The sequence below is a fragment of the Marmota flaviventris genome, chromosome 4 (assembly GCF_047511675.1).
Source record: "Marmota flaviventris isolate mMarFla1 chromosome 4, mMarFla1.hap1, whole genome shotgun sequence".
Lineage (NCBI taxonomy): Eukaryota > Metazoa > Chordata > Mammalia > Rodentia > Sciuridae > Marmota > Marmota flaviventris.
In genome coordinates, this window is record NC_092501.1 from 11,199,938 (window position 1) to 11,322,262 (window position 122,325).

At 44.7% G+C, this 122,325-nt stretch overlaps 1 protein-coding gene, 1 long non-coding RNA gene and 1 other non-coding gene across 5 annotated transcripts; 1 reads left to right on the top strand and 2 right to left on the bottom strand.

Moving 5' to 3' along the window:
- The first annotated feature begins 1,474 nt into the window (after positions 1-1,474).
- LOC114088688 (uncharacterized) lies at positions 1,475-72,454 on the top strand. 2 transcript variants are annotated; one of them, XR_011707280.1, is made up of 7 exons: positions 37,080-37,207; positions 39,759-39,843; positions 39,980-40,062; positions 40,301-40,346; positions 42,000-42,153; positions 51,679-51,815; positions 71,322-72,454. It is a non-coding gene; the product is annotated as an uncharacterized lncRNA (long non-coding RNA). The 2 variants fall into 2 exon arrangements; XR_004618579.2 differs by lacking the exons at positions 37,080-37,207; positions 39,759-39,843 and adding an exon at positions 1,475-1,807.
- Positions 52,233-52,366, bottom strand: LOC114088717 (small nucleolar RNA SNORA9). Its single transcript, XR_003582038.1, has one exon. It is a non-coding gene; the product is annotated as a small nucleolar RNA SNORA9 (small nucleolar RNA).
- Positions 72,455-79,769: 7,315 nt separating the features above from the next.
- Bag3 (BAG cochaperone 3) lies at positions 79,770-101,724 on the bottom strand. 2 transcript variants are annotated; one of them, XM_027930198.2, is made up of 4 exons: positions 101,236-101,724; positions 85,801-86,127; positions 83,911-84,312; positions 79,770-81,159 (listed from the first exon to the last, which is right to left on the bottom strand). In XM_027930198.2, the coding sequence occupies exons 1-4, from the start codon at positions 101,419-101,421 to the stop codon at positions 80,332-80,334; spliced, it is 1,743 nt and encodes a 580-aa protein (XP_027785999.2). In that variant the 5' UTR covers positions 101,422-101,724; the 3' UTR covers positions 79,770-80,331. The 2 variants fall into 2 exon arrangements, with proteins under 2 accessions (XP_027785999.2, XP_027785998.2); XM_027930197.2 differs by having other exon boundaries at positions 79,770-81,162.
- Positions 101,725-122,325: the final 20,601 nt, after the last annotated feature.

A 122,325-nucleotide genomic window follows, 5' to 3' on the forward strand; every position in this document is an offset into this window, starting at 1 on the left:
TCCACCACATTCAAAGAAGGCAATTTATTACTTAAGACTGTAGACCCTTCTGCCTTTGCAAGCTGGAAATCCAAGGGCATAATTCTTTTTAGTTATTCTTCATACACATTCTTCATAATATTTTTGAGCTTTGCTATCTTAAACGCTGTCAAAGAGTGGTACAATTGAGGATGTAAGCCACCTTCACATGCCAGACACTCTTTTAAATGGAGTAAAAAGAATGGAATTTTTTCCTGCCATCTTTTCATAGCCACAGCAATAGTGTGGTTCATTCTGCATCTGCAGACTGCAGTGCTCAGACTGATGGCCTGTCAGGGCCTGTACCATCACAAGTCAATAACAACTGTCAAAAAATGCCTTCTGTTAGATAATCGTTTTAGAGACTTTTTTAAACAATGCTTTGCGTTGCATCAGAAAACAACAGGGAGAAAACTATTCGTGTAGCAGGTCTACACATCCTTGAAAAAGCTGTCCAGTGGATTTTTAACTTCTTGTTTCTTCTCCCTCTTAAAGACAATAACATGGTGTTTTGTAGTTAGTAAAGAGCAGCACAAGTGACAAGGAAATACGGCGTTTTGGTTTTCCTATTACGGCTGCAGTCTTCCCCCTCAATTTTACAGCAATCCTTCTATGAGCCTGAAGACCGCAGTAGACGGGGTGGCCTGGGTGGGGTATGTTGGGTGGGGATGTTTAGATGGCTCCTGACTGAATGAGCACAGAAGGTTTGGGGGTGGGGTGAGGGGATTTTCCAAATTTCCAAGGTAATGTTTTTAACTGTGAGGGGTAACCAGGAACCAGCTGCAAAAATGTGACAAATACATCTTTTTCCTAAATGTGGCCCTCACTCCAATTTCAGGATTAGAGTGTTCCCACTTAACTTCTCAAGTGTGGCAAGATCTTAACCTTTAAGTGACATTCCACTCCATTCCACTCCCAGCGATGCGCAATTTCTCATGACTTTTCTCATTGTTATTCTCTGATTTAATCATCAGGATTCTAACGTGTAGGTATGATGTTTATAAAGCTACATACAGCACAAACGATTCAGTCCAGGCCAGCACTGAGTTAATAATTTTTTAAAAAGGCATTCATGTAATTAAAAATAATGTGAAAAAAATCAAGTGTTTTGTGTGGTGTATTTCTCAAATACGATAAAGCCCTCTGTACATTTTTTTTAATCTTATTTCTCTTCTTTTCACCTTTATCCTGTAGTACAAATACCCCACTATCTCTTCTCTCAGAAATCCATCTGGCTTTCTCTCCTGGGCCTCTTTTCTAGCTCTTTGTTGTGGAATCTCACTAAGCCACTCAAGGGTATTTCCCCTGGCAAGGCCTGGCCTTCTCTGGAGGTTGGGAAAGGGGAAGTTATGGCACAAAGTTAAGCCAGAGGCGGGGCTGGGGGTGGGGGCGTGGGAACCTCAACCATGAACAAAGCCTGCCCCTTCACTGCAGTGTGAAAGCGGCTTCCTCTTGGGATACAGGAAAAGTATTCTGGTTCTGAATGGGAACAAAATGTGGCCTGTAGACAATTTTAATTTTATTTGGGGCCCCGACATTCAAAGGCTGCAGACTAGTCTCTGGACTTCTCCCCTGTGATTTCCTGACTGGAACTGAGAGTCTGGTTCAGAGGAGGACAGCAAGTTTCAGGGACTGGGAGCTGCCTGCAGAGATGGACAAGCAGGCTCTGAAGCAATTCCCCAGAGCCTCACCATTCCTGTTTACTGCTGACCCTGCCTATTAGGAGCAAATTACTTCCTGTGCTGCCTGTGGAGCGTGGCCATGAGAACCAGGGCAGGGATGGAAACAGGTAAGCTGAACCGATGCTGTGGCAGGCAGCTGAGGGGAACCCTGTGATCTAGCCTTGTCTTGGTCTCCTCCAGCCCTCTGCCCAGCCTTGGTAAGCAGAAGTGCTTGCTAGTTGTGGATCTCATACACATAGACTCTCAACACTGGCAAGTGTCACCAAGGTCCCAGCCCACGCTGCCCCCACCACCACCATCACTAACCAGCCAGTGTGCTGAGGCAAATATCCCAAATCTCAATGTCACTTTCCTTTATATAAAATGGGACAAAATACAAAATTGTCTTTTCAGGGCTCTTCTCAGGATTGAATGAAGCAAAAGTCTTTGAGCCAGGCATGGTAGCGCACACCTGTAATCCCAGATGCTCAGGAACTCCAGAAGCTGAGGCAGGAGGATTGCAAGTTCAAGGCTAGCCTGGGCAACTTAGTGAGAACCTGTCTCAAAATAATAAAGTACTGGGAGTGGAGCTCAGTGGAAGAGCATATCTGGGTTCAAGTCCTAGTACAGGAGGGAGGGGGGCCTTTGAAAAGGTGTCCTAAACTATAAAGTATTATAATAATATTGTTTTACAGTTTTCTTTAAAACCTACTTTATCGGCTGGGGTTGTGGCTCAGTGGTAGAGCACTTGCTTGATATGTGTGAGGCACTGGGTTCAATCCTCAACACCACATAAAAATAAACAAAATTAAGGTACTGTGTCCATCTACAACTAAAAATTTTTAAAATTTTATGTGTAAGGTTTTCCCCTGCATTCCCAGCCAAAGACAGAGGATGTGCCCAGAAGCTAATGAAACTCAAATTTTAAGACTTCTGTATGTCCTCCAGACATACTTCTGTATGTCCTAATTTTGTATTTATAATTTTGTGATCTTTCTGAGGACCCTTCGAATTTGCAAGTGCTTCAGGAACCAAGAGCCTTGATCCCAACACTAGCATAAAAGAGCTTTCTATGCTTCTCCCTCCCAGGAGGATTTCCTGCCTGCTCATTGTTTCTTCCTGATTTGTCCTCCCCTCTTTGACCATTCTCTTATATCATTTTAGCCCCTCCTCCTTTTCTGAGCTTATACTCACTTTCTGCTCCTTCCAGTTTTCTAATGCATTCATAATTGTGTAGCTGGATGAACACACACACACTTCCATTGGGAGATAAATTTAGAGGTTGGAAACTGTGTGTTCAACCATGGCACCATGCATCCCAGTGACTCAGGCAGAGCTATTCCCAGTGCATGTGGAACCCTGAGAGTGAAAATAGAGCTGGAAAGAATCTTTGATTCAATAATGGTAGGGTTATAGATTTTCCAGGAATGGATTCAAAAGTACTATTAATAGGAGGGAAATGTTTTTATGTGTAATGTTAGACTGGATTGTCTTAGGAAGATATGCAGTACTCAATGGCAAGGTGTGCTTGTCCTTGGGTGATCCATGAGAAACCCGGTCACGGCCACGTGAGGTCAGAGCACTGCTGCTGGAGGCAGTAAGTTACCACGATATGCCCCCAACCATAGGGGTCCAAGCTCCTAACCCCAACCTCCAGTTGTCAGAGCTGAATTGGAAGAGATCACAGGATTCCTGGGGAGAAAGGGGGCAGGTCCTAAACTGCGGGGAGGAGTAGAATTTTTAAATCAGGGGATGGGATTTGTCACACTGGAAGAAGGAGTGTAGAAAATAGAATTGAGAAAACAGGTAGGATTCATTTAGAATATTCTCTGAAGACCTAAACTGAGAGGCCTTGCTCCAACCCACCCCAACCTCACCATGAGTGGTAGGAGCAAAAGAGTAAGTTAAATGAAGGTAAGTTTCCAGGCCTATCACTGTATGGCTTTATCTGACATGTTAATAAAAGTACCATCTGTGACTAGCTGAAAAATGGCCACAAAGATATTAGGAGCCTGTAGTTACCTATATGGAAAATGGGTCTTTGCAGATACGATTTAGAATCTTAACCTGAATAATCCAGGTGGGCAGGATAATTGCACAGATTATCAGAGGGAAATTTGACATGCACAGAGAACACAATGTAAAGACAGAGTTGAAAGAGATGTGAAGATGCTGGCCTTGAAGATGGGCATGGTGTGACCAGAAGTCAATTCTAATAGCTACCAGATCTGGAAGTGGCATGAAATTGATTCTCCCCTAGATTCTGGAACCAGGTCCCATTGACACCTTGATTTTGGCCCAGCATGACTGATTGTGAACTTCTGAGTTCCTGGACCATGTAAGAAAATAAAAATGAGTGGTTTTACCTTACCAGGTTTGTGGTAATTCATTACAGCAGCCATAGGAAATCAACACCACTCTTATTAGAATTCTGTGTGTGTTTAGTCTGGCTTCTCATCATTGGGTATGGTGATGATTACCTGTGGGTCACCGGGGGAGAGGACCTTTGTGACAGTGCCCTTCTACCCTGTACGGGACTGTATTCATTTGATAGAGCTGCCACAAAAATGACCACAAACTTGGTGGCTTCAAACCACAGAAATATATTCTCTCACTGGTCTGGAGACCAGAAGTTCAAAGTCAAGGTGTCAACAGGGTGATGCCTTCTAGAAGCTCTGAGAGAGAATTCAGTTCATGCCTTCCTCCCACCTTCTGGTGGCTCCCTCAATCCTTGGTGTTCCTTGGCCTATAGCATATGTCTTTGATCTCTGCCTTTGTCCTTACATGGCTCTTCCCATGGCCTTCTCCCCTGTGTCTCTTCTAAGGACACCAACCATTGAATTTAGGGCCCATCTAAGTCTCATCCTGAGATCTTTAAGTTCATTGCATCTGCAAAGACCCTGTTTTCCAATAAAGCACATTCAGGTACCAAGAATCAGGACTTGGACTTCTTTTCGGTGTGTGTGTGGGGGACACTATTGCACTCACTGCAAGAGCCAATTCCTCACTCTCCCTCCATTCCATCAAGGATAGAGAACAGCAGCCATCACCTGTCTGGGTTTATGAAGACCTCAGCAAGTTGCAGCGAATTTCTGACATCAGACTTCCTGGAATCCAACCTCAGAATTTCTAATCCAACATGATTCCCACCACACCACCCAGCCTCTTGGGTAATTTACAACCTACAAGGAAGTATTTCACTTACAATCAACTTCAAAGGTACACCTTGCTAATAATCTTCACACAATCCCTTTGGCAGAAAAGAAAGCATTCCATCCAGCAAACATGAAAGCCAGGGCTTCATACTTCAAGTTATCTCTAAAAGATTTAAGAAAACAAGCTGGGCGTGGTGGCACTTGCCTATAATCCCAGTTATCTGGGAAGCTGAGATGGGAGGATTGCTTGAACCCAGGAGTTCGAGACCATGCTGGGCAACATGGCAAGACCCCCAACTAAAAAAATGAAGAGAAAGAAATGATTTAAGAAAACATTGCAATTCTAACACTTACCTTCCTATTCCTGTTGCTAAATGATAATTCTATCTCATCAAGAGACAGTGTTTTGAAAATTTGGCTGATTTACATTCCTAAGCCGCTATTCTGCTGGTTCAGAATATTGTGAGGAAAATTCTTTACACCAGAGGAAAAATAATCCCCTCACAGTCTGGAATGCACTCTCTAGTTTGAAAGCTCTTGTGTTATCTTATTTCCTGACAAAGACTCTAAAGAGCAGCTCTCATGGTGAGGCAGGGGAAAAGTCAGGCAGTCAGTGTAGACAAGAATGATCAGCATCAGCAAAGAGAAAGCTGGTTAACAATTGTTTTCTTTAAATCAAGCAGTCAACATGGGTAAACATGATGAGAGACTAGAGGGCAACAATTGTTTTTCAAGGAGAGAACAAAGGATTGCTGACAGTTATTTTTCAAAAAAGATTTAAAGAACTTCCACGTTTGTGCTCCTAGGCACATAAACCGGGAAGAAAGGAAAGACATGATTGATGAAAAAGAGGAATTCTGAGGGCTCTAAAAAAGGGCAAATAGCACCCCTCCCACAGGCTTCCGCGCCCCCCCCCCCCAACCAGGTCCCCTTCTCTCTGGAGAAATCTGTTCTCTATCACTTTCTCAAAACTTGCTAGTTCCACTTGCCTGGGGCATTGGTGGTGATCATCTTCCACTCCGTAGAAATCCAACCCACCGCACTGGATCAATGGGATCTCATCTTTAGCATGCAGTGTGTGTGAAGGAGGAGGGGAGAATTGTTTCTAGAGGCCTGTGCCAGATACTTTTGAAATGCCTCCCTTGAACCTGTGGCTACAGGGGATCTGGATATCAGGAGCCAGCAAGCGCTTGACCGGCACTATGTCCCTGCTCTCAGTTCCCAGGGCTGCCAGACCGGGTGCTGTAAACTGGGTGGCTTCAAACAATAGAAATCTATTATCTCACAATTCTGGAGGATGGAAGTTCAAAATCAAAGTACAGGCAAGGGCCAAGCCCGGGCCAGACACGGTGGCACATTCCTCTAATCTCAGCAATTGGAAAGGCTGAGGCAGGAGGATCATGAATTCAAAGCCAGCCTCAGCAAAAAGCAAGGCGCTAAGCAACTGAGTGAGACCCTGTCTCTAAATAAAATACAAAATAGGGCTGGGGATGTGGCTCAGTGGTCAACTGCCCCTGAGTTCAATCGGTTGTAGCAAAAACAAAACAAAACAAAAAACTGCTGGTAGGGCCATGCTTTCTTTAAAGGCTGTCAGGGAAGAGTCTTGTTTCTTCCAAGTTTCTGGTGCCTTCTGATCATCCTTGCCTTGCAGCTGTGACATTGCAATCTTCGCCTTCATAATCACATAGCCTTTTTCTCCTCTTTGTTTGCATTCAGATCTCCTCTTTCTAAAAGGACATCAGTCATATTAGATTTCAATCTCATTTTAACAATTAATTACATCTGGAAATAGCCCCATATTCCAAGTAAAGTCCCATTGACAGGTTCCTGGTGGACATGAATTTGGCAGCGGGAGGGAGGAACTGTTAAACCCAGAACAAGTCCCCAGGACAATTTGCTTTTATTTATTTATTTTTTAGTGCAGTCCTGGGGATTGAACCCAGGGGCGCTCTGCCATTGAGCTCCATCCTCAGCCCTTCTTATTTTTCATTTTTATGACAGGGTCTTGCTCATGTACAGAGGCTGGTCTTGAATCTACAATCCTCCTGTCCCAGCCTCCTAAGTAGCTGGGATTACAGGTGTGCCCCACCACGCCCACTTGCTGGGAGAGATTTGCTGCCTTTTGGGATGGCTTCATTTCCTTTTACTGCCCCTTTGAATACACCAATTCCTTCTGTTACTCAGAAAAAGTCATGCAGAGAGTAACAGAAGCCTGTACAAATTAATTGTACTGTTTCCTTCTATTTTTAGAGGCTACAGATCTATTTACTCTTAAGGAAAAGTAGAACATTGGCCATCAGGGATCCGAGTATGACAGCAACCAAATTGCTGAAGTGTGGATGTCTGCAGCCAGCTCCCTCTGCCCAGCCAACCTGAATGTGTTTTGCCGTTACCCACATTTCTCTCCTTGCTTGTCCTCAAGAAGGGTTCCTTCGCTGTTGGTCAGCCTTTATCTGATGACTTGCTCAGAGCTTTCAAAGCTGTATCCAGCAGGTGTCCAAATAGATAGCTCTGTCACTTTTTTTCTCCCTCATACTCTGCCCTTCAAACTGAGCTCCAGGGCAGGGAAGAGCAGATGGCGAGGACCCAGCTGTGTTAACCTGCTGGAGCTGCTATGACAAAGTGCCACAGGCTGGGAGGCTTAGCCAACAAAAGCGTATCTCCTGGTAGTTGTAGAGGCTGGGATCCAAGGTCAAGGTTGATTTCTCCTGAGGCGTCTCTCATTGGCTTTTGGTTGGCTCCCTCATGCTGTGTCTTCACATTCTGGTCTTTCAATCTATTGTTGTGTGTGTTTTAATCTCTTCTTTTTTTAATATATATATTTTTTAGTTGTAGTTGGACACAATACCTTTATTTTATTTATTTTTATGTGGTGCTAAGGATGGAACCCAGGGCCTCATACATGCTAGGCGGGCGCTCACCACTGAGGCACAATCCCAGTCCTAATCTCCTCTTCTTATAAGGACACTTGTCATATTGAACTAGAGTCCAGCTGGGTATGGTGATGCAAGCCTGTAATCCCAATGACTCAGGAAGCTGAGGCAAGAAGACTGCAGGTTCAAAGCCAGGCTCAGCAATTTAGGGGGCTGTAAGCAACCTAGTGAGGCCTGTCACAAAATTTTAAAAAAGGGCTGGGGATGTTGCTCAGTGGTCAGCACCTCTGGGTTCAATCCCCAGAACTAAAAAAAGAACTAGGGTCCATCCTACTGACCTCATTTTATTTTAATTAGCTCCTTAAGGTACCTATCTCCAAATGCCATCATAATCTGAGGTATGAGGGATTAGGACTTCAACATGACAATTTTAGAGGAACACAGTTCAGCCCAGAGGACCAACCAAAGATTTTATCACCAGCTTACCTACTCTTTTCTCCTTTCCCTATTATTCTCTACCCATCCTTGGGATCCATCCAAATTGCTCTACAAAATGTGAACCATTTCTCTATTCACAATATGAAATAGGACATATAGAAATCAGACACTTGGGCTAGGGTCGTAGCTCAGAGGTAGAGCACAGGCCTAGCATGCATGAGGCACTGGTTCCATTCTCAGCACCACATAAAGCAAAATAAAGACACTGTATCCACCTATAACTAAAAATAAAAATGTTTAAAAGAAAGAAAGAAAGAAAATAGACACTTGCCACAATCTACCCATGGTGATAAACTCTGTGAAGTTCTTGAAGTTCTTGAAGCCATAGAGATTAACCCAAGGCCAAGAGGTCTCACAAGGAACAACTCCCAATCACCCTTGGTGATTTTCTCAAAACCCAGGACCCAAATAAAAGACCACCTATAGACCTGGTCGACAGTAAGGATCAGCCATAGCTATGAAAGCTGTGGCTGGGGGTGCCCCTGACCACATGGTAATCCTGGGAGTGCTAGATGATTGGAGGTCATTTCCTGAGCCATTGTTTAGGTCAATCTGGAAACAGGGGTCTTACCTGAAATGTCCGGTGGTGGGTGCAGAGAGTGCGTTCTGCAGAATGGAGGGCCTGGTCCCTGGACAGAATTTGGATAGGGGCCTAGGGATGCTCAGTGACCCTTGTAGGGGAGTGGGCACATTGAGGAACCCAATCCCGGGTTTCAGCACTAATGAAAGGAAAGTGAGAAAGTGGGAGACCAGGCAGAGTGACACACGAAGGTTTATTTGTCAGAGCTGGGTTCCAGGACTTTTATGGTGCAGGCTCAGGAATCAGAGCCAGGTGGGTCCTAATGCAGGTGGTTAAGGGTTGGGTTGGTATGAGGGAGTGGTGAACCTTTCTCAGAAATGCCCTTGGGCCAGAAAGCAAAGCTTTTTCTTAAATATGGCAGCTGTCACTTAAGATGGCCATCTAGATGCTAAGCAAGGACCTTCCTCTTGTCTTGCAAATTTTAAAGAATAAAATCCTATGGAAAAAAAACAACCATGAACTATCACTGAAAGGAAGAGGTTAAAAGAGCTGGGTTCATTTAAGTGACAAGAAATAGAACTCCTGCCATTCAGGAGGGGGCCTGATAGCATAAAATCCATTTTAGTATGTGCTGTGAGGCAAGTCACTCAGAAAACACACCAAGTCCCAGTTCTGTCCATATTGAAGAGTCTTCCTCCCCCCACACCCATGGCCGGAAACAGCCTCCAGCCTTAACATTTGAGGCTATTTAAAGGCAAAAACTGCAAAACTCACATCTGGGTTGACATAGCTTCAAGCAAGCAGGTATAGAAGCTGAATTGAGCAGTTAACAAGACAATGCAGTGGGTACATTAGTATTTCCCATGTTAGCATAGCAGTAAGCAAGCAGAAGGGAAGTGGGTCAAAATTACCCTAGTTGAGTACAGATTAGAGAATGGTTACTAATGTCTAGACAATCAATTTATGATAGAATACACTGTCCAAGAAAAATGGGAACCAAAGAGAGAACAATTTTACATTGTATAAAAATTGCCATTTTGTGTTGCCAAACACGCTATGCTAGGCAATTAGTAATGGGTACAGAGGTGAGGCTTTCCCATAGGAGAAGCATTTCTTACGTGATATGGAGTCTCAGGGTAAAATGGAGTCTGTTTGGTCATTGCCCGCACAGCCTGGCCCATAACAGTGTGTCAGATTAGGGAGTTTATATATGGTTCTGGTCAGAGCAAGAAACACAAAATTCGTAAAGTGGTTATTGAAAAGGTATTCTGGGGGACTGTAGGGAAGGAAGGGGAGAAGGGAATAGAAAACATCTTATAATGAATTGAGCATCACTTTCTTATGTGCATCTATGAATACACAACCAATGTAGTTTCACATCATGTACAACGAGAAAAACGGGAAGTTGTACTCCATATATGTGTAAAATTTAAAATACATTCCACTGTCATGTATAGCTAGTAACAAATTTTGAAAAAAGAGAGAGAGAAAAGAAAAGATAGTGTACCCTGGGTACTAACCTCCTTCCTGTAAATTCCATCTGGCAGAGATACACACGAGAGTTTGTATGTTGAGCTGACAAATAAAGGCCATCTCTCTATAGCGGAGAGAGGCGAAACAGGCTTGGGTTCTGGAACTTTTTGAGGGAGGCTCAGGAATCAGAGCCAGGTGGGTCCTAATGCAGGTGGTTAGGGGTTGGGTTGGTATGAGGGAATGCTGAGCCTTTCTCAGAAAGGCCCTTGGGTGGGAAATTGAAACTTTTTCCTTAAAATGGCTGCTGCCACTTAAGATGGCCATCTAGATGCTAAGCAAGGATCTTATATTCCCCCCTTTTTTGTTTTTATTGGGCCACTTAGGGTCAGGGACATAGGTCAATCTTCTATAACTGCCCCCTGCTGGGAGGTGGCTGTGTTTGAATCCCTCCTTAAGGGCGAGTGTGGAATGTCATCGGAATGATGACAGAGGTTGAGTGGAATGCTGTCTCCACCACCCAATTTGGTGAGGGATTGGTATTTCTGTAACAAAAACTGGTTTATAGTTTGTTTAGAGATTTTTTGGATCTGGTCTTGAACCAATCTAATGACACAGGGGGCAAACATTCAGGAAAGGAAGTGCCCAGTGGTAAAGGGGGTTACTAAGCTGCCATCCTTCAGCAGAGGAGAGCTATTGTTTCTGACGTCCAAGGTCCAGCTGGAATTGTTTTATCTTGTCCTTTACTGTAGCAGATTGATTGACATAAAGATAACATTCCTCCTGTAGGTACAGACAAAGTCTGCCTTTTGGGGCCTTAAAAAAATCAAGGCCCTTTGGATTCTGCTAAAGAATCAAGCTGAGGTTGTATGGTTCGTGTGGTTTGAGCAAGTTGCTGTAAGTCTCCTAGAAATTGGAATGGTAAATCCTGGCAGTGGTCCCCCTGGGAGGTGAGTGCAGAATGAGGGAGGAGGGCAAAAATGAAAAAGGGAAGGATGGTACTCAGGGTTCTGCAGTGTGCTGGTGGTCCCCAGAGACCAAAGGAAGATTGGGGGTTCCAGCCTTGGAGAAACACAGCTTGAGAGGGCCTGTGGGTGTCACTTTATAAAAGGGTGGAAAAATCCATTTTACACGGGAGTTATGAACCCAATATGGGATGCCCTCAAGATGGGCCACAGAGGGAGTGGTAAGAATAACCCAATAGGGTCCATTTTGTGGAGAGTCGAGAGGAGGAGGGAGACTTGTTGATGGGGATAGTTAAAAGGTACCAGGTCATCAGGAGACAGAGTGGGGGAAGGGGAAGAGGAGGAACTAGGCTTTGCCAGAAGAGCATCACTGTATTGCCAAAGAAGCTTCCTAATGTATGCAAAAAGGGGCCAGAAAAGATGAGGAGCAAGGGGTGGTGGAGAATCAGAGGGTGGTGAGCTGAGCAGGGAGATGGGCCGTCCATATAGAAGCTCAAAGCCGGAGATGTTGAGTGGCTTCTTTGGGAGGGCCTGTAACCTAAGAAGAGCCAAGGGAAGGAGTTTAGTCCAATCTAAATTCAATTCAAGGGATAGTAGACATTGAGGGAGGCTCCCTTTGCCAAAGTGAAGGCTGTGATATTGGGGAAGGGAGCCGTTTCCACAACCGAGGTTAGAGAGACTATAGCATGGCAAGGGGGCTTCCTGTATGTAGGAAGGATGTGGAAGAAGCTCCTCCAGAGTTTCAATGCATGAATGGGTAAGAGGAGAAGAGCAGGAGGAGAGTAGCAGGGTTTAAAGATGAGCACGTGTGGACACTAAGACTGGGATTTTCCACCAGGGAAACCTATAGAGATAAAAGGCGTCGGGGGTAAGGAACGTAAGCCCTTGTAGGTGAGGAGTTCCTTTAGGTATGGGGAGCTAGGATGGTGAGTGGGGCCCCAAAGGTAAGTTTCTTTGACTCATTAATGAGTGTAGAGGCTGCAGCCCATCTTCAAACAGTAGGGTCCAGACCCTTCCATAGATAAGCCACAGGGGCAGAGGTTGGCCCCAGCATGTGTCTGAGGACCCCTAGAGCAAATCCCTGCTTTTCAACCACATAAAGGTGAAGTGGTTGTGTGAGATCAGGGAGATGGAGAGCAGGGCCTTGGAGGAGGGCCTGCTGGAGCCTGGTGAAGGCTTTGTAACAGAGGCAATAGGGGTTCAGAGAGGGGGCCCCAGGCCGCATCATATAGAGGCTTAGCCAACATCCAATATTAGGAACCCAAACTCTGAGGAATCCTGCCATACCTAGGAAGGAGAGAATTTCTTCCTTAGTTGAGGGTGTTGGTATATTAGCGATAAGGCCTTTGTATCAACCGTAATGGGTTTGTGTGTAGGGGTGAGGAGAAAGCCTAGGTATGTTACCATTGCCAAGGAAAGCTGTATCTTGGATGGAAAAACCCTATAGCCACGGGCAGAAAGGAAGTTAAGTTTATAGGTGTCCTGATAGCTGACCTCAAAGGAGGGACTGCAAAGAAGGAGGTCATCAACATACTGTAGCACCATAGACTGAGTGAGATGTATGGATGTTAGGCCCTTAGCCTAGTCCTGTCTGAAGATGAGGGCTGTCTTAGAACCCTTGGGGGGAACTGTCCCCATCTGCTGAATGGAGTTATAAGACTCAGGGTCATTCCATGTAAAGATGAAAATGTCTTGAGAGTCAGAATGGAGGGGAATAGAGAAGAAGGCATCTTTCAGGTCTAGCACTGAGCAGTAAGAGGTCCCAGAAGGAATGGTGGAGAAAAAGGTTTAAGGATGGATTGGGACAACTGCAGAGTTGAAGGAACGGAGATCTTGGACCAAGTGGTAGGAACCACTGGGCTTTTTTACTGCCAAGATGGGGGTATTTTAAAGGGAATTAGTAGGTCTAGGAGATTCCTTTTGCAAGAGGTCTTGAATGATAAGCTGTAAGCCTAGGAGTTTTTGTCGGGAGAGCAGGTACCAGAAAATGGAGGGGGTCTTTGAGATAGATATGAATGGGTCCGTGGTGTGAGGCGATAGAAGGACTTAAAACATCCCAGACAGTAGGGTCCACCTTGGCACTGGCAGACAGAATAGGGATGGTCCTAAGGTCAGGGTGAGGATCAGGGGAGCGGCAGGTGAGTCTGGATGGAAGCATGTATGAGGGGAGAAGGAAAGCATAGCCCCCAACTTTGTGAGGATGTCCCTTCCAATAAGGGGAACAGGGCACTGTGGAATGACCAAAAAGGAGTGGGTAAAAATTAGAGAGCCAAAAGCGCAAAGTATGCTAGGTGTCTGTAAGGGTTGGTAAGGTTCACCCTTTACTGACATAGAACGAGTAGTAGGCCTCATAGAGTGAATAGTAGGCCCCCAGAACTCCTTGAGGACTGAATATGTAGCCCCAGTGTCTAGGAGGAAGAAGACAGGTCTACCTGAAATACACAGAGTTACCTTGGGTTCTTGCAGACTGATGGTAGTGGTCAGGTGATGGGGACCTGGGCCTCATCAGTCCTCTGCAACCAGTCCTACGAGTTGGAAAGGGAAACCAGAAGGGCTGGATGGCTGAAGGGCCATTATAATCTCGGGGACAGTCAACAGCCCAGTGTCCCTTCTGATGGCATTTAGGACAAGGACCCAGAGGCTTGCAAAGCCTAGGACATGTACAAGCCCAGTGACCCATCTGACCACATTAAAACAGGGTCTGGGCAGTCCTGAGGGACCTTCCATAGGCCAGTGGAACCAGGGACAGATGCTAAGGCCAGACAGATGGCATGAGCGAGCATCTGATATTTCTGCTTCTGGGCCCTCTCGTCTCATTATATACCTTAAAGGCCACCTTCAAAATCTCAGCTTGGGGAGTTAGGGCCCCCCACTTGAGGCACCTTAATTTGGCCTTAATATCAGGAAACTCTGGGAGAAAAAGTAGGTCATTAGTAGTTGTCTCCCATCTGGAGTCTCAGGGTCAGATTAGTATATTGTAATAAAGCCTTGGTCAGGCGATTTAAAAATGCTGAAGGGTTTCATTCTTATCTTGAATCATTTCCTGGAGCTTTTCATAACTGGTAGCCTTATGGGCTGCCTTTCTAAGTCCTGCCATGAGGCAAGTAATAAATTGGTTTCTACTAGTTATTCCTCTAGGCGAATTATAATCCCAACTCGGGTATGATCAGGGAGTGCTTCAGTGCCAATCAGATGGGCAGGGGAGGTCTGATGTATCTCATCAGCATAATTTCTAGCTTGCTCCCAAACTTGCCTGCACTCCTTGGGCAGGAGGATGTTAGATAAGATTATACGGCCATCCTGGAAGATCAAATCATGATTGGGTCAGATACCGAAACTCTTTGATATATGTGGTGGGACTTGAAGTATAGGACCCAAGCTGCTTTTCTATCAGTGAAAGATCTGACAAAGAGAAAGGCACATGAACCCAGATTGCACCATCTACCCCAGCCAACTAGCATAGAGGACACAGATGCAAGTTGGGCAGCGGCAGCCTGTGACCGTGTGGTGGGAGGAGAGACGAGTGGAGGGGCTGAGGGGACTTGCTGCAGAGGCTTCATTAGAAAGAGAATTGTGGTATGGTGGGGGCTCATCTGCTGGGCCAAAGGAGAAGGAGTCTTGGGTAGGATCTTCTGTCCCTTTGGAAGCAAGCATAGGGGAGGTGAGAGCTGAGAGGACTTGTTCAGGAGAGCCAGAGTTTTGGGGGTTTAAGTCCAGGGTGTGAGAGAGCCTAGATTAGCCAGGAGGCAGGAAGGAATGGATGTAGAGTTACCCACAGTGAGACGTAGGAGGTGAGTTTAGAGGTGGGGTGTCACCCAGTCTCTAGTATCACCTAATTGAGAGGACAGTTCCGCTCAGGGGGTCATCACCACCGCTGGGTAAGCATGAGCCTGTAGATGCACTTGGGCACCGGCTGGGACTACGTAGTAGGGACAGAAGCCTGTAGAAGGGGCAAAAGCCCATAGAGATTAACCAAGGCAGAGAGGTTGTCTCACTCCCAATCATCCTTGTTTTTTTTCTCAAAACCCACGATCTAAATAAAAGACACCTATATACTCGGTCGACAGTAGGGATCAGGCATAGTTATGAAAGGTGTGGTTGGGGGTGCCTCAGCATGTATGGATGCCAACTGCACCATGTGAGAAATAGAGAGTCCAGGGGTCCATTTTCAGAATACAAGTATTTAGCCTTAAATGTAAATTTGGGATTTAAGAAACGTAGCCTGAGGGGAAATAGAGCAGAAGGAAAAGTTACAAGCAGTTAACACACAACAGCAACACAGTCTGTGGATGTGAAAGATCAAAGTCCATGAACCTGAACAGCCCTTGACAACCGAGGTGGTGCAAGGGGCAATCCAGACCAACAGAGGTAGAAACCTTTCTTTTTAGAAATAGTAACTAGGTAAAGAAGAACTGTGTCTGTGCCAAAATACATTCACCCCAAGAAGACCTTCCTGCCACAGAGAACAGATGGAGGTGGGGCAAGAAAAGGTACGTTTCTTTAACCCAATAGGAGATGGTAAAACCTACTTACCCTACATTCAGAAGGGACTGTCAATAGGTCCTTGCTTAGCATCTGTATGGCCATGTTAAGTGACAGCCGCCACTTTAACGAAAAAGTTTTGCTTTCCTGCCCAAGGGCATTTCTGAGAAAGGCTCACCACTGCCTCACACCAACCCAATCCCTAACTGCCTGCATTAGGACCCAACCAGCTCTGATTCCTGATCCTGCCCCATAAAAGTCCCAGAACCCAAGCCTGTTTTGCCTCTCTTCACTATAGAGAGATGGCCTTTATTAAACTCAGCCTGTATCTCAGCCTGGTCTCCATCTTTCATCTCTAACTTACCCGTCTCTCGTTCCTTGCTTTCCCTTCACTGCCCACCCCTAGTATCCAGCTAATGAGGAACTTGGAGAGAGACCTTCTGCCCTAGAGATGAAATGCTGATTGTCACAGGTGTGGATGTGCCACATCTGCAAAATCCTTGCTTCCTGCTCTACCGATGTTGCAGACCGTTCTTTGGGTTTGCACAGGTGCACATGTCTCTCACAACTCACCAGGGCACAATTTACCAACCATTTGTTCCCAGGTCTGCATTCAAGTGGGGAGTGTTTTAATGGTCATCGTTTCACTAAGTACTGGATGCCACTTTTAAGAGTTTTTTGTTTTGCTTTTTTTTTTTTTTTTTTTTTTAAATGTGTCTGAATATCTCCCAGGAGGGGAGGTCAGAGTGGCATGACCTGAGATTTGAGTGTAAAAAGATCTTGCCTAGGCACAGACATCTGTGCAGTGTCTTTAGGCCACTTTACTGGGTCTCATGTCCTTAGGCATTGTCCTTTCCTTTCCTGGGGCTGTCACAAGATGCCCACAGCTGCCTGTGCCCTGCAGGGTGCAGGTTATTTCTGGCCCTGGGTGAGCTCCTCCTAGAGGACAGCCTGAGGTGTGGGCTGCAGGCTTTCAGGGGAGAAGCTGGAAGTACCTAGGCCAGTCATTGAGATGCTGGTGTTGAGGGAACATGACAGATATGGTTCCTGCCCTCTGGATTCTCAGAGCTGTGAAGGAAGAACAGTTATCCCAAAGAGCAGGGGAAACGGAGTCCAGCAAGGTAGAGAAAAACCCTACAAAGGTTTTCCACAGCAGGAGGGTGGTAGGAGGATGTGCCTGGTGACGGATGACTGACCTGAAGTCTGATATCAGTGTCCCGTGGTTCTGACCTCCCTGGGTTTGTTGACTTGGAAGGACTTGTTCATTTATTTTATCATCAGTTTTTTTATTAATTGTAAAATGTAACTTATTAGTAGAGCTGAAAGATTAGAAAATATTTGTAAAGGTCAAGTTAGAGGAATAAGTCAGGTTAAAAAAGAAATAGACAAGAAACATAGAAACACTTGGTCTTGTATTCCATTAGTTGAAACTTCTTTTGTACTGTTTTTCCTCCCCAGAGTGAGTTCACTGAGTTTCTCAGATTAATTTATTCTTTCTTTATTTTCGTTTTTTTTTTTTTCTTATCTCATTTTCTTTTTTGCCTTTGGAGGATGTTGCTAATTTAAAATAGAATTCCAGGGCTTTGCTTTGGGAATGCTTCCTGGGAATAGAAATGAGGAAAACCTCTATTTTATTGTGGCTGCAGAAATGAATGCATTCCCAGAAGAAAGTGTGGTACATAAGTTGGTTTCTTTATTACAAAGGTTCACCAAAACCTAAGTTCCCATAGGAACTTTGCAAGTGGATGGCGTTTTTTGCATCCTGTCATCTGCATGCGAATGTTTAACCGTGATGCTAAAGACTGGGACTGAGAATCTCTTAGTTCTAGTCACCTGTGATGATTGATTACCAAATATTATCTTGGTAATCAATGAACTAAATAATGTTCATTTTCTAAATGAGGTGGGTAATTTTGATTTTCCTCCTGAAGAATTAAATGTAAGTGGCTTAAAATTTTTCCTCCCATGAACATAAACACTGAGTTTGAGTGTTTTTACTGGGTTCTTTAAACACCAAGTCTGTTCTGTTGAAAAGTTGACTGATAAGAAGACTCCCTGATCCCAGTGAGTGTAATCCAAGGTCAGACTTGATCCTGCCAAAGGAGGTCATTGAAGGTGCAGTCAGTGGTTCTTGGGCAGCCTCCCCGGCAGAGGCGGAGGCTGCTCACACCAAACCTGGAAAGAGCCCTTTAGACTGAGAAACTACAGAGCTCTGGAAAGCTGGGGTCCTGAGGCAGATGTGATGGGGACCAGATGGGAAGGCTGAGGAGAAGCCATGTCTGAGTTGATATTGCCCAGGACTGTTCCCAGAGAGTCCAATGAAACAAGTGCAGTTGGAGGTGAGAAGCAACTTTATGCTAAAGGAGTACTGCAGTGTGTGTGTGTGGGGAGGGGCGGGGGAGAACCACAGGTGAGCTCTGTAAGCACCACTGCTCATAGAGAAAAGAACTGCTTCCCTAGGGAAGGGCAACACCATTGGGAAGAAGCTGGAGGGGAGGGCAGCAAGGACAGGCAGGGTCAGATCCCAGGTCAGAGAATGTTTCACCCAAAGTGAGCCTGTTCTCAGGAGGGGTTAAAGGGAGGGTCCTATGTTGTCTCCAAGTAGCAGTAAGTCAGAGTTTAGGGTCCTGGAAAAAGGAGAGAAACTTGAGCCAAGTTTGATTAATAAGGGTTTTTTTCTGAGCACTGAAGAGAAATCTTTTCAGCTATGTGCTTATGAGGAGAACAAGAGGGTTGGGATTTTCAGGATCAGTGTGTCTGCCGTGGGTTAAAAAGGGAGCATCTTCTGAGTTATAATGGAAAGGGGGTCTCTGTGCAGGAACTGCTCTAGCAGCATGCAGAGGAGGGGGATTTCTTCATTTATAGCTCTGTCCAGGATTTCCTTTGGCAGTTTCATTTCTTTTTGGAGATTTTTGAATACATTTTTAATTAGTTATACATGACAGTAGGCTGCACTTATGCACTTTGATATATCATACATAGATGGAGATATAATTTCTCATTTTTCTGAGTGTGCATGTGGATTCCCATTGGTCATGCAGTTGCATATATACATAAAGGAATAATGTCTGTTTTATTCTACTATCTTTCCTATCCCTGCAAGCCCTTCCCTTCCTTCCCTTCACTTCCCTCCACCTAATCTAAGGTAACACTATTCTTCTCTACTGCCCCCCCCCACCCCTTATTGTGAATTAGAATCTGCACATTAGAGAAAACATTCAGCCTTTGGGTTTTGGGGATTGACTTAATTCGCTTAGCATGATATTCTCCAACTCCTTGCATTTTCTGATAAATGCCATAATTTCATTCTTCTTTAAAGCTGGGTAATATTCCATTGAAAATATATACCACATTTTCTTTATCCATTCATCTGTTGAAGGACACCTAGGTTGGTTCCATAGTTTAGCTATTATGAATTGAGTTGCTAGAATCATTGATGTGATTGCATCACTGTAGTATTTGATTTTAAGTCCTTTGGGTATAAATTGAGGAGTGGGAGAGCTGGTTCAAATGATGGTTTCATTCCCAGTTTTCTGAGGAATCTCCATACTGCTTTCCATAGTGGTTGTACTAATTTGCAGTTCCACCAGCAATATACGAGTGTACCTTTTTCCCCACATCCTCGCCAACATTTATATTTGCCTGTATTCATTTTAAAATTTTTTTTTTGTAGTTGTAGATGGATAGAGTGCCTTTTTTTATTTGTTTATTTTTATGTGGTGCTGAGGATCGAACCCAGTGCCTCACGCATGCTAGGCGGTGCTCTGCTGCTGAGCTACAACCCCAGCCCTGTTGCCTGTATTTTTGATGATTGCCATTCTGACTGGAGTGAGATGAAATCTTAGTGTGGTTTTAACTTTCATTTCTCTAATTGCTAGAGATGTTGAACACTTCTTTATATAATTGTTCATGATTATATTTCTTCAGTGAAGTGTCTGTTCAGTTCCTTAGCCCATTTATTGAATGGGTTATTTGGGTATTTTGGTGTCAAGTTTTTTGAGTTCTTTTTATATCCTAGAGATTAATGCTTTATCAGAGGTGGATGTGGTAAAGATTTTCTCCCAATCTGTAGGTTCTCTCTCACATTATTGTTTCCTTTGTAAAAAGAAGCTTTTTAATTTGAATCCATCCCATTTATTGATTTTTTTTAAAAAATATTTTGATTTTTAGTTGTAGTTGGACACAATATCTTTATTTTTATGTGGTGCTGAGGATCAAACCCAGCACCCTGCACATGCTAGGTGAGCACTCTACTGCTGAGCCACAACCCCAGCCCTTCATTTGTTCATTCTTGATTTAATTTCTTGCACTTTAAGGGTCTTGTTAAGGAAGTCAGGGATTAGGTCAACGTGGTGAAGATTTGGGCCTACTTTTTCTTCTATTAGGCATAGGGTCTCTGTTCTAGTGCCAAGTCTTTGATCTACTTTGAATCTTTTTTATAGTAAACCGAATATAAGTGAGGTCCTTTGCTAAAAATCAAATCATTGACCTGCGGAGGGGTTAATGTGAGTCACAGTTTGTAGTCATTTGCTCTCAGCAGTGTGGCTGACCCTCCTCCCTAGCAGCTGGCACCTAAATTGAGGAAGTGTCATTGAGTAGATCTGTGAACTTGGGTATTCCCCTGTTCTTTTGTGTATGGGCCTTGAGTTGTTCAAATTTGTTTTTTATGTTGACAGTTTCATTCACTTTTGTCCCCATGAGCTAACGCTTCATAAATTTTGTACACATGGGAATTGTCCAGTCAGCGAACAGAGTGGTACTGAGACCTCAGGCCTTGTCCCAGTGCTAATCCAATAATGAGGACACAATTTTGAGAAAAAAGAAGTTTTATTGCATTGCCAGCAGAGGAGAAATAGGGAACTCCTGTCCCATAGGCTGTGAGTCTGCCATGCAGGGAGAACAGAAGAAGAGTGATTCAGAGGCTGCATTCCAGGTGTGCCCTGTCAGGTTTCATAATTCACTCATAGACTCGGGAGATGGCTGTCTTAGATCTTGTGGCACTGTTGAAAGTCTGAATTACTTGGTTCTTGTGTGTGTGAGCTCAAGGACTGCTAACTCCTGTTAGGATGAGAAGCATGGCAATCTGCTTCCCCCAAGGTTATGGCGGGGGGAGAGGGAGAAGAGAAAGAGAGAACACTATTGTTAGATTTAAAATAAGCCACAGGTTATGTTCACAGCATGAAGAGGACCCCCGTTTCATTTCCCAAATGTCAATTTCTACCTCCCATTTCTGTGGAGAAATGGGCTACAACATGTCTAAGCTGTTTTCTGATGAAGATGGGTGAGGAATGGGGTCTTAGAATGGGGTGTCATTTTTCTTTTTAGGACTTTCCCTGGAGCAGATGAAGAGGTGACTCAAACCTTGGTGGGGACCTGGAGGAAGCCCACTCACTACAGCAATTAATATTTGACTGATTGTCATATGCTGTTTTAATCTAGGTCCCTTTATTAGAGCGACCTTTTGTATTAGAGCGACGTTTTGCCCTCCCCAGGGTACCAGCAAGGTCTCTCATACAGTATTTTGGGGCTTGATTTAAATCAAGAGCAGTTAGCAACACCGTATCCCACTGCAGGTGGGTTCTTGACATATATTAGTCACAGTCTTTTTTAAAGTGTGATTTAACTTCTCTGTTTTCCCTGTAGATTGGGGTCTCCAGGATACATGTAACCTTCACTGGCCATCCAATGTTTTTTCCCTTGTTTGGTTAGTTCTGCAATGAGATTGGTGTTTGTCACTTTGTTTGAGAAGGGGAGCCTCTATCTTGCGATCAATTCCTTGAAGAGGACTCTAGGCATTTCTTTTTTCTTTTCTTTTCTTTCTTTTTTTTTTTTTTTTTTTTTTTGTGTGTGTGTGGTGTTGGGGATTGAACCCAGGGCCTTGTGCATGCAAGGCAAGCACTCTACCAACTGAGCCATATCCCCAGCCCAACTCTAGGCATTTCTAAAGGCTTTCTGTTCTGGAAGGATCAACATTGATTCACTTAGAGAAGGTGTCTGCCAGTACAACAGACATCTGAAGTTTCCCATGGCACAGGGCATCTGGGCAGGCTCTACCTGTCAGTCATCAAAAGCCTATGTGTTTTATGTCTTGTGCTCTTTTGCATGGTCTGCCCTTTGGTGTTTGGACTGTTCTGTGTGCACAGCAGGGTTTCAACACACTTGCTGGAGTCTGCTGGCTGTGTGGCCCTCCCAGGTGGGGCTTGCTGAATGTCAGCAATGCTCCCTTCCCATGGTGAGCACTCACGTAGGTGCTCACCAGGGGCCAGGCCCCTCTTGCAGGCAAGAGGAAGAGCTCATGGCAGCTTTGTCTCCACCTGGCAATTCCATCCTAGTGGTCAAAAAAACCCTTTTTTGGCCCATTTCTCATTCTCCTCAGTACAAAAGGGTTTGTGTTGGTAGTGTTCAGACTGAGGTGTCAGGATTCATTTGTGCTTGGCATCTGGATTGTCCAGCAGTCTGGCCTGCTCTCTTCCCATCCTCCTAGCAGGCAGAAGTAAGCCTTTTGCTGAGAGGATGAGATGTTTTGACAGATGGGCTGCTAGTCACAGCATGTCCCCCAGTGCCTAAGAGACAGTAAGGGCTGGACCTTGTTTCTTATGCATCTCATCTGAACCCCTTTTGTAAGCTGTGGAGGCTTAGGTCAGGGACTACAACATGGCTTTATTTTAACTTCTGAAAGGGACATTGGCATTGTGGGCTCCAAGGTTCTATTTCTCTTCCACTTTAGGCCTCCTATAGGGGAGCAATCATTAGTCCAGAATTAGTGACAGAGTCCTGACATTCCCAGGAATGCATATAACTATCTGGTTCTGGACTTCTCCCAGGCTCAAGAGAGCCTGCTTCCAACCTGACATCAACTTGGGATCCATTGGCTAATATTGAATCCCAAATGGCAATTTGTTTACAAAACTGACACCACATATCCACATGAGGCAGGATGGATTAGAGCAGCAATAGTGCTCAAAAGGCAGTGTTCATAGTCGGCCTGGCTATAAGAAGATCATCCACATGTTGTAAAAGTCTTCTTTGATCCAGCAGTAACTCTCACAGGTCTTATGTTAGACTCACATTAAACAATAGGAAAGGTCTTAAATCCCTGGTGTAGGACAGTCCAGCAAGAGTAGTTACATTGGTATCATGGACCTGCCACTGGAAGGCAAGTAGTAATTGAGATTTCCTTTCCAGGAGAAAGCAAAAGAAAATATCCTTTAAATCTAGCATCATGAATCAGTCTTAGTTGCCTGGCATCAGAGCCAGTTGTTTTGTGGACTTGGTACAGTGGGCTGAATACCCTAAGCAATGTTATTAATAGCTTTGTGCTGAATAGTTGCATTATAGGGTGTGGCAAAACCAGCCCAATCTGTGTTTTAAAATTTTGTCCAGAAAAGAATGGATGTCCTTCAGTGCCTCTCTCTTAAGGGTGTGTGTGTGTGTGTGTGTGTGTGTGTGTGTGTGTTATTTCTTCCTGGGATGAGTTACCACCTCCTAAACAAAAGCTTGGTTGGATAACATTGATTGCACTTCCCAGGGCCCCTTCAGCCTAAATGGCTTTTTTCTACATCTCCAGTAGATCAGGTAATTTCCTTTTCCTTGATTAAAATTGGAAGCTGAGGATGTGTTCTGGTAGCACTTGTTTATGGAGTCATTGTCTAATTCACACAACCAATGTTGTCCTAGCACAGAGATTGGACAATCCAGTCCATAGGACAACTGTGCCTCAACTGGCTGTGGTGGCACCTGCCTGTAATCCCAGCAAGGCAAGATGATGCAGGCAGATGCAAGTTTGAGGCCAGCCTTGCAATTTAGCAAGGCCCTAAGCAATTTGTGAGGCCCTGTCTCAAAATGAAACTTAAAAAGGATCTGGATTGTAGCTTGGTGGTTAAGTTCCCCTTGGTTTCATCTGTAGTACAAAAAAATAAACAACAACAAAAAAGTGTACCTAAACCTTTTTTTTTTTTTTAGTTGCATTCAAGGGGTTTGAGTACAAGACATTGTTGAGTCTGACCTGTCTCCCTTATCATCGTCCCTTATCCCTTTTCAGTCATCAACTTTAAGTGTGTTCCCCACTGTCGGGTGTACCTAGAGGTGCTTTCTGGATCTTTTTCTTATAGTAGGCATATTGATAATTCAATGGAGGAGACCCTTTCCATCCTTTTCTTTAGGCTCCCTTGAAGATCCCTTTTCAGGGTCTGCCAACAAAACAGAGTTGGCTTTAGATTCTCTCCGGCATCCCCTAGAGACACTCTCAACTATGTGTGAGGGGTTTATGTCAGTTTATTCCCTCCATCCACTGAAGCTTTTTTTCTTAGGTACAAGACACTCTGTTTAATGAGGGTCACATTGGCCATACAGACATTGTTGGGGACCTCAGTCTGCAGAAACCAGCAGGGCCATGAGGCAGGCGCCTGCATACATGGGGACTCCAGGAGGTCCTTGTTCATCAGCTCTGTGGGCAGCAGCCAGGGCTGAAAGCAGATGGGTCCACTGGCCAGAGAAAGGGCACAGCGTTTGGCTATAGTCAAGGCATGAGGGGCTTTGTCTCTTCAACATGGAGGGGGATTGCCTGAAGTTCCAGGCCTTTCCAAGAAACTGAGGCAGGTGCCACTGTTGGGCCCTTGTTTGGGCTCCAGTTTGTTATTGAAGCTTGTTTCTGCTTGTCCCCAATGCCAGTCTAGTAATGAGGACATGGTTTTTTTAAAAAAGGGAAAAAAAGGTTTTTGTTTGCTTTCAAAGGAGAAACACAGGGGACTACTGTTCTAGATGCTGTAATCCTGCCCATTTGCGGGGGAAGAGCAGACTTTTAAAAAGGTGGTTCAAAGACTGCATTCCAGGGTTCCCTGTTGGGGGTCATAATTCACTTGTAGACTTGGTAGATGGCTGTTTCTTAGTTCTTTGGCACCATCCCTGCAGACCTGTGGTGTGTGTACTCAAAGACAGGTAACTTGGCCTGGGTTGGACATAAGGGCAGCCTTGCTTCTCCACGGTTAGGGAAGGAGTAAGGGAAAAGTGAAAGAAAAAAATGTCAGTTTTTAAAAAAGCTTCAGTGACTGGGCTGGGGTTGTGGCTCAGCTGTAGAGCGCTCACCTAGCACATGCGAAGCCCTGGGTTTGATCCTCAGTACCACATAAAAATAAGAAAATACAATAAAGGTATTGTGTCCAACTACAACTGAAAAATAAATAAATATTAAAAAACAAACAAACAACAACAACAACAAAAAAAAAACAACAAACAAGCCTCAGTGACAGAGTAGGAAGGGTTCTTTTAAAGCATAAAGTGGACCCATGTTATAAGAGGAAGGGATGTGGGCTTGTGCTTCTGGTCCTCGACTGCCCTAGACACAGACCCCTCCCTCATCAATGACTTTGGGCGATTTGTCCTCAGCTTCTAGCCTGCCTTCTGGGGTTGGGTGTCAGCACTGCCTGGAGCCTCCTGTGTCTTGCAGGGTGCCGTGGACTTCAGGGCCTGCACAAGCTCCCACAGTCCAGGTCTCCCAGTGTGTACCGGGAGTCAGGAAGTTTTCAGGGAATCTGGACTCAGTTGGGAGTCTGTGTGAAGCAGCAATGGCATGCGGAGTCCCTGTCCCTCATTTCTCCCAGGTGTGGTAAGTTTACCACTCTGTTCTCACTTTCCCAGGTGTGCAGGAAGCAGGGTCTCCCACCCACTTTCCACTCAGTCAGTGCCTGGCTCCCGAGGAGGGACAGCAAACCTGTCACACTCCAGTTCCTCAGATAGGCTGGAATTGAGGGTGACTCCTGCTCCTCTAGGTTGCTTTTGCCTCTGAGCATTCCTTGGGCCTGAGAGAGCTGGCTCCTCTACCGTGCTCAGTGTCACTGGCTTGGGCTCTGTTTAGCACAGGGAAGTAAATCCGCACGTGTATGCTGCCTATTCTTTCTCACTTTGCTACCTTTTCTCATATAGGAGTTGCTTCTGTCACTTGAGTTATCTGAGGATGAAAAATAGAAAAAAAAAAATTCTATCTTCCCTCAAAATTGGCTTTGAATAAACTGTATTTCCAATTTGACTTGAAATATTTGTAGAGCATGAGTAGTGGTAGAGTCCTCCTTTTTTTTTTTTTTTTTTTCAAATGTGGGGGAACATTTCTTGTGAGTGGAAAGAAAAGTATGACCTGGAACTTCACTTTAAAGTACTTCTGAAAAGAAAAAGGAAGGGAGGAAGTGTAAGGTCAATGTTCTCTTTTCTGACAGCATTAAACTCTAGAGTTGAGGCAGTAGGTTGGTGGTAGAGTGCTTGTTTAGCATGCAGGAGGCACTAGGTTCAATCCCCAGCACCACCAATAACTAAATAACTAACTAAATAAATAAAAGTTACCCTTTATTCTGGTGAGTTTTCTAATGTGTAACAAAAAATATGTCTTTTGTAAACTAAGTGTTAAATTTCACAATGTATGGTTAGGTAGAACCAATTTCCATTGTCAAACCTTATGTTAAAGTGTAGCCATTGTGAGCTGGCCCAACAGGTATAGCATTGTCCACGTGTGGGCAGTAATGCAGACCCCGACCTGGTCACAACCACACCTGTATTCCTCTTTTGTCTTCAGACTTCCAAGCATAATGCTGTAGTGTCCTAAGTGATCCAGTTGTAACTATAGACCTTCCCTTTGCCCTCCACAATATTAAATTAGCCAATTGTGTGGATCTTGACCTGAGCTCCTGTCAGAGCAAGGGGCGGTGTTGCATTAGGGACTAAAAACAGGTGGATTTCCTTCCCGCCCAGGATGCTTGCTTGCCAGACCTTGTTCAGCAGCATGCTTCTCTGCTGAAGCAATATTTGCCTTACCCAGCTGCCTCGGAGTGCATGTGTGATTCCTCAGAACAGCCTGGTATTTCTAACAGAAGGAAGGAAAAAAGAACATGATGAAGGAAATATTGATTATTTTTTTTTTAAAGCAGTACTTATGTCTTTCTAAGAGTCTTGACCCAATCAGTGATTTAATTCCCTGATAGGGATTAACTGAGTGGTAGCTGAAGTGGTGGGGTGTGGCTGGATTAGGTGGGAATTGGGGCATGGCTGTGGGTATACATTTGTATCTGGGCCAATGGAGACTCTCTCTCTGCTTCCTGATCACCATGTAAGCTGCTTCCCTCTGTTGCACTCTCCCTCCATGATGTTCTGCCTCACTTAGGGCCCGGAGGAGTTAGCCAGCCTTCTATGGACTAAAACCTCTGAAACCATGAGCCCTCAAATAAACTTTTCCTCCTATATAGTTGTACTGGTCAGATTCTAAATTTAGTCACAGCAGTGAAAAAGCTGACTAAAATAAGTACCAGGCAGTCTTCATTGCTAAAGTATTTAGTATTTTGATGGGGATTGCATTGAATCTGTGTAGTGCCTTTGGTAGTATGCTCATGTTTATTTTGTAACCCACTATTTTGCTGAATGTATTTATTAGCTCTAACAATCTTCTGGTGGAACTCTTTTGGATCTTCTCAGTTAAGATCATATCACTTACAAACAGTGATGATTTGTCTTCTTTCTTTCCTATTTCTTTCTCTTGCTTAATTACTCTGGCTAGAATTTCTAGCACCAAACTGAATAAGAATTATAGAGTGTGCAATACATCCTAGTGTGCAATACATCATAGATTTTAGAGGAATGCTTCCAGTTTTTCTCCATTCATTGTGATGTTGTATTTGTGTCTGTTGTACATGGCCTTTATGATGTTGAGGTAGGTTCCTTCTGTCCCCACTTTTTCCAGTATTTTTGTCATGAATGGGAGCTGGATTTTGTCAAAGGATAACTTCCATCTTCTCAATCTCACCTAAATTACTTATCTACAATGACTGCTTGTCTTTAATTCTTGGTTCATTCCCCTCTCCTCACTTCTTACTACTATTAAAAAAAAAATGGTGATGACCACTCTTGCTACTTTGAGCTGAAATGGGGGGATACGGGGTGGGGCAGGCAGTTTGGAATTCCCTTTGGGAAATCAGGTTGGTTGAGGGGTCTGTGGGAAAAGTCTGGTTTGGGAAAAACAGGTTGTAAAGTCAGCTGGGGGTGGGTGCTTCCATAAGAGAAACAAAACAACGTGGAGTACTGAAATGAGATTAATTACAAAGTAAGTGTTACAGCATCTGGAACATGTCAATGAATAATATCATGAAGAATATAAATCAATAACCTCTCATCAGGAGGTGTAAGAACTGACAAGTTTTCCCCATAATAAGGCTAGATAGACAGGACAAGCCTTTATTTGGGAATGTACATCTTTAAAATTGCCAGAGTTATAAGAAATGTAAACACAACATTGAAGCTACTTAATATCATCTGATTTTTATAGAATGTCTCTTTATTGCCATGACCTCTGTGTTTAATAGAGATCCCTTTATTTCTGTTACTTAAGGGCTAGATAATCATACGAGCAAATATTAAATAAGCCTACCTATGTTGGCGATTAGACAGATCTGTAGGCTTTACAATGAGTAAAAATTTCTGTTGGACACGGTGGTGCATGCCTATAATCCCAGTGGCTCAGGAGGCTGAGATAGGAGAATCTCAAGTTCAAAGCCAGTCTCGGCAACAGGGAGGCACTGAGCAACTGTCTCTAAATAAAATACAAAATAGAGCTGGGGTGTGGCTCAGTGGTTGAGTGTCCCTGAGTTCACCCCCACACCCCCGCACCCCCTTCCCCGCATTAAAAAACAAAAACAAAAAAACCTTCTGACTTGATAGTTGTCAGGCACACTTTTCCAGGAATCTCTTTTTTGTAGCCTCCAGTCTTACTTATTCTTGGTGTGGCTAATACAGGTGTACATGTTAAGGTACTTTAAAGTAACTATTATGGCTGGGGGTATAACTGAGTTTGTAGAATGCTTGCCTTTCATACAGGAAGGTTCTGGGTTCAATCCCCAGCACCACAAAAAGAAAATAAAAGTAACTATTGTTTCTTCTTTTAAATGCCCAGGGACTAGTGTGCTTTGGTCTTAACTGTTTTGCTACATAGTTGACCTTTTTCTTATCTGTTGTTAAGCATTAGCTGAGTTCCCACAAGGATCATTCTTGGGGGGGGGGGGGGACTTGAGAGCAGCTTCTTAGTTCTTTTATCTGCTGGGTGTTAGTTTCTCCTTGATGAGGTGCCTTCCTTTGGAAGCATCAGGGATATCTCTCTTCTCTAATGACCCTCTTTTTTGCAGCAAGTGCATTGGTTGGCTTTTTGTTTTTTGTAGGTCTCAGTGACCTCCCTCACCATTGGGAAATCATGTGGCCCAGAGTTGCAAAGCTCTTGGAGAAATTCCCTGGTTTTAAGCTGAGTCAAATATTGGTGTTCCTGGCCCTGTTACTTTAACCTTAATCATTAAGCCTTAGTCTTAAACATCCAGCAAGCCCATCTCACCAGTCTTAAAGTAACAGTGCTTGGCTTTAACTTTAATGCTTATAATTTCACAGTCATTTTACCCTTTTTATTTAATTAGGGTCTGTATTAGTACTGGAAGTTAGCATTATATACTATCTGTCTATAGATGATGGCTTAATATCTCAAATTACTTAGGTTGTTATATTGAAAGTTGTACTTCTGTAAGGCACTAATAGATAATAGTTAAAGTTTCTAAGGAAAATTCAAAATGAAATTAACAAGAGTAAAAACATGTTTAGTTTGTACATAATCTTGAATCTTGACTGAGTTATATATTATATCCCATTTTTGAGATACCAGTAATCTTAACAACAAAAGTCAATCTTTTGAACACAACTTTAAATGAACTTGAGTCTGGCCTAGTTTGGAGTAATTCTAACATGCAGTAAGATGGGAGGCAGAGCCATATCTCTGGTATGGTGGAAGTCTTTACAAGTCTTGGGTAAAGTGTTCTAGCTCTGAAGCTGATCTTTGCCTTTTTAACTATCATTTTATGAGGTTTACATACATTGTTTCCTAAGTCTATATGAATGAAAGCTAACACAGTGTGACATTACATCTAAAACACGAATCAAAGAAAGGCTAAGAGAGCTTTTAACTTTTTTGTGTGGGAAAATGGCAAAACGCTTTTATGTTTCACAATGTTAACTTTGAAGTAGATCAGGCTCTCATTATCTATGAAAAATACATTTAAATTTTTTTACCCCAGTGTAAAAAGTAACAAAGAAATTTATATATATCTTAGTGTTAACAGGTCAAGTTACAGAACATTAAATGATATAAATGAATCCCCAACAAAATTTGCTATGCTTATAAGTCTAAAATAACTATTACAGACAACTTTAGTTTAGAGAACACCAGTTTGATAAAATGGTATTTTAAACCTTCTACTTTAAAGACTTGTATACTTGGAAGATATGAACCCATTCAATATACAAATAATAGTAGTAGCACCACAATTACATTGATGTTTTTCTATCAACCAAGTTTAGCTTTTAAAGAATAATTTAGTCTCTGTAACAGTACAATATACCAAAATAACAGTTGTTGTTTAATAGGAATTGTATAGACCCTAATTCTTTTGAGGATAGTTGCTCTGAAGAATAAAACATAACAGACACAATGTTAAGAGTTAATTAATTCTCTTAATTTAAAAAATTCTTGTCATTTCAACACATAGATTAAACTTTGGTCTATGTCAATACATTGATATTTGACCTTAGTGAAAACCTTGAATAGCATTAACTGATTGTGTTATTTATATACAATCAACTTAGTTATGCATAAACTTTTTAAAAATTCCCTGAATTTTAAAATTCACACAGACCTTTTTATCACATACTGTGACCCTCTGGATGTTGTCTCTTTCCAAGCTGTTGACCCCTTTTTAAAATAAATACTCTAAAATCCTTGTAAATTTCTGAATTTAGATAAATAACTTCATTTTAACAAGCTGAAATACTTTTTTATTTACAGTATTCTAATTGAAATGTGGTTGAAACTTGGACTCTTGGTATATAGAATTATACTGTTGGGACTTTTGACTCTTAGTAACCTTGATTTCAGTGTTATACAAAGCAATGTTATACCTTTTTTTTTAATTTACCAATTTATTAAAACACCAATGTTTAAGTATGTAACCCCTGTGGAATTCAAGGAGTTAAGAGTACTTTATGTTATTTAGTAGTTAGCATTTTAACTTTGTAAAATAATTAGATAACTGTAATAAACACATTTATGATTAATCCTATATAAGTCAAATATAATTTAATCATTTTTTGAAACCCAAGATATTGGACAAGTATATTAAACAGCATCAATCAGCCATCTCTTTCTTGTTGGAGAAAAAATAGTAGAATCAATGGATATTAGACATTTTATAGACATCATCATTTTATTAGTTGTTTGACACCCCCCACCCCCCGAGAATCTTGTGAGGTAATAACTTTTAAGAGATTTTTACTTTCATTTTTTGACCTGATTTAAATTAAACTCTTTAAATTGTAGGGATTAAATGTAATTGGATTCATTTTCTTTTTGTTTTTAATTTTAATTTATCTATATGCCAATTTTGATACCAAATACATGGACATAACAATAAACCAGGGTACATACATACACTAAATAAACAAAAGCCTTGTAGCTATTTAAAACCTATTAGATTGAGAACTAATCCTTGCAAATTTCCCTCTGAACAAAGCAATTTGTAAAAAATCTCTATAGTTGAATAATAATAGGACTGATCAGGAAAATGTATTAACCTAGCTGTGCAGGACCAAAATGTGAATTTCACCATAAAATGAGGAGGTCAAAAATATAGAATTAAAAAAAAATACAATAGTCCTAGAACAAGTAATAGAGCTGTGCCTGGTAAGACATTATTTTTTATTACTCCCCCCCCCCTTTTTTTTTTTTTTTGATGCTGGAGATTGAACCCTCATGTGAGGCAAGCACTCTACCCAACTGAGCTATATCCATCCACAGCCTATTTTTTATTACTTTGAGGATAAAGTTTCTATCTCAAGCTCCTAACTGAGATATGCCATTGGTTGTCTATTATGTGACTATTTCTAGAATTATTTCTCCTCTTGTCAGTGACAAGCAGGTTAAATTTTGTTCCATAGGTAAGCTCAGGACAGGGACTTAAAGTAAGGCCCCTTTTTAAGATCTTCAAGGCTTCCAAAGCTGAATTACATCTCAGAATGGGAGTAGACTTTTTGGTAATAGGCTGTCCAGACACCCATCACAGAGGAAAGAGGTCGAGGGTAAGAGGTGAGTATAGAAAATCTGGCACCAGTGTCCAAGAGGAAACTGACCTCTTGACTTCCTATGGAGCTCATGCGTGATGATAGGAGTTAGGGGGGGCATTGGAATCCACCTAGGGCCCAATCAGGCCTGTGTGGAAGAGTCTGGCCTGGAAGACTTATGCCTCCAATGACCTCATTCCTCCAATGATGACCTTGACATTTAGGGCAGGGCTTCAAAAGTGGCTGTTTTGCCTATCCACAACAAAAACAAGTGCCTTTTGTGGCTCAGGGTGCGTTCCATTTTATTTTTTCTTTCTTGTCCAGGTAGCTCACTCCTCTTAGGACTGTGACCAGTTCTCCAGCCTTTTTCTTGTCTCTATGTTCTTTCCTTCTTATTCTGACCTTTGTTGTAAAAGACGGAAGTTGCAAGCCAGAGGATATCATCTAAGGATGAACCAGGGCCATATGCCAATTTTTCTAAATGTCTGGAGCCAACTAAATGACAAATGTATCCTTTAAAAGTAGTTGGCCCTGTATAAATTTAGAATTCGGGGTGGTGTATTTTCTTATTGCCTCCCCGAGTCTCTCCATGAAACTAGCAGGACTTTCCTGGGGGCCTTGTACAATATTATTTACCTTGGAATGGCTAATGGGCTTTGTTTGGTTTCCTGAGGGCATTGATGATTAACATTTGGAAATGACTAATATTCCAGGCATTCTGCTCATCACTCAGATCCCAGTCAAGATTGTTCTGGGACCACCTGTGCTCAAGAACAATGATTAGTTTGTGCTGCTGGGGCACGAGCAAGAAGGAGGCCATCCCCTGTTCTTTAGCTACTTTTAGGGTACCTCCTTCTCACTGGAGGTTAAAGTTCGGTTAAGTAATAGCATTATATAGGTGAGGTCAAACACCTGGCCTAAGTTCTGAAATGCCTCAATATATTAATCTGGATCTTTCAAAAGCCTCCCTAGATTTATTCTTACCTGTTTTAAGTCTTGGAGGGAGAAAGGGGTATGTACTTTAACTGGTCCAAATCCTCCCCCTGGCATCTCTTGGAGAGGTGGTATATTTCATCTGCTTAGTGGGGCCAGGGTATGGAGGACAGAAGGACTGCTGATATTGCTAATGGATATCAGCAGGAAATGGGGGTTTAGGGGGTCCCCCTGATTTCTCTCCCTCAGTAGGTGATTCTTTAGGCCTTCTCCTCTCATGGCAGCAATTACTGAGGCAAGGCCTGGCAGTATAAGAAAATGAGGCACTTTTTCTTGATTGTCTGTGGGTCAAACTTATCTTAATTTTTCAGTATGCAGGCTAGTGGTGAACCTGGCAGTACTGTTGAGAACAAAGCTCCCTCCTACCTGGGTCCTTGGAGACCTGGATCCATGAGCTTCTGGCAGTCCGGCACATCACCTCTCATCACCTGGATCTGCCAATCCTAATGGTGGCTGGATTGGCAGGTGCTAAAGTTCTCAGTTGCCCTGTGCCAGACACCCAGGAAAATTCAGACTTAAGGGCATTTACTGATGTCCCTGCCACTATAAATTTTCCAATTATGAAGACGCACAAAAAAAAAAAAAAAAAAAGAAGAAAAAAAAACCACCTGTATACTCGTTTGTTCTGTGGATTAAAGGACTCTCTGGAGGGTAAGGGAACATCTAATGGTTATTAGGCAGAAAATGCCCTTTTCCTGGAAGAGTTTATTGAAGGGGTTGATTTTTTAAAAAAATCACTTTCCTCTTACAGCTTTAAAAAAAAAATACGTTGAGCACATCTGAGCACAGGAACAGTAATGGGGAGATCCTAAACAGGCTATAAAGGCTTACTATGTAAATAAAGAGGGTGTTTTACTAACAGTTCTCACCCTAGAGTCTGAATTTCTAGTGTCTGATCAGTGAAGAAAGGGCAGCACCTGGAGGGATCGGATTTGGGGGAGCGTACCATGGCCCCCAGGGCAGTGTCATTGGCATTTTCCCTCAGGGCCACGTTTCAGCAATCACAGTCTGGCTCCCTGAGTGGGAATGTGTTTACCCCCCCTGCAAATAGGGTTTCATTCTGAGCTGTGGGTGAAGCAGACACCTTACCTGAACTGGTTCAAGTGTTTGCTTTTCTTTATTTTTAATTGCTTTTATTGCCATGTAACTAATTTGTCATGCACTTAATTGTATTTCCTTGTTGTCTTTCTATTTTCTTGACTGAAAAATGAGTGGACGGAATTAAAGTGTGAGGTGGTCTTGGCCATGTAGCCGCAGGCTCTTCCCAAGAGATGGATGCCTGTCTGCTTCCTTTCCAGTCTGGCCTGACCTGACTCCCACCTCCTCCGAGGTCAGGGTTGGCTGCCTTCACACCAAGTATTTTGCCTCGCACAAGATTTTGACTCTGTGTCCAGGCAGAAGATGCAGAAAGCGTCTCCTGAGAGCAGGAAGACAATAGGGCCTGCTTTGGAAAGCCAGGGTCATGTCTGCCTACGTGGAAATGTCCCCCAGGTGGGATAGGTCCCCTTGCCGGGAGGAAACTTTGCCTGAAGGGGGATTTTGCCAAGAATCTGTTCTTCCAGCTTCATTTATCCAGGAGTCTGCTACATTTCCTGTCACTCAGGGCCCCAAAGTGTGCATATATGAGCTGGCAGGATAGAGGGGTGTTGTAGAGCCCTGAGCAGTCAGCAGGCAGGTGGTGGCAGGGGGTGGCCTTCCACAGTCTCAAAGGCCTTCATCTCTCATTCTCTGCAGCTCAGAATCCATTTCCAGGACTGTGTCTTCTCTGCTGTGTGAGGCCCAAGGGGCTCTGGCTCAGATCTGTCTCCCTGTGATTTGCAGGTGCTGTGAGGTCCATAGGGAGGCTGTCAGGACTCCCCAGAAGGCAGGAAATGGTGAGTGTGTGGGATCAGGACTGCTCAGGTGGGAGATAAGATGGTTAGAACTGGGATCCAGCTGTGGCTGGACTCTGTCCTTTCACTGTCCACTCCAGAGTCAGTCAATCCAGACCTGAGGGAGATGTTGCTACAGTTCAGCCCTTGATGCCGTCAGGCCATGGTGTGGGTTGGTCCCGTTTGGGCTCCCAGTGTGCTGTCTGGTCTGCAGCCACTTTGGCAGAATCCTCTCTTCTCAGCTGGACCCCAGCCCTAGTCTCTCAGTGTGCAATGAAGGCAGACCATTTTCAGGGGATACTGTCCCAGGGATGGGGTTCCTGTGTTTGAGGTTATTGGTCTAGGGGTCACCATCCCTCTTCCTCCCCTAGGAGTCTCTAACTTTCCCACCCCATCTTCCACATGTTTGGGAAACAGGGTCTCCCTTTCCTTTCCCCAGCCTAGCCCCTCTTAGGGCTGGCAGTGAACCCCTAAACTTGCATATCTGCCAACATTTCCAGACTCCAACTCCTCCTCCAGTTCACAGCATTATCAACTGTTCCCCTCACTACATTCAAGTGGGCACAGTATTTTAATTATCACTTTTTCACTGAATGATGCATGATACTTTTTTAAAAATTTGTTTCTTATTTGTGAATATCTACCATGAGGGGAAAGATGGAACTCCACTATTAAAACTCTTTGGGTCTTCCTTTATCTTTTCCCAGTACAGACACCTTAATATCTTTGGGCACAGGTTCCTTTTGGATACTTTACAGGGCCTTGTGTCCTGAGCCACTGTCCTGGCCTCTCCTGGGGCTGCCACAAGGTGCCCACAGTTGCCCTGTGTCCTGCAGGTGCAGGGAATTTCATGCCGTGGGTCAGCTCCTCCTAGAGGACAGCCTGAGGTTTGGGGTGTATCCTTTCAGGGGAGCAGCTGGGGGTCCTGGAATTGAGGAATCTCTGTAACAGGCCTCATCTCTACTGCTGCCTCCTTGGGACATTGTCACTCCTGTTCCCACTTCTTGTAGTCAGGTGGACATCAGCCTGTAGATGCTGGTGCTAAGGGGCCAGGTCAGCAGTGATTTCTCTCCCCTGTGTTCTCTCACAATTGTGAAGGATCAAAAACTCTGCCAAAGCTTAAGAACCTCCCACCCCAGTGCAGTGCTGTGCAAACCTGAAAAGCCTCATAGAGTGGAGTCAGGGTCCAGGTCTCGTGGGAGGGTGATCATGGAATGTTGCAATGAGCAAGACCAGGTGAGAGGGTCCCCAGCTGTCCAGAACCTTACCTGCCCCTTGAGCCTGACATATCTGTGCTCCCTCAGCTCCAGCCCTATCTGTGTTTCTCATTTGGAAATGACCTTCTTTATAGATAAATGTAATATCAGAATTCACTGTGATATATTTATAGAGGCACATAGCATATTTTATTCCATTTCATTCCATAGTTCCTCTCTAAATAAAATATCAAAATAGTTGGGGGATGTGACTAAGTGGTTATGTGCCCCTGGGTTCAACACCAATTACAAAAAAAAATATTGACATTAGAATTATTTGCAGTAAAACATGCCAAGGTAACAAAAACTCTTGCTGAATCTCAGTTTGGATTTCATTATTTTTTGGGACATGTAAATGACATCTGTCACTCTTTAGCTGTGGGTCCCTCCAGAGATGCTAGGACACGGAAAGCACTCGGCTCATTGCTGTGGACCTCCTCCGGGCAGTTCTGGTACCATCCCCAGGGCCTGTGGTTGACTGCCCAGGGGTGCAGCCTTGTCTGTTAGGTTCTATGATGGTTGCTGTGGGTAAGCGAGTACCTGCTGTCCTCAGCAGGATGCTTTTCATGGTGATGTGGAGCCTGGCAGCTGTGTCTGAACACAGATCCTGTGGCTATGAGTTCTCTGCAAGTCATCTGTGGTTCAAAAATGTCCCCCCTGGCCAGCACGGCTTACTGGGGTGCTGTCCTCAGTCCTGAGTACAGAGGTTCCACTGGTCCCCTGGGTTCTAACTTGCCCAAGGTCATCAACAGCAGGTGCCCACTCCTTCTGCTGAGTGACTGAGGCACAGCGTCCAGCTAGTGTCCAAACAGTGCCAACATTTCCCAGCTGTGGCCACAGTGGCTCAGGCTGGGAGCTGTTTCTCTCTGCTGCCTTAGCCCGGACAACTTTCTGCTTTGACCCACCTCCTGATGTCTATGTGGACAATGTGGGCACTTCGCCTTCAACTTCTGGGGACTCAGGCAACTCCTCCTCACAGCCTTTGGTGGGTGGCTGCCACAATCTGGGGACCATCTCTCCATGCCCATGGATTGCCGAGCAGCTTCCTCTGTCATTGACCACAGGTAGTCTGTGGCTAAATTGGTGGGGAGATATTCTTTTTTGGGTCTCATGCAGCTTCCTGCCACTTCTCCCCCCAGTATTGTGGTCAGTTGTGACAGCGATTCTGACGGTTGCCCTTTCCTTTTCTCAGAGGCTGACCCTGCCTTGTTGCTTAGCGGGAGCTCTAGATCATCCTGCCCCAGAGCATGCGTGCTGCTGCCTCTACCCAGGCTCCCCTCGGCGGTCGTTAAGATGGTAATGCTTTGAGCTCATGATCACTAGGTATATTTTCATTTATTTGTGTCTCATTTCATTTCTTTTAGGAACATATTATAGTTTTCAGTATAAAATCCTCATTCTTGGTTAATACCTAATTTTTTTTATTCTTGATATTATTTTTCAATACCTTTCTAAGGTTACTCATTTTCAGTGTATGCAACTGATTATCTGTGAAGGGAGATAATTTTACTTTTTCTTTTCCAATTGGGTGCATCTCTTTTCCACTCTTTTCTCCGTGCATAATTTCCCCTAGCCACTGTTACTATTGCTGCCTTGGAAGGACCTGGTGAAAGGAGCAGATCTCATGTTCCTAGAGAGAGCTTTTCTTGATTTTACCGTTGGACATGATGTCCTCTGTGCTTTTCACATATCGCCTCTGATTATGTTGAATGAATCCCCAGTTTGTTTTTGTGGTCAATGAGTGTGTTGTCTTCTTCAAATGCTTTTTCTGTATCAATTCAGATGGCTCTGTGTTTTAGTCATGTTGCTAATGCTCTGTCACATCGATTGATTTTCATGTGTCCGCCCATCGTCCATTTCAGGGATACCTATTTCTTGGAAGCAGTGTATAATTCTTTAAATGTACCTCCAAAAATGGTTTGTTGGTATTTATATGAAGATTTTAAAAAATTTGTTTTTCTGTGGTTTTAGGATTGAATCCAGTGCCTCACACTTATGAGACAAGTGCTCTACCAATGAGCTACAACTCCAGCCCTGAAGATTTTTGCATAGGCACTTATGAAAGATATTTATCTGCACTTTTCTGTATACATAATGAGCAGAATTTTGGCCTCAAAGAGTGATACAGGGAGTAGTTTCTCCTCTTCAGTTTTCAAAAAGTATTTGAAGGAGATATGTATTAATTGTTGTGAATGTTTGGTATTTCAGAAGTGAACCACTTGGTCCTGGGTTTTCATTTGTTGAGGGTGATCAATGGTGTCCATCTCAGAACTGTTCATATTTCCTCCTTCTTCTAAGCATGGCATGTTTCTGGACATCTGTCCACTTCCTCAGTGTTGGTCCATCTGTTGTACCCTTGGGAAGTTGTTAACTGAGGTGTGACACCTACAGTTCCTTCTTCCATGCTGTTGTGATGGAGGTATTCTGCTGTTGACACAGTGTCTTGGCGGGGGGGACATTCTGTTGACTGTTGCCTTGGCCTGGGTTCAGGACACGCAGGCCTTCCAGGGCCATTCTTCATGACCAATCCTCAGCCCTCTCTCCTCCCTGATTAGAAAGGAAGGTTAGCGGGGGATGGAGCTAGGTGCTTCTCTTTCCCCCAGAAAGTTTGGCTCCTAACATCTTGGGTGATTCAGCCTTCGGAGATAGTTTCTTTTGAATGTAGGGCTCAGGAAGGATGGAGTTCTCTGGGCATACTGGAAAATGCCATCTTTTTGCCATGCTTTAAGCAGTAAGCTTGTGTGTGTGTGTGTGTGTGTGTGTGTGTGTGTGTGTGTTTATGTATGAGAGAGAGAGAGAGAGAGAGAGAGAGCTCTTCACTGTAATATACTGGTGGTGTTTCTAGAGGAAAAACATCATGAATTTGTAAAAGTAGTCATAAAAATCACTGGGCTGTAGGTCATAGTAAATTTCAGGTAAGGGGAAGTACCATGCAGTGCCAGCTGTCCTCCGACTCCTCCTTCTCGCTCCCTGACTGAGGGGTCCTTGTCCTGCAGGTGGTGTCAAGCCTCACCTGCTTGGCCTTCTCCCGGGCTTTCCTCTTCACGGAGAGGAGAGGTGGTCCTTTCTCCACTCGTGGCTCTCACCTGCTGTTCCTCCTCCTGGCTGTTTCCTGACCGACGTGCACTTACTCACCTCACTCTGTGCCCGGCTCTCTGAGGTCGTATTATTGCAGGTTTCTCCTGCAATGTTTTTCATCTTCTAATTCCCTTAATTTTAATGTATTTGATTTTCTCATTCTTCTCCATTACTGTTTACTCTTCTTAGGTAAAAATGGTTTTTCTATTCCTCTCAAATCATTTCCTCTAAACTTCTGGGAGTGTTGTTTTGATTTTCTTTGATGGGAGAATTTAGAATTGTGAAATAGGACTGAAACGCATTTTTGCAATTAGGTTTGTCTTGGCCCATGTTTCATATTGCTTGTGATTTTTTTTTCCCCTTCTAGAATACCTGTTATGTCATCAATCGGCGTTCCTTATAAGGTCACCCCCTGAAAACTTTCTTGTCTCTTGGTTCCTTTTTCCTGTGTCTGCTAATACGGTGCTGCTTGGAGTGTCATAATTGGAAAGACCTAGATGTACAGTCATGTGTCACTTAAATACAGGGATGCATTCTTGAGGAATATATGTAGGCTGCCTCATGATTGCACAAACATCATTCTCTATTCACATGATCCTGGATGGCACAGCCTCTTGCACACCTAGGCTCTGTGGTGTTGGTGGTTCCTGGGCTACAAACCTCCACAGCATGTTGTTTTACCACATGATGGGAATAGAGCCCTAATGCTGTCAATTTCTCCTGGCCTGCACTACACTTTTCTGGAATATTTTAGAATTCAGTGGCCTTTGAGGATGTGGCTTTGAACTTTACACAGGAGGAGTGGGCTCTGCTGGATCCTTCCCAGAAAAATCTCTACAGAGATGTGATGCAGGAAATCCTTAGCAACCTGGATTCTATACGTAAGGATGATGTTTCATTACATAATCAAACACTGAGTAATTGGGAGGGTTTTGTTTTTTCTTCATTTTTTAAACCAAGGATTGAATTCAAGGGTGTTCAACCACTGACCCACATCCTTTTTTGTACTGTATTTAGAGACAAGGCCTCCATAAGTTGCTGAGGCTGGCTTCGAACTTCAGATCCTTCTTCCTCAGCCTCCCAAGCTGCTGGGATTACAGGTATTGGCCACAAGGCCTGGCAAGTAGGAGTTTTTTTCTCATGGATTTGGAATGTGGAATGGGTTTGCATTGGAGAGTATATTGGGCCTAATGTCTTGCACTCTGCTGCATAAATCCCATATTTTTTTCCTTTTTCCTTCATTTTTATTTTTGCATTAGAGTTGTTCATATTATAAATTCCATAATTTATTCTGAAATCATGATGATTTATAATGATTGTTCTGTGTCTATATTTTAGGAGACAAATGGGAAGATCAGAACACAAATCCCAGGAGAGATCTAAGGTAATTTGTGTTCACTAGAGGAAACAGTGTCTTGAGGGAATTGTAACATGTCCTATAATTTTACAACACAAGCATAGAAAACAACCATGATATGAATTATAGTTATTCTAATTTAACCAGAAATATGAACTTTAATGTACAATACATGTTTTCACAAATAATTGATTAATTGACAAAGCTGTAAAATGTTCTCATGATACTACCGTTTTGATATTAGCTCTGAGAATCAGTATTTTCAAACAGTTTGGACATGACAGAAAACAAATACTTTCCCTGACATTGGTAATAGTGTAAGTACAACACCAACTCATTAATATAAAAGTGTTAATGAGCCAACCATAAATTTCCATATAATGTTTTTACAGAAGTCATATGGTAGGTTCTGGAAAAATTAAAACAGGTACTCAGTGTGGAAGTACCTCTAGTGGGATCCCAAATCTTAGTCTTCACCAGAGCTTTTCCACTAGAGTAATTTCATGTGTAAGGAATATGTATAGACAAGTCTTCATATATATATTTTTTCCTTAATAGGCACATTATATCCCACTCTACAAACAAACCACAGGAGAATGAGGAGATTGGAAGGAAGCCATATAAACTTAAACTGAACAGAACATCTGTAATTTCTTTTACAAGTGTTCAAAGGCTAGCATTAGTGCACATTGTAAACAAAACTTATGAATGTCTGACATGTGGAAAAGAGTGTAGTTGTTCCACGTATTTTCAAAAATATAAACAATCTCATACTGGAGAGACAGCCTACAGATGTAACCAATTTGGAAAAGTCTTCATTCAATCCTCTTACCTTCAAGTACATAAACATAGTGGAGCGAGGCCATATGAATGTAAACAATGTGGGAAAGCCATCAGTCCTTCCTCTTCCCTTCAAAGACATAAACGAACTCATGCTGGAGAGAAGCCCTATGAATGTAAACAATGTGGGAAAGCCTTTGTTTCTTCTACTTGCTTTTCAGAACATAAACAAATCATACTGGAGAGAAGCCCTATAAATGTAAGCAATGTGGGAAAGCCTTTGCTTCTTACAGTTCCCTTTGTCAAAATAAACGAACTCATGCTGGAGAGAAGCCCTATGAATGTAAACAATGTGGGAAAGCATTTACTCCTTCTTTACAACTTCAGACACATAAACGAACTCATACTTAAGAGAAGCCCTATGAATGTCACCAATGTGGGAAAGTCTTTGTTTCTTCTACTTCCCTTTGGCACCATAAATGAATTTATACAGGAGAGAAGGCCCATGAATGTAAACAATGTTCACAACATGAACAAATTCATACAGGAGAGAAGACCAATGGATGTTATGAGGTCCTTGCTTAGCATCTGGATGGCCATATTAAGTGAGAGCCGCCATTTTAAGTGAAAAATTTTGCTTTCCCACCCAACGGCATTTCTGAGAAAGGCTCACCACTCCCTCATACCAACCCAACCCTAACCACCCACATTAGGACCCATCCACTCTGATTCCTGAGCCCTCCCATAAAACTCCTGGAACCCCAAGCCTGTTTTGCCTCTCTCCTCTATAGAGAGATGACCTTTATTTGTCAGCTCTGACAAATAAACTCTCATGTGTATCTCTGCCTAGTCTCTTTCATTTCTCGATTACTCATCTCTCATTCCTCACTTTCCCTTCAGTTTGGTGCTGAAACCCAGGATAGTGTTCCCTGGTGTGCCCACTCGACTCTTCGAGGGTCACTGAGGGTCCCCAAGCCCCGATCCAAATTCCATCGTGAGACCAGGCGCTCATTCTGCTAAATGGCCTCTCTACACCCACAACTGGACATTCCAGGTAAGCCCCTGTCTCTGATTGACCTAAACAAACTACAGGTCCTGGGAAATGACCTTGAATGTCCGGCACTCCCAGGATTACCGCATGGTTGGGGGCACCCCCAGCCACAACTTTCACAGCTATGTCTGATCCCTACTGTCAATCGAGTCTGTAGGTGGTCTTTTATTTGGGTTCTGGGTTTTGAGAAAAAGCCACGAAGGGTGATTGTGAGTTGTTCCTGATGAGATTACCTCTAAACCTTGGGTTAATCTCTACAGGCTTCTACCCCTACTACATAGTCCCGGCCAGGTGCCCAAGTGCCTCTACAGGCTCCTGCCCTGACATTTACCCAACAGCAATGATGACCCTGAGTGTAACCATCCTCTTGACTGGGTAATACTAGAGACTGGGGGACACCCCACCTCTAAACTCACCTCCTAGGTCTTACCATGGACAACTCCTCATCCCATTCCCTCCCATAGTCCCTAGGCTGCCTCCTGGCTAACCTAGGGTCTCTCTCTCACCCAGAACCTAAACCATGTAAACCTATCCGCTTGGGCAATCAGATCCTTTGGATAACGATTCTGAATTGCCACTTAACAGCACCCTAGATCCCGTTATTATCACAGATCTTTTCAACTATTGTGAGCAACTAGGGAAAATGGAAAGAGATACCATATGTTCAGGCCTTTTTCTTTGTACATTCTAAACCCTCTCTCTGCAACTCTTGCTCTCCCACAAAAATCCTTTTAGCTCTCACCTCCCCTATGACTGCTTCCAAAGGGACAGAAGATCTTACTCAGGAATCCTCCTTCAACCCAGCAGATGAGCCCCCACCATACCACAATTCTTTCTAATGAAGCCTCTGCAGCAACTGTCCCCTCAGCCCCTCCACGCTTCTCTCCTCTCACCACACACTCGTGGGCTGCCACTGCCCAACCCTCATCTCTGTGTCCTCTATGCTAGTTGGCTGGGGTAGATGGTGTAATCTGGGTTCATGTGCCTTTCTCTTTGTTAGACCTTTCACAGATAGAAAAGTGGCTTGAGTCCTATAATTCAAGCCCCACCACATATATATCAGACAGTTTCAATATCTGACTCAATCATATGATTTGACCTTCCACGATGTCCATATAATCTTGTCTAAGGAGGAGTGCAGGTGAGTTTGGGAGCAAGCTAGGAATTATGCTGATGAGGTACATCAGATCTACCCTGCCCATCTGATTGGCACTGAAGCACTCCTTGATTGGGACCACAATTGGGATTATAATTTGCCTAAAGGAGTAACTAGTAGAAACCAATTTATTACTTGCCTCATGGCAAGACTTAGAAAGGCAGCCCATAAGGCTATCAATTATGAAAAGCTCCAGGAAATCATTCAAGGTAAGAATGAAAACCTTTAGCATTTTTAGATCGCCTAACCAAGGCTTTATTACAATATACTAATCCAGACTCCAGATAGGAAACAACTACTAACGACCTACTTTTTTTCCCCAGAGTTTCCCCAATATTAAGGCCAAACTAAGGTGCCTCTAATTCCCCAAGCTGAGGTTTTGAAAGTGGCCTTTAAGGTGTATAGTGAGAAGGTCCAAAAGCAGAAATATCAGATACTTCCTCAAGCCAACCGTCTAGTCTTAGCATCTGTCCCTGGTTCCACTGGCCTGTGGAAGCGTACCTCGAGACCACGCGGACCCTGTTTTAAATGTGGTCAGACGGGTCCCTGGGCTCATACATGTCCGAAGCCTCGCAAGCCTCCCGGCCCTTATCCTAAATGCCATCAGGAGGGACACTGGGCCATTGGCTATCCCAAGCCCATCGCGGCCCCTATCCATCCAGCTCTTCTGGTTCCCTTTTCCAACTCTTAGGACTGGCTTTTCCAACTCTTAGGACTGTCTGCAGAGGATGAACGAGGCCCAGGTCCCCATCACCTGACCACTACTATCACTCCTCGAGAACCCAGGGTAACTCTGCATCTTTCAGGTAGACCTGTCTCCCTCCTCCTAGACACCAGGACTACATATTCAGTCCTCAAGGAGTTCTGAAGGCCTACTACTGGTTCTATGACCTCTGTTGTTGGGGTAGAGGGTGAACCTTACCAACCTTTACAGGCACCTAGCCTTGTTTGCGTTTTTGGCTCTCTAGTTTTTACCTACTCCTTTTGGTCATTCACAGTGCCCTGTTCCCCTTATTGGAAGGCACAACCTCACAAAGTTGGGGGCTATGCTTTCCTTCTCCCCTCATACATGCTTCCATCCAGACTCACCTGCCGCTCCCCTGATCCTCACCCTGACCTTAGGACCATCCCCTATTCCATCTGCCAGTGCCTTCCCATTACCCCCTTCCGAGGTGGACCCTACTATCTGGGATGTTTCAAGTCCTTCTATCACCTCACACCACGAGCCCATTCATATCTATCTCAAAGACCCCCTCCATTTTCTGGCCCAATCACAGTACCTGCTCTCCTGACAGAAACTCCTGGGCTTGCAGCCTATCATTCAAGACCTCTTGCAAAAGAGATTTTTTAGACCTACTCATTCCCCTTATAACACCCCCATCTTGCCAAAAAAAAAAAAAAAAAAAAAAAGCCCAGTGGTTCCTACCACTTGGTCTAAGACCTCCATTCTATCAATTCTGCAGTTGTCCCAATCCATCTTGTGGTAACCAACCCTTAAACCTTTTTCTCCACCATTCCTTCTGGGACCTCTTATTGCTCAGTGCTAGACCTGAAAGATGCCTTCTTCTCTATTCCCCTCCATTCTGACTCTCAAGACATTTTCACCTTTACATGGACTGACCCTGAGTCTTATAACTCCACTCAGCAGGCGGGGACAGTTCCCCCAAGGGTTCTAAGACAGCCCTCATACCTTCGGACAGGCCTTGGCTAAGGACCTAGCATCCACACATCTCACTCAGTCTATGGTGCTACAGTATGTTGATGACCTCCTTCTTTGCAGGTCAGCCTTCAGGACACCTATAAACTTCTTAACTTCCCTTTCTGCCCATGGCTATAGGGTTTCTCCATCCAAGATACAGCTTTCCTTGGCAATGATAATATACCTAGGCTTTCTCCTGAGCCCTACACACAAACCCATTACGGTTGATAGAAAGAGCCTTATCACTAATATACCAACACCCCCTTCTAAGGAAGAAATTCCCTCCTTTCTAGGTATGGCAGGATTCCCCAGAGCTTGGATTCCTTACTACTCTATATTGGCTAAGCGTGTATATGATGCAGCCCAAGGCCTCCTCTCTGAACCCCTATTACCTCTGTTACAAAGCCCTTCACTAGGTCCTGCTCTCCATCTCCCTGATCTCACACACCCATTTCACCTTTATGTGGCTGAAAAGCAGGGATTTGCTCTAGGGGTCCTCGGACACATGCTGGGGCCAACCTTTGCCTCTGTGGCTTATCTATTGAAGGGTCTTGCTCCTACTGTTTGGGGAGGGCCCCTTGCCTATGAACATTGGCCGCAGCCTCTCTACTCATTAACGAGTCAAAGAAACTCACCTTTGGGGCCCCCTTCACCATTCTGACTCCCCATCATCTAAAGGAACTCCTCACATCAAAGGGCTTACATTCCTTATCCCCTTGTCGCCTTTATCTCTACACAGATTTCCCTGGTGGAAGATCCCAGTCTTAGTGTCCACACGTGCTCATCTTTAAACCCTGCTACTCTCCTCCTGCTCTTCTCCTCTAACCCATTCATGCATTGAAACTCTGGAGGAGCTTCTTCCACATCCCTCCCACATACAGGAAGGCCCCTTGCTCCAGGCAACACACACATGGTTTACAGATGGCTCCTCCTTCCTTCAGGAGAGAGTCCTTTGGGAAGGGTATGCTACAGTCTCTAACCTTGGTTGTGAAAGTGTCTCCCCTCCCCAGTAATATATCCAATCAGCAGGCTGAACTGGTTGTCCTCATCAGAGCCTTCACTTTGGCAAAGAGAGCCTCCCTCAACGTCTACACTGACTCTAAATACGCTTTCCACATACTTGTCTCCGACTCTGCTATTTGGACGGAGCCTGGATTCCTTACCAGTAAGGGAACCTCAGTTACTAATGTCCCCTTTATCTCTGATCTCCTTCAGACCTCAAAGTTTCCCTCTGTCTGGGAATCTCACATTGTAAATCCCATCAGACAGACACCTCCTGTGTGACACTAGGCAACAACAAGGCAGACTGAGGTGAGGGCCACCACCCTCCCACAGCCTCTTCCACCTGCGGTCCTTGGCCTTGCTAGTCCCCTGTGGACTCTTCCCCACCTGACACTCAACAGATGCTCACCTTCCTTCACAACCTCTTTCACCCAACACCACATCTTTAAAACAGTTTCTCACTTCCCACCTTAAACTCTCTCCAGGGAACCTACAAATTCTCTCTATCCTCTCTGTCTCCTGTGAAATCTGCCAAAACACTAATCTCACCTCCAGTCTCCACCAACCTGCCTTCCTTGACACCAGGCAAGAGGACATCTTCCTTGCTCTGACTGGTAGCTGGATTTCACCCATACGCCTCCCAGTCAAGCAGTACAAATTTTTCTTGGTACTTGTCAACACCTTCTCAGGATGGGTGGAGGTTTTTCCTACCACCAATAAATGTGCCCCCACAGTGGCCATTGTCCTCGTTGAACACATTCTTTCCCACCTCCCCTCCTCACTCCAGTCTGATAATGGTCCTAAATTTACTTCCCATGTTTCACGGTCTGTAGCTAAGGCACTCAGCATCTCCTGGCATTTTCATATCCATTACCATCCAAAGTCCTCTGGCAAGATGGAACGTACCAACTGAACCTTGAAGAACATTCTCACTAAACTATCCCTTGAATTACATTTAGATTACACTAAACTCCTTCCCTTGGCTCTTCTTAGGTTATGGGCCCTCCCAAAGAAGCCACTCAACATCTCCGGCTTTGAGCTTCTATATGGACGGCCCATCTCCCTGCTCAGCTCACCACCCTCTGATTCTCCACCACCCCTTGCTCCTCATCTTTTCTGGCCCCTTTTTGCATACATTAGGAACCTTCTTTGGCAATACAGTGATGCTCTTCTGGCAAAGCCTAGTTCCTCCTCTTCCCCTTCCCCCACTCTGTCTCCTGATGACCTGGTACCTTTTAACTATCCCCATCAACAAGTCTCCCTCCTCCTCTCGACTCTCCACAAAATGGACCCTATTGGGTTATTCTTACCACTCCCTCTGTGGCCCATCTTGAGGGCATCCCATATTGGGTTCATAACTCCCGTGTAAAATGGATTTTTCCACCCTTTTATAAAGTGACACCCACAGGCCCTCTCAAGCTGTGTTTCTCCAAGGCTGGAACCCCCAATCTTCCTTTGGTCTCTGGGGACCACCAGCACACTGCAGAACCCTGAGTACCATCCTTCCCTTTTTCATTTTTGCCCTCCTCCCTCATTCTGCACTCACCTCCCAGGGGGACCATTACCAGGATTTACCATTCCAATTTCTAGGAGACTTACAGCAACTTGCTCAAACCACACGAACCATACAACCCCAGCTTGATTCTTTAGCAGAATCCAAGGGGCCTTGATCTTTTTAAGGCCCCAAAAGGCAGACTTTGTACCACAGGAGGACTGCTATCTTTATGTCAATCAATCTGCTACAGTAAAGGACAAGATAAAACAATTCCAGCTGGACCTTGGACGTCAGAAACAATAGCTCTCCTCTGCTGAAGGATGGCAGCTAAGTAACCCCCTTCTCCACTGGGCACTTCAGATGCATGCCCCCTGTGTCATTAGATTGGTTCAAGACCAGATCCAAAAAAATCTTTAATCAAACTTAAACCAGTTTTTGTTACAGAAATACCAATCCCTCACACAACTGGGTGGTGGAGAGAGCATACGGAAAAAGTTTCACTTTCCCACCCAAGGGCCTTTCTGAGAAAGCTCACTTCTCCCTCATACCAACTCAACCCCTAACCACCTGCGTTAGGACCCACCCATCTCTGAGCTGGGCCCTGAGTCTGCCCCATAAAGTCCCAGAACCCAAGCCTGGTTCGCCTCTCCGCTGTAGAGAGATGGCCTTTATTTGTCAGCTGGACACACAAACTCGCGTGTGTATCTCTGCCTGGTCTCCGTCTTTCATTTCTCGCTCACCCCTCTCCTGGTTCCTCACTTTCCCTTCAGGAAAGTATGGCCATATGAAAACAAACAAAAAAGGGCAATAAGGGGAGACACAAAAGCCTAAGTGTTAGAGTCAGAATGAGAGCCCAAAGTGTGTACACTTAAAGAAAATCTACTCATGTTTTTCTTTGAGCATAAGGAACAAGAAATGTCCCTGATGCTCCAGAAAAGGGCTGACACCAAAGCCAGAAAGTGAGCATGCTACATTTTCCTGCCATCAAAACAGCAGATTCCTCTCTCAACAGGCAAAATACAGCCTTTTAAAAGTCATAAAGTAGAAGACAGAGATGGTGTGACCATTAAGTGATGGGACTGTTTCAGGCCATGTGCTTAGTGTCAGCTCAAGTTTCTGTCTGACTCATTGAGATAGTGGGAGATGTTGGGAAACATAAGGTCAAGGGTTTACAACAATTTCACACATTGCCAAAAATACTACAGTGTCACAGAAGTCACAGTGCTTCCGTGCATTCTCCTTACACTCATCATCACACGCCTTTATTCTCAGTGGCTCTGGAGGCTGAGGCAGAAGGATTGCAGGTTTGAGGTCAGCCTCAGCAACTTAGTGAGACCCTAAGCAACTCAACAAGACCCTGTCTCCGAATAAAACTTAAAAAGGGTGGTGTGGCTCAGTGGTAGAGTACTCACCTAGCATGTGTGAGGCACTGGGTTCAATCCTCAGCACCACATAAAAATAAATATATAAAGGTATTTTAAAAAATTAAAAAGGGCTGGGGATGTGGCTCAATGGTTAAGTGCTTCTAGGTTCAATCCCTTATACCAAAAACATAAACAAACAAAAAACAAGTAAATGGCTTAACAAGCTGCCACAAGTCCACAAATGGTTAGAGATAAACACCTGACACCCTGACAGAACAGAAAATAACACCTTTTTGAGATATCATCGATGGCATCAGAACAAGAATTACTGTCAGTACCAAGAAGACGTCTTGAGGAAATTGTGCAAATAAATTCTGAAGAAGACGCCAGGCGTGGTGGTGCACGCCTATAATCCCAGCAGCTCTGGAGGCTGAGACAGGAGGATTGCAAGTTCAAAGCCAGCCTCAGCAACGGGAAGGTGCTAGCAACTCAGGGAGACCCTGGCTCTAAATAAAATACAAACAGGGCTGGGGATGTGGCTCAGTGCCCTTGAGTTCAATCCCCAGTACCAAGGAAAAGAAAATTCTGAAGAAAGGGAAGTCAGTCAAACAAGAAAAGCGAGGAGGCAGCCTCCATAGAGGCAGTGTTACAGAGGGTGAAGCCCAAGGTCCACATGGTGGTGGTACCAGGCTTTTCCCTGCCACAGGGGCAACAATGCTGTCCCTTTCCTAGGATCTTACTAACTCAATCCACACATGGCTGCTGCAACACAAGTATATATTCTTTTAAGGTAAAAATAGAATATATTAGCCAGATGAAGTGTCACACGCCAATAGTTCCAGCGGCTCAGGAGGCTGAGGCAGGAGGATCTCGAGTTCAAAGCTAGCTTTAGCAACTCAGCGAGACCCTGTCTCAGAATAAAAAAATAAAGGGCTGGAAACGTGGCTTAGTGGTTAAGCACCCCTGGGTTCAATCCCTGGTACCCCAAACAAAAACAAAACGAAACAAAAACTTTTAAAAATAGGATATATTCATGATCATATCAAAATTTTCTTCAGATATCTCAAAGCTATTGAGAGTAATGATTCTATTCTACCAATTAAAATAAGCCGAGACAAAGAAGTATAGTCCTTTGGTTAGTGTATTAGTTTCCTATAAGACTGCTGTAGCAAATTAGCATAAATTGGGAGGCTGAAAACAACGTAAATGTGTTCTCTTATGGGTCTGGAGGCTGCAAGTTCACAGTCAAGGTGTGGGCAGTGCCCGCCCCCGCTGAAGGCTCTAGTGGTTGCTGCAGTCTTCAGTGTTCCTTGGTGACACTATCCCCCTGTCATGTGGGTCCGTGACTTCTCTTTTTGTGTGTGTGGGGAGGGGGAGATGGGACTGGAAATGAAACCCAGGGACACACTAACACTGAGCTACATCCCCCATCCTTTTTGTGTGGAGACAGGGTCTCACTAAATTGCCAAATCTGGCCTTGAACTTGCAATCCTCCTGCCTCAGCCTTCTGAGTAGCAGGGATTAGAGGTGTGTGCCACCGTGCCCAGCTGAAATTTCTCTCTTCTTATAAAGACACTAGTCATTGGATTAGGGCTCCAGCATGATCTCATCTTCCCTTGGGGGATTGAAAAGGACCTATTTCCAAATAAGATCAAATTCACAGGTATCGGGGTTGGGATTTGAACATATCGTTTATAGGGACTCAATGCAATCCATCACAGTGAGTTTAAAAGCAGGATATTGCTACCTCGAGTTAAATACACTTAAAACTACCAAAGGCCATAACTTTCAGACAAAAAGGAAGACAGCATGGTGTTTGGTGATGAAATAGTCAAGAATCTTTTTTCAGAGAAGCCCTCTAGGAGTTCTTCCCCTCCAGAGAGGGACACCATATAATAACATTTTTGAGCCTCTATTTCTGTGTGGTACGCACCTTCGTCTGATTAATACAATATACATGATTGTTTTCTGTTAGGGCTGTGGGAAATGAGAGGCAGAGCATCGAAGGAACTTGCCATGTTCTCATGGGTCCTAAGAGGGTCAAGATAAGCTATAGATGGAGGCACCCTAATTCTGGTCCCAAGAGCAAAACTGCTGGTGTGGAAGGATGGGGAGGGGAGGCGGGGGACAGATGCTTCCTGCCTTCTCTCTGTACCTGCCACGGTCTATTGGAGCTGCTCTTTCTATTTGTGCAGTGTTGCCTCCAGAACCTCAGCAAATTTCTGACCAATGGACAGAGTTAAAATAAGCCACTCATACAATTTTCTACAACAGGGACCCATTGTCACGGAGGTCAGGTGGCCACCAGCTAAGCATTATTGTCCTGATCTGTACCATCCATTGTTTTGATGTCGGATGAAACCATGAAATGTGAGCCTTCTTTCTGCATCTGGAAATAAACAACAAAACTGAACTCGGTCCCACGCAACCCCAGATGCCTTCTTTTCCCTCACAGCCTTGTTTCTCCAGCTTCCCCTCAAAAACCATTTTATTCCCTCAATCACAACTATGTGCTAGCTTTAGCAAACTGATCACCCAACGTCACAGCAGACAGCAGCTCTCTTTGTTTCCTTTAGGATCTCCAAACCCTCTAGAGGCAAGTCCTATGGCCTGAAGATTTCATCTTTGTGCAAGAGAAAAACAAATAACCAGATTTCTTCTATCTCTTCTGCCTTAAAAATGAAATTTTATGTGATTCATTTTTTCAACGCTAAGATAAACATGTAATCTTTCATTCTCTCTCTCTCTCTCTCCCTCTCTCATCACACATTTAAAACCATGTTTATTGAATATCTTGTTTTTCATTTGGGAGATGCCAGAAGAGCCTGAGGCCCTTCAGCCACGCTTATTCTGGAGGCAGAAAAAAATGGAGCCCAAACCTGGAGCCTGAAAGTTCTCTCCGACACATAGCCCAGGCCAAGAACAAGATACTGCTGATTCCTTTTAGAAGTAAGTGAGGCTTCAAATCTGCTCAATTAAGGTTCAAATCCTGCTTCACTTCTCACTAGGTGTCAACCTGGGCAGGTCAGGCCTTACTTCTGAGTATCCATGTCATACCACACAGGTGCCACAGACCAGCCTAGGAGCCACAGAAGGGATTTCAGCTCTGGCATCCTGGCATCACAGCCACGGAACAGCAGTAAGCCTTCTGCTCCATGCTGGGCCAGGGACCCAGGGAGTGGTAGTTGTCAGGAACTGGAAAGTCTGAGATGCTCCTCCTTGCAGCTAACAAGGTAGCCTGGCAGTTTTATGACGCCAGCAGAAAACATAAAGACTCCCCAACTCCAGAAACATGAGACCTGGGAAGACTTTTCCAACAGCAGGCCCAGGGTATTCAGCAACTGCCATACTTGGAAAGGCGCAGTTAATTGTCTGGAATTTCTATAAACTTGCTCTGGAGAGGGCAGGGCAAGGCCTCAAACCATTTCAAAAGTGTCCTGGCAAGCACCGTAGGAATGCAGCAGGGTCACTGCAGACCCGAGCACGCTGCAGGCTTGCTGTCATTTTCTCTTTTAACCTGTTTTGCTTGGCTCCCTCACCTGCTGTTCCGAATTATGTTTATTGCCTTCTTTGTCCTTGGAATTTTCCTTTTCTCCCATTTTCTTTCTCCAGCTTCCTAGTTGTCCCAGCTGCTTGCCTGTCTCTTCCTTATGGTTCTCTCTAGAATCAGAAAAGCGTAGACATTTAAGGTGAAAAGGGACTTTCAGTTCTTTTAGCAGCATCATTTTATAGATAAAGGGCTAAGACTTAGAGAATTTAAGGAATTTGCTGAATGCAGTTTGTTTGTGGGAGAACCCAGCAGCAGAACCCTATTCATAAATACTTTGTCACAGCTTCAATTCCATTTTTTTTTTTGTACCTAATGTCACATCCAGAGAGGAAACTTTCCCAGCCGGGCCATGCTGGCTCATCTCTTGTGCTGCACAGTCATGTCAAATGCAGCCACTGGGTCATCAAGGATAGACCTAGAAGCTATTGTGGTGCATAAAATCTTTGAGGAGTCATTTTTCTGAGTAGGTGGCAGACAATTTCATACAAGCTTATGAAATGTGGCACCCTTATTATTTAACTCTATGGAAAAGAGAAATATAAAGAAGTGAAGAAAAGGGGAAATTTCTGTACAGTATTACCAATAGTGAAAGTATTGCGAAAGCAAAAGGAAGTGAAATTATACAAGTCAAAAATACACTCATGATATACTCATAGATTTCCCTCATGATCACAATCCAACAATAGAACATTGAGGCCATGGGTGAACAAGTAATGTTTATCAACACAAGAAAGATGAGGTTTTCTACCAATAGAATGGGATTAAATTTTTGTCAAATTCTGTGCCCCAGCAGCCCCCACACTTCTTTTATTTTAGTTTTCTTTTTAAATATTTTTCTGTGGTACAGGAGATGGAACCTAGGGCCCCACATATACTAGGCAAGTGCTTGACCACTGAGCTACATCCCCAGGCCTTGGGTGGTCAAACTCACTAAATTGCTCAGGCTGGCCTTGAACTTCAATCCTCCTGCCCCAGCCTCCCATTTTCCTAGGATTTCAGGCATGTGCCTCCATGCCTGGCTTCTCACAGTTCTTGATGCATCCTAAATGCTTAATACACTTTGTCTAATAATATTGACCCCCCAAAATAGGTTGTCTACAGAAAGTCAAGTTAGAAGATTGAGTCAATTCTGGATTTAGGGTTCTTTTAATGCCAACATTCTATAATTTTAATTCTGAAAATCAGCACCAAGAATATTACTAGTTAGAGCGGCAGAGGGAGTAGCTTGGTGGTAGAGCACTTGCCTAGCATGTGCTGGGCCATGGGTTCAAACCCGAGCACCATACACACACAAAAAAAGGAATATTGCCAATTAGTAATAAAGAACCCCCTAGTGATGAGCTCCCTCCATTCACTAGATGTTGAGTTGTTTGTGTAGAATGGGTATGATTCTAATTCTTTGTTTGCAAGAAACTGTAGCCAAGTCAACCTAACTTAGGCAAAAAGATAATTTATCATGTGGCAAATGTGTACCATGAATCACCTCCCTTACCTTTCCTGGCCTCCTTGTAGTTCATTTGAGGCCATGATGGGACTAGATCTAGCCAATGGACTGCAACATACAATACTGATGGTACCTCCTTGAAGACATTGTACTAAGTGAGATAAGTCAGTCACAAAAGGACAGACATTATATAATTCCACCTATATGAAGTCAGGGAGGATGGATAGTTAGCATTTAATGAACACAGTTTCCATTTGAGATGATGAAAAATTCTGGATATGAACGGTGTCATGGTTGCACAACAACATAAAGACCACTGAACCGGACACTTGAAAAGGGTTAACATGGTAAATTTTATATTATGTATATTTTGCCACATTTTTTTTTAAAAGTAAGAAGCAATGTAGGGAAATTTTATATAGCACTGAGTAAGGAGAGAGAAAAATATGTTGGTCTTCCCCATCGTGAAGAGTTGGCCCAGTTGCTTTTCAGTCTGTGGCAAGGTATTGCTAAGTTGCCCAGGCTGGCCTCAAACTTGCTATCTTCCTGCATGTGCTGGGGTTATAGGTATGTGCCACTGCATCCATCTAGGGTGAAATATGGTGACCAATACAATGCAGGTCAAGCACATGGTCCGGCTCAGGGTGAACACTCAGTATCTATTGCTAACACTGTCTTGAACCTGAGGGCATAAGTATGGCTCGGCCTCCCGTTGGCCTGGAACCAAGAATGAGATCCATCCAGACTGTTAGACTCTACCTCTGCCTATATTTGACCATCTGTTTTATTCTTCTCTGCTTCTCTCTCCTGATGATAAATAGAAGGTCACTATCCCACAACCCATAAATTAATTTTTCCTCAATTCAGGAGAGAAGTTCAGGTATTGGCTTTTAGTCTGATTCCCTAAAATCTCAATCCCCTGAAAAGAGTATTATTGGTTTAGCTTGGGTCAAGTGTCCATTTGTAGTCCAATAATATGGTCACTGGAGAAGAGTCCTGCCATGTCTGAGTGGGCCAGACAGTCACCCCAGGCCATCCTCAGCAGCCTTCTCCAGACATGTACTCCCAGATTGATTCTAGTAGTTAGAATATGGTTTCAGAGGCGCCAGATGATAACGGCTTGAACAAGGGAGAATAGTCCGTTTTACTCCCTTAAATTACTGTAGCTATACAGCTTAGAACTTGTATGCTGATTGTAGTGAGATGAATAGTATTTCCCAAAATTTCATGTCCATTCAGAGCCTAAGAATGCGACCTTATTTGAAAAGAGGGTCTTTATAGACGTAATTAGTTAAGGACCTCAAGATGAAATCATCCTCAACTTAGCATGGACCCTAAATCTGATGACTGTCATCTTCAAAGAAAAGCACACAGACACCCAAAGAGGGCCAAGGGAAAGTGGAGTCAGAGATTGGAGAGATACTGCCACAAGCCAGAGAACATCCTGGCCACCAGAAGTTGCAAGAGGCAAGAAAGGATCGTTCCTTAGTGTCTTCAGAGAGCCATGACCCTGATGACACAGAGGCACATCAGGTTCCGAGCTGGCAGTGAGTGAGCCAGAGGAAGGCCACCAAGGCTGGGCTGAGATCCTGAGGAATGGGGAGCTGCTCCTTTTTGAAAGCAGAGATTTGCTCTAGCATAGTTAACATAGTGGTGATACACAAGACTTCTTTTATTATAAAATGAACATGGTAAGATTTATTTGATAGGGTTGTTGGGAGGATGCAATGAGACAGCAGTGCTTGGCCCATAGAAGGTGCCCGGTGAACAACAGCTGTTATTACAGAGGAGAAAGCCTGGGATGCATGCGTCAGTTCATTCATTTATCTAGAAGATGTCTGAGGAGAGCTCATAGTGCCAGGGTTAAGGGTCTAGGGATCCCTCACCCACTAGGATTCATACCAATAGAAGTATGTCCAAGGAACTCTATATCATAATGCAAAGCTTTGGTAAGAAATGGATTTGAAAATAGCTTAAACCCCAGGCCTAAGGGAGACCTAGTCCTCCTGCCTCTTCACTGAACTGAATAGTAGAACTCCCAGAACGAAGGTCATCGGACCCACCCATCCTGTCACAGTGGAGAAACTGGGAATAAAAAGAATAACAGTTCCCCATCTCTCTCCCCCAATGGGGTGCCCTGCCACAGGGTGGGCCAAATACACAGGAGCACCCTGAGCACAGGAAATGAAAGAAGGTGGAACTCTGGGGCCTTGCCTTTAAGAACAGTTACCCTACCCAGTGATGGGAGTGGTACAAGCAGAGGGGTCACCTCTCAACTGGGAGAGAGCAATTAAAAGGAAGGAGAAGGGTAATGGAGGCATTTTCTCTGATATCCTTCCAAATGGGAAGAGAAGCAGGAACCTTCTTCCTTTTGTTCTCTGACTAAAAGAAACTACAATTTTACCTGGTTCTCTTTAAGCTGAGAGATATTTGAAAGTTGGGGAGGATGTTCCTGGAATAAAGAGGAGGAAATACAAAGACATGGTGCACAAAAGATCCTGAGTTTCTTTTGTCTGCCATGTAGCCAGTGTGCGGGGGAAACAACCGGAAGGGTGTCTAGACAGGTGGGCAGGTACAGGATGGTTTTTCAAAACTGACTAATTTGAAGAAAGGTATCATCTGAATCTAACAGCAAACATGGTATTCATCCATGAAATGCCAAAGGCATTCTCATTAGGTGAGGGAACAGGAAAGGAAGTCTGTCATCTCTGATAGCATTCTGCCTTTTTTGCTAGACAATGTAATAACACAATAAAAAGGAACAGGATCCATAATAATTAGAAATGATAGGACAAAATTATCTGATTGCCTACCTCTTGCTTTTTTACAGAAGAAGCTGCACTGAAGATTTTATTCATCTTCTAGACTTGCCAAATCTAATATCTGAAAAATAAGTCTTACCATTTTCATTTTATAGAAAAGAAACTTCTATATATCATTAGCATGTCAGTTATGCTAGAACAAAGGCTCTGCTTTAAAAAAGTAATAGTTCCCCATTTCTCACTAATAAGCTTAGGCTTATTAATCTGCGAGGATTGCCATAACAAAACACCACAATACTGGTGGCTTAAACAACAAGAATTCATTTTCTGTCATGGTTATGGAGGCTAGAAATCCTAGATCAATGTGAAGCCAGTTAAGTTTCTCCTCAGGGGTCTCTCCCTGGTTTGCTGATGGCCTTTTCCCTGTGTGGTGCATCTATTGTGCCTCTTCCTTAATTAATTGTTTGTTTGTTTTGTTTTGTTGTTGGTGGTGGTGATGGTGGAGATGGAGGTGGTACTGGATATTGAACCCAGGGCCTCACATGTGCTAAGCACATGCTCTACCACAAGACTAAAGCCTCATCCTTATGACCTCATTTTAACTTAATTACCTTAAAAAAAAAAAAAACTTTTTTAAGAAAGAAGATTTTTAAAGTTCACAGCAGAATTGAGAGGAAGGTACAAAGATTATGCCTAAATATAGTCATAGTGAAGGTTAGGGCTTCAACATAGAAATGCAGGGACACAATTCCATTCACAACAGAGACTGATTATGACTATACTCTTTTTTTAACCTTTTATTTTATTTGTGCATAATGAAGGGATTCACTGTGATATATTCATGCATGTACAATACAAAATTTGTTCTATTTAATCCCCCCATGTCCCCCTCTCCCTTTCCGCCTCCCTCCCCATGGCTATAATCTTAACTGGGCTTCTTGATACCCTCCCCACTGAACTGAGCTGAGAAAGGGAGGGCAAAGAGCAAGAGCCAGAGAGAGGCAGATACAAGTTAAATAAGCTGCTAAAACCTCCCTGCCCAAACCTGAACTTCTCCTTGAAGAGAGAAAGTAGCCATGTCATACCAACAATGGTTGTCAAGCCTGGCTGATTTTTTGAGAATCACCTGCAGTAGCTGTACAGACTTTTCAATGCCTGGGTCCCAACCAGAGTTTTAGAATTAACTGGTTCTAGGAAAAATATGGGCTTATGATTTTATTCTTTTTTTGAGATGTGTTTCACATGCTATACAATTCACCTTTTTGAAGTGAATAATTCAGTGATTTTAGTATACTCACAAAATTGTGCAACCATCACCACTAATTCCAGAATATTTTGATCACCCCAAAAAGAAACCCCAGGCCCATTATGCATTGCTCCCATTGCCCCTTGCAATGTACTCCCAGTGCCTGGCAAGCACCCATCCACTCTCTTCCTCTAGGTAAATGCCTATGCTATTCCAGATATTTCACATAAATGGAATCATATAACATGTGGCTTTTGTGTCTGGATTTCTTCATGGGCTTGTGTATTTTTAGCAAATCTATAGTTGTGCTGCCAGGGTCCCTTTAGGAAGTCCAGCCAGGTGGCAGGGGCCTGTAATCCTAGCCATTTGGGAGGCTGAAGCAGGAGGCTCACCAGTTCAAGGCTAGCATGGTCAATTTAGCAAGACCCTGTCTCAAAATAAAAATTTTAAAAAGGCTGAAGGTGTAGTAGCTCAGTGGTATAGTATCCCCAGGCTTAATCCCCAGGACAAAAAAAAAAAAGTCCTTTCATGGAAACAGAGAATTTCAAGTGGAATGGGCGAAGCCTCACATGACTTGGGTTAGCCCACACTAAAAGATTCCTAGGAGATTCAGCTGAAAAAGCTGGGAAGGGCTCTGAATGGCCCAGCTGGGTCACATGCTCACACCTTGGCCAATCAGGGTAGTCAAAGAATAATCACCTTCACTCCTTTGGACTCCAAGAAAAATGAAGATTTTAAGTAGAGAAGAACATAATCAAATTTAGAAACCTCTACTTGTCCAGGGAGTTTAAGGTTCTAAGAAAACCAGTTAACCTTAAAGGCAGGCATATTAAGTGTCTATTCTAATGATGTTACTTAAAAAAAAAAAAATCTGCTAACATATAGGAAATACAGAAAACTGAAGTCCTTATTAAATGATATACCACAGGGACAAAACCCAGCTCTGTGGAAAACTATTAACAGCACATTTGTTTGCTTTTCTCTCAGCAAATAAATTGCAAGGAAAAGAACTATAAAAGGGATAAGGAGAAACCATGGATTAAGAAGCATTTGGGGCTGAGGTTGTGGCTCAGTGGTAGGGCACCTGCCTAGCACATGTGAGGCACTGGGTTCGATCCTCAGCACCATATAAAAATAAATAAATAAAATAAAGATATTATAAAAGAAGAAACATTTAAAGGCACAGCAACCAATCACAAACTATGGAATTTAGATATTTTTTTATATACTTGTGACATTCGTGAGAGAATCAGAACTATAGATGTTAGTATTTAATGATATTAAAGAATTATTGTTCTTTTAGTTATGATAATAGCATTATATGATATTTATAAATGAAATGATAGGGTACATGGGATTTGCTTCAAAATATTACATAAGAGCAGGGTGGATTGGGATAGGAGTGGGATAGGTCTGGCCTGGGTTGCTGGTTATTGGGGCGGGGGGAATAGGAATACTATATAATACTCTGTCTTCTTTAATGTTGTTCAAAGTTCTGCATGATAAAAAAATAAAAAGGTACAAAATCATATATTTATATTGAAACAGTCCTGCCAACACTTTTGTAAATAGTAGTTTGAGTCTATGTATGTTGGAAGCTGTGTATGAACTATGGATTTTTTTGAGCCAGTAATTCAGGGAAGCTGCTTTTCTGGAAACTCCTGGGTGAAATTCCCTGGTTAGAGAAAGATCATACTGGCGCCCTGCCTTAGCTCACAGCCCCAAGTAAAATGCAGCCATGATTTGGGTATAACCTGTCAAGCACCAAACAACCTGTTTTCCCTACTCTCATCTTGTTTTCCTAGAGAAGCTCCTTACTGATTCCCTTTGGTGTGTACCGCTATTCTTGCTATTCTCTCTCTCTCCTCTCTCTCTCTTAAAAAATTTATAAAAAAGAAAAAATAAAGCATTCGCCAGTCCACACCTCTGCAGTTACCCACTCCGTCCCCACACAGGATGTGGGCAGAATGTGTATACATAAAATTACTAAAACTTCATTTCTTTCTTTCTTTTTTTTTTTTTTTGTACCAGGGATTGAACCCTGGGGACACCTGACCACTAAACCACATCCCCAGCCCTGTTTTGTATTTTATTTAGAAACAAGTTTTCACTGAGTTGCTTAGCACCTCGCTTTGCTGAGACTGGCTTTGAAATCATGATCCTCCTGTCTCAGCCTCTGGGATTATAAGCGTGCACCACTGCGCCCAGCTACCTAAATTTCTTTTTAAAAGGAGGAAGGAAAAGAACACTCTGTGTCCCATGGGCAACTGGATTGGGGGGTTGGAAAACTGAAGGTTGGGAGCCAAGTTAGGAGGCTGTTTAGATGATCCCAGGAAAGATGACAGTATCAGGAGGGGAAGAGAAAAGATAAAGAGATACTTAGTGGAACACTGGGAACTGGAGTGGCTCACCCTGTCGTCCCAGTGACTCAGGAGGCTGAGGCAGAAGGATCATAAGTTCAAGGTTAGCCTTGGCAATTTAGGGAGATCTTGTCTCAAAATAAAATTAGATAAATAATTTTTAAAAAGCAAAGCACAAGAAAGTAGAACACTGGGTATATGACACATGAGGAAATTATCATCAAGTCTTTTATGTTTGGTGCTTGGGTGTGAAGAGAGAGAGGGATAGGCACTGGGCATGGCTAGAGCAGGTGGGTGGTGCCATCTGTTGAAATAAGGAATATCGGGAGAGAAGAAAATTTGAGGGGGAAGGTGGTGATTTCAACTGAGCATACTGTGACTTTGAGGTGCCTGTGGGACATCTAGGTAGACCTGGACAGTTGGTTAAAAGGTCTGGGAGGCTAGGTGCCGTGGTACATGCCTATAATCCCAGTGGCTGGGGAAGCTGAGAGAGGAGGATCGAAAGTTCAAGGCCAGTCTCAGCAACATAGCAAGTCCCTAAGCAACCCTGTCTCAAAGTAAAAAAAAAAAAAAAAACTTAAAAGGCTGGTACGGATGTAGCTCAGTGGTAAATTGCCTCTGGGTTATATCCCCAGTAGCCCCCTCCAAAATAAATAAATAAATAAAGAGGTCTGGGAGGAGGCGAGTAGACATATCAAGTTGGAACCTGTCAGTACAGAGCAGGTGACTGAGGCCATGGGGAGAATGAGGCTACCTGGGTAGGTCCTGCATAGGAGGAAGGACTCTGGAAAAGAAAGGAAAATCTGGACCCAGAGGAAGACCAAAGGAGAAAGCAGAGACACAGAAAACGGAGCCCAGAAGACAGGCGGGAAAGGAACAGCCAGAAAAACAGGGTGAACTAGGAATGTAGGACTGGGGCTGGCTGAGCATCTGCCTAGCCCGCACAAGGCCCTGGGTTCATCCCCAGCACCACAAATACTACTACTACTGCTACTACTAGTAATAATAATAATGGTGATTTTGAAAACAATAGCAAAGGTGAATAAATTTTGTGAAAATTATAGAAAAAGGGTCAAGAGTTTAGAAAGCCACTGAACATTCATACCCAGAAAGAAATGAATGCTGACCATCGGACTCAACGACAAAGACGCTGCTTATGACCGTAGCGAGAGCGGCTTCCGGGCTGCTGAACAAAGTCGACTGCCTTGGGTCAGGGAGTGAATAAAAGGCATACAGATATGTCTCCCCCTCCACAGTCCCTTCTAGGGCAGGCTGCCCTCTTCCTGATCCCATGGCCATAAACAGCCACAGTGTGTGGGCATGGACCCCATGGTCATGAGGCCAGTGACCGACTTGTCTCCTCCCTGGAAGAAGTTACTGGGCTAATTAGGTTCCATCTCTCTTGGGCATCTGTCTGCTGAGTTGGGCTCAAGTCCTGAGGTGGACTGGAGCTGGACTGATTATTATGGGATGTACTAGATGACTAAGTAGAGAGAGACCATCAGAGAAAAGCAGAGAAAGAGACAATGGAGAGGAGGCCTGGGGAGAGGAGAGGAGAGGTGATGAGCCTCTGATCTTGATGGGAGGGAGGAGCTCCCTGGAAGTTCCCATGAGGACAACCATTCTTCATCCTCTTGTTGAGATTTGCACAGGACTGCAAGTGCCTCCTTCCAAGAAACAGCTCCCCTGAACCAGCCCAGTGGGTCTCCATGCCAAAGAAACTCAAGCAGAACAGGAAGGAGGAAGTAGAGGCAGTGGGTGTGGACAGCTCCGTCAAGCAGTTAGTTTTTCTTTCTTTCTTTTTCTTTTTTTTATTTATGCAGTTTGGTTTCTAGAGAGAAGAGAGAAATGGGGCAGCAACCATGGACTGATAAGAGCCACTTAAAGAGATTGTAATGCTGCCAGAGATAAATCAAGAGAGAGGGAGGAGATGGACCCAAGAGAGCTGGACAACTGATAATCCGGGCACTCAGAAGAGGTGGCTGATGCATTGTCCTCAAATATCGACCCCAGTGCATTGGGGTCTCGCTAGCAGAGTGGGTCTCCTCTCGGCTGCCTCTTCTGTTGGTACTTCCCTGGTCAGACAGGAGCCGCACTGACTCCTGCTCTGTCTTAATTGACCATGTCTCTCTAATTAGGCTGACAGCAGTTGGTTTCAGTGCATGATAAATCATGTCAGATGCCTTTCAGACTTGCCAAGTCACTTCCAGGAGGCATTTGACCCCTGGATGTGACGTACAGCTTCAAAGATGGAACTGGCTATGTTCTGTCTACTTTTAGTTGTATTCTTTTGGTTATCTGTGCTCTATGATACAGTTCACTTCAAAATGACAACCTCTGGTTTAACAAATGCATTTGGGGAACAAATGGCAATTTTCATGTGTGAACATGATAGTAAACAAGGAATGAAGGATTGATGTTAGAAAATTTGCAACTTTATTTATTCTGATTCCAAAGGAAACCCATAGTATCAATCAGCTTTTCACTGCTGTGGCCAAAATACACTGAGAACAACTTAGAGAAGAAAAATGTTATTTCGGCTCATGGTTTCAGAGGTTCAGTCCATGATCAGATGGCTCCATGGCCCAGGATGAGTCAGAACATCACGGCAGAAAGGAGTGACAGAGGAAATCTGCTTGACTCATGGCAGCTAGGAAACTGAGCCAGGAGCCAGAGACAAAAACATAACCCCTGGTCCTACTTCCTCCAGCCACGCTTCACCTGCCTATAGCTACCACCCAGTAATCTACTCAAATTATTAATCCATCAAATGGATTAACCCACTGATTAGGTTTTAGCTCTCATAATATAATCACTTTACCTCAGAACTTTCCTCCATTTCCATGTGAGCTTTTTGTGAGACATCTCATATCCAACCATAAAACCAACAGTTTCCCTTCAAAGTATATCAAAAAGTAGAAATTTCAAAGTCAGTGCCAGGCTTGGTGGTACATTCCTATAATCCCAGCAACTTGGAAACCTAAGGACCTCATTCAACTCCATTGAAACCTAAGGAAGAGGAGTTGTAAGTTCAAGACCAGCCTCAACAACTTAGATCCTTAGCACTTAGTGAGATACTGTCTCAAAATAAAACATGAGAAAGCTCTGGGACTATAGCTCAGTGATAAGGCATCCTGGGTTCAATCCCAAGTATAAGGAAAAAAGAAAAAGAAAATAAGAAAAAAGAATTTCAAAGTCCAAGTTTCTGTATTTCATTTCCAGAGGGAAAATCTGTTTATAATTTGATGTATTTCTCAGACCTGAGTATTCACATATGACATACACAGATGGACCCATGTGACGTCTACATACTTATGAACATAAATCCTGTTAAGTCCTCTCTAAAGTATGTTTCTCATTTAACAATACTTAAAATGGAATATGACCTGATATAAAGTATATGTGCATATAAAAAAGAACAAAGGGAAAATTATATAGTATTAACCATAATCCTGGGGTGTTAATATTATAGAAGAATTTTTTTTTCAGCTGGGTGTGGTGGCTCACGCCTGTAATCCCAGCAGCTCCGGAGGCTGAGATAGGAGCATCTCGAATTCAAAACCAGCCTCAGCAAAAGCAAGATGCTAAGCAACTCAGTGAGACCCTATCTCTAAATAAAATACAAAACAGGGCTGAGGATGTGGCTCAGTGGTTGAGTGCCCCTGAGTTCAATCCCCAGGACCAAAAAATAAAAAAAGAATTTTTTTCTTTACATGTTTTCTTGCCGCCTTGATTTTCTGCAATGGAAATATATATATTACTTTGGGGTTTTGGTGGGGTTTTTTGTTTGTTTTGGGATTGAACCCAGAGGTGCTTTACCACTGAGCTACAGCCCAAGCTTATTTATTTATTTATTGAGTTAGGGTCTTGCTAAGTTGCTGAGATTGGCCTTGAATTTGCAATGTTCATGTCTCAGCTTCCTGAGTCGCTGGGATAACAGCTATGAGTATATTACTGGCAAGTATATTACTTTTAAAATATATATTTAAAATATACATTAAAATATACATATATTGTACATAAATATATATGCATAATCTGTTTAATCATGTGTACATGTATACATGCATATGTATAATATATCTCTGCATATATGTACCTGTACATACTTGAAAAAGAGAGACAAAACCTGAGCTACACTGGCGAGTTTCTCATTTGAACCATTGTTTCTGTTCTGTTAACGTTGATGTCACTATAGAATTCCATCAAGATCCGTGGTAAAGTGCGGGCCCCAGGCCTCAGAAACCAAGCCTCCTCTCCATGTTGCTGCACAGGGCTGATGACCTCATTCACACTCCATTGACACACACCATCTTGCAAGAAGAGTCCCCACAGCAGGTGGCAGTGATTCAAGGTGGTGGTGGTGGGGGTTGTGTCACAGACTCAAGTGACCCTGCTAAATAAACCAAGGATTAACACTTGTGAGTCAGAAAGAGAAGGAATGTGAGTCAGCAGTGTATTGATTCAGATGATCACAGTTAACCAAAGCACAACATGAAACAAATTTTAAAACACATTGGTCCACACACTGAAAAGTCCAAGGCTGGGTATCTGTGATGGTTCAGGTATGGTTTGGGTTCCAAAGGCTGACAAGCTGGAAGCTTAGTCCCCAGTGTGGCAACATTGAGAGATGGTGGAACCACACTCAGAGGTGCGGCCCACTGCAAGGTATTCAGGTCATGGGGCACAGCCCTCAATCTCAGAAGAGATTAATACTGGTCTTGCACAGTGAGTTAGCTATCATGGGTTGTTATAAAGTGAGGCCATCCTACACACTTTGCCTCTTATGCATGTGACCACTTTCCTTTCTGCTCCTCCATCCTGTTGTTGTGACAGCTAGAGAGCCCTTGCCAGAGACTGCAGCAATGGGACTGACTGATCTTAGACTTTCAGCCTTCAAAACTGTGAGCTAAATAAGCCTCACTATTTCATAAGGTCCCCATCCTCCTGTGTTTTGTTACAGAAACAGAAAACGGACTAAAACAATATTCTACATATCTGGTTGAATCCAGCAGTTCAAATCATATTGTGAGGACACAGTCTCCCTCTCTCCCTCTCTCAACTGTGTTCTCTGGTTGACTTTATTTGGGGGCAGGCTTTCTTTGCATGGTGAAAGCTCTGGAATATTCTACCAGATGAAGAGTTCCAGAGAAAGACACAAAATCACAGAGCTGAAGTGTGGACTGAGAGATGGTCTAGGGAGGGGAGGGTGCAGCCCCATCTGAGCCATTTGAGGGAGGATCAGAGGTTTCTCAAAGCAAAGCTGAGGTTCCTCTGTTAACAGAAGAAGCTGGCAATGATCAAGCTGGCATTGATCAGGCTTATTCTGAGATCAGCCATCACCTGTGGCGAAGTCACCTCACCTCTCCGGACATTGATATCCACACCCAATAAAGAATAAGTCTACACCAAATACCTCCAAAGTCCTTTAGAAAAAAGAAAGAAAAGAAAAAGTCCATAGTGATGATGCTATAAGAAATAGAACCCGAGAGACCAAGGGAAATAATCTGGAAAGAAATGGCCTGAAACATAACAGCTAAGAAATTGTCCACCCAGGCAGGGTATCGGCTGCTGAGCTCTGGCCATCTGTCAGGCCAGGTGTCTGATCTTCTCAGGCAGTGGGGGGTCAGGCAAGGACAGATACAGATGGGTGCCTCCATATCCCACAAGCTTGAACTCTGGGCTAAAATCCGTCCTCCTGCCCATATGCATGCTGCTGTACTCTCCACCTTGACCTCCAATTTGGCCCCCGTGAAGACAAGAGTCAAGGGCAAGACAGGGTCCTTCCTAATGTATTTATGTGTGTAACATGCCACTTCCCTGATCAATAGATTTCAGAAGCTCCCTCTTACCAATCATATTTGGCAAAAGGCTTCACCTTGAGCTTCAAGGACAAAATAACCCCCGTGAAACCTGACAGGCATATTTCCCACCGCTATTTTTGCATGTGCTTTATGCTCCAGCTATTCAGACAGCTCCCTATTAGAATGTCCCTGATCAGGGACCTGTGCTTACCTCTTTCCTTTTCATCAGTGCTACTAGATAGAACCTAAGCAATCTGTGGGAGGGAGGGAGGGGAGGGAGTCTTGCTAGTGGAGTAGCATCTGCTGCTAGCATAGTGCCTGGCATAGCGTAGGCACTCAACAATAACCACTGAGTAAAATAAAATGGGCTGGGGATGCAGCTCAGTGGAAGAGTGCTGGCCTGGCATGCTCAAGGCCCTGGGTTCATCCCCAGCACCACCAAAAAAAAAATTTCTGACTATATCATACTTTCTCCCTGACAGGATTTTGTTCATCAGAACTGTTTCCCACAAGATCCTCTTTCAATTCTGCAATCTCTCCTCACACCACCTCCCCCCAGTCCTGTGAACTGCTCCTAAAGCCCCAATTACATCTGTATCTTATTAGACAATCATGATCTGTCGCACAGTACCGAGCAACCACTGGAATGACCAGCTTATCATTTAATTCCACTCACCCACCCCTCCCCTTCCTCCACAGAGGGGTGCTCTTTGCAGACAAAGGATAAGTCTTATCCATCTCCACATCCGGGACTGATGCTCTCTATTTCTTTGCAACAACTGAAATAATGTCTGCCACATAGTAGGTGTCCATTCCACCTGTATAGTGTCTGAAGTACTTTGGGCTAAAGTATCAGGCAGAGAGTAGAGACAGGAACCAAATATTAGTCCTATCATCTCTCAATTTGGAAACTGTCCTTAGACCATGAGATGCTCTACGACTGGTGGTGCCTGGTGGTGTCTCCATGGCAACGGAGGAAAGTGCTGCAGTTCTCTAGGAGGGTCCCTCCCAAGTGGACCAGAGAGTGCTCACCACCCCTTTGCCTGCCTTTACTCGTCTTTGCCAAATCAAACCATGTACCCAAGGTCCAGGTGGATCTCACAGAGGATCTCTCAGGAGCCAAAGAAATGTGGCACTCACACAATTCCCCTGCACTGTCCCTAATGGAGAGGTCCTGGAACAAGGCCTCCAGAAAGAGGGTGCCCACAAACATATCCTTCTGTCCCCGTTTCTGCCTGTCTGCCCTCTCTGCCCCCTTCCTCCTCACCCCCTTTCCTGCAACTAAACCGGATGCCCTATGCTTTTTCTCAGCCTCTCCTCTTCTTGGCTCACCCTTCACCCAAACCCTGGGATTTTTGTTTGTTTGTTTGTTTTGCCTGCTTATTCTATCAGCTCCTGAAAAGAGTGGCCTAAAATCTCCCACTATTATTGTCCACTCCCCTTTTTATTTGTGTCCATGTTGTCACGCATTTTAAGTTATTTGATCAGGTGCTAGACATCACACCGGGAAAATTACAGATAGAATTTGTGAATCTGAATGATGAAAAGATTTAGCCTTGCTTCTGACAAGCAGTTTACAGTCTGGCAGATGTCATTAATCCAGTGGTTTTCAACCAGAGGGGATTAGTGGGCACCTGGCACACAACTGGAATCCCAGCCACTTGAGAGGCTGAGGCAGGAGAGCATTACAAGTTTGAGGCCAGCCAGGGCAATTTAGCAAGACCCTGACTCAAAATTAAAAAATAAACAAAAAAAAAGGGGACAGTTGGCACTGTCTAAATACGGTTTTGGTCGTCAGAACATGGGGAAGGGAATATGCTAGTGGCATCTAGTGGCTAGAGACCAGGGATGCTGCTAAATATCCTACAATGTGAAGGACAGTTCACAACAGAATTTTCTGTTCTCTGATGTCACTAGCAGTAGCACCAAGGAGGAAAAACCTGGCCTTAAGCCAATCAAACATTATGCTGATGGTAGCTTAAATCTCTATTTTCACCCCCCACTCCTTTGGTGCAGCACTTGAAAAGTCCCGGCTGAAAGCCTGAGGTCATTACTTGCTCTTCCTCTTAGGTGGCCTTGAACTCCAATTGTTCTGCTGGAAGCTTCTCTGACTCTTGAGGTGGGCAAATGCCTCGAAGTGAAAGCTCTGCTAACCCTTCTCCCCAGGGTCTTGGCCCTTAAATCCTCACCACTTGGCAGGTCACCTTCAAATACATCTTGCATGTTTTGCAGGCTTTTCTAGCAGTTCTTGATAGAAAGGTTCATCTTCCAGTCTGCCTTGAGGGAGGCTGCCCCTCTGCACTGAAGGAAGAGGTTGCCTGTCAGTGCATTCTTGAACCTCTCAAGTGCAGGCTTGGGGCCCTACCATGACATCGATGGAACTTCTCCTCTGCCCAGTCTTTGCCCTTCTGCTTGGAGAGGAGCAGGGCATGTCCCAAGAGGATGAGTGTTGATGGTACACCCATTTCCCATAATTACTCCCCTCACCAAGAGCTGGGTGTGTGTGTGTGTGTGTGTATATGTATGTGTGTGTGTGTATGTGCGTGTGTGTGTGTGGGGGGGGGATCCTCTTCAATTATCTAAGAATCAAATACACCCAGTCTTTAATTTTTCCTTTCTTTATACAAAGGGGAAATTGTGCAGTCTCATTCCAGAAATCCTATTTTTCCCTGAGAACGTTATTCAATCCCACTCCTTAGGAAAGAATAAGGCTGACATTAAAATGCTGACAACATTTGCCTATTTCCCCAGAGTCTGGTTTACTTTATGGAAAACCAGCAAAGTATTGCCTGAGCCCAGTCTCAAGTGGGTGTGGTCAGCTTCCATTATTAGAATAGAATTCTAATCAGTTTGCAAATTAGATTATTTCTGAATCACAAACCTCCCCAATTTCAGAAAATGGGGTGCCTCATTTATTCATAGAATGGAAAAGTGAAGGAATGCACAGCTGGGTTCTAACCAGCTGGGATAAATACCTGACTAGAGCAGCACAGTTGGAGGCTTGGGTCCTCGGCTTGGTTTTCCGGCAAAGCCTTGGTCTTTGCTAAAGCATCACTGTGTTATAAGAAATGTAAAATAATGAAAGAAGTCATTCTTCGGGTGATTCCTTCTAAAATGGAGTCACCCTCCCAAGAATGGCTTCCTGAGAAAGCGGGAAAGGAATTTTCTGGGCTGGGGTGAACAAAGAAGGAGCAATCACGATGCGCCTCCTACTGGTCAGAGAGGGGAAGTCCCTCGGCTTAGAGGTTAATGACCGACAGGCGGTTGTTCACTGAGAACCATAGAAATAAAACGAAATTTCATGAATCCGGGAGGAAGCGGCTTGAGTTCCTAGGGAAGCTGAAATGAAGAGCTCAGATCGTAGGACTCCAGAGCCCAATTAAACAGCCACAGTTTACCAAGGCCACAGAGAGCTTTAATCTGTAGTTGTAAATCAACCCTCCTGAAGATTTCAAGCCACCAAACAGCTTAGGTAAAGCCTTGTAAAAAGCTATCTATTTAAAAAAAAAAAAAAAAAAAAAGATGAGTTTCTCATTCCAGTGGATCATCAAAAATATAATATGTATCCAAAGTCAACCATTTTCATTTTATACTAGTCATTCTATACCAATTATTTTGGGGACCCAGTGCTTGCTCATGCACACAATTGCCACCCTCTCTAAGGTCTCTTTCTGTCCTTCTAACTTGAAACTTCATCCTTAAAACTGTCCACACAAGGGACTGGGTTTGTAACTCAGTGGTAGAGCGCTTGCCTCACACACATGAGGCCCTGGGTTCGATCCTCAGCACCACAAAAAAATAAATAAATAAATAAAAAGATATTGGGTCATCTACAAAAAAGAAAAAAATAAACCCAAAACTGTGCATACAAACAGTTGCAGTGGCGCACACCTGTAATCCCAGTGTCCTGAGGCAGGAGGATTACAAATTCAAGGCTAATTTGGGCAATTTAGCAAGAACTTGTCTCAAAATAAAAAATGAAAAAGGCCAGGAATGTAGCTCAGTACCAAAAGGAAAGACAAAGAGAAAGAAAGAAAGGAAGGAAGGAAGGAAAACTTGTCCATGTAATGATTATAAAATGTCATTTTATTTTTAAACTATACATCTTCTGATATCTTGATCGCTAATGTGAAATACAATGAACAAAACATAAAAATGGAGGGTTGGGATATAGCTCGGAGGTGGAGCACTTGCCTAGCACTGCAAGGCCCTGGATTTGATGCTTAGCATGGAAGAAAAGACATTAAAATGGAAGAGTTACCATGTTTTTAGGAGTTTTAAATCCTGAAGTGTGTGTATGTGTGTATGTATGTGTGTGTGCGCGCGTATAATATATATAATATAAATTATTTTATATATAAATTATCTCTCTCTATATTTTTTGTCAGAAAGAGTTTGTGACCCAATAATTAGTCAAAATAATCTCCCCACATTTTCCTTGTCATTGGGCATCTACTGTCAACTGCTTCTGTCGAAGGGTGCAGACAAAGTCATCTTAGGACTTCCATTATTCAGACAAGAGCTGTTGTGTGATTCTTTTAGTTGTGAAAACATTGGACAAGTGGATACTCGTTGCTCTGAGTAGAAAGTGGCATAAAATTTTTATTTTTTTTAATTTTTTTAAAATTTTTTATTGTTGGCTGTTCAAAACATTACATAGTTGAGGGGAAAGGGAAAGTGGCATAAAATTTTTAACAGGTTGATGAAGCTCGGTGTTCCTAAGGCCTCTTGACAAGCAAAGCTGGTTGCTAGGGAGAAGGGAGATAAACAGTTCAGAAGCTCCTGGGGCAAAGTCTCAGGATCCCGGCCTTTGTTCTTGGAATTCCAAGAAAGGAGAACTTATTGGAATGGAAGAAAGATCATCACCAACAGCCCCAAGGGAAACTACAAGGGAAGTCTGGACCCGAGAGCAGGGGTGTGGTCTTAGGGTGGGAGAGGACAGGAGTTAATGGGAGTTCATGGGAGGACATACCTGAAGCCCACAGGTAAAGGTTAGTTGGCTGCATTCAGCTGTATTCCATACAGTTGGCTCAGGCTCTGGACAGTTGAAGATGTTCTGAAGGGTCCTGTTATGGAGGTAAGCACCTCCTTTGTGTCACACCTGGGAGGAAAGGGAAAGTCATGCGCATCCGGAGGGAGCTTCTCGGGGCCCTTCCTGGGTTTTCCACTTGTCAAGTACCGAGGATTTGCAAGCTCCTCTGTTAGCAGAACGCATTCTGCACACTCTCTACCCTCTCTCAGCAGCCATATTCTAGACTAAGTAAAGTTTTTATTTGCTTATACTCATAGGTGTGCGAGTTTGCATCCTGATGAACCGGAAAGGTTATGTTTACTACGCCTGGCTCAAGTCTCTGCCTCAGTCTTCCTGGGGAGTACATGCTGGTTCCAGCGTATGGCATGGCCGAGGAAGAAGTTCTGGATCCAACTGCCCAATGTACCATTGTGGTCCAAAAGAGCTTTGAACTGGAGCCTGGAATGTGGCCCCAGATGGTGGCCTAAGGGATCCAGACCTGGTCTCTGAACACCTTCACTTGTACAGAGCCTGAGCCTGCGGTTCAGAAAGACAAGAAAGAAGAAAGGAAGGGCCAGATTTCAGTTGCAACACTGAGTGCTTCCACAGCACCGCTGGTGGACGAACCTCTCTCTGGCTGGCACCTGCAGCAGGATTGACTCCCACGGACCTGACAGAGTGAGCTCTGGGTCCTTGGTCAACTCAGGGAGGAAGGAAGAATTCTTCGGATGGAGGCACTAGACTTCTTGCTAATAAGGACATGTAGGAGTTCTAGCAATTCACTAGAATAATTAGAGGCCCTGACTATATGTGTTGGTTGAAGCATATCAAACTAGCTACCAGTTCTCTTGCCTCATTTAGAGTCCCAAGAGTGACCCAGAAATTCCATTCATATATATTTATCCCAGAGAAGCAAAAACATATGCCCATCCAAAAACATGAAAGTTCATAGCAGCATTATTCACAGTAGCCAAAAGGTGAAAGCAACCTACATTACCTACCAATAGAAGGATGGCTAAATAAACTATAGTATATTATACAATAGCTATTATTTATCAATCAAAACAAAGGAGGGACTGAACATGTTACAATATATATATGAACCTTGAAATTGAGAGTTAAACGAAAGAAGCTAATCACAGATGTATTACAATCAGATGTGTTACATGAGTCATTTATTTATTTCCTTTGTATACTCCTTTGTATGCTTTAAGGTAATTTGACATTAATTCATCACATACCGGATTTTGCAATAAACCTTCAAGTCAGGTATTTGAATGTTAAGCCCAAAGAAGTAAATTGTTGGATATTTGTTTTAGATGGGTATAGTATTTTGCTTTCTTAGGATAATGCAGTGCTTAGCCATGACCATGTGAACCATGGTTTAGATTAAAACGATCTTTCTGTTTAACTGCTCTGATATCTGACTATCTTCTCTAGTTTTGGCAACTCAGCATAAAAATATTTTAAATTTTGGGGGTAGATTTTCCTTTTGTGGGAGTAGATCAGTCTGACCTATTGTGAGGCTTTTTAAAAATAATTATTAATACTTACAACAGTTACTTGAAAGACATCATCACTAATAATTTTAGGAAGTAGGGGATGGATGTATTTATCCCTGACCTGTTCATTGCTGAATCCACAACACAAAATTTTCACTACTTATTGGTGGACAGTTAATAATTTTTTCCCTAAAAGAACAATAAATACCCAGAATAGGCAAATCTGTAGATAGAAAATAGATTAGCAGTTGTCCAGGGGCTGGAGGTAAAGGGTAGGTTACCTGGATGAATTCATTTTGAAGGTGATAAAAATGTTCTATTATTGTGGTGAAGATTTCAGAATTCTGTGAAATGCTACCAACCACTGAATTGTACACTTTACCACTACTATTATTATTGTTATTATTATTATTTATCACTGAGCTATATTCGCAGTCCTTTTATATTATTTATTTTGAGACAAGGCCTCACTAAGTGCTGAGACGGGCCTTGAACTTGTGATCTTCCTGCCTCAGCCTCCAGAGTTGCTGGGATTACAAGCGTGCACCACCACAACTGGCAAATCATACTCTTTAAGTGGTTCATTGTGTGGTAGGTGAACTGTATCTCCATAGGATCGATGTTTTTAAAATATACATTTATATGAGGATGAGACAGAACTGTGGAAAACCAAGTTAAAAGGTATCTATATGAAGAAAGACCACTGCAGCCACGGGGAGCCAGTATAAGTAGACGGTCCACATACACAGATGCTTTCTCCAGGGAGAGACTGTCTGAAGGAGGTAGGCAACAAGAAGTTCAGCTGAGGTGGTGTGATCGCACAGCTACCAATGTGGTCACCACTGTCTCTAAAGATTTTTCTATGACCTTCTGAAATGCTCTGCCTCACACAGCTGCAAGCAGGCTAAAATATACCCTTGTCCTCCAGAACAGAATAAACCAACATCAACTGCCTTCAAACCTAAGAGCTGGCGGCACTGGTTCCTGGAGTCCCATGCTGCAGTGGTCATCTGAAGCTAAGCCGTTCCTAGAGGCTGGAGCTCATGGAGAGCCAGTGTAGACATTCCTGGAGCTTGCCCACGATGATTTCCACAGGACTGATTCCAACCTAGTCCTTTCTGCTGGAAGTTTGAGCACGGGTGCCGTGATATTATTACACCCTTCCTGTCACAGTTGGAGAGGGGCGGGAGGCACAGGGCATCCGGGGTTCTGTGAGGCTGAGCATATGTGCCTTTAAGGCCCTCTGCTCTCTCTGGCCAGCCCAAACCTGCCACCTGAGATCAAATGTCCTTAAATTGGAAATGTGTAAAGGGCAGCATTTGTCCTTGTTTTTAGGATTGGACTGTCCTTCTCAGTCCCCTTTCCATGTACATAATGTTGAGAGGCCTGGAGGGTGACCCCATGTCGGGCCCCCACTATCAGGCATCAACAGTCAGTGCTTGTAGCCCCTATTTCTATATCGCATTGTGGAAGCTACACGGCTTCCTGGTTTCCCTTTGCTGAAGTTGAGGCCAGTGATGGCCACCCTGAGTGCCTGCCCAATGGCACCCTGTGCCCTGGTCCCACATCCTAGTTACCAGTGGACAGAGAAGTGCAGATTCAGGAAGAGCTGGAGGGCCAGGCTCTGGCGGAACATTGGCCCCTCAGGTTGTGCCCTTCTCAGCTCCTGCTCCCTTCCAGAACTGGCTGGGTGTTCCTGGGCTCCACGGCTCAGAGATCATGGCCATAAACCCCACTGATGCAGGTCCTTTAAAGGGGTCTTCTGTGTCCTACCTGCACCATGCTGTAAAAAGATGTTATCCAGGAGCTGGGGTTGTGGCTCGGTGGTAGAGCGCTTGCTAAACATGTGTGAGGCACTGGGTCTGATCCTCAGCACCACATTCAAAAAATAAATAAAATAAAGGTATTGTGTCCATCTGCAAATTAAAAGAAAGAAAAGATGTTATCTAGATTCGAGCAGGGAGGTAGCAGAGATGGGTAGCAATGGCAGGGAGAGAAGAAATGGAGTGAAGTCTGATGGCCTCTCACCCGAACTGTCTGGACACCAGCTTGAGGTTGGAAGTTAAAGGACCAAGACCTTGTTTTTTTTTTTTCTGGCCCCATTTTCCTGGTCACTGTGTCATGTGAGGGGAGAATGGTAGCAACAACACTCTTAGTCACTGAATATTTGGGGAAGTTATTGTCCTCAAGATTAAATGTGGAGCTAGGGACTCATATTGTCACAGTTAATAAGGCAAAAATGGAAGCCTTAAAAGTTGCAAATGCCTAAGGTCATAGGTTATTGAGAAGTCCACTCTACCTCCACCTTTAAACCCCCCAGGGATGAATGAGGATGCCCAGTCAAGACAAGTGTGAGATCTGAACCTTTTCACTGACACTGGCCCCATCCTGGAGGCCACCAGCTGAACAAGGGAGTGGGGGCTAGGGACTTGGAACTTGACGCTCCGGGGAGCTGTTAGCAAGAGCTGAGTGACGGGTAAGCCTTGGGTGGGGGTGGGGAATTAAAAGGGTTTCAGCAAGATGGAGGGTGGGGAGCTGGCAGCCATGCTCCCTCTGCCTGCTGACATTTCTCCACCTCAAGTTGGGTGGTCAAAGTCCAGGAAACCCAAGTCACAGTCCTCGCCCTCAACACTCATGGGGCAGAGGAAAAGCCAGGAGCAAGTGGAGACAGAACTAAATATTTACAGCACAGTGGGACTTGGAACTTGCTCATTGGCAGCCCCAAGGCCAAATCTGGCCTGCAGATGGGTTTTGTTGGGTCTGATATTTTAAAATATTAAAAATATTTTTTAAAAAGGAGAGATTTCACAGGAACAGATTTCTGGCCTTTCTTGAAAAGTGGAAAACTCTTACGACACAGGGTGCGTGTCCCACCTGCTGGGGCCTCTGAGATGGCACCCTTGGAAGGCTTGTGCTGGCAGAGCAGACTCAGTGGTCGGGAACGGAAGGAATCTTGGGATTTGAATTCTAGGTGCCTGGAGGGCATCAGACAAGCTCTCCCCTTCCTGGGTACCCTGGAGGCAACTGAGCACGTAAGGTTGGTGCTCAGGGAACCAGAAACAAAGATCCAGAGGTGACCGGGGTCTGGCAGGAGGAAGCTGGGGAACTCTTGGGAACATGAGGAACATGGCTGGCTTCTGCTGCCCTCTTCTGTGATCCTGTCCCTCACCTGTCCCTCACCCTGCTCAGCATCCTTCCCTGGGGCTTACATAACTCTTCTTGGTTCCCACTAGGTTGGTGTTTTGTTTTGTTTTGTGTTTGGTTTGGTTTGGTACCAGAGGACTGGGGTTGTGGCTCAGTGGAAGTGCACTTGCCCTGGCACATGTGAGGCACTGGGTTCAATCCTCAGCACCACATAAAAACAAATAAACAAAATAAAAGTATCTAAAAAAAATTTTTTTGGGTACCAGGAAATGAACCCCGGTACCCTTAACTACTGAGCCACATCCCCGTGTTTTTTATGTTTTATTTTGAGACAAGTTTTCACTAAGTAGCTGAGGCTGACTTTAAACTTGCAATCCTCTGGCCTCAGCCTCCAGAGCAGCTGGGATTACAGGCATGCGCCACTGCATCTGGTGTCCCCTTAGTTCTTACTGGGCAGCGCTGGACCACAGCTTAGAGGATCAAGAAAGCAGAGACACACCCAAGCATGCACACACATAACTAGAGAGATTTAATCTTTAATTAAAAAAAAAAAAAAGCACAAAGTGTAACATGGGAGTTTCAGATCCTCTTTATGCTTCTCCTGTGGATTAATACATTTTTGGTTTGAGTTATGTGTGGGGGAGGTGCCACGATTTTTTCCACGTTTAGGGCCTTGAAGGGCTAAATCCAGCCCTGCTCTCCCCCTTCACGCTCAGCAGGGAGGATGTGGCCCACAGAGGGAGAGACTCAGGAAGGGCCCTCTGACCGCAGAGGGTGTGTGTGCCTGCTGGGGCTCTTTCTGTATGGCCAGAAAGCCCAAAACATGCAGCAACACGGAAAGAGAGGTATTTGCCTGAGTGACTAAGACATGTTCCAGCATTTTCCCACAGGCTCCTGCACATCCCAAAATAACTGCAGCCCTGGATCCTGACCGTTGGCATCTGATCACATTTGTATAAGGTTACAGAGCAGCGAGAGGAAGGCCGCACTCGCATGGGGGTTTGCAGGAATGCACAGCCCACAGAGGAGTCCCAGGCCCGGCTTCCTGGCTGGCTGGAGGAGAAATACCAAGGACAGAGACCACACAGTAACAGGAGTGCACTTGGCAGAATCCTGAGAGCACCCAGACCAGGTGGAGAAGCCCACCTTTCACAGATGGTGGAGGTGGGTGGGGGGGCAGGGAAGAGGCCTGGAGGGAGGAGATTACCAGAGGAAGCTGGAGGGAGTGCTGGCCCTAACTTCCATCTCCTGAAGAAACATCTGTTTAGTCTTGGAATCATAAGATCTTGAATCAAAGGGACTATTTTCTTCCTTTTTTGGGTGGTGGTGGGGATGCTAAACAGGAGTCCACCACTGAGCTATATTCCCAGCCCCTCAAAGGGACTTTAAAGAGCCCACTGGGAATCCAGGGCACCCATGTCCCCAGGTCTGGACAACACTGTGGGAATATGGTGTCAGGACAGACCTGCTGCCCCTCAGGCACTTACAGTCTTGCCAAGGAAATGGCTAAGACATTTAAGCATCGAGAAAACAATGGAGGCTGGCAAATAGGCCAAAGGGCACTGGGCATTTTGGCAAATTCTGAAAGGGAACAGAAGGTCCAAACAAGGAAGGGGTTTGCAAGATCTCAGGGTGGGCAAAATCTGGAAGGAGGGAGGGCATCAGGTATCACTGGTGGGAATGGGCTGGAGGAAGGGGTCGGCATTGAGGAGGGAGGAAGAGGGCACAGCAGAAAGCTTGGCAACCAAGCCCGGGGATCCAGGCTGCATGGGGCTTTAAGTGTAGACACCACCACTTATGGATGCTCAACTTAGAACAGGTTACATCCCAAGAAACCTATCACACTGAAAAGACCATGAAGAGCTGGGCGTGGTGGTGCATGCCTATAATCCCAGCGGCTCAGGAGGCTAAGGCAGGAGGATCATGAGTTCAAAACCAACCTCAGCAAGGCGCAGAGCAACTCAGTGAGATCCTGCGTCTAAATCAAATACAAAATAGGGCTGGGGAGGTGGCTCAGTGTCAAGTGCCCAAGTTCAATCTCTGGCACCCCCCAACAAAAAAAAAGAAGACCACAAATTGAAAATGCATCTACCACACCTGACCTACCAGACACAGCACAACGCACTGTGGAGCAGCAGTGGTGTCCCTCAGCGGGGAGCTGCCGCTCACTGCCCTGCCCGGCAGCAGGTTTGACGTCCGTATCACCGATTACTAGCTCAGGAAAAGATCAGAACTGAAGTGTGGTGTCTCCTTGAACATGTATCACTTTTGGACCATCCTAAGTCAAAGAAAGTTGAAAGTTGGGGGCCATCTGTAGTAACCCAAAGTCATTTGCTTCATGTGTTAGAACCCTGTGGGATTTTGAAATGGATGTAAAGATGCTCTCTAGGCTTGGAAGAGGTAAGAGGTTATTCTCACATTTCTGTGGTACTTTAATAGTCCTGGCCCTCCTGGCCACTGCAGCCCACTGGGCACTAAGGATTACAGAGCACTGTGGTGAGACTAAGGTGGCCTTCGATGCCTTGTGGATCGGGACTTAAATCCGGTCTCTGCTCTTGGGTGTGAAGTGAGCACATCACTTCCTGTTTCTCACCTGTTAAATGGGGGTGATAATAAGTCAACTCTTGTCTTCTGCCAGGCCCCACTTTCAGGTCTTTGCATTTCTGAATTCATTTAATCATTTATCTCCGTTTTACAAATGAGGAATCCAAGAAGAAAAGGGATCTGAAACTTCTCTCTCAAAGATTATCATACGTGAAGCTGTGGTTCGAGCCCGGTTCTGATTCATTTGTGCTCTTAACTGCTTCTCTAAAGGGTACTTGGATGGATACAAGGCCAAACTCCCTGATCATTGGTAGATTCTCAGTAGGTTTTGGCCCCCAATTCTACAGAGGCCAAGACATGTACATGAGTAAGAGCCTTGCTGGCAGCTGTACCCAGTCCCCACACAGGCCCAAGGAACACCAACTCTGGCAAGTGACCTGGCTCTGGATACCCATGCTTTCTCTAACTTGGACAACTGAAGATACTCTAGCTATTTACGATGCTTAGTGATGAAAATGCTATCAGCCTAATTTATTAACTAGTTGAGGAGGCTTAACTAGCATTCAAAGTCCATTGAGAATAGATGCCCAGGTCCCAAAAAGAAGTGGTCACACAGTCTTTAGTTCATTTTAAAAATAGTCTGGGAGTTTTCTTTTCCTACTTACAAGTTCAAGTTTCTAGAACCAGTGGCATGTCAGCCTGCCCTCCCCAAATGAGTTCATTCAGGAATGCTGGCAGACTCTCGTCAGGGTGACTTCAACCTTCCTCAGCAAGCTAAGAGTGGCAAGTACAGCAGTGTGTATTTTTGTGTGGCATCGTCAGGCACCAATATTAAACTCAGTACAGTCATGAGAAATTCAGCTCAGGGACTCTAAAGTCAGCGTGCTCGTTTGAGTTCCAAGGTCTCAGGCCTTTCTCTCCCTTTTCAAAAAATCTAGCACATCTCCACATTCTGGGACCATGGCACACAAAGAACTATCTTCTGCCCTAGTGAATCCTGAGTACATCTGGCCCCTAACCCCAGAGGTTTCTAGGAACCCAGTCTGGGAAGGAAGATAAACCTTGTCCCAGTCTAGTTTGGTGACTCAGAGGTATGACATAAAGATGATCCCAAGGCTCTCAGAGCACATTTCCAATCCCCGTGACCTAGACTCCACAGAACTTTGGCAATTGTGGAAACTGGCTTCCCTGTGCACTTGTGAACCATCCCGGTCAGCCCCATGGGGAGGCCAGAGAGCAGCCCCAGTCCAGGTGGGCAAAATGCTGCCCAGTGGCACCTCAGCCATTGGCTAGTGGCCTGAAAGTGTGTGGCAGGCACATGCCATTACCTGAGTCCACAATCCTGGGTCTTCCCAGGTTCCAGGTGTAACTGGAAAAGCGATCAAGCTTCACTCTCTCAAGAGTTGGAGGGGTAGAGACATTAGGAGTCCCAGATCCAGCTAGTGAGTGTCGACCATTGATTCTGACTACAGCCAGGGACAGAAAATCTTGATGCCACCACCCTTTACAATGTTTTAGAAATCACACACACAAAACTGAGTTATATAATTACTTTATTTCCCCTTTTTTCAAATGTAACATTATAGTTGTCCAACATACAGATATGACTATAGCTCCTTACATCTTATTCTATCTAAAAGTTAGATATTTGAACTCTGAGATGAAAATCATCCCATTACAATGGCAACATTTCTGAAAAATGGATTTCATATTTGTGTGATGGGAAATCGACTCCCCATCTACCCCCCCCCCGCCCCCAAAAGACTCCTCAGTTCAGAGCTACAGAAAGACAGCTCACAACCACAGTTAACACATGGTGCCCATGCACAGTGGGGACCCAAAACAATAAGCGATGGGGTTAAACTTCTGAAACAAGCAACTTCTTATTTATACAGAGTAAGAATACAGAAGAAAAGCTTCATTTTCCTTTTAGCCCTTTTATTAGTGTTTTGCCTCCACCCAAGTTACTGTGTACGGAACACCTACAAAAAAATAAAAACCACCTGACTTAAAGTCCCTGAAATGCATGCAACTTAAAACTCCCTAAAGCACACACAACAGTGCCAAGTCTCCAAGTCTGATTCTTGTCTAATGGGGACTATGGTGCGGCTGCTGGGGGGCCAGCTGAGTCCGTCGTGCTGCCGGGGTTTGGAGCTGCTGCTTCTTTGGCTTCTGGCTGCTGGGTTGCAGTTTGGGCTTCTTCATTTCCAGCACTTTTCTTCCCCTTGTCTGCTGCTGTGGTACCCACCCCCATGATCTCCTGCAGTGGTGGATCGGTTTCAAGGTTGCTGGGCTGGAATTCATAGACCTGGACTTGACCTGGGACGTCGATTGCTTTCTGCTCAAGTTTTTCCAAGATGGTCTGAACCTTCCTGACACCATCTCTCCTGGCCTGACGTACATCAGCTCGTCCTTCAGGGTCCACAGAATCCAGGGCCAGCAGCTCTTTGGTCAGATACTCTTCAATCATCAGGTACTTTTTGTCAGTCTTCTTGCCTTCAAAGTTGTCCACGGCCTGCTCCAGCCCTTGCACCTTCTCCAGGATGGCTTCCACTTTAAGCACACCTGGATGTTTTGGGGCAACCTCAGCCTCTCCTGGTTTGGGGGGTGTGACTTCTGTAGGTGCAGGGCTGGGGGCTGCCTTCTCTTCTGCAGCCACATTCTTGGGGGAAGAGGGGACAGCAGAAGGGGCAGGGCTGGGAATTGGAGAAGGGGAAGGACAAGGAATTGGAGCAGAGGGAACCTTTACTTCCACCTTCTCAGAGGCAGGAGGCGGCTTCTGGGTAACAGGTTTAGAATCCGCCTCCTTGCGGATCACTTGAATTGGGATGTGTCCAGGAAGGAGATCCGGTCCAGTTGGGCCTGGCTTACTTTCTGGTTTGTTTTCAGGTGGGGCAACAGGTGGGGATTCTCGATGGGTCATGGGCTGCTGAGAAACAGAGAAAAGATACAGAGGTATTTAAAATAACTGGCTAAAAGTCACAGGTAGTTGTTTGTAGCTAGTATCAATTAGAAGAAAAAAAACAACTATTTTTCTTGGTTAAGTTTAACCATATAAAAGATTTTCAAAGTCAACAAACAGCTTAAATAAACACGTGGTATTAATCATGTATCTGACCAAACTATTCTCCAACCTTCCACTAGTCACTCTGGGCTATTTGTCTGTTACACCTCACGTGCGCTGGAGGTGACAAGTCTTATGGCAAGGAAAAGAAAACCAATATAATTTTCAAAAATGAGAATAGCAAAACCTAATGCTAACTGCTAAGCAGGGTTTGCTCACGGTACAGTCCCAAGTGATACCAACTCAGGATGCAGACAGGAAGTGGCTGCCTTGGTCTGCCTCCTTACCATGCGCTCCCTACTCCCGGGTGACCTTTTCATCTCCTATTCCAGGAAAGGAATGATCTTCTGTTTTTTCAGACCTATGACAACCTAGTGGTTTCTGCCCAAACTAAGGTATTTTGTGAGAATAAGCAAGATACTCAAAATAGTTAACTCTAGAAGAATCCTGCTTTAGCACATCTGTGCCAGAGCCTAAAGCTCAGCTGAGTTGTGGTACCTCCCCAGGCAGAACTCAGGCTGTGCACTCTTTCTTATGACTATAGTTGACAGCTATTATTTTTTAAAAAATGAACGATGCTCAAAACAGGAATACTATGGCTCTTCTAGTATATAAATGAAAATCTAAAACCTGTTTAAAAATCTCATATGCTCCAGTTTCATCAATGGGGAAATAAATGTTGGATTATTCTATTTCTGAACTATTGCCAACTTAAAATCTTAATTCTACTTTTATGTTCAGTTAGATTAATTTTTGAAAGCCTCCAAAAAATATTCTTTGAACAAGCTATAAAAAAGGAGGTCATAGCCAGGTACAGTGGCACACACCTGTAATCCCAGCAACTTGGGAGGATGAGGCAGGAGTATTGCAAGCCTGGACAACTTATTGAGACACCACCTCAAAATAAAAAATAAAAGGGACTAGGGATGTAGCTTAGTGGTAAAGTGCCCCTGGGTTCAATTCCTAGTACCAAAAAAAAAAAAAAAAAAAAAAGATGGGGAGGTCACTATGATCAATGTAAAAATAGGATTAAGTACCATTTCACTAATTATGGATCTAATGTGATGAAGCCATCTCAACACCAGCATCCTTTTTTGACTGAATCTCTGGCCAAACTTTGGTCCTTACTACTCACGCACCTACCACATGGCCCTCTTTGGGTTTTAAAGGCAGTGGTAGTCTGTGTAACTAGTGACTTCAGCAAAACTTAGGAGAAGATGCCCTATGGCTGGTGATCCTTAAAAACGTCAAGGTCATCAAAGCATCAAAGTCTGAGGAACTCTTCTAGAGATTGGATGATGCTACCGCAGAACTCCCTGAATCCAGGCTGGTCTTCTATGGCTAGCAATGTCTTTTTTTTTTTTTTAGAAAAATATCTGCTGAAGTATTCAGGAATAGAGGGATGACATTTGCAACTAACTCTCAGACAGTTAACATATGTAGTTAACGTACGTAGAGAGAAGCAACGACAAAACAAATACAGAAAAATGTTAACTGATTGTGTGAAGGGTACATGGAACTTCTTTTTGAGTCTTGTAACACTTCTCTGTAAGGTTGATATTATTTCCACATTAAAGAAAAAAAACATCAAAAAAAATTTTTAAATGAGGGTGCTCTCTCCGTTCCAGGGCCCTGGACAGTGTCATTGTTTATAGGAAAAGGATAACTCACATTCATTCACAGGGAGCTTCCTTTTAATTCAGCTGCTCAAGCTGCAGCCAGAGGGACCTTGGCTGCTGATGTTCTGCTGCTAGGCTGCTCAGTCTCAATGACTTTCTCCTCCTCCCTGACTCAACACCCCTGCTCCACTAGATGACAAGCAAGTTGATGTCCAGAGCCTTCACCAGGCCAGGATGGCTTTCCACCCACTACGGCTGGCTGATGCATCAGCCAGGGACCAAAGCACCTGACCAAAAACTAAAGGTATCAGACACAGTTCCTGTCATAAGGCTCAGAGCTTACACAGAAGATGAACACTTTAAAAGGCACAGAATAGGGTTGGGGCTGTAGCTCAGTGGCAGAGCATTTGCCTAACATGTGTGAGACACTGGGTTCGATCCTCAGCACCACATAAAAATAAACAAAGGCATTCCTGTCCATTTACAACTACAAAAAAGAAAAAAAGAAGAAGAAAAAAGAAAAAGGCAAAGAATAATCACCTGATATACCATAAAGGGCTCATGGAAGGCACCATCAGAAAGATGAGCAGGTACCACAGAGAAAACAAGATTGACTGGTCTCTTGGGAGGCAGTAGGTGGGGAGAGGGCCTGGGACTGTATAGAGGGGCTTGCACAGTGGAGAAGGGGACAGCTGATCTAATCAGGCTGTGAGAGTATGGACAGGGGTATGGTGGGCATTAAGAAACCTGGTCTCAGGTACGAGGGTGACAGCATAGGTCTCCTAAGACAGCCAGAGTGGGAAATGATCAGCTGAAAAGAGCGGCGAGGCCACAGCCCTTGTCCTACATTTCTGCTGAGGACCAGCGAGCCTCACTTTTCTCCTGTTGTGCCCAAGTTAACAAGGCGGGAGCCCACAGTACCCACAGAGCTCCTAGCCCCTGGATGGAGACATGCCTCCACCGCAGCAGTCTGCTAAGAACCGACTTCCCATACCTGGGGCCTGTCAACCACGGTGTGCACACGGATGGGCGATGGGGAGTGCACTGGTGTGCTGCTTCTGGCTGGCGAGCCCTCCCGGCTGGACACACCCCGCACTGGTGACCTGAAAGGGGAGGCTGCTCTCACAGGTCGGGGCTCCCATTCATCACCCTGGATCTTGTGATACACAGGCTGGTGGGTCTGGTATTCACCCTGCTGAGCCGGGTAGTGGGTCTTCTGGGCTTGGTGGAGGGAGGGCTGGGCAGCCGGCCGGGCCACATTCTGCTCATGTATCACTGGGATGGGGATGTAGCCCCGAGGCAGCTGGTGGCTGCCTAGGCTGCTCCTGCCAGAGGAGGGCAGGCTGGCCGAGGAAGATGAGGAGGAGCAGTCGGAGGCCGCTGGAGACTGGGACCGCTGTAAGAGACAAAGGGCAGAGGGTGTGGCCCCAGGAATGATCCCACAGCCCTGGCACACCAACCTTTCATTGTGCACCTACTCAAAGCAACACACTTCCCAACACTTTCCATACAGAAATGTTTCTATTTTCAAACTGGAGTGTTAAGGGCTGAGAGGTGGCCCAGTGAAAGACCGAGTGCTCAGCAGGCACGGGGCCTAGGTGCAGTCCCCAGCCCTACAGAGTAGCATTAAGACTGAGAGCTTCGGAATAAAGGGGCCTGGGTTCAAATTCTTACTAGCTCAATAGCTTTCTCAGCATCATCTGAAATACAGATAAAGCACCCCATATATATACACTAACCCTGTCCTGACCAGTAAGTAAAATCATCTGTGCATACACATGGCGCGCACAGGAGTGCCCCATCCACGGTGCTGGCTGCCCTCCTCCACCCTTCGCTACTCATCTAGGGAGGGTGACAGCTGGGAGCTTCATGTGTCCCCTGTGAGGCCTGGGGCAAGCCAGGCCCCTTTCTCTTCTGGGCCACCTTCTATTCATCTAGAAAATGAGGAGGCCTTTTCCCTGCGTTGGTCTCTAAGGGCCTTATTAGCTTAAATTTGCCAAGGTTTCTCTGATGTGTCGCTTTGATTTTTACAGCAAACACATTGCACACATAGGTGTTTCCTCTCCAAGGAAAGAAAGAACCTCCTGGGACCCCCCACTAACTATGACTTTTTACCCCCATGCAGGTGGTAGAGCTGAACAGAGCTCAGAGGCCATCATGACTCTGGGTACAGACAGGAAGTGAGGATTTGTGCTCAAGAACAGTGCCAGTGGACACAAGGGGATGATCTGCAGTCAAAAGACAAAAAGGGCCTAGTGCTCAGGAAGCCTACTAGGTCCACTGGCCCACAAATCCCCACCAAGGATTAGATTGACAACTATTCTTCAGCTGTTGTTGCCCTGAATCCACCAACATACCCTGAAGTGAAGGGCTCTGGGCTGAACCTATCTTTGGGCTGCTGCCTTTCTCATTCCTTATCTGGCTTTCCTTGTACACTGCGGGATGCTCTGGGGACAGGTACGCAGTCCTGTTTTCATTCTCTACATAGTTCTGAGCTGTTGATATTTATCCATAAGTACTGAACTAGACCAAAATAATACATAGCTCTTTCTGAAACAGAGAAGCCCAGTGTAAATAAGGTACATCAGAATTAGGAGCCAGGAGGCCAGTCTTCAGGGTATCAGCTCGGCTGCTCTCTCCTTTACGCATTTGGACCAAGCAGTTTATAGTTCACCATCTTGGTCCCATTCCTTAATTACAAAAATAAGTCACGAGACTCCTGCCCCGGGCACCTAAAAAAACACCTGTGAAATGCTGGGGGGACTGGGGTCCGCAACCATCTTTGCTTGGGGGGCTGCTGATACTATAGACCAGGCCCTAATGCCTGCCCATTAAAAGTGCCTGGTCCAGGCGGGGGGCGGGGGGGGGGCAGGCCTCTCCTTACCTCAGGTCCATGGGAGGCTGGGGGCTGAGCTGCTGCAGCTGCTGCCACTTGTCCACACTGTTTGTCTGGCTGGGTGGCTTCTGGCACGCTCCGAAGAGGTGACTGGGACCTCTGAGGGGCAGCTGCGGCTGCCTCAGTTCTGAATCGCTGAGCCCCAGGCTGGGGATAGGCATGGAAAGGGTATGTCTGCCGGTTCTCAGCCCCTTCGTGGAGGACGGGAATGGGAATGTAGCCTGGTCGGAGCTGGGGGTACACAGGGTGGCCTTCCCTTGTGGGAAGTAGCCTGGAGCCCTCCCGGGAAGGGCCATTGGCAGAGGACGATGTTTCCTAGAATGAACAGAAGAGAAACAGACTCATGAGAAAACAGAAAGAAAATACCCCTGAAGAGGAAATTGGTACAGAGCCCTCTCTCGACTTGGGTCCCCAGCTCAGCCAGGGAGTCTGGCTGCTCCACAGTCCCCTGCTTCTGTTGAACATCCCCTCTCCTTCAGAGGCTGCTGTGTGGCCAGGCGAAAGCAGAGGAGCCAAGGTAACTGCTGAGCACAAGGGAAGCACCAATTTCCCAAACTGGTAAGACAGGTTTCTTTTCTGGGTAACAATGGGGAGGCAGTATATGCAGGAGAGCTTGACTGTCCCCTAAACCTTCAGATAGGAAGGTGATCTCCCAGGAACAAGACTCATCTCCAACTACCAAATTACAGCAAGACTCTCAGCTTCCAAAAAAGGTCCAAGTTTCCCAGCTGTACCAGGTTTATACTGGACCCAAACACAGACACAGTTTAGAAACTTTCAGAGAGAAGTAGGGTGGCGGTAGTGGTGCTGCCTCTTCAGAAATGCTGTTAGTACAAGCTACAAGGGAGGCACTCAAGATCACAAACAGCACAGAGAGGGAGTGAAACCCAGGGATTAATTGTGCTAGTCTTATGATGCCAACGGACAGTCTTTGCCTAGCCAAGCTTTAGTCAGACTCCTGAACCTTCTCCCAGGCCCATCTGTGCACTTGTAAAATCTAGTTTTAGCAAAAGAACTCTCTATACATGGTTACCAAACCCCCTCCTCCATGTCTGATCATCTCATTATCTGATGAGGTGCCTGTCTCCATCATCCCCAGGTGATTTCTGATCACCTGGACGTCTGTAGCAAGAACGCTGTCACAGGTTAGTAGAATGTAAGCCAGAATCTCTCTTAGGCCTCGATGTTTCTTTCTTTTTAGTCATCTTCCATCCAGTGACCCTCACACTGCTCCTTGGCTATAAAGTCCCCACTTGCCCATGCGGTGCTGGGAGTCGGGCTCATCTGCCCCCCACCTGCAGAACTCCATTGCAGTGATCCCTACTCCTAGCCCAGTGGTCTGCAATAAAGTTTTCCTTACCATGCTTTAACAAGTATCACAGAATAATTTTTTTCTTTAACAGAACAAGGCCTACTTGAACTAGGAGAGTTGGGGTCCCTCTCTTCTGTCCTCTCATGAAGTTCTCTCTTCAGTGGCTTGGCTATTTTGGGACCCTTGAGAAGGCCAAGTTCCAGATGTACCACAGAGAAAGATCTTATTTCAGACAACAAGGCTGGGCAGCCACTCACTGGGTGATGCCACCTCTCACCAAGCAGAGGCTGCGTAACACAGCTACCAACCATCTCCCAGGCATGAAGAACCTTCTCCAGAGGAGGGGAGCCACTGATGTGTGTCACATGTACATATCCGAGTAGGTCAGGTATTAAGGAGAGAGGGCCTTGCTTAAGGAAGCAGCTCTCTGAATGGCAAACAGGCAGAAGACTAAAAACCTATGAGCTTTCGGGGTATATTTTCTATTGCTCAGAGTTGGTCAAAAGCAAGAACAGATCCTGAAGGCTGATGTATGCTTTGAGGGAAGAGACCATTAATTCTGCAACGTTTCCATGATGTTTCTATTTATGTAGAGGCTTGGACACCAGGTGGCTGGCCCTGGGATTTAGCCCTTTCAAGCCCATCAACTGCTTCTCTCCTGCTGAGACCTTGCCCCAGGGAGGGCCTCCAAAACACAGGAAAGGCAAGGGTTGTCACTGTGTCCTTGGGGATATAGGCAGACAGGCACTTGGCACTCTCAGATTAGAATGACCACGTGCTAGGGCAGGAACATTATTTTAGCCTGCTTAACTCCCAGGTCACCCAAGAGCAGGGACAGCATCCAGACCTCACATTCAGAAGCTGGTTCTTGCTATGAGACGGGCACCATAGAGAGTCACTGAGAGGTACTGCAGGAATCCTTCGCTACTCAGTATTGAGTCCTAACAGTCCTTTTGGGCAGTCTGTCCACTAAATGGAGCAGCTTTCCTTCCAGCCGAAATCAGAAGCCCACCCAAGTCCTCTGATGTGGTCTTTGCTAGGTGACTGGGCCCACTGCTTCTCTAACAGTGAAACAAAAAACCTCACCCCCAGTAACCTCTGGAGGAGATGTTAGTGGCTGGGAGGGTTCTAGCTTTCTAGACTCTTTATCTTGAGGTGATAGAAATATTCTCTTTTTCTGGGTGGTGGTAAATAAGTGCACCCCTGTGTAAAAATCTATCAAACTGCACATTTTCCTAGAACCCTGAGTAGAAGACTGGAAAATGACTAAGCCATCAGGCACAAACGCAAAGGCTAAAGGGGAAGGGCGGCTGGGGCTGCTTTTCTTTACAGTCCTGAGGTCCATGGCTCCTGGACCTGGGAGAATTAATGGCCCACTAATGTTGCTTAATAAAATGCAAATTTTGCTTCAGGAAGAAGTTCCAGGCGCCCCCTCCACTCTGGTAGGGTTTTGTTTAGAAAACTATTGCTTTAGGTGACTGAAAAATCACACCAACTTCACAGAACAATCAGCAATTCCACCTGAAAGAATAAAATTAAACCAAAAGTGACACTCGCACCCACAGCAAGGCCTGTGCTGGAGTGCTCACACCACTGCCTGAGGGCCCCACTCCCGGCATTGCTAGAGTCCAGTAGCAAATGACTGATTTTTCTAAGTAAAAAGCACTGCCTGGAGACCTATAGTGCCCACTGCATTTGCATCACAATCAAGTTAAAAAAAAAAAAAGAACACCCCCCCCAAAGTGTAATATTATAATTCTCCAGAATATGACTAAAATATCTGTTTAGTCCATTAAGAGGTGTTCTCAAGTTCAAGCACAATTCTAGAGACAGTCTCTTGGTTACACTAGCATCCTTCAGATATGACTCATCCCCTGCTCCAACCTGACATCAATGGGGAGAAGCCACCTTCTAAGGGGTGGGGTATGGGGGCGCTGGGTGATCACATGACAGGGACTGGGGTGCAATCACAGTCACCAAGCTGATGACTGCCCATCATCACCGAGACCTGCCTGCAGCTCAGCTCATTATCCTTATCTTTAGGTAAAAGGACATCAGGAATATACACAAAATCTAATTAGAAAATAAGTGCTCCAGGGCCTTCCACTGCTTATCTCACCACATTAATTTATAAAATGAATTAGTTAATTCTTTCCCCTTGCCTGAATATTGCATTAAAATCTTCTGAGGCTTGTCTTAGGGCAACAAATAACTCCATGAGATGGCTGGGATTGAAAGCAGGAAAAAAAATACCTCAGACAAGCCAAAATTTTGTCCTGTTAAAAACAAGACATTATTATTAGAGAAAGCCTGGGGTCAGGTTTGGAGCCCAGGCAAGCTGTTGGGCTTATCTGCTTAAGGTCACGTTTGCATGACTAATTGTTTGTAACAAGTACCTGGCACTAAGGGGACAGCCAGGAGATGGGAAAGAGACTGCAGCTGGTCCTAGGTCTTGTTCCACCCAAAACCACCTGTGAAGCGAACAGCCAGCAATCCCTCCCTGGACCTTATTTTCTCAACTATGAAGAGGCTGAACACCACCCTGGCTGCAGCCCTTGTACTCCAGGAGATGGGCAGGAAGCAGGGCTCGGATGCCGGCCAGGTGTGGGTCTGGCAAGGCACAAGCTGGGTACATGCACATTCATAGGATGGCCATACAGAAGGGCTGGCCTTGACCCATCTACAACTGATCCCCCGAACACTGAACACTCGGAACCCTGAAAACAGGCTCCCTCTGTGAGGCCCAACCCCACAGCTTGGGTTCTATGGCCACAGTGCTCTTAAAAAGTGGGCTCAAGGGCTGGGGTTGTGGCTCAGTGGTAAAGCACTTGCCCTAGCGTGTGTGAGGCCCTGGATTTGATCCTTAGCACCACACAAAAATAAATAAATAAAGGTATTGTGTCCATCTACAACTAAAACATATTTAAAAAAAAAAAAAGTGGGTTCAATACCTACAAACCTCAGCTCCCATCACCCTGATGGGAACTGAGGGTTATAGCAGCTCCTGGGGCTGCCACAGCACTTCTGATGATAGCCCTGGAGTCTTAAAGTAGGACACGGATTCTATTAACTGGGTTTTTAGGCCAGAAGAGCCTTCACCCAGGCCAGGCGTTGAGTTCTCTAACAACACTTCAAAACTTCTAAAACAAAGCAAAGAGGTGGAGGAAAAGAGCAATCCTGGAACTCCCCCATGTAGCTAGGGCCTGGTCTCAATTTGGCAGCTTGGCTCACCTCCATCAGGCAGGAGACAGGAGCACAAAGCTTTTATGTTAAGCACAGGGCTGAGCCTCAACATGCTACCACCGCTTTCTGTTTGGTACAACGGGCCATAGGAATGAATTAAGTATTACTGTCAATTTGTTATATAAATAGTCACTTCTGTCCCTACAAGGAACTCTAAATTCTTTCAGTGTCCACCAGATTGTGATACGGGGTCTTTTCCACCACTCCCTTTGCTGGGTGGGGTAGATAAGAGAATGAGCAAATTCTGAATAATAAGCAAGGCCCACATTCCACCAAAGTTCATTCATTCATAGAACCTCTAAGAAGGTGGAATTTTGTCCTGGGACTTCTGGTAAGACAGAGATCCGTGGTGGCCATAATCTCTGTGAGCCAGCCTGAATCAAAGCTGATGGGAAGTTTGCTCTGAAACTTGTTAATCATTTTATCCCAGGACTAATAAAATGAATGTCTCTCTATGTTTCTACTGGAGAGTATTTTTAGAAGATGAAACCAGCAGCACCACTCCTCCTCCTCCTCCTCCTCCTCCTCCTCCTCCTCCTCCTCCTCTTTCCTGTTGTACTGGGGACTGAACTTGGCCTTGCACAGGCCAGGCAAGTGCTGTATCTCTGAGCTGCATCCCTAGCCCCTAGCATTGCTTCTCCTTACAGCTGTGTCCAAATAAACAGGAATGAACAACAGAGCCCTAGTCTGCAAGCTGTCGCCCTGGGCTCCAATCCCTCCCTGCTGCTCACCAGTAAGGAGCCTGGGGCTTCTTACTACTAAGACTCAGTTTCCCCAGCTGTAAAATTCCTAACACTCTGCTAGAGGGGAGGTTGAAAGACATAAGTGAAATAAAGACGTAAAAAGGCTCTGTAACTTCAAGCCACAACCTGCCCTATACAGTCATGTATCTTCACTCCACAGATAGCTATGGATAGACGCAGCTTTCTCCAGCAAGAATTAGGCCTGCTGTTTACAAAGCCCAGTTCCTCAGTGGTTCTCACCAACTAGGTAAGAAGCCTAACAGCGTTGTAGGCCATTTACCTGAGAGCCTTGAGGGCACTAATTAACAAGGATGCCATTTTTTCTGCTGAGAACTAACCTGGAAGCAAACACAGCCAAAAACCCCTCAGAAGGCCTCACCTCAGTACTCTTCCCTTTCCTTCAGGCCTGCAAGCTACTCTGGGAAAGGGCCTATACACCAACTCACTGCTGGGAACCAACAGCAGGCTGGGGCTCCCTGCACACAACCAGAGACCTGGGAGAGAAAAGGCCAGGCCAGGCAGGGGCAAGGGGCGGTCCACAGGAGGCAGAACATCTGCAAGCATCTCCTCGACCTCCCTTACCAGGGCCCACAAGCAGTCCTCAAGCCAACTATGCACACTGGCAGCTTTTGAGCGTTTCTCCAATGGGGGAGAGATCGGGGCTCAGAGCCAAGTCTCTAGCCTCCCCACTGTCCCCACCCCCAGGAGCCCTCCTCAAGGATTCCACTTAGCAAATGTGGAAATGGATGAGGTCCAAGGTCACACAGGAAGTGCACAGCCAGGCCAAGATAATCCAGCTCCTGTACTCATGGATTCAGGGAAAAATAAACACTACCTACTTCCTCTTCAAAAAAAAAAAAAAAACCAGAAGAGGAGAAGGAGCAAGGCACCTTCTTTAATCCATCTAAAGCTAGGAATCACAGAGGGAAAAGTACCTGAAATCTCCATACCAGGAAGCAAGATCTACCTGAATTTAAAGAGACCTGGAAGGGACCATCCTCACACCTGGAACATTTCCACAGCCTTCTCAAGGACTTGTCCCACATCAAAAGTGGACACACTGGTTCCATCTGCTAGATACCAACCATGCAAACGTTTGTTAGGCGTCAGTGTAGGATGACAGCAGATGTGCATTTTGTACAAAATATACTTTGCCAAGAGAAAAAGAATCTCCCATTTGTAAACAGCAGCTGGGGCAAAGGGAGACCCTCTTGGACCAACAGTAAGTCCCTTAGGGAGATTCCTAGGAATTCTTCTCCCTACCCTAAACAGCTTCTCAAAGCATTCTTCACACAACAACCACATCTTCCCCCAGGATGATGAAGACAATTAGAAAACTCCTTCTTCCATCTGTGGGGACATCTTTGCCCCTCTAAGCTGGGTGCAGGTAACAGGGTCCAAGTTATCTTGGCTCTCCCCAGCTCCCCACTTTCCTGGCACTGTCCTCAGGGCTGTGCTGGAATGTCCAAGAGACAGCCTGTCCTCAAGGAGTTGGGCTGAGTAAGGCAGGGTTCAGGGCAGCTCCATGCAGGAATCACCATCCCCAGGCCTGTCTCAGGTGGAGGATGAGGGATTGACAGGAGCTGGAGCTGGGGGCTGGCTAAGGCTCTAGAAGGCCTAACATTCTTCATGTGACCCTCTGGCTGCATATTGCCCTCACAAGGGACACAGCAAGGCCAGGGTTCTGAGGGCTGTTTAAACACAGTTAAGGTAGAGTCAGCTCAACTTGGTGCAAAGGGGATGACAGGAGGTCTGACTTCTGAGAAGCAATACTCAGGCCCATCTGAGAGCTAAAGGTCCTATGCATAGCCATATCTACTACACGGGGCAGCCAAATGCCTATCTGCAAATACCCTCTCACCCAGCATCAAAGGCTGTGAACATCTCCAGGGACTGTGCATGTACCGATCCAGGTCCAAGCTTTGAACTAACCCCCTCCATGCAACATCTCCCTGCAGTCTCCCAACCCTGTTGGACAAGTACAGTTGCAATTCCCATTTTATAGAAGTGGGGACTGAGGCCCAGGGAGGGTGAACAATTTAACTAAGCTCTCTAGAGCGTGAGTTTGTCTGATGGTAAGCTCAGCCCTTTCACTAGCCCTTTCCTGTCACACCTTTATGCTGTGTGGTAACGTTCATGTGTGATTAACATCTCCAAACTCTTCTTTGTCTTCCTGGGGTAAATGCAGCAGGAAGGAAAGCGTTTCATCTGGCCAAGCTGGGCTGAGGTTCAGACCTGGAACATTCAGTACAAGTGTGTGCTGGGTCAGGAAGCCACTGTTCTGCTGAGTCATCGGCCCGGCCAAGACAGGGCAAGTGAGCGAGAGTAAAGACACTGGCTCAGTTCTGAGTCACCACAACCTCAAGACTGCAATGGCGCCCAGCACAGGGCCTCTGGAGGGAGAAGACCCCATTCAGCAGCAACAACAGGGCCTAACCCTTTCTGCATCGGGCCCTGCACTGGGGCCTATTCCACTGACCCAGGAGGTTCAACCCAGCAGCGAAGCAGCTGCCTTCTCCTTGGCACATGCAGGTGCCTTCCTCTTCCTCTTCCCCACTATCTGGGTTTTTTAAACCATTCATTTCTTCAGTGTCCAAGAAGAAATTTTTAAATTTTGAAATAATTGCAATTCTACTTTAGTGAACACTGAAGAAGTTATTTTGAAATAGGAAAGATCTGTTCTCCAACAGGATGCTAAAGAATTTCCAGTAGAAAGTCTCACCTCAATTCACCAGGGCCCAGCTCTGTGCTAGGAGCCTTGGGCAGCCAATGTGTTTACAATAGGCTCCTGACGCACAAAGGAGCAGGCTGCACTTCCAGGTCTTTCTGAACTGACAGTGAATAAGAAGTTCTGCATATGCGGCATCTGATCTTACTGCCCACGACAAGAAAAAGAAATGAAAAAGTCTCCTTTCCCAGTGTCGCTGATCCCTAGCTGTGCAGACAGCGTCTGGCTGCTGTTGGCTCCCAGCCCCTCCCTCAAGCAGGCTGGCTGGAAGATGCTGTGTCACTGGTGGAAAACAGAGCTTCTCCAGACCCATCAGGATGGACTTGGGGAATTAACACTGACATCCTCTACGCAGAAAACAACATTCAAAAAGTGATCACAGGGACAGGCCTCTGGGGGGACAATTAGGAGCCCAGGACAACACTGCAATGCTGAGGAACCAATGGAAGGCTTCCAGCGACACACACCCTCCACACTTCATCAGAGGCAGGCCACACAGTCAGCCATTAGTTTTTTCCAGCTCAGAGTATGAAACAGACGGCCCCAGAACCTGCAACCACCATATGAGCCCAAGGCAAAGCAGGGAGAGCCTGCTTCTCATTGGAAGGAGGTGGGACATGCTTCATGGAGGAAGGCATCGAACAGCACCCTTGTCCCTTATATGGCATTTAATTCTGTGACACGAAAACAGCAGCCTACCTCCTGAGTTAAGACTCAGGCTCAGGAAATGGGCCAATATTTCTTATCAACTGTACAAAGATGGATTCAGGGCTATTTATTACCTGGGGTTGGGCCTGGGTATGAAGCAGCCTGGCCCACTAAAGGCAACTGTGTCTGTCACTCCTGCAGGATCCTAGGTGGGGGAAAGCTATTACAGTCTTTCTGTGACCCAAGGCCAGGCAAATCCCTTCTCCAAACCTGTTTTCTCAGGCATTAAGACATACTTAAGAGCTCCTACCTCAGAGAACTGTCCTGAGGATTTAAAAAAGACAAGATCTATTAAAGTACTCATTCATATCTTGCACATAGGTATCAATATGTTGACAGACCAAGAAAAATCCATTCATCCTTTCCTAAGGAAATCTTTCTGATTAAGCTTTTCCAAGCTGCCTGGCCTCCTGAAAAGCTGCCAAGGCCCCAAGACATCTTCATAGAAATATGTGAAGACTTAGTAACACTAGATATCACACAAAGTATCACAAGTGGCAGGCGACGATGGAGAGACACCACATCTGCAGAACAACAGGATCTGGCATCTGGCCTTAGAAGTCTGGCTGAGTCTAAGTGGTGAGGAAGAAACAGACTGGGGGTGTGGAGCTGATTCACTATAGAGGGGAGCCAGGGAGGGGGCTGGAGAGTAATAGTCACATGTGGTGGGTTCCTCGGGGCTGATCTAAACTATAGGGTCTCAGAGGTTCCTAATAAGTAGGACCTTTGTCTTCAGCTTCCGGTGTTTCAACATAGGCCTCCGAAATATTTAAGAGCAGCATTAAAATGGCAAAATTTGAAGGAGAAAGAGCGGGTTTGTATTATGTATGGTTTCCTGTTTTGGATGGAAAACAACAGAACATCATTTTTAAATGTCAATAAAAAGTAATAAACATGCAGAGTGGTTTATATAAGGCAACTGTGTGTCATTCCAGAAATGAGGACAGTGCTAATCAAGCCTCACGGGTGGTATGAAGCTTTGTGACTCACCACCAGCCCTGATAGCATCCAACGTATAAGCCTTCCCAGCCCTGCCTAACATCAAATGCCACCACCACTGCCACCGTCCCTGCACAGACTCTGCCCTCATAAAGGGGAATCTACTTCACAGAACAGGTACAAATTATACTCTCCGAGGTGCACTTAGTTCTTGAGTGAGCCAAACACAGGCTGTTCTTTAGAAAATGAAGGTCTTGGAGAGCCTGGCTCCCAAGATATGCGGCCACACTCTTTACCCACCCCCAACAAATCACTGATCATCCAGTAGCAAAGGCATTTGCTCAGCCATGACTGCAACTTGCTGGAAATGCAAAGGAGAGAATGGGCCACTCATCTCCCGACTGTGCTCCGAGTCTGCTAAGAGACACAACAGCTTGCAATCGATCCAGAAAGAGCAAAATGATCTCATCTTTAAGAAAATTCAGGAGGCTTTGCTGAACCTGACGCAGAATAAACAGCTCTCTCTGCTCCAATCATACTTGAAATACTTCCAATTTTCTCTGAAGGGATGTTTCTTTCACAGCACCTGAGTACAACCTGCCACATTGTGATGGCAAGTGAATGCTGGGAGGGCCAGACGGGAAGAAGGAGTCCCTGATCTGGCTCATTTCTTCTGGGGTGTGGGGAGGTCTCAGGCCAAGAGACTGACCACCTCCCCACTCTCACACTGACACCTTGCCAGACACATTCTGCTGTGAAACTGTCTTAACCCTGTCCCTACCTCTGCCCAGAGTCACATTGCAGAAGCTCAGGCACTGGGAAAGTTTCCCCAAGGAAAGTGAAGGCTAGACAATCAACTCTGCAGGCCAGACGTGAAGCAGGCACGGCTGAGGGATTCCAGGGCCCACACAGGCTCGTATCACATCCCAGCACATCCCCCATCCCCCCACCCCCATGCCAAATAGGATCAGGCCCTCGTGGCTCTCAAGCCAGTCTGGCAGAATCAGAGTCAACAGAAAGCTCTTTGGACTTAAGATTTCTGGGCACCACTCTGAGTAACTCAGATCCAACATGGGGCCCAAGTTCCTTTGGAGACTGTCAGCTGGGAACCCCAAAGATCCACAGAGCAAGAATAGCCTCGCTCTGTGAGGGAAGAGTGTCTGCCTGCCATCCAAGAAGGTATTCAAGTGACCAGAACTCAGAATACCTAGACTCTGTTTACTCATGGAGAATTGGAGAGTGTCTACAGGTGACCGTGCATCTCCAGGGGCCACAGTGATCACTAACTTCTCTGTCAGGAAAGGGGTCTGGGATCACACAAATTTGCTAGGAGATTAGTGGGAAGGCAGAAGATGCAGAAAATCAGAATCCAGGAAGACTGCTGGTGGGAGGCCCAGCTACTTATGAAGACCAGGCACGGTGGCTCACACCTATGATCCTTAGTCTAGAGAATAAGGCAGGAGAATCAAAAGTTCATGGCCAACCTCAGCAACTTAGCAAGACCCTATCTCAAAATAACAAATAAGGGGCCAGGATTGTGGCTTAGTGGTGGAGCACTTGTGAGGCACTGGGTTTGATCCCTGCCACCACATAAAAATAATCAAACAAAATAAAGGTATTGTGTCCATCTACAACTAACAAAATATTTTAAAATAAATAAATAAATAAGATTGGGAGGTAGCTCAATGGTAAAGCACCCTGGGTTCAATCTTCAGTACCAAGAAAAAAACAAAAGAAGAAAAAAAAAAGGTGCTGGATGAAGCCAGTGTCTTTGCAGTCATGACACTTGCTTTTACCTGCCCCCTTGTTAAGAAAAGGGCGGCGGGGGGCAGAAAAGACCTGCTCTAAACACTTCAGGGAAAGGTGGAATATCAACGTGAGAGGACAGAATTTAAAACTAAATAAAATACAAAATGCTAGTCTTTTTCTTCTTTCCATGAAAGCCATCTCTGCACCAACACGGTTAGATTATAAACATCCCGAAGCAGAATCCGCCCCCAAGAGAGCTTTCTCGTTTCCATGCTCGCTGAATACTTTTTATTGACTGGCAGCATTTCTTCTCCAACATGAGGATGCTTAGAGGGTCCTCCAGTTCAGCTCCTCCAAAAGAGCCCTTTTCTTTAGAACCCAGCTCTTCTCTCATTATGCATTAGGAAACCAACTTCTAACATAAAACAACACGGAAGGATTTTTCCACTGTATTTAGTCTGGAGTAAGGTGTGATTCACGTAAGTGAAACTGCATCAGTTGCCCAGATATTCTGTGATTATCAAAGCACTGTTTTGAAAGCAATGAAACCCAGACATGAAGCAGGAGCAGCCGGGAGGATCTGGCTCTCAGACTGACGTCAGTTTTCTCCTTATGCTTTGGTACCACACCAACAAATCCCAGGTAGTCAATTTGATTAAAAAACAACAACAACAAAAACAACTCTCTTCTTGAATTCATCATATCCACTCATCAAAATCCAAGCAAACACAGCAGAGTTGAGTGACCCAATGTGATGGGGAAGACATAAAGATGCTCAAGAATTCCATCCCACATGCTTCAGTCTTATAAAAACTCAAGCCACTTCTAACTTGTGAACAGACACTGCTTGTTCTTAGTGGCTCCATACTGTTCTCTCCTTGCTATTGGTGCTATCGCTATGACCTTCAGAAACCCACTTGAACTCTCTGCATTTCTTTATCAATAAAATAAAGTGTCTGAACCAAAGATCTTTAAGGAGCTTTCTTTTTTTCTTTCTTCTTCTTCTTTTTTTTTTTTTTATGCTACTGTGGATTTTACCCAGGAGCACTTTATCTCTGAGCTATATACTCAGCGTTTTTTAATTTTTTGTCTTGAGATGGAGTTTCACCAAGTTGCTAAGGGTCTTGCTAAATCATTGGGATTACGCCACCTATCCCAGAACTTTCAAGAACTTCACAATTTTCACTGTGCTGGGTATGGCACACACCAGTAATTCCAGCAGCTCAAGAGACTGAGGCAGGAGGATCACGAGTTCAAAGCCAGCCTCAGCAACTTAGCGAGGCCCAGAGCAACCTTTATATATATATATATATATATATATATATATATACACACATTTATTTATATATATATATATATATACACACACACACACACACACACACATATATTTATATATATATATATATATAAAGGGGAACTAGGGATGTGGCTCAGTGGTTAAGAGCCTCTGGGTTTAAACCTTAGTACTAAAAATAAATAAATAAAATTCAGAGTTAAAAAATAAAATTTTGACCATGAAAATTTCAGATCAACTCTTCCAACCCAGCCCTTCTATTTTAGTAGTTCATAGCTTCTATTTGTTGAGAACAGAAATTTTTTTCCCTTAAAAATGCTTATGAAATTCCAGTCTAATCCATCCATAGGAAGATCCCAACTTGCTGGGTAAATCTCATGTTGAAAGCAAAGTACCAGGGCTGGGGATGTGGCTCAAGCGGTAATGCGCTCACCTGGCATGCGCGGGGCGCTGGGTTCAATCCTCAGCACCACATAAAAATAAAATAAAGATGTTGTGTCCATCGAAAACTAAAAAAATCAATATTTAAAAATTCCAAAAAAAAAAAAAAAAGGAAAGAAGCAATGTATGTGCTCAAACTTAATCTTCACTCTCAACAAAGGGTGCAGGCAGATTCTGACTGGCCCTGTGTCTATAGGAAGGACACCTCAAAAATATAGATCGTTGGGGGTTGGGATTGTGACTCAGTGGCAAAGCGCTTGCGTAGCATGTGTGACGCACTGGGTTTGATTCTCAGCACCGCGTATCAATAAATACAATAAAGGTCCACTGACTACTAAAAAATATATATTTTTAAAAAATATAGATCTTCTACACCTATGCACCCTGAAATAAGAGGGATAGAGTATAAGCTTCACCCAATAAGGGGTTGAACAGACAGACAAAAAGATACATATAATTATGCCCATCCCAGATAATTACAGCCTCTTGTTCTGATTTTTAGGAATAAATATACAATTAATTTCTTGTAAATGTAAACTGCTGGATATACAATGCCTCACTCTTGGATACCTAAGTTTTATCAGTATCTTTAAGAAAAAAATAAAATGTGAGCTGGGAGTGCAGTGTTTGTCCAGTATTTGGGAGGCCCTGAGTTCTATCTGTGGCACTGGCCAAAAAATGAAGTGCCTAAAAGTGAAAGTGAAGTGGATAATACAGATCTTTTTTAAAAAATAATGGTTATCAGCTCTTAATTGCTTTTAATTTTTTCCAGACACCAGTAATAATTACTATTTAGGTATATTTATTTTTCCAAACTTTTTACTTTGAAAAATCGCTCAAATTTATAGAAATTATTACTACATCAATGTGTTAATTATAAAATTTTAACTCTATTTTCAAATGAGCAGATTCAATCCAAAATTTTTAAATTATTTTTTAGTTGTCAATTTACTTTTTTTTTTACTTTATTTATATGTGGTGCTGAGGATCGAATCCAGTGCCTCACACACGCTAAGCAAGAGCTCTACCACTGAACTACAATCCCAGCCCTCAATCCAAATATTTATTTTCAAATTTCCTTGCTCTTCATCCCAAATTTGTATTTTCAAATTTTCATGCTCTTGAAGGTATCTCTGCATATTTGAAACTGGGGTATATATTTGCTGCATTCACAAGAGTATTGCTCTTCAGTTATTTGTGTACTGGGAACAAATCCTAAGTATTTTAATACCATAACAAGAAGGGGAGCTGGGGATTGGCTCAAGCGGTAGCGCGCTCGCCTGGCATGTGGCGGCCCGGGTTCGATCCTCAGCACCACATACAAACAAAGATGTTGTGTCCACCGAAAACCAAAAAATAAAAAAAATTTAAAAAACACAAGAAGGGGAATGTGTGCCATTAAAATAAAAAAAAATAATAATAATACATATTCTCTTTCTCTCCAGGGTGAGGCAATGTGGCGAGGCAGGGGCCAACTATGAGGCAGTCAGGGATCTCTAGCACAGAAACTGCCCAGGAGTAGAGTACCTTGTGGGTTTTTTGTTTGTTTCTTTAAACAAATGACATTAGACTACCTTATTGAAAGCAGTTTCAAACAGTAATACAGCTGTAATTTCAAATACAGAAAGAATGAAAACTAATGAAATGTATTTATGCCAGTGTCCTGAGTCACTCTATGTCTAAGACAGAGTAAAGTCAACATAACCCTCAACCAAGTTGTGGAACTAGAAGGTGAAATTCCCCCAAAGTCCCCCCCACCCCTTGCCTGCGAGGGATTCTGGCATCCGCACAGAGGGACGATGCAAGAACCGTACAGGGTGCGCCGATCTCCGGACGCGAGGCCGGGTGGGGAGAGAGGCCGCGGCGGGGCCTGGCCAGGGCCTCGGCTGCTGACCAGGCCGGCCGCCCCTCCCGGGGCCCAGGAGCGCGGGCAGCTCCAGCACCAGGCCCTCCGCCCCTCGAACAGGGCGAGTGGACCCAGCGTCCCCCCCGCGGGTCGCACTCCCTGGGCCAGCCCTCGGGGGCTTCTCTGGGCGCGACGCCTGTCAAGGGCGGGTCTGCAGAGGGTATTCGCCCGCGCGCAGCAGGACGCAACGGGAGCGGCAACCTACCCCTGCGTGGGGGTCGCTGTCCGCCCCGAAGGCCGTGCGTCCGCGGTGGCCTTCGCCGACCTCCGGCGGTCGGGAGCCCTGGCGTACCCCGCCGGCCCAGTCCCCCCGCCCGGCCTGCTCGCCGTCGAAGTGAGGCCGCTGGCCCGGCTCACCTTGGGACCTTGGGGGGGCACGCGTGGGTCGTTCCACGTCGTGGTGCGACTGTTGTGGTCCACGAAGAAGGGCCAGCCGGTCTGCGGGTCGATCTTGATCTCCCAGCCGGGGGGCAGGGGGTCGCGGTCACCGGCGCCGTTGCCGGACGCCATCTGCACCATGGGCGAGTGGGTGGCAGCGCTCATGCTGGGTCGGGGTCGGGCCGCAGCGGCCGCGGGACGCGGGGTCGCGGGGTGCGGACACTTCGCTGCCGCCGGTGGAGCGAGAACTCTGCGCGCCGCCGACGTGTCCGGGAAGCCGGCCCCGGGCACCTTTATGAATTAAAGGACTGGGTGACGTGGCCGGAGAGGGGTGGAAGTGTCTGGAAATAGCCTCCTCGCTGCCAAAGGGGAAGGAGGAGATAAAGGGAGGTAGCAACTGGCCGGCTAGAAACTTCTGGTCCCATCCAGAGAAGTTGGCGGCCGTGCGGGTTGGATGCGGAGCTCCGCCCTGAGTCATCGGCTATAATCGTGGCGCGGCGGGGCGGGGCCGAGCCAGGGGCGGGGCCGGGGCGGGGCTCGTATCCCCTCCCCCACCCCTTCCGGGTCCTCCCTCCCTCCCCGGAGCTGTCCCAATCGCGTCCCCGCGAAGGGATCACCCAGAGGTGGACCTGGGCGCCTGGCCGGCCCGGGGCGTCCTCTGTGCGCCCGGGCGGGTTTCGGTCTCCAGCCTCGCTGCCTCCTTCGCGCCGCGTGGGTGTTCCCGGGACGGGAGGCCGCGCGCTGCCCCTCCTCTGAATAAGATAGAAGTCGTCTTCAAACTAGGGGAGTCGCGCCCACCTCCAAACCCTCATACACTGATACTCGGGGACCCTGGCGTCCCTTGGTGACGTTTAAAACACTTTCTCTCAAGGGCGCAAGTGCTGTCCAGGAGGAGCTCGGGAACACTAACCTGACACCATGACGAGCCTGGAAGAAAACGGAAGTGCAGAGGAAAAGAACCTGCCTGCCTTTGGAAACCTAAAGAAGAAATCATATCGACTGATGGTTTTATTCTTGAACCTCATATCTGTAATAGAGGAACATACAATGCGGGAAACAATTTTAAAGAAAAATCACATTTCTTGTTTTTTTTTTTTTTAATAGTAGAGGTTGGTTCTTGATGTCTTGATGTCTTAAATCTATACCCTTTTTTGGAAAGTAGGCACCAAACCAAACCATGAAAATTCTTTATTTGGTTGATTCAATGGCAGTTTCACTTGTAACCTCACAAGCACCCTGATTCTCCAATGTATTCCAGAAAGAATTTGGGGAGGTGCCAATTTAGATCCTTAGGCATGACGACTCATTCTCTTTCCTCAGAAATGTCTTGAACTAATATTGGGCCTGATTTCCCAACTCGAATTCAGAGAATATTCTGGAGTTGGGCTGGTGGTGGGCCTGTAATCCTAGCTATTTGGAAGGCTGAGGCAGGATAGCATGAATTGGAGGTCTGCCTGGGCAAATGATACAGACCCTGTCTCAAAAAAAAAAAAGAAAGAAGAAGAAGAAGTAGCAGTTGGAGGAGGAGGAGGAGGAGAAACAATCCTCAGGTCTTTTCCTGCCCTCAGATTATTCCCCTGGAGCAAATACTAGAGAGGTCTGCCAACCCTTTCTAGTGGGATTATTCCCACTTGCAAAGGTCTTATTTGCTTTGAAGCCGTAAAAGTGCAGAGGTGATCAGGCCTCAGGGACTGACTCAGATCATGAAACATAAGAAGGATCCATGTACAAACTTGGATGCCTGCACACTAATTTACCATGAGAAATCTGGTGGTGATAGGGCTGGGTTCCATCTCCACCATCCCCAACACCATTAAAAAAAAAAAAAGTTACTGTTGAAGGAACTGGGCCCTCAGGTTCACGGGTCAGTGAACTTATATGCTTATGCTTCCTTATATCCGAAGCCCTGAGCACAGTCCCTACCAATAAACATTGTTGATGTTCATGAAGATTGAATCCAAAGTGAATTTTTCTTTCTGTCTTCTTCTTTGCCTAGTTTGCTTCCCACTACAACTACAATTAAACACCGAGAGTGCATTCTGCTGGCCAGTCCCCTTAGAAGGGAAGGAAACAGGTACCTCTGGGATTAACATAGCAGCTTCTGGTGATTGTACTGTACTCTACTGGGACTTCAAATGGGCTTCTTTAAAATGGAGGCATATGCTCCGAGAGCTGGCTGGAAGAGCTCCTTCGAGCCATTCTGAATAAGGAGTGGCATGTCTGAGTTCAATGGCTTTTTTCCCTCCTGGTCTTAGGACACTCATTCCATGGCCTCCTGAAGATCTCTTGCCCAGATCAGAAGTTCAAGTCTAACCTTGAATTCCCTTTCTCTCTCACCGTCCAGTCATCACCCCTTCCTAAATATTACTTAACTCAGTGTGCTCTTATGTGTTTTCAGTGCCATCAACTTGTCCAGGTCACCTTTGCCTCTCATCTGGACACTGGCACAACCTCTTGTTGGTCTCCCAGCCTCTAACCTTGTCTGTCTCTATTCACTTGCCTGTATGTCAGCCAGCATGATCTTTTCAAGCACAAAATGGACCTTGTCCTTTCTGTGGTTAAAATCCATCCATGTGGGCTGGGGCTGTAGCTCAGTGGCAGGGTGCTTGCCTAGCATGCGTGAGGCAATGGGTTAGATCCTCAGCACCACATAAAAATAGACAGATAAGATAAGGGCATTCTGTCCATCTACAACTACAGAAAAACATTTTTAAAAAATCCATCCATAACTCCCATTGCCCTCTCGGAATGCAAGTTCACATTCCTTGTCCTGTGTACACAAGGCCCTTCCTCCTAGTCCTGGCACACTCTGGCTGCCTCTGCAAACTGTGTCATGCACACACATGCACACACTGCTTCCTCCACCTGGACAGACCTCTCCCCACCCCACCCCCACCTGTTGCTCCCTTTGCTTGACTGGGGCCTCTTCATCCTCAGGTATCACCTTCAGCGTTGCTTTCCATCCTCCTTCTAGTCTAGGTCATGTGCCTCTTCTAGGTGCTCCCATGCACATCCTGCGCCACCTTGTCAATTGGGTTGTAATTGCTTGTTTCATTGTTTAAATTGCTCAAGGATTGAGTTTCTTGAGGGCAGGAACAGAATCATGATCACCGCTGTGTCCCCAGCCTCTAGCACAATGCCTGACAAATAATAGTTATTAAAGCAACAACAATTGCAATGTCTACCACTTATGGAGCAATTACTACATGCCACATATTGTGTTGAGGGTTCCATGTGGATTATCACATTTAATCTTTGTGGTGGAAGCTGTTACGTGCTGCCCAGGTCTCTTTCCAAGAATAAGGGACTTACTCTATCCATTACTGGGAATGCTACAGGAAAAGGGCAAGACACAATCTCATTTATCTGCACATCAATCCTAGCATGCCCAGGCTTTTATTAAACCCATTGAATGGATGAAGAAACCAGCTTAGAGATGTCCAGTAACTTTCCAAAGTTCACATAAAAATCTCAGCTATCCTTCAGGGACAGGCTCAGCTGAAGAAAACTGCCTGACCCATGGTCCCGCTTCCTTGGGGGCAACCTGCGTCCAAGGCTGAGCTACTAAGGGGCTTACCAACCTCAGTTCCTTTGCCTCAGCTTAAGACAGGGCCAAGGGACATCCTGGTTCCAGAGTGTCCCCTGGCTTTGGCTGATGTTTTCTTTGGGACTACATCACAGCTCAACTCTGCCCAATCCTGAGGTGTGGCTCTTCAGAGAATTCCCTGAGCAAGTCCTTCTTGCTAACTTTCATAGTCTGCTTCCAGAAACCTGGACTGGAAAAATCTTCTGAGCAGCTTTTGGGTCAGAGATGGTTATGATTTTCCTTTTACAGATGAAGCAATTGAGGTTTTTAGAGTTGCTAACATAAAGCTTTAATTGGTGGAGGTGGGATTTGAATTGAGGCAATTGATTCCAGAGTCCACATTATTAACTGCACTCAATGCATAAGATAAGTAAATCAATGACTTGGCCCCACTGGTCACCAAGAAAAAGTATTAAAAGCTACAATTGAGAAACAAAGCTTGTGCACATAGTTTTTCTCAGTGCTGAGGAAACAAGCAGCAGCCAGTGGCTATGGAAGATTACAAATCAGCTCTAGCAATGATGTGTCCGAGCCTGGTTGACTCATAGCACAGGTCACAGACAGGGGACTCCAGCCCAGCTATGATGGCAAGTTTAAATGAAAATGTCACCCAAAAGATTTCAGTGTCTGGATGATTTGATCCAGCTCTAATGGAACATGAGCTGGCCCACGGGAACAGCCAGTTCTCTCCAATCTATGAAAATTACTGATTATCTCAAGTGGGTTTGTTTGCCTTTGAGATGTTAGCAGAGATTTGCCCACTCAGCCTTGCCTACTGTCCCCAGCTGTCCCCTCCCAGGGGGTTCTTCCTCAATGGGCAGCCTAGACAAGGGGAGGCCAGCACACCCAGAGGGAGTGTGTGGATGGTCAGGTGAATCAGAGAGAGGTGTTAGCACAGAGTGGCAGAGGACATATCTGGTCTGGTTATGCTATGGAGACTCCAATGATAAGTTCTATAAATACACCCTGGTGGAGGTGGAGGGGTGGGAAATCAATATGGCTTAGCTGCAGCATTTCAGATTGCAGCTCTAACTTTGCATCTGTTTGTCATTAAAAGTTAAAGTCGGTGTGTGCTCGAGCCCAGCCACTCCGTGCTCTCTGACCTCATGAGGCAGGTACATCCTGTAACAGGCATCTGTGCCTTTAATCATAAACTATCCTGTTTTGCCGATTAACTGTCTGCATTCTTCCCCGAGAGGATGGCAGGTGCCTTGGAACGGGGCACTTCAGTATTAAAAGCTTTTTTTTTTGGGGGGGAGGGAAAAGGGAAAGGGGGAGGGTTGGGGTGAGGGGGTGAGGGCAGTAGAATCCCTGCAATGACAGCCCGGAGAGGGCTGGGCAAGCGTGGGGGTTAGATGGGCAGAGGTCAAGTGGGGGATCATGAAGGAGGTGTGGCGATCTCCAGGCCTGACTGGGGCTGGTGGGACAGAGCTTTCAGGGGCTGGAGGACAGATTTTATCAGGTCTGACTCTGGTTGGCAGGAAGTGAAGGCTTGTCCAGGTTTGTCAGCAGCCTTTGGACATGTAAGCACTGACCTGGCTCCTCTACCCCCACCTCAGACTCTGTCAGGACCTTCCGAGCCCAGAGCTGGAAGGCAAGTGGAGGACAGCCAGCTAGGCGTTGAAAGACAACACATCTTGGGGGAATAACTGCCTCCCCAGCCCCAGGGCCTCAGACCCAACACATCCCAACCTGTTCTCCTCACTTCTATCCCCCAGCCTAAAAAAAAGAAAAGAAAAAAATCAGGGACCCCTGGTAAGATCATCAGGATAGGATCTCATTTTTCTGCCCAGCAATAGAGGAAGCACAGACTTTTATTAAAATCCAATCATTATGGAATGGGGAGCAGGCTTAGAGATGTTGAGTAACCTAACACACTGGCAGGAAGAGCCAGGATTTGAAAGCAGGCATTTGTACTAACTGCAAGCGCATGCACGCGCGCACACACACACACACACACATTCTGGGGATCAAACCAGGCCTCACATTTAGCAAGAACTCTACTATTGAGCAATACCCTACCCCCCAACAGTCTGTGCCTGACAAGGCTAAACAGCTCTGGTTTTTTGCTGCTTCTCCTTCCTGTGCAAGTCCTAGCTTAATGCATGGGTTGAATAGTATCCCTCCTCTCCCAATTCATGCCCACTTGGAACCTCAGAATGTCACTTTACTTTGCAGATGTGACCAAATTGAGATGAGGTTATACTGAATTTGGGTGAGCCCCCATCCAACGACTGATGTCCTTATAAGACAGGAATGTGTCACAAAGACTTACAGACACACAGGGAGAAGGCCATGTGACAATGGTGGCAGAGATCAGAATGATTCATCAACAAGCCAGTGAACATCAAGGATTTCTGGGAACCACCAGAAGGTAGAAGAGATGAGGAATCTCCTCCCCACCAGATTTCTGACTTTGGGTCTCCAGGACAGTGAGATAATAAATTTCTATTGCTTTAAGCTGCCCAGTTTGTGGTATTTTTTTAGAGCAGCCTTGGGAAAGGAAGACAGTAGCCAGAGTGTGGCTGTTTAGTGCCCAACTCAAGTGTCACTTCTATAATCGATATAGGAGTCCCCCTTTGGAGTATGAGCTACAAATTGTTCCATTTTTCCCTCATCTAATGTGGCTCTCCAGAGAGGAAGATTTTCTTGAAGTGTCTCTCTTTTCCAGAAAAAAATGAACTCTTCCTGTTTGAGGAATATCTCCCCTGAATTGGACTAAACTCTTAGCTCATTTAAAGTTCAACTCTTAATGTGCTTGTAAATGATTTTTTTTTTCCTTTCTACCTATCAAGATCCTCCAAAGCCTAGGGCCAGGTTTCAGACGTCACCCTGGCTAAACATAAATGCACTGACAGCTTATGAAACCCCAAACCAATAAATCATTATAGAAAAGAAGGAAGGAAGTGAAAAATGTCTAGTTATTTATTTATTCACTTCCTCCAGCAAACCCTGGAGGACTGACTGGCTCTGGGACCATAATGAATGAATGGAGGGCTCAGCCCCTGCCCTTCTAGAGTTATGATTTTGCAGAGGCAGACCCTTGTGAATAGTTAAATTACATTTACCACTGGGTAAATGCTGTTGCAGGGATTTTAGCTGTTGCAGCTAAAATGGTTCTGGGGATTGAATCCAGGGATATTTTATCAATAAGCTACATCATTTAAGCCAGGTGCAGAACAGTAATCCCAGCAACTAGGAGGCTGAGGCAGGAGGATTCAAAGTTTGAGGCCAGCCTGAGCAACATTTTAGCTATTGCAACTAATGCCAGCTCAGCCTGGTGAATCAGGAAGGTTTCCAGAAGGAAGGAGTATTTGTGTTGAAAGAAAATGTAAGCAGGATACAGTGGTATACACCTGAAATTCTAGCAACTAGGAGGCTGAGGCAGGAGGATTCTAAGTTCGAGGCCAACCTGAGCAACTTAGTGAAACCCCCCATATCAAAATAATAAGGGTAGAATTGGTAAAGCATCCTGGGATTCAATCCCCAGTACAAAAAAGAAGAAGAAGAAGAAGAATTTTTAATCACTAACACGTGCACTTTTGAATACAGAATTCAAAAGGGACTCGGGAATACTGTTATCAGCTTAATAGAGCACCACAAGCTGGTCTTGGAAGAAGAGGCTAGAAGTCTATGATCAAGGTATCATCAGGATTAGGTCAAGAGAGAAAAATCTATTGTACACCTCTCTCCGAATTTCTGCTGGTTTGCTGGGTATCACCTGGTCTCTGCCTTCATCCTCACATGATGTTCTCTGTCTCCTTGTCTATGTCCAAGTCCTCCCTGCTTTTTTTTTTTTAAAGGGGCTCACTCTACACCAGTATGTCTTTATCTTAACTAATTATATCTGCAGTGACCCTAGTATTTCAGTCTCTCTTCCTCTGATGTTCTCCAGCCTCCCAGCTTCCTGCTTTGGGTGCAACCAATGCCCCCCAGTTACTGGGCATTCTTCCAGGGGTCCTCCATTCATTTATCAACATCTGTGTGCACTTTCTTCTAGCACATCTTGTGCTCTGACATCCAGCTTGCTTTTTTGACTTAACAATATTCCTGTGAAATTTTCCATCTGTCCATAGAGACCTTCCTTACCCTTTTAAGTGACTATAAAGCATATTCAAGTCTATACTTTAACTGGTTCCCCACCTTTTTTTTTTTATTGGGTTAAGTGTCAAACATAGGGCCCCATGAGCACATTGCCAGCTTAAATTGGTCCCCTCTTGATAGACACTTGGATAGTTCCAGGCTTTTGCTCTTACCAACAATGCTAAAATGTATATTCTTTTGCAAATATCATTTTGCTGTGCATATACAAGTAGATCTGTTAATACCTGGAAGAGGAAGTGCTTGTTCATCAGGCCAATGCATTTTAAAATTTGAAATATTTTGCCAATCCCTCTCCAAAGAGGTCAGAGAATATCAGCTTCCACCAACAAGGTTCAGAGTGCTTGCAACTGCTGCCCCCACCCCCCAAACACATTTTACTGAACTGGCTGGCTCCTGTTCTGATCTTTGACAATCTCACATCTTCCCCTGGTGCTTCTAATTTGCATTTCCATTATTAAGAGTGTAATTGAGCATCTTTTCAATGTGTTCAAAAGACTTTTGGAGTTCCTTTGCTGTGAACAGTCTGTACCTATCCTTTGCCCAGTTTTCTGTTGGGACAGAGGAAGAATGAAAAAGGATTTTTATAGATGCAGAACAGGGAACAAAACAAGGCCACCAGATAATTGTGGGGCACACAAAGATGTGGAATGGCATTGAAAAATGGCCTGAGGCATACTACCTCTGTGCCAGTTGCTTGGTATTTCTTACCTAGGTGTCCCCTGCTCCTTCTAACCAAGCTGCAGTCTATTCTGGAACCAAGGGGAAAGCCTGAAAATTAAATTCTGGGTTTAGAATTGCAAATTTGAGCTTGGAATGTGAATTGTCCAAGAAACCACTAGGCCCTTCCTCTGGGCCTGGTTATCTCTAAAGAGTGAGGTAAGCTTTGTTGGAGATAAAGGGAAATGAGATGTAGGAGTTTATTGAGTGAATTAATAATAGGCTTGGGAGAAAGTCGAAGATTGAAATAAGTACATATGTCATAAAGTGACATCAGAGACCAGAGTCAGGTACTTCCCCAAGGCCACACTTTCCTTTATATTGTTCTTTGGTCTTTTTTTCACCGCTAGGGCTGTGCAAATTTCAAACCCAAATAGACAGACATTTCTGTCTGAGTTTGTTATTATCTTAAGCAGGTATAACTAAGTAAGGCCAAAGAGTCATTTTCAGGGTGGAGAAAGAATCAGGGTTGTGCTTTTGCGGTCTCTGCTGCCAACATGGTTTGCATGACGGGTTTTAAGCAGAGATTGGCGACACATCCTCTGTAGTTTCTAGAAGGTACACAAAGTTGCTTCTACAGGATCTACCAAACCTCATATTCTATTCTGCTACTCTTCAGGGATTGATTGAACACCTCCTGATGATAGTCCTGAGATAGGCCCTGTGGGAGATTTCAAGGACATGTAAGAGTTGATCCATTCCTTTCATGTAGTAGGCTTCAGTTGGGGAGATAAGCCTAACCTGAGAGTTAGTTTCATGTGTCAACTTTTTGGATGAGATTAACATTTAAATCTGTGAACTCCTGAGTAAAGCAAATTGCCTTCCGGAGCCATAATATGAGTATATGAGTGGATCTCATTGAATCAGTTGAAGGGTTTTGTTGTTGTTGTTGTTGTTTTTAATACTGGGGATTAAACCAAGGACACTCTGCCACTAAACTATATCTCCAGTCCCATTCTTTCTTTACCTTTTCTTTCTTTCTTTACCTTTTCTTTCTTTCTTTCTTTCTTTTAAAGACAAGTTCTCTCTAAATAGCTGTGGCTGGCTTTGAATTTGCAATCCTCCCCACTCAGCCTCCCAAGTTGCTAGGGTTATAGAAATGCACCATTATGCCTGGCCCGTGAAGGCCTTTACCAGAACAAAGACTGTCCTCCCCTGAGAAAGAAGGAACTCCACCAGCAGACTACCTTTGGATTCTTTTCCATGGATCTCCAGGCTGCCTCCTTACTCTGTAGATTTTGGACTTGCATTTCCACCATCTCCTGAGTCCATTCCCTAAACTTATATAATTTTATGTAATACATACATTCTATTGTTTCTATTTCTCTAGAGAACCTTCCTCAATACAACCAGTAACGAGTTGCATGATCCTAAGGTGTTATCTGACAGGGTCCAGATGAGGGAGATGCCAAATGGGGAGGTGGGGAGATGGACATTTCTAATCCAGGAGACCTTGAATAGGAGCTGGAGACCTGAGCAGGATTGTAGATCAAGTCCCAAGGAGGAGAGCAGGCTGGGGTCCTGGTGCCTCTCTTGTGGCCGCCATCACAGGTACAGCTGGACACGTATTAGAGGGAATATGTGTTTAAAACCCATTTCCCTCTTTAGCTGGGTCTTCTTTAGCCCTGTGCAATCTCTGTGCCTACTTAGTTCCATTCTTGGCATTGTCGATTTCAAATAAATGTTGTGGAATTCATGAATTAACTTTGTTCTCCTAGTGAATCATAATCAAGGGCAGAATGAGTTCCCTTCCCTGTTCCAAAAGGTGATGAGAACTTGGCAATGACAGTCATGAGAATTGTTTTTCCCAAAGGGGAGATAACCTTATTACTTTCTATTCCTAAACACATACTTGTAAACAATTCAGACAATGAATAAAACTATAAAATAGAATATCTGGCTGGGCGTGGTGGTGCTCGCCTGTAATCCCAGCAGCTCCGGAAGCTGAGAGAGGAGAATCACGGGTTCAAAGCCAGCCTCAGCAAAAGCGAGGTGCTAAGCAACTCAGTGAGACCCTGTTTCTAAAGAAAATACAAAATAGGGCTGGGGATGTGGCTCAGTGGTCAAGTGCCCCTGAGTTCAATCCCTGGTACAAAAAAAAAAAAAAAAAAAATAGAACATCTGTAGTCCCAATGCCCAGAGATGAGATGTGAATGAAAATAATGTTAAATCACCATTGACTAAAAATTTTACAAATTATTGTTGTCACCTTGTCAGATCCTTCCTTGCTCTTAATTCGAGAGCCTCATATTTATTGAGTACCTACTGTGTGTTAGCCAGCGTGTGGGGCCTGAAATACAAAGATAAACATGAACATAGCGCATTCTTGCCTCCAGGAGAGGCTCACCAATGAGAGACTTTTCTAGAACCAAAGCTTTTACGGCTCTGGTGTTTCTGTGTCACCTCTCGGCTGCTGGACCCACACTCTTGTTTTTGTGCTTGAAAATACTTTTTTTTTTTTTTTTTGTAAAGGCACTTCCCCCCCAAAGGGTTGTGAACAAAATTCTCAGGACATTTCTCTGAAACCATTTCCATTTCCTAGAAAAATGGGTTGTTAACTGTTGAAGGGCCCTTTTCATGACTTCCCTTAGATCCCTCTGGAAACTTGCCCTCCTTAGTTTAATGGGTTTTTTGGTGCTTGTTTGTGTGTGAAGATCTCATTCTTCTACAGGAGAGCGGTTATTCACCCTGACAGGTCAAACTGGTTCTGTTTGATCATTTTTGCTAATATAAAGGGGCACTGTTCTTTGTTAAAAGAAAGATATATTTAGCACTATCTCCCCATTTATGTTTGGATTTTCCCCCCAGTACTAAGGATTGAACCCAGGGCCACATACATGACCGGCAAGCACCTCACCACTGAGCTATAACCCCAGTCCAATTCTTTTTTTTTTTTAATATTTATTTTTTATTTATTTATTTTAAGGTGGACACAATATCTTTATTTTGTTTTTATGTGGTGCTGAGGATCAAACCCAATGTCTCACGCATGCCAGGTGAGCACGCTACCACTTGAGCCACAACCCCAGCCCCCCCAGTCCAATTCTTTAAACTTTATTTTGAGGTCTTGCTAAGGTGTCTAGGTTGATCTTGAACTTGTGATCCTCCTGCTTCTGCACCTGGCTGGATTTTTTAAAAATGTTAATAATTTTTTATATATATACTGGAGATTAAGCCCAGGGATATTTTATCACTAAGCTACATCCTCAGCCCTTATTTTATTATTATTATTTATTATTATTATTATTATTATTATTATTATTATTATTATTATTATTTCAGTTCATGAGATTGAACTCAAGGGCACTCAACTACTGAGCCACATTTCCAGCTCTATTTTCTATTTTATTTAGAGACAGGGTCTCACTGAGTTGCTTAGCACCTTGCTGTTGCTGAGGCTGGCTTTGAACTTGCGATCCTCCTGTCTCAACCTCCCAAGCTTCTGGGTTACAGACGTGCACCACTGCACTCAGCTCCCCAGCCCTTTCTATTTTTATTTTGAGACAGGGTCTCGCTAAGTTGCTTTGGGCCTCACTAAGTTGCTAAATACTGGTTTTGAACTTGCAAGTCTCCTGCCTCAGACTCCAGAGACACTGGAATTATAGGCATGTGACACCACAATCAGCAATGTTAATAATAAATAACATAAATAATACATAAAATACATAAATAATAATACATAAAAATCTATCCTTGTTTGAAAATGTGTTTGACATTCTAAGCTATTTTGTAAAGGAAGTCCTTCATCTCACAAGTCTGAATATAGCCTGTCTTTGCAATCTTCAGGGTTGTTCTTATAGGTTCAGGTCTAAAGCTTAACCCTCTTTTACCTGGGGAAAGTCCGTTAGGATTTTCTAAAGCTTCTGTTTCCCAGGTTGATGTTACTGAGTTTCCTAGGGGCTACCCATCTGCAGTACAGCTGTCCTGTGCAGTATTGTTTTGCAGTATTGGTTGTGGTGCTGTGGGGTGTGCTGGGCAAGCAAGCCACACGGAGCCTTGGCCCCATTCCTTATCCTGTGCTGTTGACTGGCTACAGGATGCCAGACCTACTCAGGCACTGGAGCAGGTATCATTGTCAAGGACTCCAAGAACTGGGAGGCAACCTGTTCCCTCTAGAACAGGACTGGTGACCATTGGCTGGCCATACACTATTCTAGGCATGGAGTACCAGACTGCTAAAGGCAAGAAAAGCACCTGCTAGTTAGTGATGCTTGCAAATAGCACGCAGGTCCTAACAACGAGGACGAGCTGTGCTTGCACTGGACTAGGTCATCAGCTTCATTCAGGTGATTTGGGGCTCTGGCTGGCGAGTTGGTGGGGCCAGATCCTGCAGTGGGAGAGGAGGCCAGTGATTTGATTCTTTTTCTTCTTCTCTCCTTTCTTGTTTATGTAAAGGTTGGAACAAGATTTTGTGGTTAGAGTTTTTTATTTTTTAAAAGAATTTTAGTTGTAGATGGGCACGATGCCTTTCCTTTCTCTTATTTATTTATTTTTAAGTAGTACTGAGGGTGGAACCCAGTGCCTCACACATGCTAGGCAAGAGCTCTACCACTGAGCCATAACCCTAGCCCCTAGAGTTTTTTAAATGCATTGTTTTCTTTCTAATTATGAGTGATTTATTCACACTTTATAGAAGGTGGAACCTTCAAAAGTCACAGGAGAAAATAAAAATCTCACAAATGGGGGGAACTCATAAGGATGAAGGATGATATGGGAAACAACTTGCTAAGGATTCAGAGTAAGCTCCAGGTTGCTGGGGTATCAACAGCAGAGGACTAGACCATCAGCCTCTGAAAGGACTTCAGCTCTGATTTTTGTGATGGGGCAGCGTGAGTCCTCTGACTTCAAAATAACACACCCCTTTGTCTCTGCTGGTGCCCACAAGACCAGAGGAGGCAGATAGTGTTTACAGAAGAGGGTTATGGGTCCCAGAGAGGGAATGCCACATCTATCATGCATTTGTTCATTCATTCATCCAATCTTTTATTGAGGGCCTGCAATGAGCTGGACAGCACACCAAGCTCTGAGGATGTTCTGTGGACGACACAAAGTCCAAATCATGTTCCTAATGGACATTAAAGTTGTGCAAATAAGAATTAATTGTTTAATTCTTATTTTGAGATGCTGGGAGTCAAGTGCTAGGCAAGTGCTCTATCACCAGCCCAAGTTATACAAACAAGAATTTAACACAGTAGTTTATACCAGGAAGAAACAGAGGGAGAGGCCTTGTGAAATCTGTCCTGATCGGGAAGTGGGGAAGGTATCACTGAGGAAGTCACCCATTGCTGAGGCTGGTCCAGTGAGGAGGAGTTTGCTGGACAGTAGTAGATTGTGAGGACAGGCCGTTATCCACCCTGCGGGAAGCTTTGAGCTGGGGAACCTTCTGGGGAAGGTGGTGAAGCGGCAAGGAGGATGCAGGTGACTTGGGGCTCTGGCTGGCGAGTCGGCGGGGGCCAGATCCTGCAGGGCCAGGGCAGCCTCTGTAGGGTGTGGGAATTTATCAAGGGCCATGGGATCACTTGCAGCATTGTGAGCAAAGGCCCGTCATGATCAAGCTTGTGTTTTTAGAAATTTTAGCTGCTGCGTAGCTGAGTCTTGCAGGAGGGCAAGACTAGAAGTGGATTAGGGGTGGATGTTAGTTAAGAGGCTAGATAAGGGGCTGACTGTGAATGTTGAAGTAAAAGACAGTGTGGCTGGAACAAGAATGGGGATAGTACTATGAAAGCCAGGCTATGGGGTTTTTGTTTTTGTTTTTGTTTTAGTACCAAGGATTGAACCCAGAGGTTTATGGCTGAGCCATACCCCAGCCTTTTTTATTTTTCATTTTGAGACAGACTCTATGTTGCTTAGGGCCTCACTAAGTTGCTAAGTATGGCCTCCAACTTGTGATCCTCCTACTGCAACCTCCCAAATTACTGGGGTTACAGGTACGCACCAACACACTGTTAGACCAGGACGCAAGAAAAGACCACTGACTCCAATTAAAATCAAATTAAAGCAAGCTTATTATTTCAACAGGCCGGGCTGCCTCTCCCACCCAAAACCACGGGAACAAGACAGCAGCAGCAGCTTTCCTGCAGCCCAGCTTTATAGCCCAGAAAGTTACACAAAGGGGGGTGACAGATAACAGAACTCTGACGAGCATAACACTAATGGTAGTTTACATTTTTTGCTGGCCCAACATCAGAATTTATGAAGGTCATTAGAGCCTCAGAGAGGGTCATTATCTGGCCAGGGAAGGCCAAGATTTGTGAGGCATCACTAAAGTCTCAGAGAGGGCTGCCATTTGGTCAGAGGGCCAGGCATGGGTGAGTTCAAGGCACGGGCAGGCATTCCAAGCAGGTTCAGAATTTGCAGTAATTTATAGTAAAGCCAAAATTATCTTTTCATGGCTTTGTGATGAGACGGCTCCCAATTTTAAGAAAAGATCAGGTTGGGTCTATCAACACCTGGCTGAAAATTATCATAAGTGCCAGGCACTGTTCTCAGCACTTTATCTGAATGATCTCACAAACACCTATGAAACACCTATGAAACAGATAGCATTATGAGTTTTGACTGACAGAGAATACAAAGGCTCAGAAAAGTTAAGAAACTTGCCCAAGGTCACACAATTGGTGTGGAGAGTCAAGATTTGAGCCTGGGGGCTTAATACCCACCCATAGTGGAGAGAACTAGACGGAATCAAAGCGTATTTCAGAGTAAGAAGCAACAAAACTTGATGATGGGTGGAATGATTTCTTCCATGAGCCCAACAAGATAATTAGTTCCATTTGTTATCTTAGAGACAGCTAACTCAAAATGAAAATTTGATAGGGTATGGTAGCACATGCCTGTAATTCCAGTGGCTTCAAAGACTAATACAGAAGGATCCCAAATTCGAGGCCAGCCTCAGCAAATTAGTTAGGCCCTAAGTAGTTCCTTAGTAGGCCCTTAGTGAAATCTTAAAAAAAGGGGGGCAGGGGTTGAGGGTTGGAGACATAGCTCAGTGGTAAAGTGCCCTCGGTTCAATCACCAGTACAAAACAAACAAACAAAAACAAGAGAAAGCTAATTTGTTGAAGGTATGGCTTAATGAGTTGCAGATCAATTAATTTATACCAAGTAAAAATAACAATAACAAACACTCACACGGAATTTTCTATGTGCCACCCAAATATCCTCTAAGAGTTTCGTCCTTAGAGGATTCACTGAATTCTCACAAGAAGTCTCAGAGAGAGGGGCTGTTTTTATTATTCCCATTTCACAGGTGAGGAAACTTAGGAACAGAGAGCTCAAGGAACTTTCCTACAGTGGTGCAGTAGAAAGTGTCAGAGGGTCTGTGACCTGCAAAGGGTGGGCTCTGAACCACAGGTCACAAGACATGCAGCTTCCGGGGCTTCTGCAACACAAAGGTCCCCTTCCATGAGGCTGGCCTCACCAGAATGGCCCATTTCCCGGAGTCACAGTCCAGAAGCTTGCTTCTACCTTAAGCCACCCTATAAATGTGGTCCAGTGAGTCATGAAATTAGCCCTAGGACTCTTAAATAATAGAGCGCAGATGGTATACTCAACCCGCACTCCTCGGGGTTCCCACCTCGGGACATGTGGTGAGCTGCTTAGTGGTCTGGCCTGAACTGCAAAAAGGGGTTCCCCATCCAGACATTATTTTCTGAATTTGCTTAGAGGTTGTTTATAGGAGGAAGAGGAATTATCTGATAAGGAGTCCACAGGGAGGCTTTTCCCAGGTTTTTGGTTAAACCTTTTCATTATGCAGATGTGGCCTTCTTGGTGCTTAATAAGGCTGTGCTTAATTTGGATGTCTGTGGAATTGTATTTGAAGGGATTGCTATTAATGGGAACCAGTGGAGGAGCAGTCACTAGTTAACTAGGATGGCTTTTTGGTAAGGAGAATCTGGCTTTCCAAAACATGCCACCGGGCACCTGGGAACCAGGCTCAGAACAGCAGGGGTACTCCTGTGCATCTTTGGGCCTTGTCTCCCTCCTTGGTTGCTCTCAGGTAAGCCCCTGGAGCTACCCGTAGTACTCATTTCTGTTTCAAATCCCTCAAGGGGTCCCCATTGCTTGGCAGAGCCCCCACACTGGCTGAGCCCACCAAGCCCTTCATAGAGTTACCCCAGCTGACCTCTCAAGCTGTGCTCCTATCCTCCCGCCCTCTAGTCCTACTTATAGCATCTCACCTTCCCTCAAAATATCACCTGCAAGTTCCTTTCAGCCAGGCATGTGGTTTATTCTCCTCTGTCTCATCAATTCCATCTTGCCCTTCAAGACCCTGTCAGTCTTCCTGGGGAGTCGTCCCAATCAGCCCCAAGTATAGGCATCGTCCCCACCCTAATGCCATGGGGTATTTGGTTATGAGTGTCTTCCTCTCTAAACAGAGAGTCTGGCGATCAATTTGTCTTCCTTTTCTTCCTTGTCCCTTCCTGTGGCCCCTGCATTGGACACCAGGCCTGGGGAGCAGTAACTATATATGGCAGGATGCCTGTCCTGAGATCTGTCCTGCCCAGCATCCCATCTTAGCAAGACTGTCTTGACCATAGCCTGGGGCTAAGGTCTTTATGTTCACTTCCTCAATGTTTAGGCTAGGAGTATGTCCTAAGAAGCCACCCCATAGGCTGGCATGTGACTTGCGATGACCTGAGGAAAACATGACCTGACCCATCAGGCTCTGCTTTTAGGAAAGTGAGCTAAGAGACATGGGAAGAACTGGCAGTAGCAGAGGGAAGGCTGTGGCCAAGTCACATGAAGGGGACAGAATAGACTGAAGACTCTGGGCCCTGCCACTAAAGTGCCCAAAGCTGCCTTGCTTCCCACAATGCCCTCCAGTTCTTGTGTCTCAGAGGCCTAGCTGAGCTATGGCACTGTTCTGGATTCCTGAGACCCAGTTCCCCTTCATAGAAGCCAGCCTCCCAGATGGCCCCATGATCATTGCTTCCTGGTATTTGCCCTTGTATGTTCTCTTCCACATTGAATAAAGCTGATGTGACGGAAGTGATGGTTGTGACTTCCAAGATAGATCATAAATGTTACACATTCCGCCTTGCCCTCCTGAAACATCACCTCTGGGGGAAGCCAGTCTCCATCTTCTGGAGATGATCACATAGTCTCATCCACTCCTAGAGAGGCCCACTGCCAAGAACCAGCACCAACTTGCCAAGCCCATGAGTGAGCCACCTTGGAAGAGAATTCTACTTCCCCAGTCAGGTCTCTGATGACGTTTTGACTGCTTGATGCACTGAGCAGCTTCCAAATTTCTGACACATAGGAACTGGGTGAGATGATAAATATTTGCAGCTGTTTTATGCAAGTAGATATTGAGGTAAAATGTCATGTTGTTTCTTTACAACACGAAGTTCTTGTATCAGCTTGTGTGCTAAATACAGTCAAATGTTTCATAATAAAATTTTTGACTGCATGTCCAGCAACCATTCAATACCATGCTATCACTAGTGACATTGTAGCCATCTTAGTTGGTGAAGGTACTCTCTATAATGATTGTACAATGACAAAATCACCTAGCAACTCATTTTTCAGAAAATATCCCCATTGTTAATGATGCATGATTATTCTTGCTATTTACGCATAGCTGCTTCATGTGATTGGTGGGTTCCCATTTACATACGGGGCAGTTTATGCCCTAGGACTAGCACCATTGAAAGGATAGAAGAGGAAGAAAACTCTCTCTCTCTCTCTCTCTCTGAATTTCATCTATCAATAACACCTTGTATATGTTTACTGTGATACTATTTTCAAAGCAATTTTCATTATATCTCATTGACCCTCTTTAGCAACTGACATGAATACGCAGATCTCACACATATTTACAACTAGAGATGCTGATTAACTTTACATTAAAAACTTTGGCAGGAATAAAGCCCATTTTGCAGTTTGCAGTTCTTTCATTGTGTATGGGACCAAAAGATTCATTTATTCAACAAATGCTTACTGACTCCTACTATATTTAAGAAGCTAGAAGACAGAGAGAAAGCAGAAATTATGTTGCCTTCAGAAACTTTATAACCAAGTGAGAACATTCAAATTTGTATATAAATAGCTAAAAAGTTATACAGAAACTTCTAAAGTCCACCACCTAGACCAAACAGTGGCTTTGTCCTGAGTGTTTTACTAAAAGCTTTATGTGGATAATCTTCCCTGCTAAGATGTGATCCTCATGAGAGCGGGGATTCAACTTTACCTCCCACACCCAGAGCTGTCCTTGGCACATTTTACTACATTTGGCACACAGTAAATATTTATTTCATGAATCTCATTGTGTCCTCACAACAACCTTATGAGAAAAACAGAGTGGTTAGTATTTCAGTTCTAGAAAAAGTCTCCTGGATTTGAATCCTGGTTCCATTACTTGCTGCAAACTGATCTTCGAGAAGTTACTGACTGTCTCTGTGACTCAGGTCCTTGGCATGAAAAGTATGAATAACAATAATACCTAAGTACAGTACCAAATAATCATGCTCATAGAGTTATCACGAGGATGTCATGAGATAATTCATGGACGACCCTTGGAACAGTGCTGGAACATGATAGACACTAAAAGTGCCAACACATACTGTCACTATGATGGTCCCCATTTTGCAGATGAAGAAATGGAGGTTTGGGGATGTTCATTAAGCCATGACTGTGGGGCTGGGGATGTGGCTCAAGTGGTAGCGCGCTCACCTGGCATGCATGCGGCCCAGGTTTGATCCTCAGCACCACATACAAACAAAGATGTTGTGTCTGCCAAAAAAACTAAAAAATAAATATTAAAAAAAAAATTTCTCTTTCTCTCTCTTAAAAAAAAAAAAAAAAAAAAGCCATGACTGTGTTGGGTTTTTTTAAAAAAATCCGTTTGTTTTTTGTTTTTGTTAGTGTTGAGGATGGAACCCAGGGCCTTGTGCATGTTAGTTGTACCACTTAACTGCACCCCTAGCCTCTATGCTGCACTTTTAACTGTATCATTCTAACATCTCCAAGAAAGCTGGTAAAGGAAGGCAGACCAGGATCCGTGTCAAAGTACATTCTTATAAAGAGAAAGAAGAGTTGGTTTCCATCCAAAGATGATGATTGGACCTCTTGAAAACGGTGTTTTAAAGCAAGGTCAGCTGGACCCTAGCCATGAGGTTTCACTACGTTTCCTCTTAGAGGGTTGTTCAGCAAAGAGGCCTGCCTGGAATAGGGAGGCAGACGAGCTGTTGGCGCAACCATCTTTGCACAACTCACCAGGCAGTTTATAGCACAACTTAGAAACACCAGGGATAGCAGGATTACTAAGCACGATGTCTGCTGATGTAAACTCTATTTGGATACAACAATGATTTAAAATAACCCGCAATACAATTACCACCCTGAGGATGGTGCTGGTTGAATGACTGCAGAAATATCATTCAGATAGTTCATTAACTAATCACAGAGCACCACAAACAGAGCTTACTACCAGGCAGAGGCTGTGGGGATGACTCATAGGGCTGAGCTTAAGGGTGTTCAGTTCTCTGTTCTGGCGTCAGTATCAGGAAGTGGCACTCTTGACTGACAAAGAGAGGCTCTTCCCTCCCTTGCTGTCTGTAGCATCCATGGGAAGGTGCATGGGAAGCTCAGAAATACTTCCATTCCATGGTTACATGGCATCAAAAACAAACAAACAAAAAAACAAAAAACCCTACTCCTCCCATCATGGCTCATTGCATTTATAAGTCAAGACAGTGTCTCAGAGAGCTTGGACAGGTCCCTCATTTAGTGTCCAGAGGTTGAGCACTACAAGGGAGAAATATTTACTAGGAACAAAAGGGCCCTGATGCCCCACAGCCCTGCTACTCGGGGAGCACCTGCTGGAGGGTGTGACTCATCCCCATGTGGAACCATGTGGATTGGGAGCGGCCACCCAGCCCACTGAGTTTGTTGCACTGGGAATATTAAAGTTGTTAGGTGCAGGAGTGTTTGCAGGGCATGTAGAAATCCTGCCACTTTGGACAAGTCAGTCCTTGAATCTTGTTTTTTTTTTTTTTCAACTGCAAATGGGGTGGGTAATAATGATGACTACATCAAAGAGTTATCAGATCAGATGACATCAGGACTGTCAAGTTTTTAGAATAATGCTTGGCAACAAGCCATCTCACATAACATGAGAGCTATTCTGTTGTCTTTCACGCATATGTTTCCTCATGGCCTGTAGAGGAGGATTCAGACTCGGCGCCTTGTCCCCAGCTTCCCCCAACATGCAATTCTATCAGTGTTCAGACCCCATGCTCAAATGCCAGCCTTGGTAGTCAAGAACAACTACTCAAAATTCCTCCTCTGAACTTTTTTTTTTTTTAAGAGAGAGGAGAGAGAGAGAGAGAGAGAGAGAGAGAGAGAGAGAGAGAATTTTTTAATATATATATATATATATATATATATATATATATATATATATATATATATATTTTTTTTTTTTTAGCTTTTGAGCTTTTGGCGGACACAACATCTTTGTTTGTATGTGGTGCTGAGGATCGAACCCGGGCCGCACGCATGCCAGGCGAGCGCGCTACCACTTGAGCCACATCCCCAGCCCTCCTCTGAACTTTTAAAACCAACAATAGTAGCACACTATCTCCTGCTTTCAGTGGTCTCCCAACAGCCCCTGTTTTGACTTCTCAGACCCCCTCCCCACCTTGTTTTGAAAATAAA

Bases quoted from the DNA above. Each gene is read 5' to 3' on its own strand.
- Bag3 (XM_027930197.2), bottom strand. From the start codon at position 101,421: ATGAGCGCTGCCACCCACTCGCCCATGGTGCAGATGGCGTCCGGCAAC. The intron at 84,313-85,800 runs GTAAGGAGAGGC...TGTCTCTTACAG, and splicing joins CAGCCTCCCATGGACCTGAG to CGGTCCCAGTCTCCAGCGGC. The intron at 81,163-83,910 runs GTATGGGAAGTC...TCTGTTTCTCAG, and splicing joins CCGTGGTTGACAGGCCCCAG to CAGCCCATGACCCATCGAGA.